The 144179-nt window shown below is 40.2% G+C and overlaps 3 protein-coding genes across 3 annotated transcripts; 2 read left to right on the plus strand and 1 right to left on the minus strand.

Moving 5' to 3' along the window:
* Nucleotides 1-29614: 29614 nt before the first annotated feature.
* FAM180A (family with sequence similarity 180 member A) lies at nucleotides 29615-48616 on the plus strand. Its single transcript, XM_060779702.2, has 3 exons — nucleotides 29615-30085; nucleotides 45290-45390; nucleotides 46182-48616. Exons 1-3 carry the CDS (start codon nucleotides 30010-30012, stop codon nucleotides 46536-46538), a joined length of 534 nt encoding a protein of 177 aa, XP_060635685.2. The 5' UTR covers nucleotides 29615-30009; the 3' UTR covers nucleotides 46539-48616.
* Nucleotides 48617-57279: 8663 nt separating this feature from the next.
* Nucleotides 57280-96209, plus strand: SLC13A4 (solute carrier family 13 member 4). Its single transcript, XM_060776814.2, has 16 exons — nucleotides 57280-57957; nucleotides 73940-74068; nucleotides 77014-77150; nucleotides 78103-78284; nucleotides 79257-79311; nucleotides 80636-80675; nucleotides 81369-81446; nucleotides 85495-85685; nucleotides 88409-88528; nucleotides 90797-90898; nucleotides 91106-91207; nucleotides 91795-91892; nucleotides 92582-92712; nucleotides 94083-94244; nucleotides 95442-95579; nucleotides 95866-96209. The coding sequence occupies exons 1-16, from the start codon at nucleotides 57586-57588 to the stop codon at nucleotides 96001-96003; spliced, it is 2175 nt and encodes a 724-aa protein (XP_060632797.2). The 5' UTR covers nucleotides 57280-57585; the 3' UTR covers nucleotides 96004-96209.
* Nucleotides 96210-101936: 5727 nt separating this feature from the next.
* Nucleotides 101937-115163, minus strand: STMP1 (short transmembrane mitochondrial protein 1). Its single transcript, XM_060776813.2, has 3 exons — nucleotides 115057-115163; nucleotides 103782-103835; nucleotides 101937-102613 (listed from the first exon to the last, which is right to left on the minus strand). Exons 1-3 carry the CDS (start codon nucleotides 115069-115071, stop codon nucleotides 102536-102538), a joined length of 147 nt encoding a protein of 48 aa, XP_060632796.1. The 5' UTR covers nucleotides 115072-115163; the 3' UTR covers nucleotides 101937-102535.
* Between the last annotated feature and the right edge of the window lie 29016 nt (nucleotides 115164-144179).

Genomic DNA, 144179 nt, shown 5'->3' on the forward strand with positions numbered 1-144179 from the left:
ATATGCTAGTTCCTATTCATGCTGTTTTCGGGGTAAGGAATGCTGTTAAAATACATTCTTCATACTGGACTTCTAAAATGTTTTGGAACTTATTATTGTGATGCTTGACCACTGTTATTTTTTTTTACTTTCTGGTGTTTTTACTTTGTTTTTTAATGGTTTTTAAAATCATTTCCTAGAGAATATGAGGGAGGGTAGCACAGTGGAAGAAAAATGACCTCCTCCAAAACAAATGAGTCAAGCCTCACTTAGCATGGCTTTTGGCTTGTGTTTTATTTATTTTTTTAAGTTTTGATTTAGATGTTTGAGCTCATTGTTTCAGAGAACACTAAAATGTAGGAAGTCTAAGGAGTTCCAGACAACAGACTAATAATTTATTCTCCTCGCTGTGTTCTTGTTTCACTACATAGCACTTTAAGGTGACTTCTTGTCTTGTTGCACTGTTCCTCAAAGAGATAAGATAATTTTTTACTGCAGTAATTTGTTTCTTAGTATCTTGAATGACAAAGGGCAAATCTTGTTTTCCAGCAGTTCCAGAAATGCTGATGCATTCATTAAAAATTATAACATCTCTTACTCATCCCATTGCTTTTTAGATTTATTTTATTTTATTCGTGAATTGCAGAGCTGTTCTTTTCATGGCCTTTGTTGTTTTTCAAAGAACATTGTTTTTCTTAGAAGACTTTCTCAAATGATTTTGGGCCAAAGATACTTCAGTTTTCCAAATGGGACCATTATTTCAAAGTGAGACTCCAGTAGGGAGTCAGTGTGACAAAGTGCCTCTATTTGTCTGTCCTTAATCTACCACCATTCAGGTTCAATAAACAGGCATAGGATTTAATTGTGCTGTTAGTCTTCATAAATTGCTGTCTATCCAAAGTAAGAGTAAGGCTGAAGAGCTTGTTGTGGTTTTCCGCCACATCCAGAAACACCTCTGGTTAACCTGTAGCCTGAAGTGTCTAAATTTGAGATTAGTCTCACTTAGGATGTTTAGTTGGTCTTGTGGATAAAATAGTACATTTTCTTCAAAGGAGTAGCCATGTTACTGTGTTTTGAGTATTAAAATGAGGAAAAGAAAAATAAGTCTCATGTCACCAGGGGGCCTTTCATGGATTACAGCTCCCATTTTCAGATACATATTTATTTATTGTATCAGGAGTGAACAATGTATTTGAGAAAACACGAAGTGGAAAAACTTGGCATTCTATTAAATGTCCTTTGACTAATAGTTTGCCACTTGGAGTGCCTCTGGTGTTGCTATAAGAAGGTCCTCCATGGTGCATGTGGCAGGGCTCAGGCTGCATTGTAATAGATGGTCTGTGGTTTACTCTTCACACTCGCATGTCATGGACTCCACTTTGTAGCCCCATTTCTTAAGGCTGGCTCTGCATCTTGTTTTCAGCACACAGTCTTCTGTGTGCCCAAGAGGTAGTCTCCCATTTGGAATCAGCCATGAATTGAGGTGCTGGGTTTGAGCCTGCCATTTTTGGACTCTTGCTTGCTTAGATTTCCTGCAATTAGCTCTGTAGATCTTAGAGAACTATTTCTTGATTTAAGGCATTGGCACACTAGCTGATATTTGAATGGGGGATGGGCCGGAGATGTCACTGCCTTGGTCCTTTCACTATTGGCTGCTACTTCCCAGTGGATATTAGGTGGTGCAATAATAGCTAGACAGTGCAATTTCTCCAGTGATATAGGGTGCAGATAGCCTGTGATAATGCAGCATGTCTCATTAAGAGCCACAGCGTGGTGAGATGTGTTTCACACTGGGCTTGCATACTCAGCAGCAGAGTAGCAAAGGGCAAGGGCTGGTATCTTCACTGTAAATAGTTATGATCCCCAGGTTGTGCCAGTAAGCTTTTGTATGATATTGTTTCTAGCACCCACTTTTTGCTTGGCATTCAGGCAGTGCTTCTTGTAGGTCAGAGAATGGTCCAGAGTAACTCCCAGGTATTTGGGTGTGCTGCAATGCTCCAGTGGGATTCCTTCCCAGGTAATCCTCAGAGCTCGACATGCTTGTCTGTTCTTAAGGTGAAAAGCACACTTCTGCATTTTAAAGGGATTACAAATCAGCTGGTTTTGCGTGTAATAGGCAGTAAGAGCACCTAAAGCTATGGAGAGCTTCTATTCAACCATCTCAAAGCTCCTTGCTTGAGCGGTGATGGCACGATTGTCAGATACATATGAAGAAGCAGGATATAGCTCACATATATTTATTCTGAAATAAAATATTAGGGTTGCCATAGGATCACCGCCTTGTCGGGGCGCTGGAGCTTGAGCACCTCAATGATGTCATGAGCGAAACCGTGAAGGGCCACCCAAGACGGGACGGTTGTGGCAGAGAGGTCAGACCAAGCGTGATCCCTGGGGAAGGCAATGGCAAACCACTCCAGTATCCTTGCCAAGAAAACTAAATGGACCAGTACAACCAGAGATATGTCGGTATGCCATTGGAAGATGGGACTCCCAGGTCGGAAGATGGCCAAAATGCTACTGGGGAGGAGCAGAGGATAAGTTCAACTAGCCCCAGATGTGATGACGCAGCTAGCTCAAAGCCGAAAGGAAGGCTAGCGGCCGACGGTACTGGAGGCGAACGACGCATCCGATGCTCTAAAGATCAACACACCATAGGAACCTGGAATGTAAGATCTATGAGCCAGGGCAAATTGGATGTTGTTATTGGTGAGATGTCAAGACTAAAGATAGACATTCTGGGGGTCAGCGAACTGAAATGGACTGGAATGGGCCACTTCACATCAGATGACCACCAGATCTACTACTGTGGACAAGAGGAACATCGAAGAAATGGAGTAGCCTTCATAATTAATAAGAAATTCGCTAAAGCGGTGCTTGGATACAACCCAAAAAGTGACAGAATGATCTCAATTCGAGTGCAAGGAAAGCCTTTCAACATTACAGTGATCCAAATATACGCCCCAACCACAGCTGCTGAAGAAGCAGAAGTAGATCAGTTCTATGAGGATCTGCAGGACCTACTGGATAATACACCAAAAAGAGACGTTATTTTCATTACAGGAGACTGGAATGCCAAGGTGGGAAGTCAAATGACAACTGGGATCACAGGCAAGCATGGTCTGGGAGAACAAAATGAAGCGGGACGCAGGCTGATAGAATTCTGCCAGGAAAACTCGCTGTGTATAACGAATACTCTCTTCCAACAACCTAAAAGACGGCTTTATACATGGACCTCACCAGATGGTCAACACTGAAATCAGATTGACTACATCCTTTGCAGCCAAAGGTGGCGGACATCCATCCAGTCGGTGAAAACAAGACCTGGGGCTGACTGTAGCTCAGATCACGAACTTCTTATTGCCCAATTTAGAATAAAACTAAAGAGATCAGGGAAAATACACAGACCAGTTAGATATGATCTCACTAACATTCCTAGCGAATATACAGTGGAAGTGAAGAACAGATTTGAAGGACTAGATTTAGTAAACAGAGGCCCAGAAGAACTATGGACAGAAGTCCGCGGCATTGTTCAGGAGGCGGCAACAAAGTACGTTCCAAAGAAAAAGAAAACCAAGAAGGCAAAATGGTCGTCTGCTGAGACACTGGAAGTAGCCCAAGAAAGGAGGAAAGCAAAAGGAAACAGGGATAAGGGGAGATATGCCCAGTTAAATGCGCAATTCCAGACGTTAGCCAGAAGAGATAAGGAACTATTTTTAAATAAGCAATGCATGGAAGTGGAAGAAGACAACAGAATAGGAAGGACAAGAGACCTCTTCCAGAAAATTAGAAACATTGGAGGTAAATTTCAGGCAAAAATTGGTATGATAAGAAACAAAGATGGCAGAAAACTAACAGAAGCTGAAGAGATCAAGAGAAGGTGGCGAGACTATACAGAAGATCTGTATAGGAAGGATAACAATATCGAGGATAGCTTTGACGGTGTGGTGAATGAATTAGAACCAGACATCCTGAGGAGTGAGGTTGAATGGGCCTTAAGAAACATTGCTAACAACAAGGCAGCAGGAGATGATGGGATCCCAGCTGAACTGTTTAAAATCTTAAAAGATGATGCTGTCAAGGTGATGCATGCCATTTGCCAGCAAATATGGAAAACACAAGAATGGCCATCAGACTGGAAAAAATCAACTTATATCCCCATACCAAAAAAGGGAAATGCGAAAGACTGCTCAAACTTCCGTACAGTGGCCCTTATTTCTCATGCCAGTAAGGTAATGCTCAAGATCCTGCAAGGAAGACTCCAGCAATACATGGAGCGAGAGTTGCCAGATGTTCAAGCTGGGTTTAGAAAAGGCAGAGGAACGAGAGACCAGATTGCCAATATCCGCTGGATAATGGAGAAAGGCAGGGAGTTTCAGAAAAACATCTACTTCTGCTTCATTGACTATTCTAAAGCCTTTGACTGTGTGGATCATAATAAATTGTGGCAAGTTCTTGGTGGGATGGGCATACCAAGCCACCTTGTCTCTCTCCTGAGGAATCTGTACAAGGACCAAGTCGCAACAGTCAGAACTGACCACGGAACAACAGACTGGTTCAAGATTGGGAAAGGCGTACGGCAAGGCTGCATACTCTCACCCAACCTTTTTAACTTGTATGCAGAACACATCATGCGATGTGCGGGGCTGGATGAATGCAAAGCTGGGGTGAAAATTGCTGGAAGAAACATTAACAACCTCAGATATGCAGATGACACCACTCTGATGGCCGAAAGCGAGGAGGAGCTGAGGAGCCTTCTAATCAAGGTGAAAGAAGAAAGCGCAAAAGCCGGGTTGCAGCTAAATGTCAAAAAAACCAAAATTATGGCCACAAGAATGATTGACAACTGGAAAATAGAGGGAGAAACCGTGGAGGCCGTGACAGACTTTGTATTTCTAGGTGCAAAGATTACTGCAGATGCAGACTGTAGCCAGGAAATCAGAAGACGCTTACTTCTTGGGAGGAGAGCAATGTCCAGTCTCGATAAAATAGTGAAGAGTAGAGACATCAGACTGGCAACAAAGATCCGCCTAGTCAAAGCCATGGTATTCCCTGTAGTAACCTACGGATGTGAGAGCTGGACCTTAGGGAAGGCTGAGCGAAGGAAGATCGATGCTTTTGAGCTGTGGTGCTGGAGGAAAGTGCTGAGAGTGCCTTGGACTGCGAGAAGATCCAACCAGTCCATCCTCCAGGAAATAAAGCCCGACTGCTCACTGGAGGGAAAGATACTAGAGACAAAGTTGAAGTACTTTGGCCACATCATGAGGCGACAGGAAAGCCTAGAGAAGACAATAATGCTGGGGAAAGTGGAAGGCAAAAGGAAGAGGGGCCGACCAAGGGCAAGATGGATGGATGGCATCCTTGAAGTGACTGGACTGACCTTGAGGGAGCTGGGGGTGGTAACGGCCGACAGGGAGCTCTGGCGTAGGCTGGTCCATGAGGTCACGAAGAGTCGGAGACGACTGAACGAATGAACAACAACAATAGATTATTAAAAATGAAAAAGAACCCATCATGGGTTTTTCTGTGGCTGAGAGTGTGTGACTCTCTCTCTCTCTCTCTCTCGAGCACCTAGTAGATTTCCATGGCCAAGTGGGGGAATCAAATTCTGGTGTCCTGAGTCACAGTTCAAATGCTCAAACCATTAGATCTCACTAGCTTTTGGGGTTAAAGATGTTGAAAATTCCTTTTTCTTTCTTCTTCGTATTACATAGTTATTACTTCTGGATGAATTCTGCTAAAGGCTTTTTTCCTGCTTTACCAGCTCCAGTGAGAATTTCAGGTCAATTGCATTAGGACGAGCCAGCAGCTAGAGTAAAGCAGATGGATAGCTCCTGTCAAATCCCCTTTGAAAGCCATCTAAATTGGCGGCAAGCTCTCCAATGGCTTTGTGTGCTTTGAGAAAAGGGTGACATTGCTGGGAAACTTGGATATCCATGGGACAAGGACGGGGGAGTTTTCAGAGGGTGTGGTGCTAACAGGTATAGTTAAAAGTACCTGCTAAGCCTGTGACTGTTGAGAAATGGCATACAGGTACAAGACTAACAATGGCTGGTGGTTTTCATTTCAGTGTGGTAGCAAATATGCTTCGATCTTTGTCTACAGAATCATAGAAACATAGAATTTAAAGGGAACCCTAGGGTCATCCAGTTCATTCTCCTGCCATGCAGGAGTGCATAATCAAAACACTCCCAACAGAGGGCCATCCAGACTCTATTCAAAAACTTCCAGAGAAGAAAACCGCACCACACCCCAAGGCAAGAATACTCCATGTGTATTCCTTTATCAAGCACCAGGAAACTCTTCCTAATGTTTTGTTGATTTTTTTCCTTCAATTTGAATTCATTGCTTCATGTCCTAGTCTCTGGAGCAGCAGAAAGCAAGCTTGTTCCATCTTCAATATGACATCCTTTTCACATTTTTAAACACGGCTATCATGTCCCCTCTCAACCTTCTTTTCTCCAGACTAAGGACCTCATCACATTAAGAAATTTCCCCATCATAGGACACTTCAGCCTCTTTTCAGGCATGGAGAGGCATGGCGCTTCTCACATGATATTAAGCTCCTTCCTGCCATCATGCATAGACCTCTGTGGTTGAGGCAGAAGAGGCAGAAGTGTCCTGAAAGGTGGGAATTCTGGCTTTTGTATTCAGAGACATCGCATTTCAGTCATAGATCACTTCAGCCTCTTTTCAAGCATGGAGAAGCATGGAGCTCATCTCATGATTGTTAAACTACTTTGGGAGTTGAAAAGAGGAGGAAATGTCCTGAAAGGAGAGAACTGTTAACACGGACCAGCAAGCATGTTCAGAGCTCCTACCTCCTATTGTGCATTATTTCCATGGTTCCAGCTGAAAAGCAGGAGGGATGGGAACCATCAAGGTTTCTGACCCTGTTTCATTGCCTACCCCCAGTTGTCTCTTTTATCATAAGGGGCTTTAGGCAGGGCAATTTTAACCCACGGAAATATGAGGTTTTAAATTGGGGCACTGTCTCCTTTATCATATGGGCTTTTGGAGCAGGGCAGTTTTATCCCATGGAAAGAAGATATTTTAAAGTGGTGTCAGTCTCCTTTAATGTAAAGAGCTTTGGGCAGGGCAAGGGATCATTTGACTTTTGAATATTATAGTTTTCCCTGATTTTAAAAAAAGTAATAAGGACTGTGTGGTGAATGTAAGATGGATGTATTGCCAGCTCTTAGGTTTCCATGTGTGATAGGGAGGGAGAACTCGAAACAGAATGACTGACAGAGAAGCAATTACAGAGAAGCAATTCTGTATACTAAGAGGATGGTTTCCTGTGCTTTCCCATCTCAATGTGATGGAAGTTGTAAGCATATATAGTTCCCTGAGCTGCTCCTCATAGCATATGCTTTCTAGACCTTTTGCCATTTTGGTTGCCCTTCTCTGGACATGTTCCAGCCTGTCCATATGCTTCATGATTTGCTGGACTGGACACAGTATTCCAGGTGAGGTCTGACCAAAGCAGAATAGAATGGTAATATTATTTCCCTTGTCTGGACACTGTATTTCCATTGGTGCAGCTTAGCATTGCATTAAGCTGTTTAGCTGCTGCATCATATTGTTAATTCATATTTAGCTTATAGTCTACTAGGAGACTTGTAAATCTGTGTCACGTGTTTTGTTGTCATCCATCCTAAATATGTACATTTCATAGAATCATAGAATTGGAAGAGACCTCATGGGCCATCCAGTCCAACTCCCTGCCAAAAAGCAGGAAAATTGCATTCAAGTCACCCCCGACAGCCACCCAGCCTCTGTTTAAAAGCTTCCAAAGAAGGAGCCTCCATTTTTAAAGTCACTATAGAGACTGCTGGACCTGATTTCCCTCCTCCATACATCTGTCATTTTGAATCCCTCATTTAAAGTTCAGACTAAAATGAACAACATATTCATTCCTCCCCAAACACACACACATACACACAAATACTTAGAAGCCACAAGCAGCCATACATTTCAACATAGGATAACCAACACAGCCATCCCTGATCTGTGCCTCTTCAGTTGTGTTTGATAATATATTTATGTGCAGGTACAACTGCACCAGGAGCTCCAATTTTGTTTGCTTTGCATTTAACGTTTGTTATAGTCCTAAGTTTCAGGGACTCTGCAGATAGGTGACTTCTTTTGGCTGCAATCATAGGGCAAGCCACCTATCAATTATAGTTAGGTTCCCTGGTCCTGCCCCCCTTTTGGGTTTTAGAGGGAATAGGAGCCATTTTGAGTTCAGTCCATGCAGAGTTTCACACAGGACATAAAACCAAGAGCTCCTGTGGAAAGCTTCATCTTCTATGGCTTGGCCAGGGAGATATACAGCCCTACAGCTTCTTTGCTGAGGGACTTCAGCCAGTCATCACCGAAACCTGAACTCCTTTCCCCCTGGAAGTCTACAAAGCTCTGCTTGGTAAGGGTCACTCGCAGAAACCAGAAGCAGTTGGTACCGGGTGCAGGGGCTCCACGCCAACAGAGGCAAAGACAGACTCCCCAGATTAGAAGTTAAGGATTTCCTCATTGGTTACAGTTATGAAGATAGTGCCTGTTCCCTGTGGACAAGATTGAGAGAGAGCCAATAGACTGTTAAGAAAGCCTTAAAGTACCTGTTTGCTTTCAATAATAAAGAACTTTATTGACCCTTTAAGCAATCTAAAGACTCTGTTTTAAGGAAATCCAAAGGCCTTTAATCTGAGGCAACCCCAGCGTCCCGTTGGGCACACAGAATTTATGTCCTGTCTACAGTTTTATGCACAGGCCCAGCGTGCGACAGCACAATTTAATTGTTGCATTTATATTTTGTTTTGGGATGGGATCATAGCTAAAAGAAATTTAAAAGAAAATTACACAGAAATCTTATATCACAAGTTAAAAATAATAAAATTACAGTATTACTATTATTACCTGTATTTACTCGACTCTAATGCACTATAATGCACACCTCAGTTTTCAAAACCCTGAAGCCATTTTTTTTTTTTACTGGCAAATGTAATGGGCAGCAGCAAAAGGTGCACTCTTTGTAATATGCCTATTACAGTTGCTGCCTGTTTAGAATTCTTTCTTTAAAAACAATTATGTTGGAACACCAAAGCTTTAAGCAAGGGAAAAGAAATCTTGGGGTGCATCGATGCTTTAGAATGAATCCACTTTAATTGGCTTTGTTCAGTGTGATGGAGTCATGGAGGCTATGGTTTTGCAAGGTCTTGAGCCTCCTCTGCCAAAGAGTGCTGGTGCCTCATCAAACTCCAAATCCCAGGATTGCATAGCACTTAACTATGACTATTACATTACAGGTAACTCAAATAGGAGCTCCAGATGCTCCTGAAGCCTGTTACTTTGGCTTAGCACAATATTACCCTATTACGCAAATTTAATGCACACCCTAATTTTGGCAAAGTGATTTAGCCAAAAAAGATGAGCATTAGATTCGAGTAAATGCAGTATATTGTTAAAGCCATGGTCAAAACAATAAAAACATATTTGAAACACAATTACTACTAGGTGCTGGAATCCTGTATCAACTAGTTAGTTAAGTATACAATCAGCCCTAGATATCCATGTATTCAACCAAACATAACTTTAAAAAAAATCCAAAAAGCAAACCTTGAATATCATTTTGTATAAGAAACACCATTTCATGAGGCCATTGGATACTATGAGATTTGAGCATCCACAGATGGTGGTATCTATAGGAGGTCCTGAAACCAAACTCCAGCATGCAGTTGTTTCTGTGACAATAATCCATATTTTGTACACCAGAAAACTGGAACTTGGGGAGTATTATCTTGCCAGAACATGCTCATTTTATCTCTCCAGGTCCTTTCTGGTTTTGGTTATTAGGAAAAAGGAAGGAACATGGAAACAATATACATGGCAAGGAAAGGACATACACTCTTATAACCTGTGAATGGTGCTCAGTGTCCTTCTCTTGACGTGGCTGCCTCTTGTGATGGAGAAATAGCTCAGCTGTGGATGTTTTCCACTGGGTTTATTGTCACAATGAAATAAAATAAGAAGGAGAGATAGCAGATACATTGAAAAGAAAAGAGAAAGGAAGAGATCATCCTTCTTTAATTTATAATTCCAAAAAAGGATTATGTTAAATTCCTTTTTCAGTTTGCTAATGTTTACAGTTAATCTCACTTTCATACCGGCCAGCATCTGCTTTAACATAATCCCTCGCCTTCCCCTCCTCTCTCCCTCTGTTCCATCTCTCCTGCTTTCCTCTCCTCTTCACTCAAAATTTTGACATCAGGCTTTGAAAGGTAGAACATTATATTTCTGTTCTTCATAAACAAAGGGATGCTTCTGTTTGTGGCTTCAATTGTACCATCACCCTGCCTTGCTCTTGGAATATTATGGGACCTTGCTGGTCTTTCCCATAATTATAAACAGTCTTTCTTCTTTCCTTCTTTTTAAAGTCAAATATTTTTTATTGAAAAGAAAGACATTAAATAAAATTTGAATAACACATACTACGAACATCCATCCAGTCGGTGAAAACAAGACCTGGGGCTGACTGTAGCTCAGATCACGAACTTCTTATTGCTCAATTTAGAATAAAACTAAAGAGATCAGGGAAAATACACAGACCAGTTAGATATGATCTCACTAACATTCCTAGCGAATATACAGTGGAAGTGAAGAACAGATTTGAAGGACTAGATTTAGTAAACAGAGTCCCAGAAGAACTATGGACAGAAGTCCGCGACATTGTTAAGGAGATGGCAACAAAGTACGTCCCAAAGAAAAAGAAAACCAAGAAGGCAAAATGGTTGTCTGCTGAGACACTGGAAGTAGCCCAAGAAAGGAGGAAAGCAAAAGGAAACAGGGATAAGGGGAGATATGCCCAGTTAAATGCGCAATTCCAGAGGTTAGCCAGAAGAGATAAGGAACTATTTTTAAATAAGCAATGCATGGAAGCGGAAGAAGACAACAGAATAGGAAGGACAAGAGACCTCTTCCAGAAAATTAGAAACATTGGAGGTAAATTTCAGGCAAAAATTGGTGTGATAAGAAACAAAGATGGCAGGGACCTAACAGAAGCTGAAGAGATCAAGAGAAGGTGGCGAGACTATACAGAAGATCTGTATAGGAAGGATAATAATATTGAGGATAGTTATGACGGTGTGGTGAATGAATTAGAACCAGACATCCTGAGGAGTGAGGTTGAATGGGCCTTAAGAAGCATTGCTAACAACAAGGCAGCAGGAGACGACGGGATCCCAGCTGAACTGTTTAAAATCTTAAAAGATGATGCTGTCAAGGTGATGCATGCCATTTGCCAGCAAATATGGAAAACACAAGAATGGCCATCAGACTGGAAAAAATCAACTTATATCCCCATACCAAAAAAGGGAAATGCGAAAGACTGCTCAAACTTCCGTACAGTGGCCCTTATTTCTCATGCCAGTAAGGTAATGCTCAAGATCCTGCAAGGAAGACTCCAGCAATACATGGAACGAGAGTTGCCAGATGTTCAAGCTGGGTTTAGAAAAGGCAGAGGAACGAGAGACCAGATTGCCAATATCCGCTGGATAATGGAGAAAGGCAGGGAGTTTCAGAAAAACATCTACTTCTGCTTCATTGACTATTCTAAAGCCTTTGTCTGCGTGGATCATAATAAATTGTGGCAAGTTCTTGGTGGGATGGGCATCCCAAGCCACCTTGTCTCTCTCCTGAGGAATCTGTACAAGGACCAAGTAGCAACAGTCAGAACTGACCACGGAACAACAGACTGGTTCAAGATTGGGAAAGGCGTACGGCAAGGCTGCATACTCTCACCCAACCTTTTTAACTTGTATGCAGAACACATCATGCGATGTGCGGGCCTGGATGAATGCAAAGCTGGGGTGAAAATTGCTGGAAGAAATATTAACAACCTCAGATATGCAGATGACACCACTCTGATGGCCGAAAGCGAGGAGGAGCTGAGGAGCCTTCTAATCAAGGTGAAAGAAGAAAGCGCAAAAGCCGGGTTGCAGCTAAACGTCAAAAAAACCAAGATTATGGCAACAAGAATGATTGACAACTGGAAAATAGAGGGAGAAACCGTGGAAGCCGTGACAGACTTTGTATTTCTAGGTGCAAAGATTACTGCAGATGCAGACTGTAGCCAGGAAATCAGAAGACGCTTACTTCTTGGGAGGAGAGCAATGTCCAGTCTCGATAAAATAGTGAAGAGTAGAGACATCAGACTGGCAACAAAGATCCGCCTAGTCAAAGCCATGGTATTCCCTGTAGTCACCTACGGATGTGAGAGCTGGACCTTAGGGAAGGCTGAGCGAAGGAAGATCGATGCTTTTGAGCTGTGGTGTTGGAGGAAAGTGCTGAGAGTGCCTTGGACTGCGAGAAGATCCAACCAGTCCATCCTCCAGGAAATAAAGCCCGACTGCTCACTGGAGGGAAAGATACTGGAGACAAAGTTGAAGTACTTTGGCCACATCATGAGGAGACAGGAAAGCCTAGAGAAGACAATTATGCTGGGGAAAGTGGAAGGCAAAAGGAAGAGGGGCCGACCAAGGGCAAGATGGATGGATGGCATCCTTGAAGTGACTGGACTGACCTTGAGGGAGCTGGGGGTGGTAACAGCTGACAGGGAGCTCTGGTGTGGGCTGGTCCATGAGGTCACGAAGAGTCGGAGACGACTGAACGAATGAACAACAACAATACTACGAAAACAAACTACAAAAACTTCATGCCAAACCATCACATTCTTACTCACAAATCTAAAGTATAGAAATATAAACAAAAATAACAACGATCAAAATAGAAAAAGGTGGCTATTTTTATGCAGTTATATTTTAGTTCAAGATCTATCTTGCTATCTTATATAGATTTTTAACTTATTTTAATTGAAAAAACTAACAATCATTTCACCCCAAAAAGAAATCAATTAGGAGTTTCTAGTCTTTCAAAAAACATTGTTAATGATGTTTCTTTAATCAAAACAGACAGTTTATCCATTGCCAAGAAGCCATTAAGTTTTAATAACCAGTCTTCTTTAATCAGTATTAAATTGCCATCCATTTCAGAGCATATCATATTCTTGCAGCAGTGGGTGGCACAGTGGGTTAAACCCTTGTGCCAACAGGACTGAAGACTGAAAGGTCGGAGGTTTGAATCCGGGGAGAGCATGGATGAGCTCCCTTTGTCAGTTCCAGCTCCCATGCGGGGACACGAGACACACCTCCCACAAGGATGGTAAAACCTCAAAACATCCAGGCTTCCCCTGGGCAACGTCCTTGCAGACGCCCAATTCTCTCACACCAAAAGTGAATTGCAGTTTCTCAAGTTGCTCCTGACATGAAAAAAAGCAGTTTTCATACATTGAAGTATTCTCCCATAGTTCCTTTCAAGTTGATTGTCCATCAGTCCCAAACATAAAAAAATAAAACAGTTCAGGTTTTAATTAGGCACCAATCTTTTGGATTTTTTTTTACATCCTATGTATTTGAACTCGATATTTTCTTAGCTTTTTCACAAGTCCATATCATATTTGATCAAAATACCCTTCCTGCTTATTACATTTCCAGCATATATTTAATAATCTTTATGCATCTTAGACAATTCTCTGGTGTCACATAGAAATGATGCATCATTACAAAAGTTCTCCTTAAGATCATAACATAGAGTCAATTTCAAAACATTTAGCTACTTCCTTCCCCACTGCTCCATTTATATATTATCTCCAAAATGTCTTCTAGCCCATGTTGTCATACAATCTGTCATCTTCCAATGTCCATCATTTTTTTTCACAAAGAAATCCATTAAAAGGACTTGAGATAGTATAGTGTCCTTCAACTGATAGCATTAGACGTCATCTAATACTTGAAAACATTGCTGCAAACAAACGCGAGGCCGGTCAGCAATTATGCTCACCTTACAGACAGGGTACATGGAAATGATCTGTCTGCATTGAGGTCTCTTTCTCCCACCTTTATGTCATAATGTCTAGGAATACTCACTACAGATTCAAGTTTCATACTCTGTTGGTGCATGGGGAAATTTCTCAGTGACACTTCAACCATAATAACAAAGAAGAAAACCAGTGCAATGAAGTGGTTTGATCTTTTCAGAATGCTCATAGTATAAGCACTACTCCAAAAATAAGCCCCAGTTAAGATCATCAGACAGACAGACACATTTACCAGTAGTACACTCATTGCAATACACAAAGGACACATTGAATGATAAAATAATAATATTAATATGTCGTAAAGGTAAAGGTTTCGCCTGACATTAAGTCTAGTTGTGTCCAACTCTGGGGGGTGGTGCTCATCTTCATTTCTAAGCTGAAAAAGCTAGCGTTGTCCGTAGACACCTCCAAGGTCATGTGGCCAGCATGACTGCATGAAGCACTGTTACCTTCCCACAGGAGCGGTACTCACATTTGCATATTTTCAAACTGCAAGAATGGCAGAAGCTGAGCCTAACAGCAGCTCACCCCGCTCCCCGGATTTGAACCACCAAACCTTTGGTCAGCAAGTTCAGCAGCTCAGTGGTTTAACCTGCTGTGCCACCAGAGGACCTTAATATTACTATATAATTAAATATAAATAAATAATAGTATTGACATAATGTTCCAAAAGAAAATGACATGTCTATATTTGAATAATTTATTAATTTGAATTGTTGTACATAAAAAATAGGACATCCCCTGAAAATAACAAACATTAAGATAAAACCCAGTCTTATTTTCAGGGAAATACAGTATGTGAATAGCAACTATATGTGAGTTTTGTAAATGTTTATCTGGCACTATGGGTTGAGGTTTTTCTATTCAGACAGCAACATGCAGCAAGAAAATGTAACCATTCTGAGCTATAATCCTGAAGAACGCTAAACAGTTCCATTCCAGTTTACCTGTCCGAATGTATCTCCTCCTATGAACCATCATGGAGATTAAGATCATCTGGGGAGGTCCTGCTCTTGGTCCCAACCTCTTTGCAAACATGACTGGTGGGGATGAGAGAAAGGGCCTTCTCAGTGGTGGCCCCTCGTCAGTGGAACTCTCTTCCCAATGAAATCAGAACAGCTTCCTCCCTCCTGTTTTTCAAGAAAAAAAAACTTAAAACATGGTTATGGGGCCAAGCATTTGAGTAGTAACTATAGCAATGCAATACTTGAGCTCTCTTAAAGTGATGGACCAATGGACTGATCCTGGACTACGATTTTGAACTTGCGTGATTTTAATTGCTGTTTTAACAATCTATGTTTTATTGATAGTTTTAATTGTAGTTGTTATTTTTGGGAATCTGTTTCTTTGTTGGGCATCAAACTGTTGCCAGTTGTGAGGCCAGTAGGCCACCCTAAGTTCCCTTCGGTGTGAAAAGGGAAATAAGTATGGGAAATAAATAAATAACTAAATCTCATTGCAGTAAAGAAAAAAGAACTCATTTTCACTAATATGAACATCTTCTTTTTAAGGTCAGATTTTGGATTTTCACTTGAAAATTTGGGCAGGAGAAGGAGATAGGAAAAATTTCTTATTCAAAAAGCCATGGGGTTCTATGTGTACACGTGCAAGCACACGTGTGTGCACAGAGACACAAAGAGAAGTTGAATCCATTTGGTTCTATTTTTTTTGTCTTTTTTTGCGGAATTCAGTTATAGATTCTGCAGCAGGGTTAGAGAACTTTAGATCGCAAAAGGTTTTGGCCTCCAGTTCCCATCAACCCCTGGCCCCCAGGATGGGCAATCGTAAGATGTTGGTGGGAGGTATAGTCCAAAAAATCTAGAGCGCCAAACTTTGCATGCCCTAGATGTACAGAACACATAAGCCCTCTCATCAAGTCAACATGAGCCAAATTCCATTCTTGAAATGCTTCTTTTTATTCTATTTTTGAGTATTCTTTCCATCCCTATGATATTTTGTCTACTTGCTTGCTGACCACAAATATTTGTAGATATATCTGCAACTGGGCAACGTCTCCCAATTATAACTATGTGTTCTTCTGAAATAATGTTTTTTTAAAAAAAAACAATTATGTACACACATGCAAAATACCCAGTAACCATCTACCAGCACAAATGTATACCAGGTTTCTTATTTTTAAATAGAGTAACCCCCTGCTATGTAGTGTTGTACAACTTAAACATTGTGATCCAAGAATGGCTAAAAGTCAAATTGTGTCCCCATTCAGATACACAGTCTTAAGTAAGGGAGACACAAATGTGTGTTATAGAAAGAAATTTGGCTTGACCTCTTCGTATTCTGTGTTAACTCTATTTTGGCCCATTCATGTTGGTTTATGTTCTGAGTTTTGTTATCCAAGTTTTGCTAACCAAGCCTCAGAGACAGAACCAGATTGAAGCATTTAACTACCTGCAAGTAAAAGAAAAAATAAAATTATTGACTATGGTGTAGCTTTCTTAAACACTGGCTGAGATATACTTAGAGCAGCAAGATAGCTAGGGAACACAGGTAGGACATATGCGTCTTTTCTGAAATGTCACTTCTCAACATGTGCTCTTTGAGAAGACTGCCTCACTTTCACCAACAGAAGAGCTGCTTTGATCCAAGGATTTAGTCCTGGCCTGGCTCGGGAATCTGAACCTACCAGCCACATGTTTGTAATGATTTCAAATTTAGGAAAATGACTTCAGAAGAAGGAATGCTGTGTTACAACGGTACTGTAACTAATTAAAACTGAGGGTTGAGGATAGGGAAGGAACCACAAACAGGAAGCAATACAGGGAACAATGTGAGGAATGAAGTCAGAGCAAAACCACAAGAATAGATGAATTATTGAATTGCAATTCTTGCATCATATTTTGGGGGAGTTTACAACTCTCAAAGCCCATATTTCTGTGACAGGATATACAAAAAAGAAAAAAAAACAGATCTAGCACTTCCATGAGATAGATGAAAATGGGGAGGGGGGCAGAGATAAAATGGCATCTGGGAGGAGAACCAACTCTCTTCTTCAACATCTAAAGACTTCTCAGAGAAATGCATTAGATGTTCTGAAGAGCAAACACTTTAGTAGAAAAGCAACTGGTCCAGCTCTTTACCATGGCTGCCAATGCCTGTCCAAAGCCTCACTCCAAAGGCCTCTCAGACCTGCTTTAAGAACTACATTGGAAAGCAACCCATATGCCACTTCAAGCAGTCAGCCATATGTATCCACAGCATGTTCCTATCTGGCATTATGGAGAGATAGACTTTTATGAGTAGCCAGCTACCCATTCAATATTTTGGCTCTTGCTATCCTCATGACATCCCAGTCCTTATGCTAAGTATTCTGGGTTATTGTGGATTAAACCTGTTTTGTCCCACTTCAAGCAAATCATGAGATGCTCCAGAGTTTTCTGCAAACTCTAAAATATGCTATGGTTTTGGGGCAGTGTGGACAGCTGGATTCAGTTTTATATGGAATGGTCTGCTATCTAGATACGTCACTGCTCTCATCACCCTTTTCCTGTGCATCATGCCCACATTGCTGCTGTTACTGCTCCCAGCCAGGCACAAAGCCTCATGGAAGCTCCTGGCAATTGCAGGTGTCCTGTTCTGACATCAACTGACATGCCTGCCCAACCAGGAAGAAGATAGGGAAAATGGTTCTCTCTTGCTTCCTTGTTTCTTGGGTGCCTTTGCTGATGTTAGAATAGGGTGTCCATAGTGGCCAGGAACTTGCATGAAGCTCTGTGGCTGGCCAAGGGTATCAATGGCAACATTAAAGGTGGAGTGACAATCCAATGTGGTCTAGGCCCAGGTAGATAATGTAAATGCCCAGGTGGCACTGGAGCGGGTTCAGTAGAGTGTGTATGGCCTTCGTTGTGGCTAGTCCAGATAATTTCTGCTCCATATTGGCCATGGATTTATCAGCCAGTGTGGTTTTGCCCTTAATCAATTAGTTCTAAAGCATTGGAGTCAAGAGTCTGGGAAAGTTAGTTTTTTAGGTAACAACTACCCAAGTTTTCCAATCAGGATGGTCACTGTGCTGTACTGACTAAGGTTTCTGGGACTTATGAACTTTCCCATGGTTTAACAGAACTCATACTGGTACTTTGTTCTCTAAATCACCTTGTCACTATCTAATGTTTGGTAAAAACAGCAGTTGTTCTTGAGTCCAACCATTCCCCTTCTGACCCATAACGTCTCCTCCCTTTTCTCTGAGCCTGAAGAAGCAAAATAAACAAGCCTAATTGTTGCTAATCTGGCTGCAAGCTAGGTCAGTCAACCTTTTTTCCCCCCTCTTCTTCTCAGAGAGTGTTACCCATTCAGTCTGACTCTATGTTTCCAAATTGTGTTTCTTTCAAGGTCTCTGTCTCCTTTTCTTTGGATTTTCTCTCTCGAAAAAGAAGAGGGGGGCCTTGTGAAATTCACTGAAAAAACAAGCTGGTGCTGTTCCAAAGAATTAATCATAAATCCTTCTTCTGTGAACATTTAGTGTGGCGGCTGTTGACTTTGCGGCTAGAAGGCAGGAAATTCTTCACATTGTTGACCTCCCTTTATGATTTTAGCAGCAATTTGCAGCACTGAGCTGCTGTCTGCTTTATTTTGGAAGACATCCCTTCTATAATATCTCTAGCAGCATTCCCTTTTGTTTAGTGATGGGGTGCCTGGCCTCACTATTTAGATTGGCTCTCTGCCCCTGAATTCTTGCTAAAGGGCTGCTGAGGATTCAGAACAGCAAATCTTAACTTCAACTTTAAAATATTAATTTGACAAAACAAGGGCACCATAGCCTTCATGGTGAATCAAAATGGATGTTGCACCTTTGTTTGAGATACAGATGTGAGTCAAGCTGAAAACAGCAGCCAGAGTCTAAGAGAAGAATGGACAGCTGTGGTCTTCCCTAGCCAACATAGCCAAGGGTGACAAATTGGAGCTGTAGTCCAAATATCTGAGATCCATAATTGTGTGCTCTGTCTAACAGAAAATTGGAGTTTAGTCGGTCTCAGAAGGTGTTATTGGGAGACACCTGCTCAGCCCCACAACCTTTGTCTTGTGGGGTTCCCCAGGGTTCAATACTGTCTCCCATGTTGTTTAACATCTACATGAAGCCGCTGGGAGAGATAATCCGGAGTTTCAGAGTACGGTGTCATCTCTACGCAGATGATGTCCAACTCTGTCACTCCTTTCCACCTGCTGCTAAGGAGGCTGTCGAAGTCCTGAACCGATGTCTGGCCGCTGTGACAGTCTGGATGAGGGCTAACAAATTGAAACTGAATCCAGACAAGACAGAGGTACTCCTGGTCAGTCGCAAGGCCGAACAGGGTATAGGGTTACAACCTGTGCTGGATGGGGTCACACTCCCCTTGAAGGCGCAGGTTCGCAGCTTGGGTGTGATCCTGGACTCATTGGTGAGCCTGGAGCCCCAGGTTTCGGCGCTGACAAGGGGACCATTTGCACAGCTTAGGCTCGTGCGCCAGCTGCGCCAGCACCTTGGGAAGTCGGACTTGGCCACGGTAGTCCACGCTCTGGTTACATCCCGCCTAGACTACTGCAACGCTCTCTACGTGGGGTTGCCTTTGAAGACGGCCCGGAAGCTCCAATTAGTCCAACGTGCGGCAGCCATGATACTAACAGGAGCGGGATGCAGGGAGCATACAACCCCCTTGTTGTACCAGCTCCACTGGCTGCCGATTTGCTACCGGGCTCAATTCAAGGTGCTGGCATTGGCCTATAAAGCCCTAAATGGTTCTGGCCCAAGATACCTATCCGACCGCATCTCCACCTATGAACCCACCAGGACTTTGAGATCCTGCATCACAGGCGCGGCTGGCGGGGACGAGAGACAGGGCCTTCTTGGTGGTGGCCCCTCGGCTGTGGAACGCCCTTCCCACGGACATCAGATTGGCCCCCTCATTGATGGTATTCCGGAGAAGAGTGAAGACTTGGTTATTCGAACAGGCGTTTGAATAAAAAGTGCAATGAATTTCAGGAAATGGAACTACAACTGATGAGTTTGGATCATGATTCTAGTTATGAGACGCCAATTGATTGACTGTCTATTATTGTTAATTGCTTAACCTGTTCCTGTGTTAACTGTTTTTAAGTATCTGTTGCATTGAATTTTTGTCTTGATTGTTCGCCTTGTTTTGCTTGATTGTTGTAAACCGCTATGAGTCGCCTTAGGGCTGAGAATGGCGGTATACAAGTGAAGTAAATAAATAAACAAATAAATAAATAAATAAATAAATAATAGTTGAAAAGTCAGAATATTCTTTCAGTCACATACTCAAAGAGACTCAAGGTATGATCATAAGGCCACTGTGGAGTATGTATGATGATAATCATAATTGTGAAATGGACCAAGTGAAGTTGATCAAATGTTTTATATCATAATTTTATGTGGCAATGGATTGCCTCATCACATGCATACACTGGACAGTCAATATATGCAAGTACAGATAGAGACACCTTTTGTCACATTATTCCTGCCCTTCATGCATATGGCTCAGGTATCTCTATTATAGCTTCAAAGCAAGCTTGCAATATAGGTTAGGGTGAACTGGAATATCTGAACAGGGCTGTTACCATGCCTTCTGGTTCCAAAGCTCATCACTGGAAGAAGAGCTCAAGGGACATAGGTTTCCCCATGACAGGAGTAGTCCTCCCTATCTCAGGATGTAGCTACTCCATCCACATTTAATTTTAAAGATGCCTCTCCCCCAATAACACAGGAATGTAAGGCTACAGAAATAGCCACCTGCTCTTTATGAACTACAGTCAGCATCCAGTCGGAATAGAATCACTACCAAGGTCCCATATACTACATTATGACTCGAAGTGCAATAATAGCATCCTGTGGAATCCTGAGACATGCAGTTTCTGGAGAGGTATTAAGAACTCTTGGCCTGAGAGGTCTAGTGCTAATCAAAATACAAACCTCAGAATTCTAGTGGATGAAGCTATGGCAGGCAAAGTGTTATAAGTACATACAGTCAGCTTTCCACATTTGCAAATATAACTTTTGCAGATTGATTTCTTTTCAGATTTGATCATTGTGTTACCTCTAAGAAATTCTAGGTCCTCCAGCATGACTCTTTGGTCAAGTAGTTGATCTCCTCCAATGCAGTTCTATGGTAGTCATGCTGCAAAATGAAAGATTCCTAAAGAGATGTTTGCTCGGTTTAAAAAAAGTTTTTAAATTCACAATTTTATGTTTTTGGAGAGGTCCTGTGCCCTGCAAAAGCAGAGGGTCTACTGCAGTGTGATTCAGCTGGGACATCAACTCTTTTGGTTGGAGAACATGCCAGCCAGCCAGTGCCTCCCACACCTCACTATCCAAGGTCCCGACTACCCACACCTTGCTGTTGTAATCCAGACTGCTTTGATGTTGCTTTACCTAATATGATTTCTAGCTATTTATTTATTTAAAAGTTTTCTATACTGATCTTCTCACCTACAAGAGGGACTCAGATCCGGTTCACAACATGTGTTCATATACAAAAATACAAACCACACAATGCATCATCATTACACAATTAAAAACATATTACAATACAACATCGTCATCATCACACTTAGCCACGTCGTCAAAGCATTCCTGGTCATAATTCACAGTTATTCATTCTCCTTCCATGTGGACCAAAGTTGACTCAGTTATCAAAGGCCAAGTCTTTGTTAGCTTCCTGAACGTCAGGAGGGAGGGAGCAGTTCTAATCTCCTGTGGGAGGGAGTTCCAAAGCCGGGGAGCCACCATTGAGAAGGCCCTGTCTCTCGTCCCCACCAACCACGATTGTGACAGTGATGGGATCGAGAGCAGCCCCCCCCCCCCCCCCCGGAAGATCTTAAAGACCTTGTTGGTTCATAGGGGAGAATCCGTTCAGACAGGTAAACAGGGCCAGAGTCGTTTAGGGCTTTGTAGGTCAAAACCAGCACTTTGAATTGTGCTTGGAAGCTAATCGGAAGCCAGTGGAGCTGGCGTAACAGAGGGGTTGTATGCTCCCTGTACCCAGCACCCGTTAGAAATCTGGCTGCCAAGCGTTGGACTAGCTGCAGCTTCCGGGCAGTCTTCAGAGGCAGCCCCACGTAGAGAGCGTTGCAGTAATCTAAAGTTACTTAGCTCCCAAGATGAACTGGGCTTTGTTACATCAAACCAGCCATTCAAATTACACATGAGAACTAACTGGAAGCCCCTGATATAAATGAAAATCTCAAGAAACAGATGAGATTTTATATAAGATGACTAATGAGAACTAATGTTTTTCAACGAGTCTCAAGAGATGATTTCACATATACAGAAATGGTCTGAGGGCAAATCATGTGAACTACACAAGATGCACAGCCTGCTGCCTTTAAAAGACTGGAAGCGGGGTTATTTGATGGCTTGTTTTTGCCCCTTTTTTGATTATTCCAAAAGACCCTCTGTATTTGTGGTGAGTCTAAAATTTGCTTTTTAAAGGCAAAATGCACTTGTTTTGCATCTTGTTTTACACAAATTGGGAAAGCCTTAAGAAAAAATGCTCTATGGCCATTGGTATCTTATGCACATATAAATTTCTTACAGAAGTTTTTTGGACACCAGAAAAGGAGAGGTAGCTAATGCCCCGAAGGACAGGATCAGAATCCAAAATGTCCTTTATAGATCAGAGAGTTGTGCCAAAACCAACAAAATGAATTTCTTCAGAAAGAAACATAAAGACATGACCCTTAGTCAGAATGAATGAAGTGCACAGATATATGATAGGTAACACCTGGTTTGACAGCACTATATGTGAAAGGGATCCAGGAGTTTTAACACACCACAAGTTAAACATGAGTCAACAATGTGATGCAGCAGTTAGAAAATGTCACTGCAATTCTAGGCTGCACCAAAAGGAGCCGAGTATAATGTCTAGACTGAGAAAAATAACAGTACCACTGTATTCTTTTGTCAGATGTCCCCTGGAATACTGTGTCCAGTTTTAGGATACAGAATTCGAGAAGAATACTGATAATGTGGAATGTGTACAGGGGAGGGGGATCACAAAGGCACAAGCTTTCAAACACTGGCTGAATGACCATCTGTTGAAATTGATTTGATGATGTATTCCTATATGGGAGAGGTTGTATTGGATAACCCTTGTGGTCTCTCCTAAAATTATAATTCTATGGTATTGGGTTATAACTCACTTCCTTGAATCTGAGGAATCTGATACAGTATCTGCCTCCTATGCCTATGAGCAGCTAGTGTTCCAAGAGACAAAATATTTTAAGAGAAGCAGTTACAGAGAAGTAATCCAGTCTATCATAATTTCTATAATTTCATACTTCTTTTTTTCAAATCAAATCAGATCATTCTTCTCGGGATGGGGTTGTATATGTTCTGCTACATTCATTCAGTTCCACATTCCACTCTGTTTTTGGTTGTGTTCTCACTTACACAACATTGACATTTAACACAAGGGTCGTGTAACACCGTGAAAGCATCAGTCTCCATATAGAGATTGATATCACACTGTCCTGATATCGGATCTTGGCTATTGTCTCATTCTTGTGCTGTAGGCCAGATATCTCCCAAGGCTCTTTCAGCTCCTGTTCCTACAAAGGTAGAATTTTCTTAGCCTTTAGACATCTATTGAGAGAGTCACAGAGCAACCTTCCAGGCCTTTTGGCTTCTTAGCACTTTGTGTGATGACATGAGTTTTCTCCTCAAATGTAAACTCTTATTCCAGGCAGCTGTATACAAAAGGCCAAGCAAGAGCGATTAATAATGAGTTTGGTGTGTGTGGAGGAGAGGGGAATAACTGTTGTTTCTTTGGAAGTCTCTGAGTCATTTTTAAGGGAGAAAAAAATGATTTTCAGCTGTGGTGCCAAATTGGAGTCATCTGAAGGATTGTGGGGTGATAGCAAGGGTCTTCCAGAGCAGGGAGAAGGTTACTGTTTTGGATTACAGCTTTTAGTATTACCCATCCAACTTGGTCATGGACCAAAAAAGTAATATTTCAAAACTCTAAAAATAATTGAAATTGCTGATTCCACTTAGCTCTTGCAATTTGGAAAAAATATGGCTAGCCAAGCCAGTGTAAACATATTTGTGTCATGGCTTTCCCAAGGTTTCCCCATTTTTGATAGCCTGAATAGAAGCAGAAAGAAGCATAAGAATCCAAGACTTTAGGGCAGGGGTCCTCAAACTAATGCCCGGGGGCCAGATACATCCCTCCAAGATCATTTACCTGACACTCACCCAGGGCCAACCTAAGTCTGAAATGACTTGAAAGCACACAACAACAATCCTATCTCATCAGCCAAAAGCAGGCCCACACTTCCCATTGAAATACTAATAAATTTATATTAGTTAAAATTGTTCTTCATTTTAACTATTGTATTGTTTTTAAGTGTTTTTTGCACTACAAATAAGATATGTGCAGTGTGCATAGGAATTCGTTCATGTTTTTTTCAAATTGTAATCTGGCCCTCCAACAGTTTGAGGGACGGTGACCTGGCCCGTGCTTTAGGGTGTAAAACAATTTTCCTGAATGCCACATACTGGCTTACAGATGCATGTCCTCTAAAGCTACTGAATTACCCAATGTTCTGACCTATTTCCTTTTCCATACTGCTTCTTTTGACCATTGATCTTTGCTTTGAATTCTTCTAATTCATTTTGCTGAAGAAGTATTCCAAACATCAGTTTTGGTTTATATGACTTCATGAACAAGAAAGGAACATTTTTGATAAGGATGTTTTCAATAAGAATTTATTAAAATCTGCAGATGTCTTTATGTTCAGAAGGAAAAGAACTTGAGAGTTCAACATATTGAAATATAGGAGAACATGGCACTGACATCTTTATCAATCCAGATCCAAAACTTTAAACAGAGTTTTGAAAAGTTATTTTGTAGTTTAGTTCCTGGAATCCTGCAGTTAGCATGACCATTGGCTGTGAGGACTTGGGAGTTGTGGTCAAAAAAGTAACATTTTCAAAGTTCCGAGTCTTTAATGTGTCCAGCTATCCCATATCTCAACTGAGATAGACTTTTCCATGTTCTTGCCATACAATGCAGTGCAATATGGCACTTTATCTAAATGCTTGTGCAAATTTATTTTATAGTACAACTTCCTTATCCATGGGCCCAGTAACATGTTTTCATTGATCCATATCCCAAAAATTAAAACCTCCCTAGGGATTTTCTTGGTCCTCCAGTATCTTGTTCCAAAAGCCCTTGATTTCAGTAGGCTTTCCTATTATCCACAGTTTTGCATATCCATGTAAACTGTGGATCATATCTCCTATAAATGTGGTGGTTATACTATATTTTATTTTATATTTATTTTATATTTATGCTCATCTCTACAACCACAAAGGCTCCTAAAGTAGCTTAGAAGACATGACATTGACATTCTCTGCCCTCTTGTAAATATGTATTTTCATAATGTTGTGTTATATCTCACTATTTTAATCCTGTTGTACCCTACCTCAGGCCGCAAGGAGAGGCAGGTAAAAACATGATGATGAGGAGGAGGAGGAGGATGGTTCTCACCAGATCCAGTGATGATGTTCCTGGCCCGCAACATGATGCCACCAAAACTTTATGATCTTTCAGCTAGTCAACAAATCTTCAAGCAAGAAAGTAAATCCAAATTGTCCTTCAAAAGAAAATCTGTCAGCCCAAAGAATATATTGAGAAGTTCACAAGATGATTCCAGATATCTGGGAAAGAATTTAGAGACAGAAATGGCATGCCAAATACTTGACTTTGATAGGTTGCATCAAACTTCTAAAGAAGTGACTCTTGGGGGATCTCAGAATTTCTTCCTGGCATCCAAATTATTATCAGTCTTGATTTAAGAAGTCTATTCCGACTTACAAATGCCAGTACTATTAAATTCTTTCCAGGTACAAGCAGTCCAGGATCAGTTAAATTTAGCAATAAAGAGACAACAGAGGAACTGAAGGATTACAAGTTCCCTTCCAAAGAATTGCTCTCTACTGTCTGTTCAGTATTATGGTCTTAAGACCATAAGAACAGTGATGCATTGTGACTCTGAGTTAAAATCATGTACAAGAATAGAGATGTATCCATTCAGTTACAGTCTTCATGATTTCTTGCCTCTGAAGAAGAACACATGTGAAAACATCTGAGATCTTTGATTAAAGAAAAAATCAATAATAATTGTAAACAGCTGGAACACAATGGGAACCACCTGAAATTCAAAATAGCAGATGAGCTTTGGAGAATGAATGGAAATGAAATTCACCTATGACCAATTACAGTGCAAATATCTAGTTGTTCTTACAAGAAAAATTATGAAGTTGCTTTCAGAAAGGCAACAGTGAAAGGGTGGATGTTGCTTTTCTAACAAAGAACTCCAAGCAGCTTAGGAGGAAAAGCCATACCTTAGCAACAAAGCACATGCTTCGCACACAGGAGCATCTAGATTCAATTCTTTACATCATCAGTAAAAAAAGATCAGACAGGAAAAAGCTGTCCCTGATACTTTGAGAAACTATCACAATATTAGGCTAGATAGGAAAACACTATGGTGAAAAATTGGAGAATGGATCTCAAATATTTGGTCTTTCATTTAGTTTTTACGTCTTCCAGAATCCCCAACATCTGGTAAAGCTGACTGGTGCTTCTGGGAACTGAAGTCCAAAATATTAGTACAGCCAAAGTTTGTTTACCACATAGAAACAAGTCAAGATGGCATCTAGGAGGCTGAAAGATCCAAGTAAGATTAACTTCAACAGAAAAACTATATCATAAACCCGTAAACTATTCCTCTTGGTTTTAATCTTATATTTATTAAGAAGTATATTTATGAGTGGGATATGGAATATTTTACAGTAACATCACATGTCCTTCTAGGAACATTTGCTCCATCATACTGCTAAATTTCCACTGGCAACCTACACATAGAAAAGTTTCTCTGGTTCTATTTTTAGACATTATAACTTCATACTTCCAGGGCTGCATATTCTTCATTATACGGCACACACCTCATTGAGGATTCCCCAAATAGAACCACACCACAAGATGGTATGCTGAGCTACGTAGCCAAGCAACTACTGCATTGACATACAGAAGGCTATTCACATGGGGTGTTCCCAAAGTAACTGTTGACTTGAGGATCATTTTGCCAGTTTACATGGAACTGCCAACCCTGAATGAGCTACGTGCACTACATGTGCTGGCAGCTTTATGATGGTAGACGTGAGACACGCCCCATGTTTTAATGTACAAGGCATTATGTGCCCTGTGTTCAAAGCCTTGAAAACAAGTAGAGGGTTTTAGAGAGAATATTTGCACTGTTCAAAATGCCTTCACCTAGGGTAGAAGGGAATATCTGTCCCCAATCCATCACACTGCTCACAGCTGGCAAACTGAGGGAGTGCATTGTGCCAATTTGGGGCACTTACTGCAATACATATTGGTTTCCTCTTTTCTGTCCTTGCCCCAATTTTCTACCCAACAGATTTATTTTAATTCCATCTTTCACCCACCAAAATACCTTTGGAATTATGCTATACATCATGTCAATGGCCCCTTCAGGAAGCCAATATCTAAGACTGGTTATATTCTGCCTCTGGGCTAGGACTAGCCCCAAGAAAAGTAGATATCTGCAAGCCATGTATGTTTTGGACAAAATAAAATCTCTAAATTACAATATACTGACCAAGAAAGCAACTTGCAGCTGTGGAGGAAAGTTTGGTGAAAATATTGACCATGTGTAAGGGTAGTGATTTTGAAAACACAGGTCATATTTAAAGCATAATCCAAAAAGGGGTTACTAAATGGAAGCAAATTTTATTATTTTACAAAAAGTTTTCTGTACATTATTTTGCTTAGGTAGGGCACCGAAGGTCCTCCTCTGAGAACTGGAAATCTCATTCCACTACCGTTCTTGCATGCAGATTAGTATGGTACTATTGGGACTGGTAAAGTGGTGGGCCAGTGTGACGTAATTGAACCAGCATAGTGTAATAGTTTGCATGTTGGACTAGGATGCCAGAATACCCATTGGATGGCCTTGAGTAAGTCACACTCTTCCAGCCCCAGAGAAAGGCAAGGGCAAAGCTCCTCTGCACAATCTTGTCTAGAAAACCCTGAGATAGGCCATATTAGGTTCACTGTAAATTGGAAATTATTACAACAACAATAACTACTATAATAACTACTATAATAATAACAGGAAGTCATTACAAGAAGGCCAAGTTGACACTAGGTGAAAAAGGCAAGAATTTACAAGTTAGGTGCAGAACTGAGTCTGGGCTCAATGCATCTACAGTTGGTATCTGAGACTAACAGGCATTGCTCACACTGGATCCATCTAGGCACAAAAAGTTACTATTTCTGAGAATATATTTTATGACCTTCATTTCAGATGCTTACTCATCTCATTGTCAATGGCATTCAATGGCCTTTGAATTGCAGAGCCATACACTTCCTTGTCCCAAGAAAGGATTCCATCTCCTTTTTCAGTGGAAAGAAGTTACCAAAGCCTGTCTGTGTATCTGTCCACCAATAAAGTCCTTTCTCAAGGAAGGAAACACAACTGAGCTTGTGTCACTTCTTTCTGCAGAAGAAGGAAACAGATTCATTTCTCAGTTGGGAGAAGTGCAACTAGACATCTGTCACTTTTTCTGCAGAAGAAGGGAATGGACTCCTTTCTCAGTAGAGACACATATGGTTCAACACAGCCAGGTTTCCACATTGTTATATTTGTCACCCAAGAGAGGGTAGTTTTTGAGGAGCTCAGAATTGACAGATAGCACCTCAACACTTCAGCTACTCTCCCCTCTGTGTGGCAGCAAGTGAGCAGGAGGAGGGAATATTTTGACTGTGTATTGTACTGCATTTTCAGCTTTCAGCAGACTAGCCAAGTTCCAGATATTATGCAAAAATCATATTACACAAATCATCCCGGAATGGTTTCCTTGCATAATATGTGGGCCTTTTGTACTATATTTAGGTGAAAACATGAAATACAAAGATACAGGATAGGTGGCATCTGGCTTGACAACAGTACATGAGGAAAAGATTTAGGAGTCTTAGTAGACCATAAGCTAAACACAAATCAATAGTGTGATACAAAGACTAAGCTTTCTTCTCTGCTAGACCCTTGATGGGTGTATATGTGCAAAATTGGAGATTGTTTAACTCCTGCCCAGGCAGGTTGAGATTACTCTGCTTGATAGATCAATTGTTATCGCTCACATTTCCCAGCAAAAACTATTTTTTATTTTCTGTAGAATTCACTACCCTATGTCAGTCATACTAAAAAAGGATGTAAGAGCCATGCAACCAAATTTGAAATTCTATTAAATAAATTGAAATTTTGTTCATGGGCACTTGCATAAATATGTTCCATTGGAATTAAACTAGATTTTAAAATGCTTCACATTGGCTAGATCATATCCATTCCTTCCATGCAGTGAAAAGGATTATGACCATCCTTATTGTTCATTATATTTTCTTTAAATGTATCCCATTTACTATTAAATGTTATTTTACAAGCCCATCTCTTCAAGTAACATATTAATTTCTGCACATCTTCCACCCAATCTCAGCCTAAATGACTTTTTTCCTTTTCACATTTTCTCTGTTAAACAAATAAACACTGTAAAAATTGGGCAATCACTGTGTTCCACTCCCTCATTTACGCATCCAAGAAATTCTATACGTCACTAGAGGGACACAGGCATACTTTCATCATGTGCATAGAAGCATACAGCCTTCAAGATTTAATAGTGTTCTCTTAATGTTGCTACTAGTGTCTGTTGACCCAGGGAAATTCCAGCTGGCCCAACTACTGAATGGAACTGAACTTCCAAAAAATGTAATGATATTTATAACCCCACAGCTTGCCAGCAAGCTCGCATGCAGTTGTGAGTCATTCCAGATGTGGATATAAAACAGAGCCAGTCTGTGCAAATGAATTCCTTGATCCCAAAGAGACTAGGTGGAAGACGAGGTGCTGCTACTTGACAGTGTCAGGAAAATTACACTTAGAGAGGGTTTTTTACAACTGCGAGGGGAAGGATTTTTTTAAAGAAAATTGCCAGCTGTTCAAGACACTCAGAGGGATTGTGAAAAGAAGGCCTACGCTCTAGACAGACTTCAATCTTGTGGAAACTAAGGATGTGCTGGAAGACAGTTCTGCTGCTCTTGTTATATTACAATGCACATGCCACCGTGGCCCCTAGATGGAATCGAGGTAAGAGTTATATATGAATTGTTTTCAGCAGAGAACCAGAAGCAGAAGAGGTCTTATATCAAGAGAGCCTTAAATACCATCAGCCAGCTCTACCAGTATGTGGGAGTGGGTTTAGGGATAGTGATGCATTTTGTTTGTTATTTCCAGCTAATGGAACTCACATACACAAATTACTCTTCTCAAAAGGGTAAGAGAAAGCGAGAATGAAAACAGATTCTTTGTTTCCAGCTGTAAAATGAAGAAATCAAATGATTGGAACTGGGAATGACTGTGAATTACTCCCATAGAAGAGCACCAGGAGCACTTTATTTCAAACATGTTTTACACAGTGGTTCACACAAGCAGCAACTTTGATGGTTAGAGACCTTAACTCACCCTTTGTTGAGCTCAAGGCTCAGGCACACGCCGATATGCATTACAGTCAGGCTGATTTTAAACACATTGCACTGGAATGTCTGCCTCTGCTTTGCCTCAACTAGATATGCTTTTAAAACCAGATTTAATGGAAGGAAGAACTGAGTGACTATTTGAGAACATCTCAGTGTCTTTTTAAAATGCATAGATTTCACTCTGCTTTAATGGCCCTTTAATTATATAGATGCATAGTCCTTATTGAGTTCTGATTTAATGCTTATTTCTTTGGAAGTTGCATTTATATCTATCCTCTCTTATTATCCTCTAGGCAGTGTGCATGGCAATCTTTCCCCCCAATTTATCCTCATAGCAGCAACCCTGTGAGAGAGGTCATTGAATTTCATTGAGAGGATCACTGAGTTTCATGGATAAATTATTGGATCACCCAGTGACTTTCATGGCTATGCAGGGACTTGAACCTAGATTTCCTAATCTGAAACCTCCTGATTATTTCCAACTACTGGTGGGGTTGGGGCGGGGGGAGGATTGATATTGTCATTTGGGAGTTGTAGTTGCTGGGATTTATAATTAACCTACAATCAAAGAGCATTCTGAACTTCATCAGTGATGGAATTGAACCAAACTTGGCACACAGAACCCCATGACCAACGGAAAATACTGAAAGGGTCTGGTGAGCATTGACCTTGGGTTTTGGAGTTGTAGTTCACCTACATCCAGAAAGTACTGTGGACACAAACAATGATAGATCTGGATCAAACTTGGCATGCATACTCAATATGTCCAAATGTGAATACTGGTGGGGTTTGGGGAAATTCGACCTTTACATTTGGGAGTTGTAGTTGCTGTGATTTATAGTTCACCTTCAATCAAAGAGCACTCTGAACCCCACCAATGATAGAATTGGGCCAAACTTCCCACACAGAACCCCTATGCCTTGAAGGGACTTTCTGGTGCGAGCCTGCCTCCAGCCTCACATGCTCTCCCACACCTACACATGCACACCATGCTGCCATGCACTGAGTTCTCCCCTGCCCTTGGCTTGGAGTCTCAGAAACAGCCCTCCCCTTGGCTGAGAGGCCAGTTGAGAGGATGGCCAGTCATAGCAGAGGAAGGATTTTGGTAGGAGGATTCACTGACTGTTTCCAAAAAGGAAGAGAAGGGCAGAAGGAGAGATCTACAGCCTTCTCTGCCTAACAAGTTCCTAAGACCATCAGAAATATATGTTTTCTGATTGTCTTTGGCAGCCTCTCTGAGACCCCCTCATGACACCCACAGGGGTCCAGACTCCCACGTTGAGAAATGCTGATTTATAGGCTCCTTTTCTCATTGATCTAAAAAAAAGCACTCCCAAGAGTTGTCCTAGCTAGTCAGTAACCAAATCTGCACCAAATTAGCTTTATTATTTGCCTTTGACAAGGAGCGTATAAAAGTCTATAAACTCTAGTGCTCCAAGCCTCTCAGTCTACACCTCTGGACTCTTCCTAGCAAGAAAAGTACAAGAGATTTGAGCTGTGTGCCATGCCATTTGCCCTGTGCCTCCTAAAAAGTGTTTCCTATTTCGGTTTTGTACGGAAGAAGAAATATCTCATGAGAATCAAACAGGCTGCCTTACTGCATTAGGGCAGTATGCCTTACCAAAATTAAAGCATTTTATCACATCTTTATTTTATCTAAGAAATAATAAGATGACCCCTTGGGTGAGTAACCTACACTGTTCACAGTCTTAAGGCACAGCATAAATTAGAAACCTGTTTACATCCAGCTGTTATTGGACTCAAGTACCTAGGACACCTGGCCAACCTGGATAATTGTGAAAAATGGTGGAGTGGATGTTCATTAATATCTGGAGGGGGGCAAATTCCCCTTGTCTTGCTGTGAAGTATACTTTAATTTCCTAGTGTGGCTAAACATTTGGTGAAAACTGACTTGAATTGATGTGGCAATAGCTTTACTCAAGTGAACTATTTTTAGTTGTGTGCACATAGTCCCTTGCAAAGATCATTTCACCTGCACATAGATAATGTGATCTGGCTCTTGTCTTTTGCAAGAGGGAACAGATCTGGTTAGGCATTCAAAGACTTAAGTGGTTGGTTAGTTAGTTCAGTCTTACCTATCTCCCATGAATGTGATTCAAGGTGGCTTAAAATGAAGTAGAATGAATATAATTGAGCCTTTAAAATGAATACATGCATAAGTATTTTAAAATGCAATAAAAAACTGCACCGATAAAATAAAATAAAATAGAAGAGACCTGTCATTAAAATCAGATTTGATAATGGGGTAGGCAAGGCCCATTACCAAAAGTCAGCCTAAATAAGAAGGTTTTTATTCACCAGTGGAAGGACAACAAACAGCAAGGCAGCCTAGACACCTTCTGAAGTGAGTCCCAGAGTCTGGAAACAGCCACCAATAAAGATTTTCCTATGAAGTTGGGATGGAACCAAGAAAAGATCTCAATGTCCAACAGTCTCATGTGACAGACTGTAGGCCTTTAGGCAGCCTGCCTAATGCCCGAGGACCTTGAATCCAAGTCATATCCAGGTACTTCACTGGGGAGCCAAGTGAGTATCAGATGTACATGAAAAGACCTGATTCCATGTTCTCAGCTATTCCCTGAAAGATCAAGGTGAAGATTATTTAATTCATGAACATTCCCTTTTGGGATTCTAGTGCTGAAATTAAAATGTTTCACAGATTCAAAGAGGTTCCTAGAAATGCTTAATAATTATTTCAGAATATGACCAAATCTGAGCATTCATTGTAAGAAATGTGAATGGAGAAAGTGACTTGTTTACAATGGAGGAGAAAAATAGTTCGTAGCAGAAATTTTGGAACAGTTTCTAAATCCACAGATTTTTCAAGGGAATTTTGGCACAGCATAACAGCTATATTTTACCAGTATTTTAAAAAGAAATACTCCCCTGCCTTTGCTCAGCTTGAACCTTTGAAGTGAGTCTGTTCATTGAATCACAGTGTCAGAGGGGGTCTAGCAGGCCATGGAGTTTGACCTCCTGCTTGATGGAGAAAATCCAGAACTACAGAAGCTCCAACAGATGAAAGTCCTGTTTCTTATTAAAGGCATCTAATGAGGATGATCCCATCTTCTTTTCAGAGAAAATTGGTCTTTACCCTTATCCTTCTGATAGCCCTTCTCGTATAGAATGAGCGCTATCAAAGATTGCAAGTCTCAAGGCATAAGCTGAAGTCCCAGAAAATTGCTGTGTTTCTCCATGTCTCCAAATAAGGAGACAAATCTCAGCACTAATGGAGTAAAAATGGTTTGTGTGTGTGTAGTAGTCATGTGTATTTGGAGCTTACCTTCATCCATTTCATCTCCGGGGTCCCAATCCATTTCATCTGAACCTTCCGAAATCGAGAGGTCAGATTTACATTTTTTGTTTTTGGGACCAAAATATCTGTTTTCTTTCAGTCCCATTATTGGGGGGGGGGGGTTCACCCATAGGCCCAAAGCACCCGGGCCTATGGGTGCAGGCTTTGAGCCTATGTGCCCAGGCCTGGCAGGACCTGCAGCAGAGCACTGAGTAAGGAGAACTTCTTACTCAGCGCTTGATTGCAGGCCCTGCCACGACCCAGCACTTTGGGCCTACAAGTGTAGAAATAGATCCGAAAAGCAGGCTTAGAGCCAGTACCAGCTCCTGTCTGTCTTTAATTTCGAGTCCATTTTTATTCCAGGAAGGGCCTTCCCATTTCGTGCCATTCAAATAATTGGAACAAAACAGAAACACAAATCCAACAGTTGAGACAAATTTCGGGCCCATGACTAGTGTGTAGTAGCTTTAATGCAGAGCTAATTTTAACATTTTTACAAAATTAGATGCCTCCAGCATTATGCTTTCCCTATGAAACAGGGAAGGAGTGAATGATCATGGCCGCTGTTGACCAAAATCACTGTCAACTTGGGAAATTGAAGACAGGGTATATTAAGGACAGATGTCTGCAGCAATCAATATTCTGCGTTCTCTATGGAACAAGGACTGTGCAGTCAGTGACATTTAAGAAAAGATGATCACATGCAAACAGCGAAGGCAGATAATTATTATTAAAATTGGGGGTTCATTAACATGGTAGATATTCTGGGCGTTGCTTATGTGTCAGTCTTCACCAGAATTGCTGAGATGTGAAATAAAGTTAATTTCAGGGCTTTGTGTCTCCAGAATCAGGATGAGACTCTTTTTCCTAAGGGTATCCCTAGCCCAGAGTCTGGAACATTATTTTTCAAAAAATAATGTGTTAGGTATTGCTCAGTACTTTAATGTAACAAACAAATATAATGGACAATAATGTTCCTTTGTTGTTGTTGTTGTTGTTGTTGTTGTTGTTGTTATTATTATTATTATTATTATTACAGTAACATATAATAGATAATAGTAATCATAACAAACATTATTTTTCATGAGTATGTTATTATTATTTTTCAAATACACTTCCAACACAAATCTTCAAATGATCCTAGAGAACAGTGATTTTGTAATAATGACTAGGCATGACTTGAGACACTAAAACAATAATGATGTGGCCATTTGTTATTTCACAAAAAGAACATTGCTATGTCCTTTTTACCACACAGCCATGTATAGCATTGTTACAAGAAACATCATTACTTGTGACATGTTACTTTCAGGCTCTCTGAATATCTGCTGCTGGGGAACAATAATAAGTGTATTTGAGAGATTTCCAAAGAAGTTTAGTTGGTCACTATGGGAGTCTAGATGCTATACTCTCTTATATCTTTAACCTTGGTTTGCTGAAAATTTTCGTTTCTTCCCCTTAGCTACTACTCCTTGAATTTCTCCTTTGATTCCAAAGCACACATAATACTAGATGGGCTGTTCATGATTCTTAATTATGAATGTTTGCCTCCTCCTGAATACTAAGCCTGGGATTCAGATTTCATTGCAATTCAAAGCCAGAGGTGAACCTTCCAGCTTCTCAAATATTTCCTTGCTAACTCTGCCCTCCTGTCAGCCCAAGTCATTTTCACATTTGCCACATTTTCTACAGTTTAATTGCTGTCTGTAAAACACCAGCTCGTGTGCTATAGAATTCAAGATTCAAAACACCTAGAACTGGAATATTCATAAAGAGTTTTTTTTTTCCTGATGCTAGGAAAAGGATCTTGGCTTGCCTAAATACATGATGATCTTTTCCACAGTTATGCCTTGTAAAAAATAAACAAATCACGCCCAGCAAAGCTTGGCATTCAGCAAAATTCCATAGACTAGCTATTATTCTGAGTCATAAACCGCAATGAGTCGCCGCACAGGCTGAGATATTAGCGGTATACAAGTGTACTAAATAAATAAATAAATAACATAATTCTTCCTTTTCATTTATGAGACTAATTTTAATTTCTTTCCAGGTGGAGAAATAATAAATAAATGGTTCCACCTGCTGCAACCTGGGCTGAACTCAGTCTCCTCTTCTGAAACACAGATATTATAACAGCAACCATTTCAAAAGGCACGAGCCTTTGGCAGGGTCTTTTGGGTTCACTGCCAATGACTCGCCTCCTGTAAGAGGAAAATAGCAGAGAACATTGGCTGAAGTGATGTGGGTATAAGGAGAAAATACTTGGCCTCTTGTCTATAGGTTAGCTATATATAATGTTTCTGAGTAAGGAGTTTGGTAGTGTTGAGTTTTTCTGTCCTTCCAAGAGTGGCTGGAAAATGGCACACCCTAATTTCCATGGTGGTGGGATACTAACAGAATTAAAATGCCCATGAACGTGAGAGTTTCCACCAGCACTGTATGAATTCCTTACAGTTCCTTACAGTCATTACTTCTTCTGCTTCCCTGCTGGCTATTTTGGGATTTTGGATGTTCCAGCTTCAGCCTACTCTTCAAATTAGAGCTATGCCTGAATTTGAGAAATACTTGAGGTGATATTCTCTCTCATTTCAGTCTCAATTTCTGTCTCAAGTCTGCAACAATCAGTCAATCATCAGAAAACCACCAAGTGCTTATACTGTGATAATTTATCCAATAGCCTTTCTGAGACCGTATAAGGGAAGAGTCAAGATGTCCCATTTATTGATAGAGTGAGGCTGCAGGGCCACTGCAAAAGTGGAAAAACCACCAATAAAAAGCAATATTTTTTTCCTGAGGGGGAAATGTCTCCCAATGCATCTCTAGGTCTTCATCTAACCCCATTGGCAGTTAATAACAAAGTTGCCCTGGAGGATCAAAAGATTCCTACAGAGACCATATTAATCGATTTTGAAAATAATCATATTCACAAAAGTTAAACCCACAGATGTGGAGAGCTGACTGTATTTATTTAATGCTTGACCCAAGATGACACTTTTCATTTTAAATCCTCTCTTCATAATTCCATCTAGAGTTTGTTGTTGTTCATTCATTCAGTTGTTTCCAACTCTTCGTGACCTCATGGACAAGTCCATGCCAGAGCTCCCTGTTGGCCATCACCACCCCCAGCTCCTTCAAAGTCAATCCAGTCACTTCAAGGATCCCATCCATCCATCTAGCCCTTGGTCGCCCCCTCTTCATTTTTCCTTCCATTTTCCCCAGCATAAGTATCTTTTCCAAGCTTTCCTTTCTTCTCATGATGTGGCCAAAGTACTTCATCTTTGCCTTTACTATCCTTCCCTCCAATGAGCAGTCAGGCTTTATTTCCTGAAATATGGACTGGTTGGATCTTCTGATGGTCCAAGGCACTCTCAGAACATTCCTCCAACACCACAGTTCAAAAGCATCTATCTTCCTTTGCTCGGCCTTCCCTATTGTCTAGCTCTCACATCTGTAGGTGACTATGGGGAATACCATTGCTTTAACTATGAGGATATTTGTTGCCAGTGTGATGTCTCTACTCTTCACTATTTTATCGAGAGTACACTTGTCCAATCAATTGTTGAATTAACATATAAGGACATCCAACTGATGTAATGGTTCCATGCTGGACAGGATTCCTAATAAGATTTAGGCCATTGCCTGCTGACTACTGGTGGACAATGGATTCAGATCTCAAAGGATCAGACAGGGAACAAAACTGGTGAGGAATAGGCTGCAGCCTCATATTTTGGGAATTGCGGGGGGGGGGGGTATAAAACAATTTAAATGAGAGCTGTCTACACTCAGTGACTTCAAAATACTGCTGCGCTTTGGCAGAGGAGATGTGTACAAAGTACAATGGAGTGACTCAAATTCTGAGCATATTATAGCAAATCCACTTGTGCATTTATGAATCCCCAAAGCATTTACCTTTCTCTGTCCTCTCCCATCCGATTTAGCATGGATTTAGCATAAAAGGGAGGCCTATTTTCTTGCCTTTAGCAAAGCAGAATTTTGGTCCTCCTGACTTTTCTTTTCAAAATGACTATGTTTAACTTTTTTAAGAAATACCTTTCTGCTGGAGGCAGCTCATGTTCTGATGTATCCATTTTTGTCTCAGTGGTCCATGGTCTCTTAAAGGCTGGGAACCGCTGCCTTAAAGGGGACAGTCACCCATTCTTTCCCCTCTAAATCTGATCAAGTGGTTAGTGTTGACATGGTGTGAACTGTAGTCCAAAACTTGGAGGAGGGAGCAACTTTTAACCTCTGCTTTAATTGCTGCCCTGTTCAGTCAGAACAGACACTACTTGGCTAGATGAACAACTCTAGGACATCTTCTTCCATATCACATGCTTTCCTGCCTATAAGGTTATATTCACTTCAGTGAGATTAATCTAAAACTACATTTTGATATTTTAGAACCAGTTGAATTGAAATCCAGCCTTACAATGGATTAGGAATCTTCTGTCTCCAAGCAGTGATCATTACTGTGCATGATGCAAATCAGATCCATCATTAAAATAAATTAGAGCATCTCAAGTTGAAATAAATGTTTTACATACACTCCTCTAGGGGGAAAAGGGGGTAGCAAATTACATTAATATTTCCATACTCTTCTTTGATACTGAACCAGTATTTTGTGTTCTGAGGTGGCATCAGAGAAAGCTGAATCAGCAGAAAATTTTCTTCATGAATTCATAATCATCAAATGGAAGATTGCCTGCATACGATTTCCCATTTCTATCTTCGTTTTTCCTGCTCAATTTATTAGCCAGTATAATTGGAGAGTAATGAGGCAAAATCAAACCAGGAATCAAGTGTATACAGATAGAAAACAGCAAGGAAGTAGAAGTGTTTCATGCCATGGCTTGAATCCTATAAACTTTTCAGAGAATTATTAAACCCAAGAGTTGTAGAGGGAAAATATATTTAATGTAATACAGAAAGAGAGACAGCATGATAATGATAAAATGATATAAACACTAACCTACTAACAATCTAAATGAAAATTGTAGAACTTTCTTTGTCGAGATTAACAACAAATAATTTAAGAAAAGATTTAATGTGAAATAATCTGTTATAAAAAAGATACATTTCCATTGAAGAAAAACTGGAAAACAATATATGAAGAACAGGAGACAATATGAGAAGACATAATGAGATACAACCAATGGACTTAAAATTAAAATTGTTAGAATCCTCAATATTCTATGAAATATGTGTTAAAGAAATAGATATGAATACTTAGTTGTAACAATGATAATTTTGTAAAAGAACTCCCCATACCCGAACAACCCTCACCCTCTTTGTTTTCTCCTTGCGACATATTAGACATTTGTAAGGATGCAACTAACCAATAACTAATCTATTCTCCATCAATTTTTCCTGTTCCTTCCCTTGTCCCCCCATCCCCCACTTTCCTAGTAAATATTTAATAAAAATTATTTGGAATATACGTAGATATATGTGTGTGTTAGGATCAATGTGGTGCTCAGCCAACTCACAGCGGTACTTTGAGTAATTCATCATGGACCCCAGAATAGAGAGGGTAAGGGTAAGTCTGAGCCCCATCCCTTAAAATGATCTGAGAGAATGGGATCACAAACACTTCTATATAGTTGAGTTTCCTCAGACATTATCAGTTGGAAGTGTAGCACTGATTTGAGATTAAGCTACACTAAACAGACTGAGGGAACTTGTACATGCACATCATGTTTGTAAGAGTGTTCCTGTTTAATGAAAACTGGATGATACAAGTTGAGTAATACTTATCCAGAATGTATGAAACCTGAACTGTATTTGCATATTTGCATATAGTAAGATATCTTGAAGATGGGACCCAAGTCTAAACAACATTAATGAATGTCTCATACATGCCTTATAACCATAATCTGAACATCACTATATACAAAATATTTGTATTAATTTTTTTCATGAAACAACATTTTTGTGCATTGAACCACCAGAAAGCAAAGGCTTTACTATCTCAGCCACACATGTGTGGATATTGGAACATTTCAGTTAAGGGGTGCTCAACCTGTATTCAATGAGAGAAGTAATTTGCCATCCACTGCAAGTACCTGCAAGGAGGCACAATGAATAACTATTTGCCTGTCAATGTTGAGCCACCATCCAACACCTTCCAACACCTCTTCAAGTCACACTCTTTAGGTCTTAGAGAAAAACAATGGAATAATGTTATGATAGGGCTACCTTACGTCAGAGTTGACCTGATTGTATGCCAGTGTAATAAATGACAAGCCCCCACCCCCCAAGGAAAAAAATGGGAGGGTGAGCTGTGTATGTGCTTGCATTAGAAAATGCAACCTCTGAGAAAGTAGAACTGCAACTATAGGGCCCCAAAGGATTCTAGCTCACATCTCCTGGATCAGGATAGCAGAGGGAGGGGAGCAGGCATTGAATAGGGCTGTACAACTTCTGGAGTAAAGGTTCAATATCAGACCATTCTGGGTTGTGTTATTCTGCTGCCACAACCAAGTTTCACACATTTCATGACACAGCAGGGAAGAGGACCAGGGATTGTGATAATCAACAGCAAATGCATGCAGTCATATGTGTTCCATTCCTATTTTAAAGACTGGTTTTGAGAACTCCTGCACTGAGTTATATAAATTACTAGAGAACCAGTGTGTTCTAGATGTTCTTAGATGTCCCTCTGGGAAAACTATATGCAAACTTTTTCTCATCAGCAAAGCACTGGATGACTTTGAGACTCATTTCATCCAAGACATCGTCAGAGCTGCCAAGACTGCAGTATTACAAAGTAAAGGATTCACAAGGGAAGGACTTAACCATGTCCACCGCTGGTGAGATAAAAATCTGGCAATGGGGCAGTGTCCCATCCAAGTACTAACCAGGGCTGATCACACTTAGTGTCTAAGATTTGGCAAATTTTGGGATATTTGAGCATTTGCTGCTGTTTTAGTCTGAGGACCTTATAGCCAGTAGTAACAGATATCAGCTGTGTAGTTTATATGGATGTATGTCCAAGGTTTATAGAAGTATTCAAGGTGCTGAAAGTGGGATAGATTTCAGCACCTTGGATAGCTTAGGAAACTAACAGCAAAAATTCCCATGGCAATAAAAATCACTGACAAAGACATTATGGCTTACATTTTGTGGAATGGAAACTACTTTATTAAATGTGCCAGAATAGTTATAGTTTCACAACAGCTTGGCATATCTGCCCTTTGGGAATATGTGCTCCTGGATGTATATGGGTTTGTTTTTCAGGGAAGGGTGCTCTGAAAAGTTATTAATTTGCTCATTGTTGTCTGGATCCCTTATGGCAGTTATTTAGCAAATAAACATTGTAACTGCTGTGTGATTGAAGTTTTAATTACCAAGCAATTAGCATTCCACAGTTTTAGTGCAGAACAGTTGCATGTGGTTGGTGAAGCCCCAGGAGCATAAGGTGCACCATCTTAGGTACAGGAATGGAATACCAATGAGAGCAGATGCTTAAAAGAGATGCAGATCAAAGGATTGCATTGCCACCCACCTTCCAGGGATGTTGTGATGCTAAAACAGGGAATAAGTTACTCCTCCATATATGACATCATGAACTCTTGGCTTTAAGGGCCCAGCTAAAGACTGGGTTAGGAAATTAAATTAAAAAAATGAAATCTCCCTTCCAAGATATAGCTGATAGCACTTTAACTGCTAGAATGCCATCCCATGGAATCCTGAGATTTGGAGTTTGGTGAGGTAGTCAGAATTTTGAACTTTGAATCTCCTGAACTGTAGCACCAGATACTCTATGGCAGGGAAAAAATATGACCTCCTCAGACTACAGATCCCAGAATTCCATAAGAACCACAGTTGTTAAAGTGACATCAGACTGATATAATTGCATAGTGTGTGTGTGTGTGTGTGTGTGTGTGTGTGTGTGCTTTTCCAGTGTCTAGCCAGCTCACATCTATGGGGGTAAAGAGAAGGCTTTCCCCCATCACCTACATTTTCCTCCTATTTTCTCTCTCCTTAAACATAATAGTGATGGGGTTCATAAGTATCTGATCCAAAGCCATGTAGACAAAGTGAGGGGTTTTGGATCCAGCAGATCCAAAGACTCTTCTAAAAACTGCCCTAGAGCATCCTGTTTGGGACCTTTGTGCTGGCAGGAACACAATGGATGTTGGATCTTCATCCAATGATCTTTTCACAAGCATATCTATTTCCCATAGGCAACCCGCATATTAGGATGCCTTGCCTTGATGGGGAAGTGGTTTCATATTCATAAAGTGGATATAAGTTTCATCCTACATTGTTCTCAGCCTTCAGCAGAGATTAGGATTACATGAAAGCATTATATGTGAAAAGTATCTAGAGGTTTAGTAAACTGCATGCTAAACATTAGGCCTGTGCGGTTTCGTTCGTTAATTCGTTATTTCGTAATTAAATCGTTATTTTTACCATATCCGACGCGATTTCAAAACACATTTTCAAACCCGGAAGGGTTTAAAAATATCGAAACAGCAGCCCCATATATTTTACGAGCTTCAGCTCGTGTCGTTAATGGGATGGAGGCTGCTGAGTGCTGCTGGTGCCTGGGAGCCAATCCGGCGCTCCCAAGCACCCCAGCAGTGCACCGTGGCAGGAGCCGATTGGATGGCGCGCGCGCGCGCTCACCCTTACAACCGGCCTCCGCGCGCCATCCTCCTCCTCCTCCTCCTCCTCCTCCTCCTGACACTTCCTGCAACACAGCTGGGAAGAGGAGGAGGAGGAGGAGGAGGAGGAGGAGGAGGAGGAGGAGGATGGCGCGCAGAGGCCGGTTGTAAGGGTGAGCGCGCGCGCGCCATCCAATCGGCTCCGGCTCCTGCGCCCTCCTCCTCCTCCTCCTCCTCCTGACACTTCCTGCAACACAGCTGGGAGGAGGAGGAGGAGGAGGAGGATGGCGCGCGGAGGCCGGTTGTAAGGGTGAGCGCGCGCGCGCGCCATCCAATCGGCTCCGGCTCCTGTGCCCTCCTCCTCCTCCTCCTCCTCCTCCTCCCAGCTGTGTTGCAGGAAGTGCCAGGAGGAGGAGGAGGAGGAGGAGGAGGAGGGCGCAGGAGCCGGAGCCGATTGGATGGCGCGCTCGCGCTCACCCTTACAACCGGCCTCCGCGCGCCATCCTCCTCCTCCTCCTCCTCCTCCTCCTGACACTTCCTGCAACACAGCTGGGAGGAGGAGGAGGAGGAGGAGGAGGAGGAGGAGGATGGCGCGCGGAGGCCGGTTGTAAGGGTGAGCGCGCGCGCGCCATCCAATCGGCTCCGGCTCCTGCGCCCTCCTCCTCCTCCACCTGACACTTCCTGCAACACAGCTGGGAGGAGGAGGAGGGCGCAGGAGCCGGAGCTGATTGGATGGCGCGCGGAGGCCGGTTGTAAGGGTGAGCGTGCGTGCGAGGAGGAGGAGGAGGAGGGCGCAGGAGCCGGAGCCGATTGGATGGCGCGCGGAGGCCGGTTGTGTGAGTTTTCAGGGCTGTATGTATGACCATGTTCCAGAAGCATTCTCTCCTGACATTTTGCCCACATCTATGGCAGGCATCCTCAGAGGTCTGTTGGAAACTAGGCAAATGGAGTTTAAAAAATGTTTTGTAAATATTTACAAAATTTCGTAAATAACAAAACATTTTTTTGGAAAGTTTTGTAAATATTTTAAATAACGAAACAAAAAAACACCCCAATTACAAATCGATTTTAGAAACAAATTTTTTCTTGATCAAACAGGCCTACTAAACATGAGTCAATGGTTTGATGATACGGGCAAAAATGCAATGCAATTCCAAGCTGTATTAACAGGAGTTCAAGTTTACTGATCAAGAGAAGTAATACTGTCACTCTATTTTGCTTTGATCAGATGTCACCTAGAATACTGTTTCCAGTTCTGGGCACCATAGTTCAAAAAGAATGGTTGGAATTCACCAAGACAATTATGAATCTGTAGCCACCTTTAATCTGTAGTTTCATATTTGTCCTCCCACCCCTCACCCCTACTTACTGGACAACAGCCATTGTGATTGATGGAGTTCTTTAACCAGCTTTTAAACAGAGATTGGATGATCATAACATCTAGGGTTGCCTTAGATGGCCCTTGTGGACCCTTCCAATGTTATAACTCTATTATCATGTACTGATGGTAACAGCTTAATAGACTGACCCCTAAAATTAAACCAGACAGTGAAATGATAGAAGTGAGGCCAGAGTGGAGGACCTGGATGAACCCAGATGGTCTTAGAGGAACCCAGCAGAAGATCTATGGCAGCATCTGAAAGAACAGGTCAGCCCTAGAAGTAATGTGTTACAGTCACATAATGAGCGAATAATATTCTTTCTGTAAAATAATGCAATTACTGTAATAACATTGTAATTTTTTTCATGCAATGAATAGCCTTTATTTGTTACTTTTTCTTATTACTTTTGGAGTGGACAATGCTTTTAGGTATGCCGATTTTTTTTCAAGTGTTATACCATGTGCTTACTTTTTCAGATGGATTTCCTCCCAAAGAAAAGGAACTAAAAACATTGAAATGAGTAGCATAGCATTTGCTAAAATATTGCATTATTTTAGCAAAATCTGGCTACCAGTATTAAAAAACTCTAAAATTATAACAGCTAAACAACAGAGAGGAAAAAACCAGGCACAGATTAACAGCAACAGATTTTCCCAGACTCAGGCAGGCCTTCAAATGCTAATGAAGGTGATCAGCTAAACATTCACACCTAACTGCAGCAGGGAAGAGCTCCTTGCCCCACCCCAGCCATTCCACAGATATATAAACCCATTTTTCCTACTTCCAACAGACCTTCTCAACCTCTGAGGATGCTTGCCATAGATGCAGGCGAAACGTCAGGAGAAATGCCTCTAGAACATGGCTCTATAGCCCGAAAAAACCCACAAGAACCTATTGCATTATTTGTATTGTATTTGAGGTGCTTGATACTGAGATATATAATGTGTTATTTTTAAAAAGTAGCTTTCCTAGCTGAAATCTTGGGCAAAATCCAACAGAGTACTATGGAAGGCCAATAAATTTCCATAGTTTAAAGGGCATTCTGTTACATTCTTATAAATGTTAATTTAAAAAGAGCAAGTATGTTTCAGTGCTTTAAATGTTGGTCTATGACTCTGGAGACCACTCAGCCATGGAAACCTACTGGGTGTGATTTCCAGTGTGGCTTGCCCAACTCTTAGAGGAAGGCAAAGGCAAACTCACACTGAAGAAATCTCGCCTAGAAAGCCCCATGATCATCTTAGGGTTGCAATAGGTTAAAAAAATGCACAAAAATTACAAGGAGAAGATGAGACACTTTTGGCTGGAAAATAGGGAATGAAAAACTATAGTAAGACAGGTCTTAATTTGACTAAAGGTCACATGCTAGATATGTTTTTACGTATTGTCAGCAACTATAGCTTGAATTTTCTATCTGGCTGACTGTTGTGCAAAATGTAAGAGATCTTTCACACAAGAGGCGAGTGACTTATTGCACAATGACTATTGTTAATCTGTTTCTTACCCTCCAGCAATGCTTTTTCCATCTGCTCAGAGAGTAAAGAGATCCTCAGCAGCTCTTCTCAATCCAGTGCTTCAGAAGTCTCAGGATGATGTGGACCTTCTGTTTGAGGTTTAGTATGAATGGAAAAAAAAACATTCCCATTATTTCTTTGTAGAGATCCAATTGATTACTCAATAATAATAATAATTTTATTATGACTATTACTCTTAATCAGAGATGCTCAGATTCAGTCCATTTTTGAAGGCTTCTCACTGCAATTCAAACGTCTCTCAAATCTGTTTAAATCAGACCAGTTCATTTCTGGGTGCAGATTTTATCCAAATCTGAAGCACACCCGATATTCTGCATAATTATATCTCCAAAGCCGCAAAGATCATTAATTTGGAGCAGAGATGCAATCGGTTTCTCTATCCACTGCTCCTGCACAGAAATCAGATTTCTAGTACAACACTACTTTTGGCACAATAAATATTTTTTCCATGCAGAGAACAGGAGTTTTGTGGGGAAAACATATGTTCTGCTGTGTAGCATAATTCAGAACAATGGGTATGCCTTTGCGTGATACGTGATTGTATGTGCTGTATTTAATAATGTTTAATATTTTATCAGGGAGGGTCAATTTTAATGTTTTATACTGTTTTTATTGATGGCATTGAATTGTTGCCAACACTGTGAACCGCTGTGAGTCCCTTTCAGGGTTGAGAAAGGTGGCATACAAATGCCACAAATAAATAAATAAATAAATAAATAAATAAATAAATAAATATTTGTCCTCATATCTGCAGACAAATTAGTTGAGGAATTACACTCCTATTCCACATACCCCTTTATCTCTTCATCTATGATATGTGAGAATGAAATGTAACCAACATTTATTCCACTCTGTGTTTCCATCCCAGTTTCTTCTAGGTGAGCTGGAAATCAGTGATGACCTGAAGATATCTGTCAGAGATGAGGAACTTGCTTCCATGAGGAAGGCAATGGCATTTGATACCTTGTGTAATGATGTCATTCCCAAAAGTATTCCAGAAATTCGCAGGCTCAGTGCCAGGCTATCAGGCAACCCTGGCATGCTCAAGAAAGAAGATTTTGAAAGGACCGTGTTGACCATGGTCTACACTGCATACAGAGCTGCTAAATCCCAAGGACACCAGAAAGACACATGGGCTGAATCCTTTGTGCACCTTTACAAAGCCCTGAAAAATGACTTGATATTCTCATCCAGCCAAACACCCTCATCTCAAAGAACTTTGTAGACCAGAACCTCAGTTCAATAGGAAATCCATCTGCCTCTTTGCTTGGTACTAAAAGCAAGTAGTTAAGGATTGTAGACATGGAAAGATTCTTTATTCTCGAGCTCCTCCTAGAGGGTACCTGATGTAAAATCATCTCTGCAAAAAACATGGTTCTACTGATTTCTATTACAGATGCCTACACATTTTTCATCTGAATTTTTTCCTGGATTTTGGAACACTCAATTACCTGGTCTTGTTTCTAATCAAAAAGCATGTTCACTGTTCTAATTTTTGTACAGAGCACATTTCATTTGGTCTTTGCCACGGCAGAGAGAGAAACAAGTTCTTGAAAGGTCTATTCTGATTTATGTGGAAAGAAACTTTGTTTTCATGGCACCATTTTTACAGCTAACCTGAAGTCTTGGAAATGTGCCTTCACACATACTCCAATGTCGTAGAATACAATAATTCTCTGTATCAATGCTGAGATCCACAAAACACACTTCACCTTCCTAAGGCTGGCCAAAATATTTCACTACCTGAGACAAATAATCAACTAATAATAAACTTTATTTGTACCCCACCACCATCTCAAGAGGGACTTGGGATGGCTCACAAAGCACTCAAAGGCGCAACCATACAAAATACAGAAAAGGTGAAAAGCAACAATATAAACAATAAACAACCAATATAAACATCACAACTTCACAATGGTTAAAATCAGTAAAATACAGCAATAGTTGCAGGTAAAAAAATGACAGTAGTCAGTCTCAGTCTTGTAAAGTCCTTGATAAAAAAAATCTATAGGCCCTCACATATATTCATTAAAGAAATCTAAATATGGTCAAAGGCTTGTTGAAAAAACCATGTCTTCAATTGTGTACGGAAGGCACTGATTATTGAACAATATCCTACACCACATCCTGAGATGGCAAGTCAGTGAATGAAGTCAAAAGCAGATTAGGGACCTCTTCACACATACCTTATTTTCAGCGGCTTGATGGTATTTTTGGACTTCAGCCATGGAGTCCAATCACACACCAGATAACTACTTCCGGGGTGACTCCATGGCTGAAGTGTTGCTGCTGCCAAAAAAAAATGGCAATGGCGGACAATGGCAGGTTCCTTGTCTTTCCATAAGGAAAGATAGGTTGATTTACCGGGGGGGAAAGGCTTTCCCCTATGTGATAAGGAAGAGGGGAAGCTGCAACGAAACGGGCATAGAGCAACAGGTCCCCATGCCCCTTGCACAATCACCACCAGGGTGTGGTGATTCACCACAACTTTGGTGGAAAGTTGGACAAGGTTCTATGTAAGAATCATAGATATGTTCTCTTAGGCCCCTTCCACATTGCCCTATATCTCAAGGCCTGATCCCAGATATTTGTTTATCCCAGATTATCTAGCAGTAGAGACTCATATAATTCAGTTTAAAATAGATAATCTGGGATCAGATCCTTGGATATAGGGCAGTGTGGAAGGGGCCCTTAGACAGGGCTGTAGCCGGGGGGGGGGGGGTGTTCTTACACACACACACCCCCAAAAAACCTGGTTTACACAAGAATTTTAACTGGTTAACCAAGTTATGAGTAAACCCGGTTTCTTTTTTAACCTGACACATTTCAGGGCAGGGTTGAGTTTTTAACCCCACCCTTCCTGCTACGGCCCTGCCCCTAGATCCCACCATTCTCCCACAGTTTGCCTTAAGGATAAGCCATTCTTTTCCTTACCCTTATAGAGCAACAGTGATGAAAGTAACAAAGAAGAGATATGTGACAAAAGGGGAGGGTGAAGACTTGTCCCGTCCCATCCCTCCCTTCCTCTCCTTCCTTCCCTCACTCCCTCCCTCCCTCCCTTCCTCTGAAATGCTGGGTAGCCAAACACAAGGACAAAAATCCAATAAGAATATAGTAATTCTCTTGAAGGCCACAGTAATTGTTTTGGGAAATCCTGATGCTTACGGAACATTTTATGGTTAAGCCACACTTATTCAATCTCAATCTCTCTCTCTCTCTCTCTCTCTCTCTCTCATCCAATATAATTTGTCTGTACTCTAGAGCTGTTTATCCTGAGGAATAAATTACTTTTACTTGTGACAATGGATCCTTCCTTACTCTCTAAAAATGGTGTAAATGTGTGTAAAACAGAATGACTGTTTTGTACAAGTGCAGCAAGGATCCAGAGATACCTTGTTTGTTTGACCAGTCTTGAGCCATGTTTACATGACTGAAATATAGCAGACTCATATTGCTGTGAGGAGTCCACGTGAAATTTCCCTGCATACAGTGGGGAGAAGGAATTTGTTTCCTACAGATTATTTGTAAGCTGTTTATTTCTCTGTCCTAAAACAATAGCACACCCACAGACTGAAAAGGCCCAAGCAGAGTTGCTATCCTGATATGGCTCTTAGTCTAGAGTTGGCTCTGTGTGGGCTTAAGACATCTGTTTAGCAAAGATAGTTCTAAGTCACTAGTAGTCGATATGTCATTATTACATGGTTCCTAACCTTTCCTGGCTTGTGACTGAGCAGTTCCCCACAGAGTGCATCAGTGTCCTGTGGAATTTCCTGGGGGATAGATAGGTTAGTTGGGGTCACATCAGTTCAGCCAACTGGCAAGACAACTGATTTTGTTTATCTATTGAGCTACAGAGGAACCTGATAACTTAATTGTGGACGCAGAGTCAAGTTGGGAGTTAATACATACAGTATGAGCATGGGATACTTTCCAGGACCCTGTGGATACCTGAAACCATGGACAATAGATTTGGAGGACTCAAAGAAGCTCACAAATACATCTGAGAAGGGGAGATATTTTATTGGAGTGTGGATAAGTGAAATTGTGGATATTGGAGCAGTGAATAAGAGAGTTGTACTGTACTTTACTCAGAGTGATGAGACTTTACATGACCTCGGGGTTGGCAAGCAAGGGTGTCTTCACTTTGCATAATTATATAATTTAATACCACTTTTTATGCCATGATGCCATCCTACAGAATCCTGGGATTTGTACTTTGATGAGGAACTTAGAATTCTCTTCTCAAGAGCTTTAGTGCATTCCCTAAATAACAGTACAAGAACATAATTCTAAAAACCTCATGATAGTTCAGGATTCAGAGTGCTATCACTATGCAGTATGAGTACACCCTTGGTGCCCTCCAGCTGTTTTGGAATCCATCTTTGAATGTTACTTAGAAAAATAATGAATACAGTGACTTGGTGAAGTCATCCATGCTTGGGTAAAGGTTGAACGATGGCCAAAGTAACGGATGGGCATCATGTAACCACTGTTTACTTCTGCATTTCTTCACTAGGCATTAATTTAACTTAAATACAAGTTGAGTATCCTTATTCAATATTCTTGGGACCAGAAGTGTTTTGGATTTTGGATTTTAGGGGGATTTTGGAATACCCACATTTGCATATACATAGATAATGAGATATCTTGGAGATGGGACCCAAGTCTAAACACAAAATTCATGTATTTCATATATACCTCATATACATAGCATAACGGTAATTTCATACAATATCTTTTAGTATTTTTATATAGCCTATATAGTGTACCATTATATTTTGTTTACATGCTCCATTTGTCTGAAAACCAGGGCTCAATGGTTTGAGAAAAGTGCAAAAAGGCACAGATGAAAATATGTTTTTAGAATCATAGAATCAAAGAGTAGGAAGAGACTTCATGGGCCATCCAGTCCAATCCCCTGCCAAGAAATAGGAAATCACATTCAAAGCACCCCAACAGATGGCCATCCAGCCTCTGTTTAAAAGCCTCCAAAGGAGGAGCCTCCAGCACATTCAGGGCAGAGAGTTCCACTGCTGAACAGCTTGCAGTCAGCAAGTTCTTCCTCATATTCAGGTGGAATCTTCTTTCCTGTAGTTGAAGCCATTGTTCCATTGCGCCTTAGTCTCCAGGGCAGTAGAAAACAAGCTTGCTCCCTCCTTGCTATGACTTCCCCTCACATATTTATACATGGCCCTCATCATGTCTCCTCTCAGCCTTCTCTTCCCAGCTCTTTCAGCCCCTCCTCATAAGGCTTGTTCTCCAGATCCTTGATCATTTTAGTCACCCTCCTCTGTCAACATTTCCCCTCAATTGCGGTGCCCAGAATTGGACACAGTATTCCAGGTGTGGTCTGACTAAGGCAGAATAGAGAGGTGACATAGACACTATACTCCTATTTATGCAGGCCAAAATCCCATTGGCTTTTTAGATGCCGCATTACATTGTTTGCTCATGTTTAACTTGTTATCCACGAGGACTCCATGATCTTTTTTTCATGTACTGCTGTTAAGCCAGATACACCCCCCCCCCCCCCACCACCACCACCATTCTGTACCTTTGCATTTCATTTTGCCTGCCTAAGTGGAGTTTCTTGCACTTGTCCCTGTTGAACTTCATTTTGTTAGTTTTGGCCCATCTCTCTAATCTTCATGCCTTTGAAGTGATTTCCAAGATATGTCAACCTTAAGGCAGCCTTATCGTGGCAGAATATGTTCAGATTGGGGTTGCCATTGCTTTTGTCTGAAGCTGAGAGAGTGTGAAATGTCAAAGGTCTTCCCCTGGTTTTCCATGGCTAAGCAGGAATTTGAACCCAGGTGTCCCTAAGCAGTCCAGCAGTCAAAACACCACAGCATAATGGCTAGACAGATGAAAACGCAGTCTCATCATACTGAAGCATAGTTAAGCACATTATCATTATAAAAACAATTGAATTAAAAGCAATTTAAAAGTGCATCAGTAAAGAAAGTACAGTACTCGGGCATGATCCTATTTCACCTTGAAAGCAATTTTCTAAGAAATAATAATGTAAGTATGTTTTAAAAGGCAGCATTAAAAAGGCAGAAAGGAAGGGAGAGTTTTATGTCACCTTTAATGTTAGCCATCTATATTAGCATTTGACCTTGCACATATTTATCTCTTCAAAAAGGTCAAACAGAAAGTACAGTACTCATAATGCTCACTTTCTTTAAATTCAATATTTTCAGCCTTTGACCTCCCAGGTATTTTGAATGTCATCTTCCAGAAAGCTTAAAGTACCTTTAATTTCAAGCTCTGAAATTTCCATCAACCCCAATCATTCAAATCAAGACTGGGTTAGTTCCCTAGGGGATGGTCTTCTGCCTCTCTAATACAAAGGCTGTCCAGTTCAAATGCAATTTAAAGTTTCAAAACATGCCAAAAGTAAGACTATGAATTTGACCATCTCCACAGTTAAAGCATGGTCACCTGCTCGCCAGTTTCCATTGCTGCTTAAATGTATTGTAGTATACAAACTTTCTAAATGTACATCTCTATGCATAAACATATGGATTTGTAATACAATGCATGTGCTTTTCAGTAGGGTATCATATGCACCTTGTGTGTTTTCCAGCAAAAGAGAAATAGCCAAAGAGCTGCTGTTGCCTTTTGATCATACTCAGCATCTACTAATCCAGCCATTTCACTCTACCTAATGTTAGGACTGAAACTGGTTTTGTTGTCATTATTTGCCCTCACAGAATTATAGATTTATAAGGGACCACAAGGGCCAACCCCTGCCATGCAGGAATATAAAATCAAGCATAACCAATGTGTCAGCCTTGAGTTATGGTGATCCTATGAATGAGAGACCTCCAAGTGCCTCAGTAACTCAACAGTTCTGGACAGGTGTTACAAATACCAGGCTGTGTTTCCTTTTCTGAATCAACCTATGTGTAAAATTGTTGACAAGTACAGACCCTTCCCCCCCCCCCCGAGTCAAAATATTAAATTCATAAACTTGATACTGCAGCAGAGAGTTCCACAGATAGCAGGAGCCTGGAACTTTGTTAATTGGCTTTATGGACATCCCACAGTTTGGAGGAGCCCAGCAGCAGCCACCAGCACCCAGGAAACCTCATGGGCAACGATCTACCCTTTTTATTAATTATATTGTCTTTAACCCTTAAATAAATGTAATTATCCTTAGCTTCCACCTCTCCTTTCCCCTTTCGAGTCTTTTTTTCACCCACTTCTGCATCCCGCAGCTAGCCCGATGTCTGCTTGGACACATGGCCCCCATGGCCGTCATGGCCCTGAAAATGGCGATCTCCTTCTCATTCCCCCCTGCATGTCCCTAACCTTGGCCCCAGTGACCACATGTAACTAAGACACACACAAACACACACACACAAACCCATGGATACTGAAAGCTATCCATTGGCTGAGTTTGCCCTAGAATCCATTGATCTCTTGTATGCGCTTTGCCTTCACCGTGGATATCTATCTTGTTACCCATTTTCAGGGTTCCCTCTTTATCAACAGCCCCTTCTGTGTATGTGTGTGCATTTACTATATTATATTTTATGTTTCAGTATAAATCCTTTCTGGAGAAGCATGCTGCCAACCTAGCCTTTGTGGTGACCTTTTGCCTACATCTCCTGACCCAGGAAGTCCATACAGCTGTCTTCCTGAGCTTCATCTACATGAAAAGAACTCAATTACCCATCACCCTTAGATCAGGCTATCTATACTGGTCCCATAGACCCCCGAATGTGACGGGACAACAGGATCCATCTGCTAGACCACCAGTCCTTTGTTCCAATCACTTGGACCTTATTGCATTCATCACCCAATATGACCAACCAGTACACCAAGAGGTCATGCCCCGTTCTCCTTTCTCAGCAACAAACTACTTAATCATATCAGCATGGACAATATTTCTGCTGGGTCCATTCACTCCAATTGCAATAATCTTAAAAACAAAATTCATGGGACAATGGCCCTCTTTGTTTGTCCCTCAGCTGGGACATGATAATCCACTCAGAAACTACCACCCTTCCTTTGTCTTTAGGGCCTGTCTGTCCACCATCAGCCATCGGAGAGTGGGAATCTGCATTAGGAGCAGGAAATGCCCTCCTATTGGCTGGCAGTCCTGCCTCTGCAAGGAATCCTCCCTTAGCTGTTCTATGACATCAATGGAGCTTAGCCAATTATAGCAAAGCCATGTCCAGCTGGCGCTGGCACAGGGAATTCAGAGGGTTAGATTGCATAAAAATGTATGTTTTGTACTGTATGGTATCTCAGCTTACTTTGGCAGTTTACTACGAGCTGGCATTACTTCAGCTGATTTCAGTAAACACCTTGGTGGCTTCTTCTTCAACTTGATGAGATTTATTTGGGAATATTGAACTTCTTCATCTCATCAGATGTACAGACCTACAGGGTGGCCTGTTGCCAGTACCAGTAACTGTGTATCAGAACTCGGTATCTGCACTTCAGGTTTCACTATCCACGGCCATTTTAAATAGCTCAGTTCAGTCTTCCTTGCTTTCAGTGAGAATTCAAGCTTGATTACTATAGAACCCATTTATTTGGGTTTTGGCAGTTCATGGAATCTGAAGAGCTCACCTCCAGCATCATATTTCAAGTCAAGGGCTATTCCTTCTGTCACGCTTTCACATAGAAATCAGAAATAGCATGGCATAGGCAAACTTGATTTTGCTATTTAATGGCATGGTCTTATTATGAGTTTTTCATATGGGGGGGCCCCAGTCAGGGCCTAGATGGCACATTGTCTCTCAGAGGAATATTTTTTCAGAGTGCAAGCAAGAGAAACCATGGATATTGAATCCATACTGTTATCCGCATCCAGGAAAAAAGTCCAGAAAATAAGGCTAAGTCTCCAAACTTGAGTGTCTATTTTACAGAATAGGTAATAGACATTACATTGAGCAGAAGACAAGTGTTTGCTGCTCTCTTTATCCATGCAGGCTGACTGTTCAATCAAAACAGTTGAGAAACCAGCACCAGGTAGGAGTACTGATGATGGACCAAACATGCACTAGGAAACATGCCCAATATTCAAGTAAACTCCAGCCTAACAAGCAGCAGAGGAAACCTAGGTATGGGCGACTGTTTTGCTATGTTTTTAAGTGTCCATGGGCCATGTTATACCAGGAGAAACATTTTTTAAATGAGTGAAGTAGAAATCAATCTCTGACAGAATTCCTGTATAAAAACCAGGTCTCTTCTGGACTTAAAATGACCCAGAAAAACATTAGGGATTGCAGTGGGATTGCAGTGGGATTGCAAATGGCCTGCAGGCTTTACTTTTGCCATTACTGCTTTAACAGAAGACTCCCCTAATGAAACCTTAGTTAAACTTTCAAGCACATTTCCACAGCACAGTGAGACATCCCCCAGCTTCAAAACATAGCATTGTTGATTTAACACCAGCATTGCTTACTCTTTGAATAATACATATACAAACAAAGCATAAAACACCCTGGGACTCCCTGTGGAGCAATGAACCATAGAAATAACTCTTACAGCTCCTCACTTCTAGCTTGTAAAATAAAGCCTCCCCAGTTTTGTGGTTTTCATCCACCATTTTTACTGTGGGTAATGTCAGAAACACAAAATATGAGTAAGGCATCCCAATAGATCTACTTTATTTACTAAAGAATCTCTAATGAAGAAATAAAACAGCAGTGTTGAAAGATAGACTTGAGTTTGGGGTGTATTTATCACAAGATATAAGCAACAAAACTACAGGAAAATGGGCACATAATGTATTTAGAAGGTCTTATATCACTATCTAATTTATTTTTTTGTTGTTGGCTTCTAAAAAAATCTCTTCTCAAATACTGAACACTGCTAGAGAGAATGGGTGAAGACATCTTGAACTGAATTCTCTAAATATGTTTGCCAGAGCTCAAAATTTTGTACTTTAATGTTCATGTTTTCAGAAGGATATAATTCTTTGCAGAAGCAAGTTCTCTTTAAGAATGTAGAAAGTGCTTTGCTGGATTAGATTAAAAGTTTTGTCCAGTATCCTCTTTCCACTCAAAGCTTGGAAGGCTTGTTTTTTGAACTACCATTCCCAGATTTTTCCCAGCCAGCTAGTAAATTCATGGAAGCTGTGATCCAAAAAAGTTAATCTTCCAAGTGGCCAACCAGATGCTTTTTGGAAAGCCAACCCAATGAATTGAAGAGAGGCACTATGAGAGCTCCAGTATGCATCCTCCCCACTTCCCAAACCATCTGCATCAATTCCTTCTGGAATTCCTACGTAACTATGTGGATAGAGCCATCAACATCAAATAGGAACCTGGTCTAAGCATTTCCCTGATAAAAGCCATACATACATTGGTTTTGAATAAAAAAGAATTCTTCATCCAGAAATTAGACAAGAACAAAAACATCAAGGATTGGGGGTAATTTATAAAATGCATGGTAGTTGCTGCCCAAGCATCTATGGTCTTGGTTGGAAAAACCATAGAAAGTGGGAAGTTAAAAAATGGCATGGTTACTTAGCAGACTTTATACTCCAGGACTACATCTTTGAAAGAAGAACCAAATATACATCAGGCCGAATCAAGAAGATTTGGGTTCTGAAATGGGGAAGATTGATAGACAAAGTCGAAGGAAAAGAAAAAATATATATAAAGAACTGAACCATTCTCTTTCTACAATTGTTCAATTAAAATAATATTTGAATGAAGGAAATTACTATTCCCATAGGGTGGGGGACGGGGTGTAAAATCAATAGACACAAGTGGGAGATAAAGGTGGAATAGGCAAGGATAAGAACAGAAAGAAAATAATATTTGATATGTATCTTGAAATGGTGATGGATTGTGATCTTATTCTACCTGTGTCTGCAATAAAAAACATATCTTAAAAAATGAAAGCCATATGGATGTTTCCTTGTCCACTCTGTTATTTAAAAGAATTATTCCCTGTCTTTTTAATATAACAGGTAAGAACCCTTACTCAATCATGAAACATATTGGATGACCATGAACAAGTCACACCCTCTCAGCCTCAGAGGAAGCAAATGGTAAACCTTTTCTGAACAAAAATTCCCCAAAAAATACCCGTGATAAGTTCACCATAGGTTGAAAAGAGCTTGAAGGCACAGAAGAAGGAGGAGGAGAAGTCCAAAATGATTATTCTGAGCATAATTCCCTGTTGTCCCATTTTCCAGCTATTTTACTACCTGAAGGAGTGAGGTGAAATCCTCAAGTAGAAGATGCAGAGATGCAGTAGTGATAGTCCCAAAGCTTTTCTGGCAATTTCCTCCTCAGGCAAGGACAAAGCTCCTATCTTGTCCAGCACCACCTCAAATCACCTCTTGGCTTCAAGTGTAGAAACTAATATTCTCCCACTGCTGGTATTGAACCAAGCAGGCTTTGGACACTAAAAGTGTCATTTTGTTTGGGCAGCAACAGGTACTAAATAGTAAGGTATAGCTCAGAAGTATGGTTCTGTGATGGAGGTTCAATGCAGCCAATGTGTTTTGGGCTTGCTAATTGCTTGACAGTCCCTTGTTTGGCAACTCTGAGCTAATAACAAAGAAAAGGAGGTTTATTAACCCTGATGTGGTCCACTATTCATCACTGATGGGTGACATTAGAAGGGGCACAACTTTTCCATTAGTTTTATAGGTATTAACTGCTCCAAATGCATGTTTTCTCCAGAAATTGTGTGTGTTTGCATCCAGTGAGATCAAAAGTGAACCATGTTGCATTGTCAGTGGGGATTCATATTTTCACAGCAGGTCCTTGGCCTTGAAACAGTCACATTGTTCAGCAGCTGCGGGCAGGAGTGGGGAGGTGGCACGGGGAAGGGGAATAGCATATCTTGTGGCAGAACATTGCTTTCCTTGTCATTCATACTGTAGTTTTTTACTAAGAGGTGGAGCCTCTGCCTCCTTCCAACCTCCTCATTGGCTGGCTGCAGGAGGCCAAAACTTTCTCCCAGGTTTTTATCGAGATGCAAGGTAATCTCTGTAAGAATTGCTGTTCTGTGAGTTTCCTAGCAGGAGGTGGCGGTTCATAATCTCTAAGCAGTTAAGAAACATTACAGGAAGGAATGCAAAAAGGAGAAGGGGAGGAAACACTTTTTGAATGCTCTTTATTTTGTTTAGTAGTTTAATTTGTGTCTAAATGGGCTACTGATTCAGCAGTTGGGATATACCTTGAAAGTGGGCAACTACAGGAAGAACGTGAGGTTAAAGACCATATATTTGTACTTTTCTATATATGATTTATATCCTTAAAACATGATGGAAAGAGGGAAAACAATTAGGAATGTCGAGTCAGCCTGGTGATTTCTTTGATTGTTGCCGAGCAAAAGAACACTATGTTCCTCAGATACCAACAGCATCAAGAAGATGTGCTAGTCAGCCCTACATAAAAGGTGTAGACACTTCAATGTATATGATAAGTTTTCCTTCAAGGAGAGAAAAGAAACAAGCACTGAACTCCTTAAGTGGAAAGAAAGAAACCATTGGTTTGGAACTGGAAGAGTGTATTCGGAAATACCCATTGGGACACCAAGAAATTAACAGCAGGTGGAGCAGAATGACCGTGGTGAAGGAGTTACTCCGGGCCAGAAACCTGCTTCTGGTTATCCTAATTCCACTCCTGATGCTTCCTTTGCCACTGTTGTACCCAACTAGCGTAAGTATTCTGTGTTCTCTTATTTCTGATATGAGCCATGAAAGATATGGCTGACCTCTTGACATGTTCCAGGGGAAGGGAGATCCATGGCAGTTTGTGCAAAAATTTCTTTGCTGTTACATCTACGCAAGACATTTGAGATGTGTAATCAACAAGGGTGGCAAGCAAGTAAGGTTATCAGGATGGTACTACCTCTTCCTTTTAAACTTTGAGCATTTTTGCCTTGGCTAATCTATAAAAGAAGAAAACTAAACAAAAGTTGAGCCTGGATCTCTAGAAGAATTGATGGATGGAATGTTAAAGACAGTCAAGGAGATTATCAGGGAAGTATATAGAGATTATCAGGGAAGTATGTAGAGATATCCTAATACAAGCATCCTCAAACTGCAGCCCTCCAGCTGTTTGGGCCTTCAATTCCTAGAATTCCTGACAATTGAACAAACTTGTTAGGGCTTCTGGGAGTTGGAGGCTCAAATAGCTGGAGGTCCACAGTTTGAGGATGCCTGACCTAATACATTAGAAGACCAAAATGCTTGGTTCCCATTTCTCTATTTGAACAACTTATAAATCCTTCAAAAGATCATTTGGACTCCAAGTTATTTCCTTGCTGCCCATTGTGATGTCAACAAAAGCTTATGCTACCAACTTCATACTTAAATAATAGTTTTCTTGCAAACCTTGCACAAAAAGAGTACAGTTGGTATGAGACTCTTTGAAGAAAGCAAATCTCTGAGTGAAATATAGCCCTCTGGTCAAATATCCAATAGTGTGTGTGTGGGGGGGGGGGGGGGGGAGAGAGAGAGATTATTAGGAGTACATCATTGCTTACTTTGGGGGCTAGGAGCATGCAATTCCTTATTTAGACCATTTATGTACCTCTCTACTGAATAAAAATAAGGGGACTTCAAGAGAGGACAGTAATGGATTTTGTTCAGTCTGCAGTTTTGCAGAAACGGATTCAATTAATAATTTCTGGGCTACTATGTGGATTGGAATGTTGTTATACTTTGATAATTGCAGTTTATATTTTGCAGTTGTGTGTGTGTGTGCACATACATACATATATAGGTTGAGCATCCTTTCTCTGGAATTCTGAAATCACCCCAAAATTGTCTACACTGAGATAGTGGCACATTTGCTTTTTGATGGTTCAATGTACACAAGATTTGTTTTGCTATAAATATGGTTTTAAAAATCCTTCAGGCTATGAAAATAATTTATTTATTTGTGGCATTTGTAGCCTGCCTTTCTCAGCCTTGTGGCGACTCAAGGTGGCTCGCAGAAATAGCAATTTTAATGCCATACATTAATAAAAATACAGTTAAAAACATTCAATTTAATATTTTGAAAGCATATATAAACCATTTAAAAACATACAGTCACTGATGTCATCCAATCATTATCCAGCAGCATCGTCCAGCCATTACATGTTCATTTTTCCCGGAATTTAGCCCGGAAAACTGTGGGACTACTGTCTGGACTGCAGTCCAAGCACCGGAAGTAGTGGGTTTATCCCGCGCCTTCCAAGAAGGCATGGAATAAACCCACTATCAAATTAATTCACCACAAACCAGGGTTTTCCTAGTTTGTGGTGAGTTAATTTAGGTTTGTCCAGGATGTCATCTGGACAGCACCCTTTTTATTGTGGTAACTCCTGCATTACAGGGGCTGTCTAGATGTACCCTGAGTCCACACTCAGACAATGTGGGATTTTCTGCCTTGATATTCTGGGGTCTAGGGCTGTGTGGAAGAGCCCTCAAAGAACAAGTACACACTTTCCTCTGATTTTCACCACATCTTGGAATGGGAGCTTCATGACACAGAGGCTACACTTCTTTTTTAGTTTTGACATGTTTTAAAATTCATTGTAGCCTTTCAAACTGGGGCACATTCATACTCCACAATTATAGAACTATGATTCAATTTTAATTATTTTGACTGCATAATTCGTAATCCCATTGTAGTTGAGTGAGACACTAGCAGTGGTTCTCAACCAGGGGTCCCCAGATGTTTTTGGCCTACAACTCCCAGAAATCCCAGCCAGTTTACCAGCTGTTAGGATTTCTGGGAGTTGTAGGCCAAAAACATCTGGGGACCCCAGGTGAACTCTCTGGAACTCTAAATACAGGTTGAGCATGCCTTACTTATCTGGAACTCCAAAATCTAAAATACTCCAAAGTCTTAAATTGTCCACATGGGTGGCTGAGATAATGACACCTTTGTTTTCTGATGATTCAATGTAGACAAACTTGGTTTCATGTAGAAAAGAAAAATTAATAATATTGTGTATAAAATTCCCTTCAGGCTATGTGTATAAGATATATATGTAACATAAATGTAGTGTTTACAACTTTTTGTTTACACTTGGATTTTTCCCCAAAATATCTCATTATGTACAAGTATTCCAAAATCCAAAACATTTCAGGTTCAAATAAATTTGAATAAGGGATACTCAACTTGAATACCTCCCTAAACTTCATATTGACCTAAATATCTCAAGGGCACTAAATTCCATCTGATCTTGGAAGCTAAACATGCTGATATTTGGATTAGATATGCTAATGAATACCAGGTGTTGTAGGCTATGTTCCAGAGGGAACTGCCAAAACCACCCAGTATGTATTGGTTGCATAAGAAATCCTATGAAATTTGTGGGGTCATTGTAACTCAGTGGGTGATTTGCAGACACATACCTGCATGCAAACTGCGTATCCCAGGATTTTGTACAATTTGGTTGTTGCAGCTAAAATGGAATCATAATACTACAACTGTGGAGTGTGAATAGGCCCCTGTTTTGGCTGTTAGCTGCCACTAACTTTTAGCCATGACAGCTGGTGAATTCTATGAACTGTAGTCCAGAAATACATTTAGCAAGATCTGGCTGTAACTGGTAAACTAAAATTCCATGGTAAAAAGAGGCACATTGCTGAATGATAATATAAAGAAGATAAAGAACAAGGAAATGTTACTGCTTTCATAAAGTGCATGTGAATAGGGTTTGCAGTCTTTGATATTGTTGCACTTCTGGAACATTATGTAAACTAAAACTGAAATATTCTTTGAACATCACACTTCTTGAATTTTACAATAGAGCTCTGCACCCACCTATCCCACATCACACAAAAGATGAAGGTGAAGACACATACAGCAATGCATCTGATTATACACAGAAAATGTGTATATTTGTGAAAATGATATCCAAAAATCCATTATGTTGGGAAAGCTGTTGGCACAAAATTGCCTTTATGGAGCAAAATTACATATATTAGAAGAAAGCCAGACAAAAGTGAATAAAATAAGATTCAGGAAGAATCAAACATTTCTCACCATTTCAGAAGAAATGTATATAAGATTGGGAAAATTCTCAGAGATTGATTGATTGATTTATCATGTCAGTAGCAAATTGAGAATACAGTTATAATGTTTAAAAAACATAAACAAAGTTTAAAACATGGCAGTATACTAACTTTTCCTTGACCAGAAGCTGGCCGCATCAAGTGCCTCTGGTGTCACTGTAAGAAAGTTTTCCATTGTGCATGTGGCAGGGCTCAGACCGCATTGCAGTAAGTGGTCTGTAGTTTGCTCTTCTTCAAACTCACATGTTGTGGACTCCACTTTGTAGCCCCATGTCTTAAGATTAGTTCTGCATCTCATGGTTACAGAGTGCAGTTTATTCGGTGCCTTCCAAGTTTGATAAGATGGAGAAAATGGAACAGGGAAACTGAAATTGGCCAATTCATCTCCCCTCTTTGTGAACTTCGCAGTCATATTTATCTGTCCAGTACTGCATGGATGCTAGGTCTGTCATCCAAGATACTTCCCTAATCATCTAGGAAGTTGTACCACCTTATCACACAAGGGACTTTTGGCCCCTTGCTCCTCTTCAGGGACAGGGCCTGCTGAGTGCAATCAGGCTATGGCCCTGCCCCATTGATGACTAAAGTGGTGAAGAAGCATTGCAAGATGCTTCCTCACCAATAACGGGAGGTAAGTTGTGTTTTGAGTAGATTCAACCGAGCTACCCACATTTTTCATGCCTTTCCCCCTTCTGATGGGGGAAAGGGCAATGTGCAGCCCCGTAGCCAGGATTTCATTTCGGGGGGGGGGGGGGGGCGCTAAAAAATTTCAGGGGGGGTTTCGGGGGGCTGAGTTTTGGGGGGGCTGAGTCTGAGTGAAAGAGGGTCTAGCCTAGCAAATCTTTTGTATCATTACCCCAATACCCCCATGCATATGGGATATATTGAGTATGGTGATCAGATCATGATATGAATAAACATAACAGTTTAAATAATGCACCAGTAAGGCCTTTTCGCGAACCACCATGAGAATTTCGGGGGGGGGGGGGCTGAAGCCCCCCGAGCACCCCCCCCCCCCCCCGGCTACATGCCTGGCAATGTGCTTTGCCACCATTTCTCCCATGTGATGAGGGCAGGGATAGAGCACCAATGTGCCTTATCCCTATGCCCCATGTGATGGGGGAAGGAGGAAGGGCATGGGGGAACCAAATAGAGGGTGGCATCTGTATGATGAGGTCCATAGAGAGCTAAGGGCATACATGTCTAGATTTTATTTATTTATTTATCATGTCAGGAGCAACCAGATAGTTGTATTACTTTTTTAACAAAACAAACAGACAGACAAAACACAAAGTTTGCAAGCTTGGTAGTTGATTAAATGTCCTTTGACCAGTATCTGGCCACTTGGAGTGCCTCTGGTGTTGCCGCAAGAAGGTCCTCCATTGTGCATGAAGCAGGGCTCAGGTTGCATTGCAGCAGGTGGTCTGTGGTTTGCTCTTCTCCACACTCTCATGTCATGGATTCCACTTTGTAGCCCCATTTCTTAAGATTGGCTCTGCATCTCGTGGTGCCAGAGCGCAGTCTGTTCAGCGCTTTCTAAGTCACCCAGTTTTCTGTGTGCTCAGGGGGGAGTCTCTTATTTGGTATCAGCCATTGATTGAGGTTCTGGGTTTGACCCTGCCACTTTTGGACTCTCGCTTGCTGGGGTGTTCCACCGAGTGTCTCTGTAGATCTTAGAAAACTATTTCTTGATTTAAGTCATTGACATGCTGGCTGATACCCAAACAAAGGATGAGCTAGAGATGTCATTGGCTTGGTCCTTTCACTATTGGCTGCTACTTCCCAGTGAATGTCAGGTGGTGCAATACCGGCTAGAGAGTGTAATTTCTCCAGTGGTGTAGGACGCAGACACCCTGTGATAATGCGACATGTCTCATTAAGAGCCACATCCATTGTTTTAGCATGGTGAGATGGGGTAGCAGAGTAGCATAGCGCAAGGACAGATGTCTTCACTGTCTCTGGTTGTGATCACCAGGTTGTGCCAGTCAGCTTTCGTATGATATTGTTTCTAGCACCCACTTTTTGCTTGATATTCAGGCAGTGCTTCTTGTAGGTCAGGGCACGGTCCAGAGTGACTCCCAGGTATTTGGGTGCGCTGCAATGTTCCAGTGGGATTCCTTTCTTCTAGATGAAACATAGCAAATGTCAATTTACTGAACAGCCAGATGGGGAGGGCACCTGGGGATTACCTGTATGTTATTTGAGTCTTCTTCAAACATAGCAAGAGTTAGGCAGAATAAATATTTGCAATTTACAGATACATTTTGATGACTATCTCTGTTATGTATTTGTATCCCTGAGGATTTTCTGGAGACTTCTAGACCATATTTGCAAGGTATCCATTTGGAAACACAAGAGGAATGGCACCTCAAATGACAGGAGAAGATTCTAGAATCATCCTTCCAATAGTCAGCTCCTTTAGATTGCCAACTCTTATTCCTCCATAACAGTAAATGCTATAAAGTAAGCACTGTAAGCTCACCCCATTTGAGTCTTGCAATGGGTTACAATAGGTTTTAGTAATTTTCCCTCTAGCAAGATTTTTGTGCCTCTATTAAGAAGACAGACATTTCATGGATGATAATTTCACTGCATCTCCAGACTGAGAAAGCTCTAGTTTTTTAGTTTTTGTTTTTTTAAGAGGTATACTAAGTTCCTTCTAAATCATGTTCCCAGCCCTAAAGACATATTCCCAATCACATGGGATTTTGGAGCTGTTTGCTAGTGGTGGGGAAAAGGCATTATGTGTATGTCCAGAAGCACAAGATTTAGCTAGGATAGATTCTGTTCCAATTAAGTCCTATTTGCAATCTGAGAGCCTTTATTTAAGCATGTAGTTGTCTTTCTGGTCTCTTTCCACTTTTTTGATTATCATTATCAAAGAATGCAGGCAGAGTAAAAAATTTGCTTGAAATGAAGAGCAGGCGGAATGAGTTTTGTCCATCTGTTCAAGGAATTAGCTTCAAAAACAAACATACCCAGTTGCAAATATTCTCAAGGAAATCTGCTTTGTTTATTGCACAATGTTTATTTTAATGAAGTCAATGCACACCTTTTTGATTAATTTGTTTGGAACTTGTTTAATTAACGGTGTCCCCCTGTTTATCTGGGTTGGAGAGAAGAAAGGAACAAACTGGCAAATTAGGTAAAGTCGAAGTTAGCAAAAAGTAATTTCAACCTCATTAAGTGAGTAAACTAAGAGCAAAGCAAAGGAAGATAAATGAGGGTCTTTCTTCCCTTTGCACCTCTTGAGGTGACAAGGACTAAACAATTACAAGTTGCAGACCCAGTAGGATAGGGAAGATGGAATTAAGGCATAATGAGTACACACACAAGTACAAAGTATTAAATTAACAACCAACAAGAAGACAATTAATTAGACTAGGGACAAAGGCAACAATTTGATTTTTATTTATTCATTTATTCAAATATTCCTATCTTAACCTGTTTCTAAAGATTCAGCCATATCATGGCCAGGAGCAACCAAAGGAAAGTATGATATTTAATATATTTCCTAGCTGCTTTTCAAGATAATTGTCTTTTCAATGTGAAGTTACTACTGTATATTAAACAGTATAATTCAGTTATAAAGGAGCTGTAAATCAATCCATTTTTAAATTAAGCTAATGGAGCCCCCAGTGGTGCAATAAGTTGAACCCTTGTGCCGGCAGGACTGAAGACCCGACAGGTTGGAGGTTTGAATTTGGGGAGGGTGCAGATGAGCTCCCTCTGTCAGTTTCAGCTCCTCATGCAGGGACATGAGAGAAGCCTCCCACAAGGATGGTAAGACATCAAAACATCCGGGCACCCCTTGGGCAATGTCCTTGCAGAAGGCCAATTCTCTCGCACCAGAAGTGACTTGCAGTTTCTCAAGTTGCTCCTGACACAAAAAAAATTAAGCTAATTAAAATAAAACACAGATTCAAATATCCAACAGCACTAGATGTTATCAAGTCTTTGAATAGCATTTATCAACATGATGATTTTTGATCTGTGTTACTTTAACACATTTTGTGATTTTTTAAAATAAAAAATTCTATCAAAATGGGTATTTTATATGTACCTTTATACATATTGCAATGAGTATTTAGGCAAAACTGTGTACTTAAATGCACATTTTGATATATTTAAACATTTAAGAACTATTGCAATATTAAGAGAAATGTATATTGCAATTGAGACCTGAATTTCAAGCTGTGCATTAGCTGGGTAAGTTTTGTATAGGAATTTGTAAAAATCATGGCTGCAAGAACAAATGTGTAAATTAAAAAGCCTAATTTTTAGTCTTTTCACTATATTTGGCGCCTTAATATTGCCCATAGTTCCAACATACATTGGGAACTCTTTTATGCATTCTAGACAACTTATCTGGTGATAAATATCATGGTACATAATTTAATTTTTAAAATCTTCTTGTTTTGCTTTTTGACCATAAGAAACACAATTTTCTTATGTCAGGATCTTCTGAACATATTAGTAGAATAGAACTTCAAGGGTGGTGATCCTTATTTACCCCTAAAGGATCTTAAAATATCAGAAAGAATGACTAATCTAATCAATCTTTTTTTCTCTTTGGGGCGAACAATGGGAGGGCGGACAATAACATTACATAACTATATAAAACCTCTCCACACTTTTTCAGTCTTGGCTATCATAAAATCAAATCAAGTGAAATGGAAAAAGATTAGCACAGTGCCAGCTCAAGACAAGCTGGCATTTAAGCACTTGATCATTAAATAGTCTAGTCATCCAACAGCCCTCTTACTTGGTCATTAAATAGCCCATCAGAAGCCGATTAATTTTTAGCTGGGATTAATTTTTTAAAGCCTCTGCTATTGTGAATTGCTTTGACTGTTTGGTAGTCAAGTCATCATGGTTTGGTTGAGCCTTTCTTTTTTTGGGGGGGGGGGGGGGGGGTTCAAATTCAATATGCGCCTGAATATGAGCTGCTGGGGAGCAACAATAAGAGACACCCAGTTGTGGAAACCCACTATGTCACCTTAGGCAAGCCATACTCTCCCAGCCTCAGAAGAAGGTAATGGCACACTTCCTCTGAATAAATATCACCAAGAAAAAACTAGGATATAGTCACTAAGTTGGAGGTGTCTTAAAGGCACAAAGCAACAACAAATTTGCTTTTGTGTCCAGCTCAATGCTGTGTGTTGCAGCAAGCTAGCTGGCCTTGACAGCTAGTGGTAGAACTTAGCTGTTGTTGTTGTCATCAACTTTTCTTATATCCCACTTTTTTGCCAAGATGGAACTCTGGTCCTCTCCTTACATCTGCCAACTGTCCGAAATTCTGCATCTTCAGTTTTTGTTTTGATGTATTATTTTATTTAATTCAAGCATTTATAAGCTGCTTTTCTTTTTAAATATTAAGATAGAAAAAATCTCTTTTTAAATTTATTTTGTTTCTGTATTAATGTTGTCTGAAGTCTTCTGCTGGCTCCTTGCTAGTGGATTCCCAAACCATTTTTCAATTAATCATTTTGCATATTCACAAAGCCACCCTTAATAGGAGCCAGATTAAGATGTCTAGTTCAGGGAACTACGAGAGTCCTCTGCCTATTTGTTCTGCCTCCGCCCCTTTTGCTGAAGGACAAACTATGTACAGGTAGTCCCCGAGTTACAAACATCCCACTTACAAATGACTCATAACTGAGACAAATGACTCATAATGTGAACTGGTTAGGATTTCTGGGAAGGACAACCTGGAGACCCACAAGTTGAGAACCACTGGTATAGAGAGTTAGACATATGGGGAATGGTTTAAAGAGCAGGGCATATTCAGCTTGGTGAAGAGAAAGCTGAGGCCTGGCATTTTATGTTATTCAAGGTAGCTAACAAAAAAAATCCCACATTTGAACATGGTTGATTACCGTCACAAAATCCCTCCCCCAAGCCACCCAACTGTTTTCTTTAATATCAACTAATGTTTGTAAGGCCAAACTTTGTGTTCCTCTCCTTCCTGAAAAACATTAGACCTTCAGTCTACCCCTCACCTCTAAATGATAAAGTGCTTTGGAAACTGTTCCAAGTTCCAAGACTTTTCCCGTGATCATGCAGCACAGTTGGAGAGTGTTGTTTGTCAAATAAGCAAAACCCGCAGCTGTGTGCACAGGTCTAGCCATGCGTTTTGCTCAGTCATGTCCAGCATAAATATTGAGTCACGGAGCCCAACACCAGCACTTCACAGCAACTTCTTTTTAAAAGAATCAAAAGAATACATGTCTGTAATGATTTAATTTCTATTACCTGCTGTGAGTAATTTCCATTAGCACTTCAAACATAAAAAGAAGACTTGAAGAATTTGAACTAGTATTACATAAGAAATATGAATTATGAGGATAGTGATTAACTGCACAATCCTAACATGCCTACTCAAAAGGAGGTCTTGCTGCACTCATATGTAGAATTGCAGCCTGAGTAGTCACATTATAGCCCCTCAGCATATTGAACAGAGGTTATTTTGAGACTCCTTGATGAATATAGTGATTTTTTCCACTGTAGCTTCAAAATGTGAGTTTCCCTGTCTAGTCAAAGAACATATATGCCTGTCCATCACGCTATTTCTCTCTGTTCTTGCAATTAACATTTAGGATATATTTAGACCTGAGCAAGACTGTTTCTGACAAGGTAACTTGGAGATCTCTCACTTATAGGGTTGCCATAAGTCAAAGTCAAATTGAAGGCAGTTAACAATAAAAGCATCATTATTTAGCCAAAATCAAGAGGACTTCTCCTCACACAAGAAGACTTTCCTCCTCTTCTCCTATGCTACCTGGGACTCAGATCCAAATCTGCTCACAAGGTTTCCCCAACCTTCAGGGAGAGACCTAGAAAGCAACCACAAGCATTTGGTACATGCATATACTTTGTTTCATTTTAATTTTAAAATATCTTAGAGGCTTTTAAACAGAGGCTGGATGGTCATCTGTCAGAGGTAGTTTATTTGTGCTTTTCCTGCATGGCGGTGGTTGGACTAGATGGCCAATGGGATCTCTTTCAATATGATTCTATGATTTATTATTTATACCCCACTTTTTCTTTCAAAAAAGAGACTCAAAGTAGCTTACAGTAAAACCAGTACAATACAATTTAAATCTAAAAAATACAAACATTTAAATAAAATTAAATATTAACTATATTAACATAGTTAAAACCCTTAAAACTGATTGAAACCTATTCATAACTAAAATATTGTATAAAATTATCTTTAGGCTATGAAACACAAATGAATTTTGTGTTTAGGCTTGGGTCTCATCTCCAAAATATCTCATTATGTATGTATAGACAACTTTCAAATTGTGAAAAAAAATTCTGAAATCCCAAACATTTCTGATACCAAGCATTTTGAATGAGTGATATTCAACCTGTACATGGAGCCCTCAGTGGTGCAATGGGTTAAATCCTTGTGCCACCAGGACTGAAGATCAACAGATCAAAGCTTCAAATCTGGAGAGAACGCTGATGAGCTCCTTCTGTCAGCTTCAGCTCCCCATGCAGAGACATGAGAGAAGCCTCCCACAAGGATGGTAAAATATTAAAATATCTGAGCAACATCCTTGCCGACATCCAATTGTTTCACACCAGAAGTTACTTGCACACCAGAAGCTACTTGACATGAAAAAACTCCTATACATATAAACTTAAATTTATGCAAACACATGTGCACATACATATCAAACTACATGAGCACTTACAGGCATAACAGTGCATTACTGACATTTATGGTATTATATTGGCTGGTATTGTGTATTGCAATTAGAGGTATGTAAACAAAAGCCCTGAATCCATCACTTCCCACCCAGATTATTTTAACAGCTAGAAACTGCATTGGGCAAAGGAAATCTAGCAGCTGATCTGGGCACATGGGAGATGATGTCTCCGACCCCTTCTTACTAACAGGAAAGGCTATGGCAATCAGTAGAAGGTCTCTAAAATCAATTTCTTGTTGTAGACTCACTTGCTGGTAGTATGGAACCAAAAGTGTTCTCCTCCTTGGTAGCTGAATGGCCCTTAACTGGTGGCAGCTTGCAATGTGAAGCAAAACGGACTTGGTGGGGGAAAAACTGCCCATTTACACATATGTAACTACACAATGTAGATTACTGGGAATCAGCTAGTTTGTTGGTTGGTTGACAAATAGTGATCGGGATACCCATGAAGCCTGCTTCCAACTAGCTTTCATCAAAATGTTTCAGCTCAAATGAAAAATAAATGTGGAATTCTCAAACAAAATTAGATATATTAATAGTTTCCTGAGGAGAAAAATCTCAGACTATTAAGAGCCATTCCAGCCCAAGTGACATGTTGAAACAAATTTGTAGATTCTTACCTTGATGGAAAACATAATATGACATGAATAAAAAGAGTTGCAATGAAACTCATGATTCAGCACAGGGTGAAGAAGGGTGGGAAATAAGTGTCTCTCTATGGATCTCATCACACTTATCAATTTAAGTGTATAGGACACTTGTCAGCCAGTTGAAGGACAGATGGGCATGCAACCCATCACACAACATCCCTCAACTTCTGGTGGAGGCCCCACCCCAACGGGCTTTTCTGCCCCAGTTTGGCAATGCTTCTCCCATGTAATGAGGGAAGTGCCACTGGGCCAGAACAGTATACAAGGCAATGGAGTCGTGTGTGTGATGATGTCCTAGATGTTACTGAATGACAGATCTAGTAAACCCTGGCCATTGTTTTTGCTGGCTGAAGTGGATGGGGGCTACTTCTGAATTCCTGTTTTACCTCATTCCTTAACAATACAATCAGATGACTAAAAACCAGATGTGAATTGTTTAGTAAACTCAAAGCTGGGGAAAAGTTGCTGCTTTGAACTAGTCTTCCTAGAATCCCTCAGGTTGCATAACTAATGTCCACAGCTGGTTGGTGAATTCTGAAAGTTATAATATGAAACTTTACTTTTCCAAGTTCTAAGAAGCTTACCATATGATGTTTATCACCATGAACAGAAGTAGTTGGTGGTTCTCATGTCATATGGGCAATGAGTTTGTTCTGATGCCTCACCAAACTAAAAATTCAAGAAATCTACAGCATTGAGCCATGGCAGCTAAAGTAGTGTCACACTGTATTGATTCAACAGTGTAGATGCATACCAAGACACACTTTGTGTTCATGATTATCTGTGTCCATATGTCAAAAACTTCACAAAGATTTGATTCAAAGCTACCAGCTCTTCTTTGTTGTTTTCTGGAAACTTGTGAAAAGTTCTTTGTTCCTTAATGCATTTGGATCTGCAAGTGAATCAATATACTGGTCTCTCTGCTGGAAAGCTTACAGTGTGAAGCAAAGTTACATAATGGTTAAGTACCAAAACAAAGCTACAAGTGGGGGGATTATGCCATTGTAAAAGCTGTTGTGTGCCTGTTTCAAACTGTAGAGCAACTTAAAACTGCTATTTCATCAGAAGCATTGGTGCCAAATTCTGTAGAGCCATCGAAGCCAACTTCTCCCCAGTAAGCTGACTGAATTAACATTAGAATCCCTTTTCCCTACATAATGGCATCAACCCTGATTGATTGCTAGGGATACATTTGCCAGCTTTGGGAGAAGAACTATGAGGAATTTCCCCAAACCAAGGCTACTGAAGTGCTCAGAGAAACATTCATTTTGTGGGCCATAAATCTCAGAATCTCCAAGATGATATGAATCATAGAATCATAGAATCAAAGAGTTGGAAGAGACCTCATGGGCCATCCAGTCCAACCCCCTGCCAAGAAGCAGGAATATTGCATTCAAATCACCCCTGACAAATGGCCATCCAGCCTCTGCTTAAAAGCTTCCAAAGAAGGAGCCTCCACCATACTCCGGGGCAGAGAGTTCCACTGCTGAACGGCTCTCACAGTCAGGAAGTTCTTCCTCATGTTCAGATGGAATCTCCTCTCTTGTAGTTTGAAGCCATTGTTCCGCGTCCTAGTCTCCAAGGAAGCAGAAAACAAGCTTGCTCCCTCCTCCCTGTGGCTTCCTCTCACATATTTATACATGGCTATCATATCTCCTCTCAGCCTTCTCCACAAATATGTCCACAAATCATACCACCCGGTAGATTCTAAAGATTTTAGCCATAAAAAGAAAGTTGTCCCAGCTCTGTGTATAACATGTCTGATATAAAAGGATAAACTGGCCTCTTGTTCACCTATTTTATGAAAAAAAAGAAGTACCTTCTAGACTAGAAGTTTTCCCCAAACTGGCAAATGGGGTTCATGAGGTGACATTTGCATGCCATGCCTGGGACTGGATTTTTCTCACAGACGATACCTCTTGAAAAACAAAAGGGCATTCTTATTGGGTTTATTTCTATTTCTTGAGTGTATTCACATTAGAGCTACCTGTATATAACACAGTTTGAGTTAATAACTGTAAGCAGAGGTCTACAGTTGCTGACTATCTAATTACCCTAACTCAATTTCACTGCATTACTTCTTCTTTAAAAAGTTAAATATCTTAAGAATGCTTTCATTGATAAACTTATTCCTTGAGAGTTGGGAATATATGTCTATCTCTGTGCTAGTCTTTCCTGAGTGATTTTTCCATCAAACATTTTGCTTTAATATCTCATCCTCATATCCCGTTTCTGGTTTATATTTTTTCATGACAGGGTGGAGCTAAAACAGTTTCCTGCTTGACTTAGAGCAGGAAATGGCACCCACAAAGTCAAAGTTCATTATATCAAAATCCAGAAAAAAATGTTTTGACCAATGAGACAGAAAATCCCACAAGAACCACCCATGCCTAGCAAGTATAAAAAACATGAAAATAACTAAAATTGCTGTCATTTTCTGACACCCCAAACTCTTGTAACTGATGTGGCCCCCTCACTCTGACAAATGGTAGGATTGAGTCTGACTCAAAGAAACTGTATTTTTCAGTAGTTTGAAAAATACCTTCTCTTTCAGTATGGTATTTGATGCATTCAATGACAATATGAGTCATGGAAAACTGTTGTAGTGAGGATGCCTCATGGGAAAAGGGACCAGATTTTTAAAATCTGTCACTGTGACTTGAGAGCATTACTAAAAATGAAACAGAAACAAACATGAGTAGGTGTGTAGGAAGGACCTGTGTTCAATTTCAACATAAAACATCCCTAAGGCTTTGTTAGTCCCTTTGGGGAGATGGTGGTGGGGTACAAATAAAAAAATATTATTAATTTATTACAGCATGGGCTGGAAACCCAGTTTCTTTAACTCAAAGCTTGGAAAATCTTTATAGACTACAATTCCCAGAACCCTCCCCAAGGATTTCCCAACCTTTGTATTAACTGGAGGTTGCTTTTTAAATAATTATGATCACTAGTAAATGTTATTTTTAAAATAATCTAAATCCTTGACTCATAACTCTAAACTGCTAACAAGTTATACTTGTGACTATAAGAGAGGTAATTCACTAATATACTACTGTATAGTGAGCTATTGTTGCTATTATGCTATTTGAAAATACAGTCTCTTTCCACTAAATGGCCAATTCTGATATTGAAACTGGCAATTCTGGCAAGGCATTACAATGACTTTCCAACTTGAGGCAGCTTCCTATGTGATTTTTCTCCCTCCTATCCCATTGCCCAGGCCGAAACATTTCAGACCCAAACCTAGTAATAAGACAACTTCCATTTCAATGAAGTGCAGTGAAGGACAGTCATGATCAAAACAACAACAAAACAGGTGATTGCTGCAAAATAGTAACTAATAACTTGTAGGGAAAATGACTTACTACCTTTTGTAGGCATATGTGTGAATAATGATAACTAAGATCAGAGGAAGTGAAACTAAATTTTGAAAAAGCCCCCCCCCTTTTTTTCCTTCTTTTTTTTACTCTGTGCTAATTCCAACAGTTGCTTGGAATCAGGCCCGTAGCCAGGATTTCGTTTCGGGGGGGGGGGGGTAAAAAAAATTTCAGGGGGGGTTTCGGGGGGGCTGAGTTTCGGGGGGGGGCTGAGTCTGAGTGAAAGAGGGTCTAGCCTAGCAAACCTTTTGTATCATTACCCCAATACCCCCATGCATATGGGATATATTGAGTATGGTGATCAGATCATGATATGAATAAACATAACAGTTTAAATAATGCACCAGTAAGGCCTTTTTGCGAACCACCATGGGAATTTCAGGGGGGGGGGCTGAAGCCCCCCGAGCCCCCCCCCCCCCCCCCCCCAGCTACATGCCTGCTTGGAATGCTAAATCATAATTTGTGTGCAAATATGAACAAAAATCATGATAAACTACTGTTTAACAGAAAAGTTTGCTGGGGTGGGGTTACATTTCTTCAAAACATGTGTCTTTATCTACATTTATAAATTGTTTTTCTACCAATGAATGTAATTAAAATTGTATTTTAAATGGCACACAATCATTTCCACTGGCAAAGGGAGCTTATGGTGCATTGAACAAATTGATTTGCAAATGTCTGCCTTGATGTACAAGTACACAATTCAAAGCAGATAGCATGACCACTGTATTATTACTGTACCCTGAAAACATTGACTTGTATCTGTAACTTTGGGTATGTCTCTGTGGTACTTCATCTGAGCATTGGCAACAGAGAGTCAACATTGATGCAAATGCACACTGCTTAAGTAACACCAAACAACCTTTTTTCCCATTCAGGAAGCATCATGCGCATACGTGCTGCTTGTGACGGCGGTGTACTGGGTTTCAGAGGCAGTACCACTTGGGGCCGCAGCTCTCGTTCCTGCTTTTCTCTACCCACTGTTAGGAGTAATGAAGTCCAGCGAGGTCAGATCTATGTTGGGGGTTTTTTTCAGTGTGGGTGGATGTCATAACATTGAATCATTTAGTATAAGATGGCTACCAATATACTGTGGAAACATACAGTATTGAATTGTTCAATGGTATATTCTTTTGTGTGTCTTGTCCCAAAAATACAGTAGACCATTTTCATGGGAGTTAGGGGTGCAAGACCCCAATTAATGTGCGGGGAAAACCCATAAATTACACAGCACTATTTTTATGTGAAAGAACCTCTTGCTCAGAATCTCTACAGCCTCCAGCACAACTCTATCATCAAGTACCACTAGAGGTTGACCACAGAGTCAAGCTAAAGGATCTAGCGATTCTTAGGGATATGTTCTCTTTATGCATTTTTAAGTAATCCAGCATGACTTCTGGTGGAAATTGTCCACAGACTCATACTGGGGGAAATAAAGATTCCCAATGAGAACATATCAATCAATCCACGAATAACAACATCTGCAAAAGTCAAACCCACAAATGTGGAGGGTTGATTGAGGTCTAAAAGTGGCATTACCTTCCAAATCAAGTCTCCAACAACATTGTGGGGGGGGGGGGATGAAATTTTAAAAAGCCATCTTGTACCTGCAGAAGGTATGGAGCAATTTGATATTTTGGGATTCTTCTCTCCCATCCCCCCCCCCCCCCAAAAAAAAGATGGAAACTTTGCATTTCTAGAACTTGGGGAAGTAAACCTTTTCATCATAATTGTATCATCATTGCATATAATGAGACTTGAGCATCCACGGTATCCAGGTGTGGGTAGGTGTTTTCCTGGAAACAAACCCTCGTGGCCCACTATAACAGTCATCACAGCATGACATTCACCCATGTTGATGTGGGAAGTAAGATAGCAGTGTCTACACTCACATGATTTGAGAGACCATCATACCAGTTTCCATTCCACTGCTGGTAACATAACTTCACATCCAAGTAGACATAATAATTGTTATATGCCTTCAAACCAAGCCTGACATGTGGTGACCCTATCTTAGCATTTTCTGGGCAACATTTATTCAGAAGAGATTTACTGAGGCTGTGAGAATGTGATTGGCATTCCAATTTATAACTGGTTACATTAATTTCCTGCTTTTCAGTCAATAAGCCGAATGTGACAAACATTGGTCTCCTTCTTGCAATTTTTATCCTAACCATAATCCTGTGTAGTAAAGAAAACACAGAGAGCTCTCCATATTCATGGATTATGCATCCATGGATTCAGCCAAGCAATCTGAAAAAAAAAACACTAAAACAAAGCTTGATTTTGCCATTTGATATAAGTAACACTATTTTACTACACCATTTTATATCATGGGACTTGAGTATCCACAGAACGTAGTATCCAAACATCAGCGGATACTAAGGGTCTAGTCTAACCACCCCAAAATCCCCCTGTGAGTTTCATGGTTTGGGGAAGCTTGAACCTGTCTATTTCATATCCTAGTTCAGCAGCCTGACCTCTCACTACCCTAACTCTGAACAGCAGGTCTGCAGTAACTCCTCCCAGATAGAACCGGATGGCATCAGCATATGACAGCCTTGCAGGATCAAAGCTAAAGCACTTTGGCACATTAGAAAACATGACGAAAATTTCCTTCCCATGCAAACCAAAGCTAACTTGTTCCTGTTACCCAGAGCCTGATGCTTTTAAGAACTTTTAAGTCTTTGTTTCTGCTAACAAAAAAAGAAAACGAAAGGGATAAAGTGGGATAATAAAGGCTTTCGTGTTACTAGTTTAGATGGAGCCTTTCTTTCCGTTTAGTGATTTTTTGATTAAAATACCGTTACATATACAAATGCAAGATAGGCACTGTGTAAACAGACAAGAACTGTTGGAAGCAAGCTAACAACAATAGCAACACTGTGAGCAGCCTTTTTGAGATAGTTGCACACTATTAAAATAAATCCACATTCAAGCCATGTTGAACTTGTGGGTACAGAACACCAGGATTAGAAAGGTCAAGATATGCTTAAATAGTGATTCCTCCACAATTGGAACTGTCTAAGCATTGTTAGCCGCCACTGGTAATAAGTTATTCTTAGCATTAACAACATCAGTAAGACATTTAAACCTCCTGAATTCTTAACCAAAAAGTAACAAAGTTCTAGTTGTACGAACAAACAAAAATTTCCAAGCAAGATTATATAAGGTCACTGTGTTGTTGTTTTTTCCAGACTGGGCATGGGACGTTCTCAAACAGATATTAATGAAAACACTGAATTCTTTTATGCTGTTTTTCATATCATAGTACTCTGGATCATCTATTACTATTTTAATGCATGTGAAACCAAGTGAAAGATCAAAAGCAGGGAAGAAATGAAAAGAAATCAAAATCATCTAGAGAAAAAGGCATAGGAGGGAGATATTTGTCTAACTTATAGATCTAGTCCAGTCAGTTTGGGAAAGTGTTTTTTCATGGGTTGGAAGGACTACATGTACAATTCTGGCTTTCATTTCCCAGAATGCCTTTTGTTAGAAAATATTAAGTCCCTCTAATCCTTGCCTGTACCTGGTTATTTGTGTCCACTAGTATTCTGTGCAAAATGTGCACAAACCCATTTCATGCAGAAAATACTTTTTTTTCCAGAGGAAACAGCATTTTTTCTGTGATGGAAATAATATTTTCATACAGGATACAGAAGTTTCCTGTAAAGACAATGCTGTTTTCTGTGCAAAACAACTACATTCATTATTTTTTTTTGCAAAATAAGTCCTGGGTTGTTGTAGGTTTTTTCAGGCTATATGGCCATATTCTAGAGGCATTCTCTCCTAACGTTTCGCCTGCATCTATGGCAAGCATAAGTTCTGCATTGCAAAGATTCTAATTTTGATTTCATGATTTTTGATTTCATCATGATTTCTCAACATTTGGAAAAGTTGGTGGTTTTGACCAGTTTGTGAAAATTTTCAATATTCTTTCCATATGTAGGTGGCTGGGGAATACATAAAGAACACCACCTTGCTTCTCATAGGGGTAATTTGTTTAGCCGCCTCAGTTGAAAAATGGAACCTCCACAAACGAATTGCCTTGCGCATGGTGATGATGGCAGGAGCAAAACCTGGCATGTGAGTAAAGACTGATTAAAAACTAAGACACAGCCATTAAAAGCCCAGAAAACTGATAGAAAGTAGGCTATAAATATTACAAGACAGTTGTGAGCTTCTGCCTGTCTTAAGGGAGGTAAGGCATATAATTAATTAGACTGAAAATAGTCTTCCTTTCTCTCTCTGGATGCTTTTTCTTTTCTCCTTGAGGTCTCATATCTTCATTCTGCTACTTGGGACTTTGATTCTGTTCTCAGACCAAATTCTTTTCTCTTCCATGTCCAGGGGCAGCCCAAGAGATTTTGAAGTTAAGCAGAAATGTTGAACTTTCCTTTACTTTTCCAGTTAAAATAGTTGGTGGGAATAACTCAAGACATTTTAAGGATTGCAGTAGAAGATAATCACATGAAAATCTCTCAGTCTCAGTTTCACCTCGTGTGTATCTTCAATTTTACCTGGGTTTTCATCTGGTCCTAGGGCCCTTCCACACGGCCCTCTATCCCAGAATATCAAGGCAGGAAATCCCACATTATCTGAGTGTGGACTCAGATAACCCAGTTCAAAGCAGATATTGTGGAATTTTCTGCCTTGATATTCTGGGTTATATGGCTATGTGGAAAGGCCCCTAGAGTCATATCATATTGCAAGAATCTGGCCAAGAGCCTACAAGCTGATTGCATAGTGACACCCAGTGAATTTCGTATCAGAGGAGGCAGTGAATTCATTCTTGAATGTTATTCCACATTTCTAAGGAACCACCTAAAGCAGTGGAAGCAGTGCTGAGCCTTGCCCACAAAAACAGAGTCAATACCTTGAAGAGATCCTGTAATAAATCCTAGGGTGAAATCCCTACATAGAATCCACTGGACACTACAGTGTATTTTGTAATATATCAGACTGGCAGAATATATAAAGAACGAAGACGCATTTTTAGCAGTGCTTCCCAGAAGGACTTTTCTTCTCTGTATTCCAGGCTCCTTCTTTGCTTTATGTGCTGCACCACTATTCTATCCATGTGGCTTTCCAACACGTCCACTACAGCCATGGTGATGCCCATTGTAGAAGCAGTGTTACAGGAACTTGTGAATGCTGAGGAGGATCGAGAGGCAAATGGTACTGCAGGTGGCACCATCCTGGAAGAGAAAGAGACAATGGGTATGCATCCTCAATAACCTTGGCTGGATCAGACCAAAGGTTCATCTAACAGTGGACTTTTCATTTCTTGATTCCTTTCCAATCTATTTGTATACATTCTCTCCTATTAATATTTTTAGCTGAGGGTGATAAGATATATTTGGGAAGTGATGGTGATAGTGATGATGATGATGATGATGATGATGATTGCTGTTATCCTACACATTTCCCCCTTTTGCAATGTATGAAGAATTTCTTAATTGATGGTACATGAAAATATAAAAATTATTCTGTTCAACATTTAAGAGATTATAAACTGAATTTAACAATCTCATAATTTTTGAGATTTATGTTTACAGTCATTAATGACAGAATATGACCTCTAACTACCTCTTAAACCAGCAGTACACCTAGAAAAGGGGTTCAGAGATGATGCAGAGTAGGGCTTTAGGACATGATGGCCGCAGCATTCTCTCAGTTGTGGGGTATATTGAAAGAGGTTGTTGCTTCTGCCAATATGTCCTGTGACCAGGGAAATATTATATCAGCACCCTAGAAGCCTTCAATTGTGATACTACCTTGCTAAATAAGTAGTTTTTTTGAAAACGGCATTAGCAGCAGTTTCATAATCATAGTTACATCTATTGATGCAGGATCTTGACCATTGACTTCACACCCAAAATCTAGGTTCAACAAAATCTGGAATCATTTAAAATGGACAGATTGATGGACAGACAGAGAGATAGATGATAGATAAATTCCATGTACATTCACATAAAACCATTATTGAAATATCTATGTTTTTTGCCATGCACAAGCAATATATAGAATTACATCATTTAGGTTTACATTAGTAGAGCTTGAAATCCACATTAGGGCCAAACTTTTGTTAGAACCGAACAAAAACAGTATCTTGCATTATTGCCTACTTATAATCTGAAATAAATTTTGAGATATATATATTTCCCCAACTTCCCTTTCTTTTGCTTACAGGTTTCAATGACAATCATGGGCAAGCATCACTGGAACTCATTTTCATCAACGAGGAGTAAGAATGAAGCCTGTCCAGCTCTAATGGACATTTGAATCTTTTCAGGTCACAATGAGATCAAATTTGAAAGCAGGAAGAGTGAATGACAGATTGCAAAGGTCACCTTAGATAGGTTCAAGGGAGGAGATATTAGGAAAAGGAACAAGAAGAAAGATTTGTTAGAAGTTAATTGCTATTCTCTTCCTTGCTGGGTTAAAAAAAAAACCCAGAAGGATGAGTGGCATTTTGAAACATTCAGAGTGAACATTTAATCGCTTAAACAGAACAGACATGAAGTAGAGTTGGAACTGAATAGGAGTCTTTTGCTTGGAGTGATAGTTAAACCAGACATAAGCAGCCTACAGAATGATCAGGGAAAGATATCTTTTCTCATGTTCTATTTGCCTGCTCTGGAAGACTGCTTTTATTCCAGGCTCAGAAAATATGTTTAAAACAAAATAATTAGTTTCTTTACCCCACCCCACATCATCAATATTATTATTGAATTTAACCTTTCCCTTTCCAGAGGAAATCCTGATGAAAATCACTCTTCCACTTCTGTTTTTAATAGAGTGCTGTATAAATTGTATGCTTTAATAATTATACTAAGTTTAAACTGCATTTTATTACTTTTGATGGTATGTATTAATTTTTAACATAGTTAAGAATGTTAACTTTTTAGTGTTGGATTTGTTTTCATTTGTAAACCACATTGAGACCCAAACTAGGATATTATTCATGTCAAAAAAAGAAAAATAATGCTTGGAGAAGTTGAACGTACTAGAAAAAAAAGAAGATTATAGATTAATTGACTCAATAAAGGAAGCCACCAGCCTAAAGTTTCAAAACAAGAACAGGAGTATTATTGACCGGAACTCTTGAGAGGAAAGGAGACATGATGTATAAATATATGAGGGGAAGTCATAGGGAGGAGGGAGCAAGCTTGTTTTCCACTGCCCTGGACTCAGAAAAATGGCTTCAAACTACAGGAAAGGAGATTCCACCTGAAGATGAGAGAGAACTTCCTGACTGTGAGAGCTGTTCAGCAGTTGAACTCTCTGCCCCAGATTGGGGTGGAGGTTCCTTCTTTGAGGGCTTTTAAGCAGAGACTGGATGGCCATCGGTCAGGACTGCTTTGAATGTGATTTTCCTTCTTCTTGGCAAGGGGGTTGGACTGGATAGCCCATGAGGTCTCTTCCAATTCTTTGATTCAAAGATTCTATGATTCTTGAAGCTCTCTCACTTATAAGATCAATGGAAATTGAAGCCAATTGACAGCACAGAACAACAGTACATACCATTAATAATAACAAGATCCCTCTTTCTTTCTTTCCTCTTTTAGTGCTACAACTGCTGACCTCAGTTCTCTGATGCATTCCAAGGTATTTTCATAGGATGAACTAAAAATGATCAAAACAGAAATGCTTAATATTGATTACTTGGTTTTCTCCCTTCTTCTAATAAAGCTTGCTCTAACCTGATGACCTCCATTAGGCAGGAAATACATCTGCATGATCACCATGGTTGACAATGTAGTTAAATGCATCTAGACGATAGCCAGGCTAGGAATGGCTATTCTGATGAATCTAGACTTTCAGATGAGTTCAATAGTCCACTGTAATGCAGCTATAGAAAGTTGGAAACATCAAAAGAGATCAGGGAAAGTTCCTCTCATTTTAGTCTTGGAATACATTGCCTTTCACTTCACATGTTCATGTCCCTAACTTGATATTTCAGTAATTGCTAACTTACAGGGGAAATTTCTCACTGGGGGAAAATGTGTGGCAATTTTTTGTCAAAGAAACCATTTGTGCTTTACTAAATGTCATCGCTCAGAAGATATGGGTTATAGTAAGAAGGACAACCAAAAAGTGAAAACTCTTGCACTGCATTTCATTGTTTAGTATTATCTTAATTTAGTTCTCGGGCAGAATAGACAGTGACTGTAACAGTTACTATATGCTTGACCTTGCATGAAAACTTCCCTTTGGAGTTTCAACTTTGGCACTCCATGGGTCCTTTTGATTTTTCCTGAAAGTTATGCTTTCTAATGAATTGACATTTTTATTCAATAGAATATGAATGGTGTGCACATGATAGCCAACAAAATTGGGACTGTGACCTCCAAAGCCAATGGACAACATCGGACCCAGGTGATACAGACAACCAATTGTCCCAGGTTCACCATTCTTTCTTTATCACTGTAAATCCTCAACTTTGGTGGAAATTAGGGATGTGGGACCCTTGAAAAAGTGGGGAAAATGTGAAAACCCTCTTTTTAAAACCTTAAAAAACACCTCCCTAGGAATATCAAGGTCCTCCATGGAAGCTCCATGGTCATCTTCTAGTGCAAGTTTACCATAAAGTTGCCCTGGAGAATCTAGAGAATCCTACACATGACTCAAACTCACAAATAATCAAATTCACCAAAGTTAAATTTATTTATTTATTTATTTGGGGTTCTTGTACCCCGCCCTTCTCACCCCGAAGGGGACCCAGGGCGGCTTACACAGTAAAGGCAACAATTAGATGCCAGCATCACAACAATCATCACAACTTACAGTAAAATTTCACAATTACTAACAGCTTCATGCATTATTCCAGTAAAAATCAATAAAATCAATAAAATCAATACAAACCTAAATTCCTCCCTTACATTGTCAGTGTTTGCTGTCTCATAGTTCCGTTTTTAATACCATTTTGTCCATCCTGCTGGTTTTTTAATTGCCTGGTTGCCCAAAGGCCTGGTCCCACAACCAAGTTTTCACCCTCCTCCTGAAGGAGAGGAGGGATGGTGATGCTCTGATTTCCCCGGGGAGTGAGTTCCACAGGTGAGGGGCCACCACTGAGAAGGCCCTGCTCCTCGTCCCCACCAGCCTCACTTGTGAGAGTGGTGGGGTCGAGAGCAGGACCTCCCCAGATGATCTCAAGCTCCGAGGTGGGACGTAGCGGGAGATACGTTCGGACAGATACACTGGAAAAACCCACTGTACTTTGTGATGCATTGTTCATCTGAACCTCAGAGTCCTGGATAATAGGATTGTCCAGGAGAGTTACCTATTTTCTTACAGTATTCATGATACAAAGGGACATTCCCTTGACATTAACAAAATGTTCCAGGTCTTTTTTTGTTCCAGTGAAGTCTACTTGGTGATAACAGGATGGCCAATAATAATAATATTACAATAAACTTTTATTTGTATACCACTCTATCTCCCCAAGGGGACTCAGGGTGGTTTGCAGCACAGCAAAAACATTCATTTACCACACAACAACATACAGAATAACCATTATAAAACAAAGACATAGTATTGTAAAACTGTTTTACATATTTAAAGTTAAAAGCCAGTTCCAGTACAAATTTCCATCGGGCAAAAATTCAGCTACCAGTGGCCGGAATTTCCGAGTGGGCCTAAACAACTCTGAGAGGGCTGGGCTAGTGTAACAAAGTAAACTAGGGCCAGGGAAGTGGGTGAAATGCAAAACAGGGTCCTGTCTGATGGTCAGTGTGGGACCTTGGGCTATTTATTGCCAAGACCTATTGAATAGCTATAGAAAGGCTGGGCCGATGGGGGAAGTGGGTAAAGTGCAAGGAAGAGCCCTAACTAATGGCCAGTGTAGGACCTGGACCAACACCATTGCTCCCAATTAGTGGTTGACTAGAATTGAATTCACATTTTTTTATTCCCCACAAAGTCTTAGAATGACACTCAATGTATCACCCAGATCCAATGACCTGGGTTTGTTGGGAACAGTGAAAAGCAATATGTTTAACCACAGCCCAATGGGAGGCATTGGTGGTGTCTCCTGCAGGGGATCTGGTGATGTCCATTTGACAGATGGTCAACTAAGACTGAGTGAAAGAGCATTTCCCCAAAATCTATGTCCCACAGCAGCTACATTTGAAAGGAATGACACAAGTGAATTTGGTTTTGGAACAGTTTTTTGATACTGAAAATGTGGTGAATTGTCTGCCCAATTTTGCCTGAGACTTTCTATTCATGTGACTTGAGGATTATAAGTTCCTGACAAAACCTGTCTGAACCGAATCTTTACTCAGACCTTGCGTGCAGAATCAGAAGCCCGATTACTGTTGATCCTTCATTTCTGTCACTGACTAAACAGTTTTCAGGGAACTGGAGAGGGCTCCTATTTGTTCCCAGGGAAAATAAGCTGCCTTCAGAATGCAGACATCTTGGCACATGGAAAGTTTCTATTTCTGAACAGGCTAAACTTTTCTAAATTTTATCAGGTGTTCTGGCATGGTTACCTAGAGTTCACCATCTACCTAGTTTGACATCTAATGGCATAGAAGAAACCTAATTCTATTTAATATGCTTTGGGCCATTCCAGAAGCCAGAGTACGGAAATGTCACTTTTTGAGACTACATCTCTCAAAATCTTCAGCCAGCAGAAAGAGAAAGAAAAGAGGAGGGAGGGAGCAATGTTGCCAATATATTTGAACATATAATTGCTAGTTGGCTGTTTTCATCTCTAAATATCACTAACACGCAATTTCCAAGGAGGCAGAGAACTAAAAAATTGAGCAGGGGGAATTTTTTTGTTGGGTGTGTTCAAATTGTTGTGAGTATTCTGGGCTGTATGGCCATGTTCTGTAAATATGGTGAGCATGTGGTGTTTTGAAAGTCCTTTTGGCTGTGATAAATTGTGGGATAGTATCTGTGTCTTTGCAGCATAGAAGAAAAGTCAGAAAGCATAGTAGATATGCTTTCCTGGTCCTTAGTTTTGCCAATTTCTGTGAAAACAGTGATTCCAGCCACGAAAGCCTTCGACAATAGTGTCACCCATGGCAGCCCTAAGATGAACTTGGAAGGTTTGTTTAGAAGAGATCTGCCATTGCCTTCCTCTGGGGTGGAAAGAGTATGGTTTGCCCAAGGTCATCCAATAGGTTTTGTGGGGCAAGTGGGGATTCAAGCCCTGGTCTCCGGAGTGATAGTCTAATACTCAAACCACTAAACATGTAGAAGGAAATGTCTGTTTGACAAGAAATTAAGACTTTGCCCATCTCAAGGATATGAAAACCTATATACCAAAAGGGCTGGAAAGGCATAGTGCACATAGTCTCTGTTATGCTAGGGGTTGGGATGCTGGGAGGAAATGAAGGCTTAAACGATAAGAGAAGGGAGACTTCTCATTGAAATGCTTGCCACAAATTCCAAAATTCAGTTGTGTCCCTTCACATATGCAGCCCTCTATTGCATAAAGGCTTGTACCTTTTAAAATCTTATGCAAGGGGACAAATGAATCTTTGTTATTTAAGGATCTTTCCCAACTGGGGGTTGCTCCCATCCATGAGCCAAGGTGTGCTCCTTGGGTTATCCTAAGAAGCTCCTAACTAGTTGTTAGAACCATTCACCACATGGCTGACTAGATGCCTCTTCACTCTCTGCATTCATTGTCTAGTGTGCTATTGGACTTTCCTCTCTGTTTACCTTAAATAAAATTTTGGTTAGAGACCCCTCATTTTGGGCAAGAGAAGGCGCTCTTCTCTCCAGAAGAGCTAGTTTAATGATTTACAATATCCACTAGATTAAAGTCTGGTTATATGGGTCAGTGGTATGCTAAAAAGAACAGTCTTACATGAATCTGCTCAGAAGTAATTCCCATTGATTTTGAGGGGGCTTATTCCCAGGCACGCAAGTATAGGATTGTAGTTTATATTACAACATATAGGGGCACAACAATAAGACAGAAGGTGATATGATATACTATAGAAACCAACAAGAATTATGGTTTTGAACAGTTGAGATCATGTACCAAGGTGTACATTATTATTTTGAACATATACTGCCTCTGCGAAGTAGAAATAAATTCTTTTCTCCATAAACACAGATGGAATATAATCTTCTTTTGTTTACCTGTAACATGTTGATTTAGTGTAGAAAGCCATCATCAATCACCATTTGTAGCAATCAATGAATGAGGTAGTATTATAGATCAATTTCTAATTTCCTCATGGGAAGCAATACACCTTTTTGTTTTGGCTAATACTCAGTTAACTCAAATATAGCAGCATTGTTAAAATGTCATAAAATGTGTTCTTTATTATTTTGGAGTTGTGCATCACTACACACTGGGTGTTGGTCTTTAAAGATTGTGATATCCCTTCTTCCATTCTGTGTTCTTTACCCATATCAATGAAGGAATGAGTTCAACCTACATGATGTGGTTTCTTTACAGGCACAGATACTTGTCCTGCCACCTCAAACTCAGAATTTGGACCTAAGCAGTAAACACCAGTATCCATCCAAGCATGATCATATGGTCTGCAAGTGCCTGTCACTGAGCATCTCCTATGCAGCAACCATTGGAGGGCTCACAACCATCATAGGGACTTCCACGAACCTCATTTTCCTGGAGTATTTCAACAAGTAAGTAATAATGCACAATATGTAGATTTGGCTTATTCACTGCAGCCAAATTCAAGTACCTTTTAATTCAAATTCATTGGAAACTAAAAATGATGGTGTACAGCTCTCCACATTCGCTGGGGTTAGGAGCACATGTCTCCTGTGAAAGTGAGAAATAATGCATAAAGAAATTACTTTTTAACCTGAGATAACACCTCTCTAGGAATTTCTAGGTCCTCCTGAATGACTCCATGGTCAACTTTCACTGGAAGTAACTGGAAAAAAATTAACCATAGAGACCCTGGAATACTCTGGATTTCTAGAGAAAACATTTTAATCAAACCCTTTTAAAAGTCAAACCCACAAATGTGGTAGACCAACCATACTCTCTAATAACACATTGACCAAAGCCATACTTGGGAGAGAGTTATAACTCAATGGAAGAGCACCTTGTTTGGCCGAAGGTTCTAGGTTGACTCCACAACATCTTCAAGCACTGAATAAAACCCTGGAGAACCACTGTTAGTACATGTTGATCGTACAAGGATACATCGACCAATATTTTCACCTAGAATAAGACAACTTATTCTCCTAAAGCTGAATTCACCTTGGCAAGGATAGCCAGTAGATCCACTACTCCAGATGTAGGGAATCCATTGTTTAGTGTTACAGCTTCTCATCCCAGAGTGGCTCCAGATAAGAACCTTGGTGCTGCCATAGCAGGAGGGGGCAAAATGAGGGTGTTGTCCATCCAAATAAGAATTCTTTCCCTAATTATATTTTATGTCAGTTACCAAATTGCTAGAATTGCAGTAGCTTATAACTTCACTTGAGTATTTAGAAGTGGAGTTTAAGCATTCACGAATCCCCCCGAGATCTAGAAATAAAGTTTTGTTTTTGCTTTTATTCATGGAAAAAAGAGATAGGCCAAGTTGCCAAAGGAATGCAAACATAGGAAACATAAAAAGTTCTACAGCCTCATCACATCTACCTTGGGAAGGGTCCTAAAATGCTTTCACTATAGCTGGAGGACTGATGGGCTTGCTGCTTCAATTTGTTCACCATCAACTTGTCTATTACTGATAGTAGACAGTGGTTTAGTACAGAAGGAGCTTCCTTGGAGTTAGATGAGAAGGAGAAATTATTATTTTGACTTCAGCCTAAATGCTCCACATATTTCTGATATATTATGGTGAAACCCCCTTAGTACAATACTTAAGAGAACATAGTACTGCTTCCACATTATTGATAGTTGAGATTGAGAAATAATGATTTGCTGAAAGCTAACCAAAGAGTTCCTTTACTAAATGGGGATTTAAATTGTCTGATTTCTCTCACAGCTCATAACACTATGCTAGGCAGAGCAGCTTTCTTTTCCAGTTCTGTGTACATTCTTCCCTAATTCTTTATCGCTACAGGCTCCAGAATGGGCTGGGAATGGGAGGGAGGGATCTTTTTGTGTCCTGAATAGCTCCATCTGTTCGGGTGATTTGTTCCCCCTGCAAAGTAATAATCTTCCAAGTGCAACATCATTATGCCTTTTAATGTAGCAAATTATGTTAACAATAGATGGGAAATTAATGAAACTAGAGGCATGCCCAAGCTACTTCAAAAGAAAAATGGTCTGATCTTATGAATGTTCGCATACCAATGTACTTTTCAGAATGAGGAAATGAGAAGGAGAACAAAATTGAAAGACAATGCTTAGAATCTTTGTCCAAGAGCTTTCGAGCTCTTCTAAACAGAACAGAAGCATTATCTTGAACTTGTGTTCATGCAAGCCAGGGCTCAAATTTTCTGGAAGACTACCTCACACTTTATACATTCTCCATTCATCACCATGTGAATAGTGTGAGTTTCCAGGCTGGTCCTACAGTTTCAAAACTTGGGCTCATATAATTCACCTGTCCCTTTCCCCATCTTAATCATCTCCAGAATTGGGTACTTGTGCCTCAGGGTGAACCCCACCACCATCATGTGGGCCTATGGTTTCATGGGCTCATTGTGGTAAGCATGACCTGATTCCTTATCAGGCTTAATAGATACAGCCAGAGAAAGTAAAACAAACAAACAAGTGGACATTTATTAGGACCCCAAAAGTAACATTAACCCCAATAATTCTATTCATTTCCAGCTCGCAAAAAATAGTTCTCCCTTCTTACTATCCTGTCTGTCTCTTCTCCATCTCTCTCAAAACCTTTCATTTGTGAAATTCAACCCTATTCGACATCTGACAAAGACAAGCTTCTGTTTTGCAACTCTTCACATAATTTACCAGGTGCCTTCAGCCAAGTGTGCCCAAATCCTCCTTCACAGTGATGAATTCACTTTAGGTTTTAAGCAGCTATTCAGGATTCTAATTTTAGTTTGTATGTATAGCTGAGCACTTTGGATAGTTTGGCAAGTATAGTAATTTGGTTAATGTATTGCAATGCTTTGTAATGTTTTAGGTACATCAAGAAGCTAAACTTCATTGCTCTTAATTGAGACTCATTGAGACCCCAGTAGAGCAACCACGTCAGAAAGACATGCATGCAAAGGAAGTGTTAGGCTGACTTGACTTCATGGCAGCCAGTTGTGGCCAGGAGAGGCTGTGACAGGGGCTATAGGGAAACAGAATCTTGGATTGAGCCATAAGAGCAAAAAAAAAAAAAAAAACTCCTCAGTGATGCTTGAGAAAGCAGCAAATGAAGTGGTTTTAATATGATATAATATTTAATATAATATTTTGAATTTCTTTATAGTCATTATCCCAATGCTGATGTGGTGAATTTTGGAACCTGGTTCTTATTCAGCTTACCCATCTCCCTCATTATGTTGGTGTTGACCTGGTTCTGGATGCACTGGCTTTTTCTAGGTTGCAAGTAAGTAAAGTCTGAAAGATCTTTGCAAAAGTCTCTTGTTTAGAGTAGAGCATCACCTCCCTAAAAATTTTTTTTTCCTTTAACGCCAATCATGCTTGAAAAGTCTGTATTAAGAAATGGTTTGCACCTCCTGGACAACACTGATTTCTGCCTGGAGTTGGTATGCAACATGAACATTTCCAGTAAAGACTGCTTTGGTTAGACTACACCTGGAATTTTGTGTCCAGTTCTGGGCACCAAAATTCAAGAGAGATATTGACAAGCTGGAATGTGTCCAGAGGAGGGTGACTAAAATGATCAAGGGTCTGGAGAACAAGCCCTATGAGGAGCGGCTTAAGGAACTGGGCAAGAGAAGGCTGAGAGGAGATATGATAGCCATGTATAAATATGTGAGAGGAAGCCACAGGGAGGAGGGAGCAAGCTTGTTTTCTGCTTCCCTGGAGACTAGGAAGCGAAACAATGGCTTCAAACTACAAGAAAGGAGATTCCATCTGAACATGAGGAAGAACTTCCTGGCTATGAGAGCCGTTCAGCAGTGGAACTCTCTGCACCAAACTGTGGTGGAGGCTACTTCTTTGGAAGCTTTTAAACAGAGGCTGGATGGCCATCTGTCAGGGGTGATTTGAATGCAATATTCCTGCTTCTTGGCAGGGGTTTGGACTCGATGGCCCATGAGGTCTCTTCCAACTCTTTGATTCTATGATTCTATGACTGGGGAAAAATGAAAATTGCATCAATATGCCATGGAGGACAACTAGGACACGTAGTTCCATCTTGGCACCCCAGTTCCATCTTTTTTCCAGAGCAAAAAACCAATGCTAATTTTGCACAGGACAGGTCCCTAACTGAATATTCCCAACAGTCCAGAATTCTTCTCATAAGGGGTTCTTTATGCTTAAAAGACTTCTAAAAACAAATATTTTGGAATCTCCTTTTCATCTCTGCTTTTCATCTATTATTTTAGTGAGTTTCTTTTAATGGTGCTCTTCTGTTTCATATGGTACCTTTTGATCTGTTTGGAATGAAGAAATTGTTGTTGTGCAAGTACAGAAATAGCTAGATGAAGGCAACGACCTCTAGTTGACATTGACTACATCTGGCTTGGAACATAAAACAATTCAGTTGCCTGAGTCTTTCCATTTGTAATAGAAATGGGCTCTAATAAATAATGTATAATCCCACAACAAGTCTTGACATGATTCACATTTTTTTTCACAAAGAACATTGACATTCCAGGTTGTAGTTCCAAGAGTTCCCCCAAACAAGGTACTCTTTTTAAATATATATATATATATATATAACCATAACAGAATTAAAGTTTTTATGAAGCATTAGCTGATTCTGAGACTCATTAATCTCTGACTCCTATTTCCTGAAGTTCATTCAAGGATATATTGCATTTGGCTGTGGGTGCTGCAATAACTCGAGAACAAGAGATACAAAGAGCAGCTCAGATCCATTTTGTCTAACATGACTGAAGGAAAAATGACAAGTCAAAGTAAAAATTAGGGCAAGAAAGCATGCAGGGCAGGGTTGAAATGGAAATGTGATCCTTATTTTGGGAGAGCACTGTGGACTTTCCAGTTATCCCTCCCCTATTGATGTAACATTGCCAATAAAACATATAGAGTGGGGTGGGAGGGGGCTGTGACCCTGTAATTCCCACGAGACCTAACCAACATAGTTAATGATAAAAGGTTATGGAGGAGCCCCCGGTGGCACAGTGGGTTAAACCTCTGTGCCGGCAGGACTGAAGACCGACCGGTCACAGGTTCGAATCCGGGGAGAGGCGGATGAGCTCCCTCTATCAGCTCCAGCTCCTCATGCGGGGACATGAGAGAAGCCTCCCACAAGGATGATAAAACATCAAATCACCTGGGCGTTTCCTGGGCAGCGTCCTTGCAGATGGTCAATTCTCTCACACCAGAAGTTTCTCAAGTCGCTCCTTCCATGACCAAAAAAAAAATGGAGTTGCCACTCAAAAATATCTGGAGGGCCATTGTTCAGTTGGTCTTGAACTATCCAAGACTTTATTATCATTGTCCTTTGAATACAAGGAGTAAAAAAGACCTGTTGAGGCATCTTTGAACCTCTTTAGGAATGAGAAATTTGGAAAAGAAGAAGAATTTCAGGAAAAAATATAGGATTGTATCCTCAATGGATTATAGGTATTTTTACTATTCTGAATATAGAGATTATCTGGTTTAAAAAAAATCTTCAATTCCACAATCCAGTTACCTCTCGTTTCATATTTTATATTCTTCTCAGTTTTAAAGAGACTTGTTCAATCAGCAAGAAGAAGAAGACCAAACGAGAAGAGCTGTCCGAGAAAAGAATCCAAGAGGAATACGAGAAACTGGGAAATATTAGGTAAAAGAATCTTTCAGGTTTGACAATAGACAAACGATACAACAGACAGTAAGACCAAAAAAAACCATCAAAGAACTCATCGTTGCCTTGTGAACAAAATTAAGCAATGTAGGGAGTATTAAATACTTAATGCTATGTAGGGAGTATTAAATACTTAATGCTATGTAGGGAGTATTAAATACTTTCTTTTCAAAATCTCATTTCCAGTTATCCTGAGATGGTGACAGCATTCTTTTTCATCTTGATGACCTTGCTCTGGTTTACAAGAGAACCTGGATTTGTACCAGGCTGGTCATCTTTCTTTGAAAAGTAAGTTTATATTACACAACATGATAAAATTCAAAGATCTGAAGGAAGTCTTATAGGATCTCGAGGGGGGCAGTGGTAGCTAGTGCCTTACATGTCAGTGGATGAAACTACTCATGGAATGGAAAGAATATCTGAAAAATAGATGTGAACCACAAAAGAGTGCTGGCAAATCCCAAAAATGAGAATTCCTCCACAAGAACCATCTCAACTGGGGACCTTTCTAAGTAAAAAAAATCTTTTTTTTAGTTAGTGTCAAATTGCATTAATTTTAGTGTAGATGTACCTTTAATTTGTTTAGTTATAACTAGAAATGCATTTTCTAGTTGGTTATAACTAGAAAATGCACATGAATGCTTTGAACACACAAAAATATTTCATAAATATGTTGTAGGTGTCATTGTCATCATCTCTACAACACATGTCATCATGTTGGGGGAAAGCAATATGAAACCTAAAATATGAGTGTTTTTTGCAAAAAGATTCTGAGATGAAACCATGTAGATGTGTTGCTTATTGCTCCTATCTGCTGTAAGAGCCAATATCTCCTACCTATTATTTATTAATTATTAATTATATCTCCTACCTAGGAAAGGCTACCGGACCGATGCTACCGTCTCTGTTTTCCTTGGCTTTCTCCTCTTCTTGATTCCGGCAAGAAAGCCAAGCTTTGGAAAGAAAGCCAAAGGTATGAGTAATTCATCTACTTAGTTATTAATGCTACATATATTAATATGTTGCAAGAAGCATAGTACAAAGTAGGCATATATGCTTGTGTTAGTAAAATGTTTTATTTTGTAGTGCTCTTTGTAAGAGCTTAGGGTCTTATTATGCTTTAGAAAATAACATATTCTTAATACATCTGTGGTTATTAAGTTATCACCAAAGCTTTTCTTAATAATCTTATTATATTAATTTTGGTCTCCAGCCTCACAAGCATCAAAACATTCATATTGCCTAGTGATATTGAAATCGTGGTGCACTTGATGTTAAGTTTTGTTTTGCTACTTTTCAGTCCGATTTGATTTGATTATATTGCATAAGATGCAATGATCTGCAATGTGAGCCAGCAACTCACATTGTGTACTCAACTGGAGATGCATATTCTTTGGGATTAACAAGTCTTCCATCCCCTTAGAACAGGATTTTCTGAGAGATACATGGTCCAGCCACCCAGGGGAGCAACATCACTATGTTTCCGCAACAACCTGTTTTAAAGACCATTACTGGGCATGTTTCAGGTTTTTAAGTTTTTAAAAAACACTCATTTTGGGGATGCCACAGTTCTCTGAGCTGCAGTAAGAAGGGTGGGTGACTCCCAGATTTAGGATAGTTTCCCATTCATCCTGATTCAATATGTGCTTTACTTTGTTACAGGAGATGTTGCTGATTCTGGAGACATTAACCCAGGGGAGCCAATCATCACCTGGAAAGACTTTGAGAAGACAATGCCATGGGAGATTGTAGTTCTGGTGGGAGGTGGTTATGCTTTAGCAGCTGGATGCAAGGTAACAGAATTATCCCCAAATCTGAGATAATCCTCCATAGTGAAATGGAAGCCACACATTGAAATGTCTGTCTTACAGACAAGAAATGCCTGTCTATAAAATAGGAGTGATCTTCAGAGGTAATCTTTTTGGTGCTACATGCCAGAAGACAGTGATGCTGACATCTCCAATAGCCGAAGAAAAAAATAGGGTGGATGCATCTCTTCTGATACTCTTTCTTCTACCTGCCCCTCCTGTGTCGTCTTCTGCCTTTGCCCCTTTTAATTCCTTCCCAACATATTGGGAAAGAAGAAACAGATTGTTGTTGGCTAATTCTGATTACTTTCAGCTTGCTTAAAATGAAAGGGTGGTGGGGCAAGGGAGAAAAAAAGGAATCATGTAGTACCTTTGAGGTCAACAGATTTCTTTTAGACCTCAGTTCACCCCTCCAGGTTCATTGTGAACCTCAACACACTACTTCAGTTCCATTGAGAAGATTAATATCACAAACAGGCCTGCTCAATCAATCATGTGCAGTTCTTCCCCTGCTTTAGCTTTAATGCTAATAGCAAATATGTGAATCACTTTTATGCTGATCTTTTTAGTCTGTTAACTTTCTTTTTAGGTTTTGCAAAATAATTGTTTTAAAGCCATCTTTTAAAATTATTGTACACCAATTGAACCCAATTGTGTGAGAAAGGCAGGTTGTAAACCAAATACAGAAATAAATAATATTCACTGGCATCCTGTCTATCACATATTTGTGCATAATTTTCCCTTACACTTGCATAAGTTTTCCTTACACCTGTCTTTTGGGGGTACTGTGGAAATTGGTGTTCCCTCCTCCTCTCCACAGAACTCACAGCATTTACTCTACAACTACTGAAGTCCCCCATACAGCCAATCCATTGTTCATGTCAAAAGAACAAAATTGGAGAAGTGTATGGCTATGGCCCTATAACCAGATATGAAATGATTACTGCGGGTCTAAGCCTTCTGGAGAATTTTAGCACTACCATAGTTATTTTGCATTTGGAAATACAACCAGCTTTAGAAAACATTAATGTCAAATGTATGTTCAGTTCTAAAGTCATAGAGGTGCATAGAGGCCAGGTCACCCCAAATGTCCATCTAGCCTCACCTCCCAGAGCAGATATAGATTAGCTATTGATTCTACAGGACTGCATTTGTCCTCTCTGTGAATATATAATTTTCCTGGAGCCTAACTGATAATGTATTTACAAGTTATAACCTTTCAATGCTGGTCACCATCACTATACACCAACCCAACTCAGAATTTCTGGATACATCCCATTGTATCATACCTGGAAAGGATGTTCTAGGGAAAAGGATGTCCTGACTTCTTCTCACCAATGTTTTCCTTCCTTCAGACCTCAGGCCTCTCCACATGGATTGGGCGCCAAATGTTGTCCTTGAGTAGCCTTCCCTCTTGGGCTGTCAGCCTGCTGGCCTGCCTCTTGGTATCTACAGTAACAGAGTTTGTTAGCAATCCAGCCACCATAACAATCTTCTTGCCTATTTTATGCAGTATGGTAAGTAAGTACGGATTTGATGGTATATAATTATAAACATAATTAAGAGTGATCTTTTGATCAACATTCATACTTTGCACAGTGTAGAACAGACTGTGACCATAATAATAAAATTCATTCACTGCGTAGAACAGGGCTCAGTACTTCCAGTCTTGGTTTTAAGGGTATCGATTAGACACTTGCACACCTGAAAGGTATTCAAGGACAATAACCATGTTTAGTCTGGAATATCTGTATGCAAGGGGATCTGAGCTGAGAAAATGAATTTGGTAGCATAGGTTTTTGTAGACTAAGGGTGCATCTGCACTGTAGAATTAATGCAGTTTGATGCCCTTAAACTTTCATGGCTCAATGCTGTATAAGGTCTTTAGTCTTATCTACCAGGGAGACAGTGCCTCACCAAACTACAACTCCTCTGATTCCATAGCATTGAGCCATTGAAGTTTAAGGGCATCAAACTGCATTAATCTTAAAGTGCAGGTGCACCCTTAGTCTATGAAAACCTATGCTACCAAATTCATTTTTTCAGTTCAGATCCCTTTATTTATTTTTATTTATTTATTATTTGGACATATGCCGCCACTCCCCTGGGGCTCGGAGTGGCTTTTCATACAGTGGTGTCAAACTGCATCAATTTTACAATGTAGAGACAGTCTAAATCTACTCATTTAGATGCATGGAGTGAAGTGCCTAAGAACAAACCTTTATAGCATACTTTGTGGACCTGATGGGTGACCAGCACAGTTTAGGGTCTTTGTTGCTGTACAACCCACTCAATAGTTTTCATGAGCTATCGGGTTTAGTCTTAGGTTTGGTCTTGGAGCCTCCCTGGAACGGGGAGTGGCACAGGACTTCGTTTTTGCCACCCATGGGTCTTCCTGAAGTGTAGCTTGCCACAGTCATGCTTCTGGGAATATTCTCTGGATACTGTTTTCCTCACTGAATGGAATAAGGAACTGTCAGGGAGAAGATTTTATTACTGTCTCTGATCTGATCTGAAATGACCTGCAAAATATAACTGTACTAAACAGGAAGAATAGTGGTGTACAAGTAGAGGGGGTTCACTGCAGTCCCATGGTGTCTGGATGTTCCCTCACCCCCAATCTGCTAAGGAAGGAATCACAGTTCTGTTATGGAACTTCTTTCTCCAGCTTTTAACACAAATTTCTTTCTCTCTCTTCCCACCTCTCTCTCTAGTCCGAAACCCTGCAAATCAACCCTCTCTACACCCTGATCCCAGTCACTATGTGCATCTCTTTTGCAGTGATGCTACCAGTGGGTAATCCCCCAAATGCCATTGTCTTCAATTATGGACACTGTCGGATTAAAGATATGGTAAGTGCTAAGAACAATTTGACAAGAACCCAGATTGAATCCATTAGATGTGAGAATCTCCATCTTAATTCGGTAATATTGGCTTGACATCACAGCTGTTTTAAGCAATGATCTTCCTCTTCCAAATTTCACAAAACTGACTTCTGATCTAACTTTAAGAAACTAAAACTCATAATCTTATAAGTTCATTGGACCCATGCCCACCTATAGACTGATACTTGCTTACCCTGCTGGAGAACTGCCTTGACTGATGTTACACAATGTTTTTTTTTTCTTTTACTTACAGATCAAAGCTGGCTTTGGAGTCAATCTTATTGGTCTAGTAGTTGTGACATTGGCAATCAATACTTGGGGAATTAGACTCTTCCAGCTGAATATGTTTCCTGAATGGGCAATAACTGGCAACAATACTGGGCCATTGTAGGCAGAACTAAACCCGAAAAAACCAAAAATGCATTTGCACATATGTTAAGAAAGTAAGAGAACCGAGTATGTATTATTCCAGTAATGAGAAATAACTCTGATCTAAAGGTCTACCAAGGATCATCATCTCTCCACCATTTCATGTTCTCCTTGTCTTTCAGGACTGCAATGGAACAAATTTGCTTCAGGTTTTCCCAGTTTTCCTATTATAAAAAAAACACAATTATTTCACTATAAAATATTTAACTAGGTTATCTTTTACTTGATACGTAATTCATAGTAGCCATATCTTATATTTAAAAGTTGGTTTTTAAGACTACTTCTGTATGTGTGTGAGAGAGGGCGTGTGTGTGCATGTGTGTATATATAGAGAGATTAAAATGTATAAAATTGTGCATGGTTAGCTACTTAATAAGAAAGAACCACTTGATCAGTTGTATTCTAGGGGAAAAGGACAAGGCCAAAGATATGGGGGGAGGGAGGTCAAGATAAATCTGGTCATCTGTCCAGATATGATCCCATTCCCTATATAACATTTTGTGAGTCATTAGACATTTCTATTTTAATTCTGGGAATTTTATTTTGTGTGCACTAATCGTCTTGCATCTGCAGAAATCAAATCTGTGGTTTCACCCATGAAAAAAAAATGGTCTCACAGGGGTTTGTTTTTTTTAATAGATGGATCAGGTAATCCTATGGTGTGCTTGTTCCTGAAATTATAATAAAGTTGCACTGGAGGAGCTAGAATATTCTGAGGTGTTTCATCTCTAGGAATATCTAGATCCTTCAACACATCTCTATGGTATGCCGAGACCAGAAATAAGTTAAATTAATGGCTTTTGGTCATATCTCTGGTTTTACATAACTGTGGTCCAGCCAGGAATGTGTCCTTCATAGATACGGGAGTATTACTGTATTGCTGAAATCATACCCTGACATTTCTGAGGCTTCCTATCATGGTGAGAAATAAACCCCCTCTTTTCAATTGCTTTAAGGTGACAATTTATAGTTTTATATTTGATCCTAATAACGAAATAATCCAGGTCATTTTTAACCTTTTTTAAAAACCACAAAGACTGACACAGTTCCTTCACTCTGCCAAATCATAGAGCTTGGCCTGATTATCTGGACAGGACACATCTGGCACTTTTGAATATTTTGGGGAGTGTGGGAGATGAAACAAAACTAGATATCTGTGACATCCTTCTAGTGATTGTTGTAATTGCTAAATGCCTTAAAGTTGAGTTTGATCTATGGTGACTTCACAAATGAGACGTCCATGTCAACCTATCATTGCAACCAAAAATCCAACATATGCCTGTGTATGTATTTTAAAGTCATTGCAAAGGTTGATATTCTTTCATCCTGCACAATAATTGAAGCCCTCCCACTCACCATTGAGCTGCTACAGCCTCCCATAACCTTCTCATGGCTGTTGGATAGCAAAAGTGGGGAAGGAAGAAGCATCTGGCTTTGTTCTTGACCAGCACCCTGACAATATATGAGAATTTGAAGGGAACACTGTACCTTAGATGGGCTTAAGGGTATTCATGAATCCATCACAAATGTGCATTGTAGAATATATGGTTTCCTCTTGATAAGTGTACCTGCCACCACAGAAATAGATATCCCCAGGTAAAGATATTGGTGGGAGACACGTTGCATTTTCTGCTTGAAAATCTCACAGAGGGCACTCTCCAAAAACAAATTAACAGTTTCATAGAAAACAGAACATGGGTAGCAAATTCCATAATCTCAATGGCCATGCTTCTTAGAGGATTCTTAAAGTTGCAGAGACAGCATGTATATCTGGACTTTGCATCTACTAAATATTAAGCTTAAGGACATGCCTTTCATTTCAGACACATTATTTTAACAGCTGGCATAGCCTGTAAATACTGGATTTGTACAGAAAAAATAATAAATGCTGTGTTAACTACAGTAATTGTGCTATGATTTACTGTTATCATTTTTTTCTACACAGAAAGAAACAATACATAATCTGTTGCTTGTCAAAATGTCTCAGCTGTAGAAATCACACACTAATAAAGTAAATTATTTATGCCTTTAGTACTTTCCTGGTTGGTAGAAATAACAATGGAAATGTGGAAGAGCTCCCCCTCCCCATGCCTAAAAATAACACACGGTGGGTACAGAAATGGTAAATCAACTCTCCTGTGGGGAAATAGTCATCCGTAGCTTCTTAAATGAAATAATGGTTATACTCCGGAGATCCACTCGACATCTTGGGGTGACGATAAAATAGGAGGGGGAGAAGCATGAATAGCATATTGAGCTTCTTGAAGGAAAGATAGGTTGTGTGTGTGCATACTAATGCCATCTTCCCTTTAAAAGGTTCACGTGCCCCTGTTTGGGCACAATCCAAACAAATTGCAAGATTTAAGCAGCCCAATATTTCAGAAATCCAAATATTACAAGAGAGGTCATGGAAACTTCCTAAGCTAAGAACTGTATATACTGATGTGTGAGTTTATAATCTTTAGTGAAAAGTTGACGTAGGTACTGCACCTTAACTCATATCAAAAAAGAACCATCCGTTCTCTGAAAAACCGTTCTCCCAGGGTATGTAAGACATACCTGTTTCAACAGGCTTTTAATGTTTGATATTGCTGTTTTTAAATTGTTTTAAATTGCTTTTAAATTTTGTTAGATTTTAGCCATTCTTGTAAGCCGCTCCGAGCCCCAGGGGAGTGGCAGCATATAAGTTCAAATAATAAATAAATAAATAATGCCTGAGTGGGAACTCTGGGTACCAAACCATTATTTTTGGGATGGCTGTGCCTTGTTGCTTGACATATTTCTACCAAGGAAGATTCAAGATTTATCACTTCTTTGATAATGTGTTATTTTATTATGCATTACCACAGACCCATGTTACTGCAGCCAGCATTAGCCCCTTACAGCATGACTATTCATATTGCTGCATTTGTTTTACTGTTTCAAATTCGAAGGCCTATCAACAAACCAATAAATACAAGCTCTGCTCTAATTCAGTTTACTGCTTTTTCCTTTATTTTAAAGTGAAAAATACCCTACAGAGTTCTCTATACATATAAAGATATAAAGAGCTAATGTAAAATATTGCTAGGTTGGGTTGTTGTGAGTTTTCTGGGTTGTATGGCCATGTTCCAGAAGCGTTCTCTCCTGACGTTTTGTCTGCATCTATGGCAGCCACCCTCAGAGATTGTGAGGCCTGTTGGAAACTAGGAAAATGAGAAACTAGGGGTTAAACTCCATTTTCCTAGTTTCCAACAGATCTCACAACCTCTGAGAACACCTGCCATAGAGGCAGGCAAAATGTCAGGAGATAATGTTTCTGGTACATGGCCATACAACCCAGAAAACTTACAAAACCCAGTGATCCTGGCCATGAAAGCCTTCAACAATATATTGCCAGATTGAATATGTGGTGAACATGTAAAAAAAGCTAAAAAATATTATGCTCAAATGAAAGTTGTATATCTCCCATTCAAAATGCTTGGTATCAAATGGGGTTTGGATTTATTTTTTTCAGATTTTGGAATATCTTGGAGATAGTACTCAAATTTAATCATGCCTTTATATTTCATATGCATCTCCTACACATAGTCTGAAGGTAATTTTATACGTAATATTTTAAACAACTTGTTGCATGAAGCAAAGTTCACATACATTGAACCATGAGAAAGCAAAGGTGTCACTATCTCCTCCACTGATTTTGGAGTATTTTGGATATCTGGGTAGGGAATACCCAACCTGTATATTTCTTATTATATCAGGAAACCAGTCCATAAATAAGCAAGCAAATAAGCAAATACATTTCACAGCTGATACAGAGTAATCCCAATGAATCAATGGGGCTTCCTTATGTTTTAATAAGTCCCATTTTTTCACTGGAACTACTTTAGTTAGGATTAAGATTTAGCTTTATCCTTTTTCTCATTTGGAAAAACCGAGCATATCATAAGGTTGGCTAAACTAGTACTTCTTTCTACTGCATGTTCTGGTTATACTTGAAGTAGGGAGGCATAGAGAACTGTGTGCAATGTGGCACTGAGGATGTGAATCCAGGGGAAAATAGTTATCCAACATTCCAGCTAATATTCTCATTGGAGTCTTTGTATCACCACAACAAACACATGGCTTTGTAAAATAGCTTCTAATGATAACAAAAACCCATAAACCACTTTCAAATGAGAGTTGCTATTGAAATATAGAGGACTGAACATCTTGAAAGGGACATAAGCAATTCAATTTGCCTCAGAAAAAACTGATATACAGAGTGCTAATTTCTTTCGGCTTTGGTTAAAACAGGCTTTGAGGTGGGAAAGTCAACTTCTTGTCAACCCTTCATGAGCCGGCAAAAGCATATAGATGAGAAAGCATTCTATTACTCCTTGTAGCATAAACAGTACGAACAACATTCAGAGATGAAAGAAAATGCACTCTAATAAACTTATGTCTGGAAGACATTTAAGTGCAGGGCCTGCAAAACATTAAATATTCTTTAGAAGATGGAATGTGTTGTTGCTAAACTTTGCAAAAACATACTTGCATGCCACCAGACTAGAACAACCCTTTAGCAGATAACAAGGCCCCACACTATTCCTTTCTTTTGGGTCCACCATCAAAGGCATCTAGTGGCTTGGGTGGCAAGGTATTCCCCAGAGAGGAAATATACAACAGCTGCAACTACTTTCAGCTGAAGAGTAATTTTCTTTCATTTTCTTTCAACTATTAAAACCATTTGCAACCTTTTGTTGCATTTTCAACTTCAACTTATGGAGGCCTTTTGCATGAGACATTCAAGTCATCCTGTTATTAGCTAGCTTTTTCATAGAATAAGCCTATCCATCTAAAATGAACTTTTTTTTGTACTGCATTCTACCATACCAAACATTGCAATGAGTCACCTCTTCTCATGACATATCTAAAGTACAATAGTTTCAGTTCAGTCATGTTTGATAGGTAAAGGTTTTCCCCTAGCATTAAGTCCAGTCATGTTCGACTCCGGGAAGTGGTGCTAACCAAAGAACCGGCATTGTCCATAAACATCTCCAAGGTCATATGGTCCGCATGACTGCATGGAGTGCCGTTACCTTACTGCCGAAGGGGTACCTATTGATCTACCCACATTTGCATGTTTTCGAACTGCTAGGTTGACAGAAGCTGAGGCTAACAGAGGGAGCTCACGCCACTCCCCGGATTGGAACCTGCGATCTTTTAATCAGCAAGTTCAGCAGCTCAGCGGTTTAACCCGCTGCATCAGCGAGGGCTCTCATGTTGGATACTAGGGGGAATTCAGACTTGATTTGGTTGTGGATCCATTTTGTTTTTTATGGCAGCCCACAGTATCCACAGAACTTTCCTCCAGCAGCACATTTACTTGTAACCAGTAAAGCTATATTTCAGATAATCAATGCTTGATTGGGATGAACATACCCCTGAGTCTAGGTTGACTATGGCTTGAATGGATCAGGCTCTCCAGAGTATGACAAAGTCCCACAAGATTTTGAAAGTGTTTAATACGCCATCCTTCTGGGGACAGCAGTATCTACTAGCAGAATGTACTCTATATTCAATTCATTAAAACATTCTGCAAACTTTACACAATCTTTATGACTTGGCCATCATAAAACAGTGCAGCACTCTATGGGAAGTTCATGTTAGGTTTTGCATTAACATTTCACTGTGTCCATCACAAGTTGAAATATTAGTGCACATGTTGATAATTAAAGGTTTAGTACACTATATATTACATCTCCATTACCTCTGAGATACTTCAACATCAAATCAATTGTTCAGTGAGGAAAAAAGAAAGTTGCAGAACTGTACAATAAAAAGCTACTTCAAGTAGTTCATAGAACACCTACTGAACAAAATGTCCAAGAGACAGATGAAAAATGAGTGAAAAAAAGACACAAAATCCAACAATGCTTCACACACCTCATTTACTCAGCGTTTCATATTCATTTTATGTGGGACAGAACAAGAGACTATACAAGGCACAACATATGACAAGTATAAAATCAGAAAATACTCAATTCAGGAAAAAGCCAATTTTAATCAGTGATTAGGTATACTATAAATCAGTTATTAAAAAGGAATGAAAAGCTGTGCTCTTAAGTAAATTTGGAAAGGGTATCTTTGGATGCTTATTCATGATTCATTTCCTTCAGTTGCATTCATGAGCCCTTGTAACAGCACGATTATGTGTTGAATTGGAAAGAGAGACACATTTCATTACTCTATGCCTACAACACATTAACACTGAATGTAAAATACTGAGCACAGACACCAAGAACAAAAATTCAGCTTCTTTCTCTGTTTTGTTTTTCTTATTATTAGGATAGAAAAAAGATCAAATATCCTGGGAGGTCCCATGAGATGAGGCAAAACTTTTTGGGGAGGGCAGTTGAGGTTCTCCAAGATTAGACTTGGAAGGAATCCACGAAAACCACTTTAAGGTTTGGCACCTATGGCCCAGTGGCTATCTAGAACATCTACAATTAATAGAGGCAGCTAAGTCATCATCATTTGTCATTTGGAGGTTTCTTTTTAGCTTCCACGTCTCTCTTGATATCTTCAATTTTTTTCGCAAGATTCGGAACCTATTAAAAAGCAGAAGTGAACATAAGATCTTCTAATAATTCATTTGAAAGAACTGAAATGAGAACACCAGAAACTAAAGAAGTATGCCATCTTACTCACCCCGATTTCACATTTCTAATACATTAAAATCCAATTTTCCATCTGCTTAATTACTTGGATATGTCATTATGTTTCATTTCTTTCATGAATCTATGCCCATTATCCAAGTAAACTGATTCCCTTAAATATCCTACCAACAGATGTGAACAGAACACTAGCAGAATTTACAAAAAAGTGGCCCAAAACATAGGCAGAGAGAAATTGTGGTCACTGAGATGTGGTTAGATTGGGATTCCCATGATCTATCCCTGTATGTTATGTTAGGTAAGGCTAATAGGAGCTGCATTAAAGCAAATTGGAGGTGGGGGGGTTGTTTTTTGTTTTTGCAAGTTGCCCGCTCCTGTTCTAACATACATTCACTGGCAGAGTAACAAAAATAGCTCAGAGCCAGACTTAGCATGTGGAATAAAGTTGGTTGACATCTCTGTTCCTTCTTGCCTACAAAAAGAGCTTCCACCCAATTTAGTTAAGTTTGTATCAAATACGAACTGAATAAAATTATCCATAGTCCATAATTTCTGGCCTGCAGGCAATTTAGGATGCCAGAGAAATTCAGTATCTGAGTACTACAGTGTGAGCTAAGCTGTTTTGTATCTCCTGAGAATTGAAACCAAACCATCTCCCAACAAGATTTTGAACTTTTCTGAAATTTGTGATAAACAGCAACAAAATGCTTTATAAATGTGTTTAAAGGTACATTTTCACATAAATTGAAATGAATAATTTCAGATTTAAATGAAAAGATGAAAGAGAAATACTGGGGAAGGCACGGAAAAGTGCTATGGAGCAGAAATTGATATTTACTCATTCCTTATACAAAGGTATCCTACCAGGCTGTAAACACAAAAACCAGAGCTGAAGTATCTCCTGTAATTATATAGAATAAAGGTGACAATCTGATATTTCTGGACTATATGTTCCATATTATCTGACTACTGGCCATTCTTTTTGGAGTTGATGGGAACTAGAGCCCAAGAACATATGGCCAGCTATCATTTCCCCAACCCTGAATCTGATAAAGCAAACACAACCTCAAGCTTAACAGTAGCAAAACAGCAAAATACTTACATCATAGTTCTGGGCAAGATACATCCCGACTACATTGCCAAGTGCAAACCCAACCTAATGACAAAACAAAAGGGAGAACAATCATACATTTTTCTCCTCACCAGTTTTGAATGCAAAAAACATGATTTTTCTATTAGGGCTTCTTTTTTAAAAAGAGAAGAAGTTTCAAAACAAACCTGATTCTCATTTAAATAGTTATAATATTTTCACCCAATGTTTTCACAAAGTGGATTCCACTGTTCTGAATTCCAGCTTACATGTAAGCCCCATAAAGAAACAATTAATTCCTGCAGCCACTATTTTCAATTTTAAAATGCACGGGAATTCTTGTAAATTTGTAGCATTTGAAGGCTGTAAGAAACCTCTGAAGTTGTGGATCTTGGTAGATGTTCAATCTTGCCATTGGCTTTATCCTGAATCAAGCACATGGCCACTAGGAAGTTCTCTAATCCAATCTCATAGTCCACTCTAAGAAGAGCTCAGACATATTTTTTTTTTACCGACCAAGTTGACTTGACTTGAGACATTTTGGAGCTGAAGTCTAAAAGAAGAAACGTCTTCAAGCTCTGATTGTAGCCTAATATTTTACAGAAGGATTTCACCACTTTTGTGCTCTGCTTTCCAACATTAATCTTTTACATGTGCTTCTTAAATCTCTTTTAACTAAAAAAAAGGTCCTCAAATATTATGTTAAAAGAGTGAGCGAAATGTTTCAGCAAGTGGTGAAAATATTTTATTGCTTTTGGTACATGGCTGCACTTTATGAGGATCTATTCTGCAGCCACAAAAGTAAAGAAGGTTTTACTGACACTGGGGATTATTGGCATATACCCAGTAAATTTACACATGATTTAAAAAGCCACCTCCAGATGTCCATCCATTTTAAAGAGTAGAGATGCTATTTATTACAGGCACAGAGTATTCATCGCTTACTCCCTGTAGAATGTAACAAATGTGATTCTTAGAAGTACAGACGAAAATTAAATTCAATTAGTTTATACCAGAATAAAACTCATTTGCGCAATCTCCTTCAGAAGACGTACAATTGCTACATCTCCAATGTTGCCATAGAACCTACAGTCTCGAATCCTCATGCTGTGCAGCCATGAGCCACAAGTATGGAATCATTTTCATATTTATAATACACAATATGTATTTAAACATACATGTGGAACACTCAACAAATAGAACATCATCAGATAATGGAAAACTTGGAAAACAATGTGAGAGTGCAGTGAGCTTTTACAACTGTCATGAAGTGTGGGTGGTCATGATACATTTTAATTTTTACAATTGTTTAATACAGTGTTTCCCAACTTGTAGCCCATGGACCACCAGTGGCCCGCAAAAACTAAAATATGGTCCTCACCGTTACTACAGTTTTACAACAAGAGCATGGTGTGGTCCGTAGACCATCAGTGGTCGGCAAGAACTAAAATATGGTTCTCACCATTACTACACTGTTGCAACAAGAGCGACAGGTCTCACAAAACCCTTATAATACCAAGGCTTATTAAATATGGTTTTCTGTGGGTGAGCAGATGGCGACTACAGGATGGCATATGTTCTGTATCAGAAACTAGAGCTGAAGTGGTCTATCCAATGCAGTTTTCTGAATCACCACCCCAAATAACCAAATCAAATCTAACGTTGACCAAAAATTGATTTGTAACCCTTTTGGTACTAATGTTGGAGAGTAGTCCCTGGTCAAATTAGTCCCTGGTCAAGTGGTCAAAAAAAGGTTGGGAACCACTGGTCTAATAGCTTGGAAATACCCAGCTCATTTCTTAAAATCTTGCACCCCTGGAAGAGCGAAGCTAGCAAAACTGCGTAGGGATATCTGCTTGGTGTCCCTAAATCAGAATGTCAAATTATAAATTGTGGCCCTTTTCCTAATCACCAATTATCTAGAAAGGAATAACACAACAGAATAACAATTAGAGTTCATGTCTCCTGTCATGGCAACAAACGCATATCAGATTTTTAAAAAACATCATGTTCAGTTTCTATAAAAAGGTAACCTTTCCAAACTTGTAACATGGAGCAAGCTTTCCTATCTTCTAATAAGGACGTCTTTTATAATAAGATACGCCTGTTAACCCAAGAATGGGAACAAGGACAGACACAAACCTAAAGACAGTATCTTCTATTCTAACTAGAGCTGATAAAAGTCACATTATGGACTACCATTCTCAGATTCCCCAGCCAGCAATAAGAACCCACTCTGAATTCCAAAGGTAAGAAGACGCCTCTGTTTATACTTTACCGGACTGGCATAACGCACCAGTGTACACTCACAAACACACAATGTACCCCAATGTTATTTGCTGCATTCTTTGGCCCAAAATAGCACTGTGCCTTAAGAATGCCAGGAGACATTATGTCTAGTTGGAGTCCAAAAGAGAGAGCCTGCTTCCAGCTACCCCTCCCAGTGTATATGAACACATAAAACGTCATTTGTGACACTTAATCTGTGTCAGCTAATGTATAACAATACTTCTATGTATTAATTCAGCTCCATAAATACAGATTCTGGAAAAGTCCTCGCAGAAAAATTGGTATCATAATGCCCCTGGCTGTAAGAGAAGTACTGAAAGCAGCCACAATGGCTGGAGGATTTTAGAAGCCTTTTCCCAAAACTTCTGTGAGTTCTACACAAATATAATAATTTTTAAAACCTACTCTTAGCCCTTGAAAAGGTATGCCTGCCATTGGGAACCCCACTAATTTATATACTCCCACTCTCTCTTCTTCATTCGCACAGTAATCATCTAAAATCATGGTGTATTTTCCTTGCATTAAGTTGGTTCCAGAAATGCCCCTCTGCTGTCCCTACACTTTTAGGAAATATCTTTATAGAAACAAGCATCTCATTTCTGCATGTTTTGGGGGGAAATTAATAAAAAGAGATTACATGTAAAAGCTTCACCCAGATGAAGAACAAGATGAACCAAAGCTACCTTATCCCTGCTGGAACAATACTGCCTTCTTTGCTTCAAGCCAGAAAAACATAAAATGCATACCGGCATCATTCCACCAACTAGCGGTTGGAAAAATTGACTATTTTGCCACACATTTACTGGAGCATCATACTGGGCTGGTTTTTACAGAAAATTTTTAGGGCAAACCACAGACCAAATGCCTATGAGAACAATATGTGTTTCTTCACTTTTGGCTCTGCTTATCTAACCACACAAAGATCTCTCCCAATCATCCACTGGGTACAAAAACACTTTCTTGGTCTTCCATCTATATTCCGTTTCCTATTTCTTTCTCTTCTTGTGCTACATTTCTTAATGAACCCTTCTCACTCTAGTTTTTGAGGGAATGCTATCTTTGTCTTATAGCTTCTTACACTTGGTCCACTAGCTCCATCTCGCTGGTTTCAGAATAAGACAAACCTAGTTCACTTCTAGAAAACCAAAAGTATTTGAGTATATTTGTTTGTTTTGCATTTTTTTAACCTTTGGTCTTTGGTTCCACTATGAAACCAGAAAAATGTTCTCCCAGGAAGAAACAAAGTTCCACGCTTTTTCCTTGTCCAGGGAGGAAAGGAGCCAATGAAGATTAGGAGAGCAGTTGGCACTTTAGCACAAAGCATTTCATATGGTAAACAAGATGTCAGGCACTGGTTGGGAGGGAATGTTCTTTCTGGTTCGGCCAATACTATCTGCCCCAAGCTATGAATAGACAGAGCAGGGAGAGGACAAGAGCATTTCTAGGCATTCCTCCTAAAGACCATGGCACCCCCCCCCCCCCCCCACCGCAACCAATATTTGAGCTAAACAATCTTTTCTGGTGTATTGTCAAAGGCTTTAATGGCCAGAATCACTGGGTTGTTATAGGTTTTTTCGGGTTATATGGCCATGTTCTAGAGGCATTCTCTCCTGACGTTTTGCCTGCATCTATGGCAAGCATCCTCAGAGGTAGTGAGGTCTGTTGGAACTAGGAAAATGGGTTTATATATCTGTGGAATGACCAGGGTGGGTCAAAGAACTCTTGTCTGTTGGAGCTAGGTGTGAATGTTTCAACTGACCACTTTGATTAGCATTTGATGGCCCCGCTATCTCTGAGGATGCTTGCCATAGATGCAGGCGAAACGTCAGGAGAAAATGCCTCTAGAACATGGCCATATAGCCCAAAATAACCTACAACAACCCAATCTTTTTGGTCCAAATAACACACTTAAAATAGAAAAAGAAAACCTTCAGAGAGCTGTTACATACTGTTTGTAGAAGGTATTCCTAAAACAGCCACCCATCATACTCCAAACGGCAACCAGATAATAAAACTTTCAATTGTATATTTAGAAGGGGACAAAAATATAAATTACTTGTAGCATAACTTCTGCTATGTGTTTGCGCCTGTTTTTATTCAAAGCTCTAAGGCTGCATCCAAGCACCATATGTAGATGAATCCTTCAATCAAGTCCTGCAATCACACCTCATTTGATGCATGAACCTTTTGGGAAAATTACTATGTTTTCAATTTGGAGCATTGTTAAAAATATTTTGGGATTCAACTGTGGTTGTGTTTGCAAAACCGATTGATAAATGGCTCTACAGAACCTAGAAAGGCATTTCAAGAGAACCACCGCACAAATATCCCACCTGCATCTTAATTATGAGACTGTACAAAGCTGTACTTTGACTGCCTCCACTGCAATATAAAAAGTGGTCCACCAGAATGCTGGCAGTTACATGATCTGGTCCATTTAATTTAAAGTTTAAAAATGGCTCAGTTCCAGTAACAAGGACTGTTAAGAATTTACAAGCCTTCCCATAATAATCCTCATTTTATGCAAAGCTTTAAGAAATAACTATGCAATTAGCGCAGTCTTTTAAAAATGAAGACAAAAGTACACTTATAAGATTATCCCTTTATCTCCTTGCAACAGTCTTAGCCAAGAAGATGGAGGATCTGAGACTTCCTACACCAAACACACAGAAGAGAAGACAGAATATATAAGCTCTTCTTTTCTCCATTCTTCCTATTCTCAAAGACAAATCAGAAAGCCTTAAGTAAATGTGATTTTTATCATGGACTAAGCAATCATTTGGTCAAACCAAAAATACTTAAGGTTCTGTTAAGAGTTTCATCCATCACTTTGTCAAAGGAAGAAAAACTAAGCAGAAACAAACAAAACAATCCAAGTGGAGAAAAAGATTACTTCTCTAAGATCAAAATCAAATTATGTGGTTTGAACAAATAAGAAGAGAAACCAATTGTAATGTGGCATGCGTTGTGACTGATGTAGTCTATCATTCACTGGAATTAAATATGAGCAGAGGAAATAATATATAAGCTTTCATTTCCCAAACAGTACTTTGAGATGAGATGAAGCATGCTTTGTTGGATGCATTCATCACTCAATGACCAAGATCACAGGAGAGATCTTCTGGGCATCACAATTGAAGGGAGATGTTGACAAGCTGAAATGTGCCCAGAGGAGGGTGACTAAATGATCAAAGGTCTGGAGAACAAGCCCCATGAGGAGTGACTTAAAGAGCTGGGCATGTTTAGCCTGCAGAAGAGACGGCTGAGAGAAGAAATGATGAGGGCCATGTATAAATATGTGAGGGGAAGTCATAGAGAGGAGGGAGCAAGCTTGTTTTCTGCTGCTCTGGAGACTAGTACCCAGAACAATGGCTTCAAACTACAAGAAAGGAGATTCCACTGAACATTAGGAAGAACTTCCTGACTGTAAGAGCTGTTCAGCAGCGGAACTCTCTGCCTCAGTGTGGTGGAGGCTCCTTCTTTGTACACTTTGAAACAGAGGCTGGATGGCCATCTGTTGGGGGTGCATTGAATGCGATTTTCCTGCTTCTTGGCAGGGGATTGGACTGGATGGCCTACGAGGTCTCTTCCAACTCAATGATTCTATGATTTGCTATATTTCATTGATCACTCTATATGTGGGTTTCAAAGTGAGGGCATCAAAGTCACAAAGGATGCTACCGGAACACCAGTTCTCAAACTCTGGTTCTCCCAATGTGATTTCTAGTAGTTGAAGTCCAAAGCTACAAAAAAAAAAAAAAAAAAAAAACAGGTGGGACTAATTATTCAGATCATAGTTAACTGTACAATCACATGCAGCTAAATCCCAATATCGTTTACCTCTTTTTCTGTATTTAAGATAGCTTCTTAGGATATATTTTATTCTGTTTCATTGCATTTCTGAGATTCATTGGGTAACCAGTCACACATTCTTTCTCACTGTCCTATCTGAGGGTTGTTGTGAAAATAAGCAGCTTACTCACATCATTTCAGGCCATCAATCCCTTTAGCTTAATATCTACCACAGATTGAATATGGGGCCTTCTCCGTGTAAAGCACATGTGGTATCACAAAGCTATGGTGTTTATTAGACATGAAACTGGGCACTATGCCCCAGGATTCTTACTAGAAGAATAGGATATTCCAAGTTCCCTTTAAGCATCTGTTCCCAAACAAAAGAAAAGTTTTTGAAAGAAAATCAAATGCTTTCATTAAACGAATCATGCTCTTGGTGTTTCCTTCTAGTCCCAGGTTATGCTAATCTTTCAAGCTACCACCGCCTGATCATAATATGACCAAAGCAAATACTCTACTCCCAACCTTTGGGCCTCCAGGTGTCTTGGAATTGGAAATGGTGCTCCATGCAGTCATGACAGCCACATGACATAGGAGGTGTCTACGGACAATGTAGGCTTTTTGGCTTGGAAATGGGGATGAGCACTATCCCCCAGAGCCAGAGATGAGCACTACCTCCAAGAATGAGAAGGGGAAACTTTTACCTTTATCTGTGTTATGGTTGTTTCTAAGTATTGAATGTTTGCCTTGTGTTTGCGTGTGCTGGAATCCACCCTGTGTCCCCTCAGGGAGATAGGGTGGAATACAAATTATTATTATTTATTATTACTACTACTACTACTACTACTACTACTTCCACTCCCAGAACTCCTAACCAATTGTCAAGATAGCTGAAGCCCTGGGAGGTGAGGTTCAAAACCCCTGGAAGATTAAAGTTTGGGAACCACTGCTCTAGAGAGAAAGCTCATACAACAATATATGTCATGTCTTGCCCAAAGCTGTTCCATAGATGTAACATATTCACCTGATTTTTTTGGATTTTTAAAACTTTTCGTCTGCTGTTGTTAATCGCCTTGAGCACCAGATGGTAGAAAGATTGAGTAGAAATTTAACAAGTTAACTCTTTATCGTGAAATCTAAATCCTACATTTCTTCCAGGACCAAGATGACTCCCAAAAGAAAAGAAAAATCAATTGAAAGCAGAATAAGTTTTTCCTTCCATTCTAAGACATGCAGTTTCCCCCAGGTAAACATCTCTAAATAGTGTGTATCTTAGAATTGTGGGTACACACACACATATATAGGGGCTTTTTCTGTTGGTAGTACTGAAATTAGTGTGCATCTTAGAATCAAAGAAATACAGTATTAAAAGATTGACTATAATGTTAAAACAGGCCCCCCGGTGGCACAAAGGGTTCAACCCTTGTGCTGGCAGGACTGCTGACTAATAGGGGAGAGCTGGTTGAGCTCCCTCTGTCAGCTCCAGCTCCCCATGTAAGGACATAAGAGAAGCCTCCCAAAAGGATGGTAAAACATCAAACATCCAGGCATCTCCTGGGCAATGTCCTTGTAGATGGCCAATTCTCTCACACCAGAAGCAACTTACAGTTTCTCAAGTCGCTCTTGACATGAAAAAAAATATTAAAACAAAATAAAGTTAAAATAATTTAATCTCTTTTCAGCACAACACATTCAAAACTTAATAACAACATCAATTAAGAGATAAATAAGAACATCTACTTGAAACCTGAATGAGTGTGTCTTAATCTACAGAATCAGCAGGAATTATTCTTTGTTAAGTGCATAAAGGACAATGGTGTTAAGCTTTTTTGCAGATGAATTCAGTGGGATAAAAAGAATACTGGGATAAAGTATAGTATTTGCAATATGTATACATACAGACCTCAGACTAATTAAATCAGAGAGCCACAAGTTTTCAGTTGCTACTCTTTGCCATTATGGCTCTCATGAATTCAGGCAAACACCTGAACACCGCTAAATTGAACTTTGGAAGTAGGTTTAATCTTGCTTTCTTTGAAACACTTAAACCAATTCAAACTTTGGCTCAGTAAACAGTCAGGCTATTCTAGAGGCGTAAAATTTCTTCAAGATAAAATGTTCCAAGTGCACAATAGGCTTCAAGTACAAAAGTTCAGTGGTAATTTTTACTCAAAACTGATACACACAAAACCACCATATTGATCTATAATTCTGTGATCTATAAAGGAAGCAGATAAAATGGACAGGATCAAGTGATGAGAAAAAAAGTCAGCCGGTTAGGAGAAACGCTAGTCTTAAACATGAAGGAATGTGTGCACCCATGCCTAATATTTGGGTCAATAATGTACAATGCCAGGCACTGAAGTGCTCTATAAATAAGGCAAGAGCCAACTTTCTGCTTCATTTCAAAATATAGGTCAATATCCACTCGAGAAGAATGGGTTTGGTTTCTTTTACAAGAGAGATAAGGGGTGGTGGTATCACATACCAGTTATGTGTCAGCTTGCTGCACATAACTGATTATCAATAGTGGAGTTTGCATACATAGATTAACAATGGCAGCTTCCTAGTGGGAAGACAATTCTGGCTGTTACTTTTGCCTGAAAAAACAAATAAATAGATAAGTAAAGCTACATATTAACAATTTTTGCAAGTCCACAAAATCCAGTACTTAACCTCTTTCTCATTTGTTTTAACCTACTTCAACATGACTTATTTACAGGCACCGGATCTCACTTTTCAACCAACCACCATCAACTTTTCAATCAAGGAGACAGGGCTACCATTTATATTATTGTTATATTATTAAATATTATTATATTTTATTAACTGCTCAGAGAGCTTTTCCAGCTGTATAGTATAATAAAAAGACTATCAATCACCAAATCAGCTTTTGAAACATACCCATGTTGAAAATATTGAGAAAATATTCAGCAAATGTACATAAAGATTAAATCTAATAGTTTATGTTCTTAGAATGTAGGCCGCATGATTATTATTGTTGGATTGCTCACATAACTCTCACCCCTGAGTGAGCAGTCTGAATTACTAACACATTTCCACACAGCTTGGGAAAGCTACATTTTGGGTGACTACAACTCTTAGCCAGGAGGGGACTCTGTGGCTTGCAGTTCCAAAAAAGTAACTCCCCAAAGCTCTCGATACTCATCTCAGAGCTACAGTAAATTGATAAAAGGAGTGAAAAGTCAGTATTGTAGGGGTTCATCTGCACTACAGAATTAAAGCAGTCTGACTCCACTTTAGCTGCCATGGTTCAATGTTATGGAATCCTGGGAATTGTAGATTTACATGGTCTTTAGCCTTCTTTGCCAAAGCTGGTGCCCCACAATGCTACAAATCCCAGGATTCCATAGCACAGAGCTGTAGCAATTAAAGCAGCATGAAACTGCATTCATTCCACAGTGCAGACCATTGGTCAAGTCAGAAAACAGGTGGGAAATAACTGGAAATTGGAAGGTGGCCTGCAAAGGATTATGATGTTTTTCCCTGTGTGTGGAACTGCTTAAGAGAGCAATTCTACGATATGGAGTCAAACATAAATCCCACTGTTTGTAATGCCTCCTCCTCTGCAGACATGCACCAGGCTGCAACCTATAATACAGTTCCTGGGCCTTTCCCTGACACTGGTATCAATCAAAAATATATGCACCCGTGACATCTTATAATACTGGAAGGATTGGGTGATTTGGGAGGGGGGGGGGGGGGGCGGGGGTTGGGGTTAGATTTTTTAAAAAAGGTTTTCCTCTTCAAGCAGAAGGTTAAAAAGCTGAGCTGCTGAACTTGCAGACTGAAAAACTGATGATTCAAATCCAGGGAGCAGGGTGAGCTCTCGCTGATAGCTTCTGCTAGGTTAGCAGAAGTAAATCAATAGGTACCACTTCGGTGGGAAGGTAATAGTGCTCTATGCAGTCATGCTGACCACATGACCTTGGTAGCATCTATGGACAACGCCAACTCTTTAGCTTAGAAGTGAAGATGAGCACCACCTTGCAGAGTCCGAAATGACTAGACTTAATGTGAAGGGGAAACCTTTACCTTTCTACTAGGACTAAAATGTGGTGAAATTACATTACAATTCTCAAGGGAAGACTCAGAGCGGCTAACACTGGCAACAATTTGATGCCACAAATATCACAATAAACGACAATATAAAACCATAAATATACAATAAATTTAAACAATAGCATTAGTTATATAATCATATAGCTGTTTCCATTATTATAACAATTATATGGCCTAGTAGTTCAATGTCCAAAGTGCCAAAGGCCTGGTTCCACAGCCACGATTTCAGTTCTTTCCTAAAGGAAAAGGAGAGAGGACGCCGATCTAATCTTGCTGAGGAGCGAGTTCCACAAGCGGGGGGTCACCACTGAGAAGGCCCTGTCCCTCGTCCCCACCAGACGCATTTGCGAGTCTGGCGGGACCAAGAGCAGGAGCTCCCTGGTGGATCTTAAACTACGAGGCGGAACGTAGAGGGAGATACGTTCAGACAAGTAAGCTGGGCTGGAGCCATATAGCTGGGCTGGAGCCTTCCCACTGTTTTTAATTGTGTGTTGTCTTATTGATAATGTTGTATATTTTATTGCCTATGTTTTTAATTGCTTGTATTGTTGTGTTTGGGCTCGGCCTCATGTAAGCCGCACCGAGTCCCTTGGGGAGATGGTAACGAGGTACAAATATAGTGTTGTTATTGTTATTATTATAGGGCTAAAACATACCCAAGATCTCTCATTACTGCAAAAATCTGAACATATCCAAAATCCAAAACAATTCCGGTTCAAGAATTTGTAACTCTGATATTATATCATTCATTCTACAGTATGTATTGACTTAAATATGGATTATATTAATTGTATCCATTGTTGAGTTCCCTATATGAAAGACAGCCTGCTAAACAGATACTGCTAAAGCAGGCATGGGCAAGCTTGAGCCCTCCAGGTGTTTTGGACTTCAACTCCCACAATTCCTAACAGCCTACCGGCTGTTAGGAATTGTGGGAGTTGAAGTCCAAAACACCTGGAGGGCCCAAGCTTGCCCATGCCTGTGCTAAAGAGTGTGTTCAAAGAGGCTGGCCAGCATAGTCCCTGCTCTCTTGCAGGTTTCCCCCCCCCCCTTCCTTTGCTGCTCTTCCTCTGTCCCTCCTTCCCAGGCCTCTCCCTCGCCTCCTCCCCAAAAGACTCACCAGAAACTGGAACATGGTGGCTTCTTTCCCGCCTCTCCTCCGCTTCCAGCCAAAAGGACGCCAGCAACACAGTCTCTTCCGGGTCTGCGCTGCCCAGCCTCACGCACGCTCTTCCCATTGGTCGAGAGGTTTGATGGCTCCCCGAACCAACCTATCCACGACCTTTCCGCCTCTCGCTGAAGAAGGCGTGGTCCCAACGCAGCCTCGTGATCCCATTGAGGAGTTGGGAGGGGGGAAGAGCTCTGTTTACATTTTGCTGTGTTTTGTTTTACACCGTTGTTGTTTGCGTCTAAACTAGAAGGAATGCAGTTTGGCACCAATTTATGTGCCATGGCTCACTGCTGTGGAGTCCTGGGACTTGTAGCTTTACAAGATCTGTAGCCTTCTTGGCCAAAGAGGGCGGTGCCTCCCTAAACTACAACACCCATGATGCCATAGCATTGAGGCATGGCAGTTAAAGTGATGTCACACTTCATTCATTCTGCAGTGTAGTTTCATCCTTGTTTGTGTGATAGGTTCGGAAACAATTTGAAGACACACAATAACAAATTTGTGTGGTAAGTTTGGAAACAGTTTGAAGACACACAATAACAATGTATTGTCGAAGGCTTTCATGGCCGGAATCACTGGGTTGTTGTAGTTTTTTTCGGGCTATATGGCCATGTTCTAGAGGCATTCTCTCCTGACGTTTCTCCTGCATCTATGGCAAGCATCCTCAGAGGTAGTGAGGTCTGTTGGAAATAGGAAAAAGGGTTTATATATCTGTGAAATGACCAGGGTGGGACAAAGGACTCTTGTCTGCTGGAGCTAGGTGTGAATGTTTCAGCTGATCACCTTGATTAGCATTTGATTGCCTGGCAGTGCCTGGAGCAATCTTTTGTTGAGAGGTAATTAGATTAATTAATATATTGTATGTACATATAACTTGTAAACCACTTTGAGTCCCCTTCAGGGTGAGAAGGGTGGGGCATAAATGTTGTAAATAAATAAACAATGAGGTGGCTATACATTTCTCTTCTAATCACAGGATGCCTCAAACCTACACCTATTGATAGACTCTATAAACTGGCTGGCATTGACATCCCCCCCCCCCCCCATGTGTGACAGGCAGTAGCTGCCAACTGTGGGCCCTTCCGCACAGCCATATAACCCAGAATATCAAGGCAGTAAATTCAACAGTATCTGCTTTGAACTGAGATATCTGAGTCTACACTACCATATATTCCAGTTCAAAGTAGATACTGTGGGCTTTTATTCAGCTGTGTGGAAGGGGCCTAAGAGAGAAATAAGGTTGAATACTGTGCAAGCCACCCACAGCATGGCTATCGGCCGCCTCCCAGTAGAGTCAAATCAAGGAAACGTTTCATGAGAACCACCACTCCTTTTAATGTTTCTCCAGCAACAACAATAATATCCCTCTGGCCAGCTAAACCAGGCAATTCCAACTGGATAGTCCCCTACGAGGGTCTTCCCCTAGGGGCAAACAAAGAATGGGCAACATGGAAGTCCCTGAACAGATTCAGAAGTGGAGTTGGCAGATCAAAAGGCAACCTGGTAAAATGGCACCACTTTGAAGAGTCCACCTTGGGCAACTGTGAAGCAGAACAACTCACCATCTGTATGCTTGTCCACAATGCCCTGCCTCATGCACAGAGGAAGAACTGTTTAAAGCTACAGACAATGCATTCACTGTTGCCTGTTTTTAGTCTACAATTATTCAGCCACTTGTGTTTCCTCTATTTTATCAGTTTTATAATGGTTTATTTATGAAATGCTTTTGACACTAAATAAATAAATAAATAAATAAATAAATATCTCCACGGTTTTTCTTTCCTAACAAAATCCATGTCTTTTATTAAAACATTGCATGTAGATATCTCACTATTATGACACACACACACACAATCTAGGTATATATATGTATACACACAAAGACAGGTTAAGACCTGGTTGTTCGAGCAGGCATTCAAAAAGGCAGTGTAACAAATATCGGAACAGGGAACGACTACATGACGAGATTGGATCTTGATTTTAACTAAGAGATGCTATGAGTTATGTTGTATTGACTTTGTATTATTGTATATTGATGCCATGGTTTTTAATTGTTTTAATTGTTTTATGATGTTAAGGATTGAATTTTTGCTACTGTAAACTGCTTTGAGTCACCCGAGGGCTGAGAAAAGCGGTATATAAATGGAGTAAATAAATAAATATTGATGCCACTATTGTATGAGTGTACACCTATGCATATATAATATATAAATCCACATCTTTATTAAAAACATTGGAGATTGCATGTAGAGATCTCATTATTATTACTGTATATGTGTGTGTATATTTATATAAACATCTCTATAAATGTGTGTGTACATATGCATATGTGTGTGTGTGTATACACACACACACACACACACATACATACATACATACATACACACACACATCTACATACAGACAGTCCCCAAATTAGGTTCTATAGGTGTTTCTTAAGTTGAATTTGTATGTAAGTCAGAACAGGTTCATTTTGAAAGTGTCACTCCAGCTCTATCTGTCTGTCTGTCTATTATTATTATTATTATTATTATTATTAAACTTTATTTGTACCCCGCTAGCATCTCCCAAAGGGACTCGATGCGGCTTACAACAGGCCGGAGCCCAGCACAACACAATACAACAATACAACAATACAATACATAGCAAATAAAACAGTTTAAGCAGAGAACAATAGCAATAAACAATACAACGGGACATATTAAAAAACTGAGCCGGCTGGGGTGGGGTACAAAATTAAAAGTGCTGGGAAAAGTGTCGGGGGATATGAGATTAAAGTATAAGTGCGGTGTGCGTTGAGAGTGGTCTTGACTCTACTAAAGTGCTTCTGGGCTTTGATAGTGGGGTTCCTAATCTGAGAAGGCACGTTGGAATAGCCAGGTTTTCAGGTTTTTTCTAAAAACCGCCAAGGTGGGGGCCTGTCTGAGATCTTTCGGGAGGGCATTCCAGAGGCGGGGGGCCACCACAGAGAAGGCCCTGTCCCGCGTCCCCACCAAACGCGCCTGCGAGGCGGGTGGGATCACGAGTAGGGCCTCTCCTGATGACCGGAGCGAGCGTGTGGGTTCGTAGACTGTGATGCGGTCTCGAAGGTAGGATGGTCCCAAACCGTTCAGGGCTTTGTAGGTAAGCACCTGCACCTTAAATTGGGCTCGGAAGATAAACGGCAGCCAGTGGAGCTCCTTGAACAGGAGGGTTGACCTCTCTCTGTAAGGGGCCCCCGTTAGCATCCTGGCTGCTGCCCGTTGGACCAGTTGGAATTTCCGAGCCGTTTTCAAGGGCAGCCCTACATAGAGCGCATTGCAGTAGTCCAGTCTAGAGGTGACTAAGGCATGGACCACCCCGGCCAGATCAGCCTTCGCGAGGTACGGGCGCAGCTGGCGCACAAGTCTCAGTTGTGCAAAAGCCCCCCCCCCCCCGGCCACCGCCGACGCCTGAGCCTCAAGCGTAAGTGATGAATCCAGGAGGACTCCCAAGCTGCGGACCTGTGGCTTCAGGGGGAGTGTAACCCCGTCCAACACAGGTTGCCACCCTATACCCCGGTCTGGTTTGCGATCAACCAGGAGGACCTCTGTCTTGTTGGGATTGATCTTCAGCTTGTTCGTCCTCATCCAGAGAGACACAGCAGCCAGGCACTCTAGCACCCGAGAGGCCTCCTTGGAATTAGGTGGAAATGAGTAGTAGAGTTGTGCGTCATCTGCGTAGAGATGGCACCCAACTCCAAAACTCCGGATGACCTCTCCCAGCGGTTTCATGTAGATGTTAAAAAGCATGGGAGATAAAATAGAGCCTTGCGGGACCCCACAGGTCAAAGGCCAGGGGTCCGAGCAGGCATCTCCCAGCTTCACCATCTGGGTTCGTCCCTCCAGGAAGGACCGGAGCCACGATAGAACCGTGCCCCCAAGGCCCATCCCCGAGAGCCGACCCAGAAGGATACCATGATCGATGGTATCGAAAGCCGCTGAGATGTCCAAGAGGACCAGCAGGGTTACACTCCCCCGGTCCAGTCCTCTGCGGAGGTCATCCACCAAGGCGACCAAGGCTGTCTCGGTGCCATGACTAGGCCTGAAACCAGACTGTGCCCGATCCAGGTAATTGATGTCATCCAGGAAGCTCTGGAGCTGGAGGGCAACCACCCGCTCCAGCACCTTACCCAAAAAAGGGAGGTTGGAAATCGGTCTGTAATTGTTCAGCACCGTAGAGTCAAGGGATGACTTCTTCAGGAGTGGACGAACCACAGCCTGTTTCAAGCTGGATGGAAAAATCCCTTGCTCCAACGATGCATTGATGATCAACACAACCCAATCAACCAACCCCTCCTTGGCAGATTTAATAAGCCAGGATGGGCAAGGGTCAAGAGCCGAGGTGGTCGCCCTCACAGCCCCAAGAACCTCCCCCACAGTCTCAGGAAGAACAAGCCGAAAAGAATCCCACAAAATTGGACAAGCAGATGCCTCGGTCACCTCTCCTGGCACTGCGATAGAATTGGAGTCGAGCTCAAGACGTATCTGGGCAACCTTGCCTGCAAAGTGGTGTGCGAAATCGCAACACCGAGCTGCTGGGTCGTCAGGGGTCTCCTCCACCGCAGGTGGGTGAAGGAGCTCCCCAACAACCCGAAACAGTTCTGATGACCTATTTGTTGCAGACGCTATCCGGGCGGTCGTGAAAGATTCCCTGGCCGCCCGTATAGCCACGGAGTATGCCTTAAGAGAGGCCATAGCCCGTGCTTGATCAGACACGTCCCGAGATTTCCTCCACTTGCGCTCTAGCCCCCTTCTCGTATGCTTCATCGCAGCCAACTCCTCGGTGAACCAAGGGGATGGCCTGCCATGACGCAACGAGATGGGGCGTTCGGGAGCGATCGTGTCTATCGCCCTGGACATCTCCCTGTTGTAAAGGTCGACCAAGGCGTCGACAGGATCGCCAGGTTCCATGGCAGGAAGAACCCCAAGATTCCTCAGGAATCCATCCGGATCCATCAGTCTCCTGGGGCGGACCATCTTAATTTGTCCTCCACCCCTGCGAAGGTTAGGGGTCGCAGCAAGCCTGAAGCTAACCAGATAATGATCAGACCATGACACTGGAAGGATGTTTGTTCTTCCACTCTGATCATTCCACTGTCCGCTACAAAGACTAGGTCAAGAGTGTGTCCAGCCTGATGGGTGGGTCCTGATATAATTTGTGACAGTCCCATCGTCGTCATGGCGGCCATAAAGTCCTGAGCTGCGCCTGACAAGGAAGTCTCAGCATGAATGTTAAAATCTCCCAACACCACCAAGTGCTGGGAGATCAGGGCCGAATTAGAAACTACCTCCGCTAGCTCAGACAGGGAAACTACTGGGTCGCGGGGTGGACGGTACACCAGCAGAAACCCCACACTGTCACGGTTCCCCACCCTCAGGTGGACACACTCGAACCCAGGTGCTTGCGGTACAGCGCATCTGGCCACGGCGATGGATTGCCGAAAGACCACTGCGACCCCTCCTCCCCGCCCCCCTTGTCGGGCCTGCTGATGCACCCCAAAACCCGGTGGGCACAGCTGGGAGAGATTTACTCCCCCCAGCTCATCCAACCAGGTTTCCGTGATGCATGCCAGATCCGCTCTCTCATCCAGGATCAAATCCTGAATGGCAGAGGTCTTACCATTGACGGATCTGGCATTGATCAGCAGGACCTTCAGACCAAGGGGACTGCCATGGCGCCTACCACTTCCTACCTTCTCCAGGGTCGCAAGAACTCTATTGCGCTTCTCCCTGGGATGATGGTAACCCACGAGTCTCCTCCCCCACACGACTTGGATGGAACCCACCTGCTCAGCCCCCCCCCCTCCCATCTGGTTAGAACCTGTGGCTAGTCAACTTTCGGAAGAGGTGATGCTGGAGTATAATCTCCCTTGGATGTTAGATAGGGATGCTTCCGATGATGGAGTGGGCGGAGAGTCAGTAAATGAGCTAAGTGGACTGAATAGGGGGAGTGTCCTTGGGCGAGAGAGAGTGGCTGATTGTGCAAAAACAGCTGGGGCAGATGGGGTCTCGAGTTGTGAAGGGACAACAGGGGCGGATGGGGTCTCAAATTGGTACAAACCAGGAGGGGGAGCCCTAACCGGGGAAGTGTCTATGGAATTCTCGCGGGGGCTTGATGGAACAGAGCGAGAAGTCACCCCGCTGTCAAGGAGGGGGCGGATGAAGGGGTCTACAACTACTCTTCTGATGGTGATGCCCCATCTCTTTAGACAAGGTTGCATTTTCATTAGCTCGCCGAGCCACTGGTTGTCTTCTGGTGTGATTAGAAGACGCGAGGGACGGTCAGGTGATTGATAGTCCCTCCACAGCCATGTAATGGCCTCCAATCTTATTTCCCATGGTCTCTTTCCTAGAATTTGGGCTAATGAAACACAAACCACCCTCCTAGAAGTCCATCTATCTATCTATCTATCATCTATTCTTTGGATAGTATAGGGAAGGGTTAACACCCCTGTGGTGTTTAGTTTACTGTCTGTGTCCCTGTTCAAAAGATTTCCCCTCACTTTCTGTCCCTGTAATATTTGATTTTGAAAAAAAAATGGCTTGTTGTGGAAACAAGAATTGGTAAAAGCTTCACTTGAGAAATCTTTTTCCCCATGATAACTCTTGCAGGAGTGAATACATTTCCCTTCCAAGGATAGATTTCTCCTACTTCCTGATGTCTCAGCCCTGTTTTTAACTAGGAGTTGTTTCTAACTCTGGGACTCTGTGTGTCTATCCACATCTTGATTAAAATATTGGAAATTGCATGTTAAGATCTCACTATTCACTATATATATGAGTGTGTGTGTGTATACTGTGTGTATGTGTGTGTATGTAAATCCACATCTTGATTAAAACTTGTGATTACATGTCAAGACCTCACTATTATGACTCCGTATATACAAATCTACATACTTATTAAAACATTGATCTCATCTCTCATCTCATTTTTATATACACACACAGACACACACACATGTATTTTTGTTGTGTGCCTTAAGTCATTTCCCATAAATGCACACTCAATATTCTTTTTCCTTTTTTTATTTTATTTTATTGGTACATCCATTCAATTAACAAACTTTTGCCATTCAGGTCTTATATCAATATACATTGTTCCAAAAATCACTTTACCTTAATTGATGCTTTATCTATTCCTTGGATGTATATCACCCATTTCCCATGCCCTCCCATGAAACTATTCATTCAATTTTACAATATCAAAAGTGTTCCCCATTGTTGTCAAATGTAATCACTATGCCTGTTATTATTGGCACTAAAAATAACCCAACCCCAATTATGTTTATTATTGGATTTTGTCTAGTATTACCAAAAAGTAAGGGTGGCATTTTGATCACAATTTCAATGCAATCCTATTGTTTCCCCTATGGCTGTGTACCTTTAAAGTAGCTTCTGCATTATAGTGACCTTAGATAACCCTATCTGGATTGTTTTTGTCAAGAATTATTCAGAGCAGACTTGTTGCCTTTACCTTCCTGAGGCCGAGAGAATATGCTTTGCTCAAAGTAACCCTACTACAAAAGAAAATAGGCCCCATCTACAATGCATACAATGCAGTTTCAAACTGCATTATATGGTCAGTGTAGATGGGGCAATCATTTAGTGGCTTGCACATTTAACTTTCAGACTTAGGGACAATCACGAATAAAGCTTTAGCTGTAAAAAATGTATAATAGAATTTGTATAGTAAATTGTCTACATGAAATTCTAAGAACTAAACAGACGAGGGCGCTAGAAATCCACGTTAAGTTTTCCTGTGTTGATAAATTTCTTCTATTTATTTATATAGTTCAACAGGGAGGTACAATATGTACTAAGTGTTTGTGTGTACAAACACGAACAGCACAATGTGTACTATGTGTATGTGTGTCTGTATACGTGTATACAGTGCAATCCATTTGTATTACCAAGGTGCTTTACAGAGGATAAGAGAGCAGCTGCCTGCCTCAATGTACTTATTACCCCAAAAAGAGGAAAAACAGAGGAAGGGTGCATCCACACTGTAAAAATAATACAGCACATTCATTCCACAGCATTGAGCTATTCCTGTTGAGGTGCTGCCAAACTGCATTAGATCTACAGTGTAGATAGATCCTAACTACTATTCACAAGTTTGAATGAATCAGCAGAACACAACTCCATTTCACTCTGTTCCTTAACCAATACTGTGTATTCTATTTTATCCTACCCTTCCTTCAAGGATCTTTTGCATCTTCATTTTTAAACCTTTCTTGATGGTTTGTCTTGATCTTGCTCTGGCTTCTAGGCAGTTGATATCCTCAATAGCTTAACAAAGCATGTTGAAATTTTTGGTAATGGATGCTAGATGGCACTATATCCCTTTGCAAAGAGTTGTGTAATTCTTCCAAATTACCATGCGCACATGCAAGCCTTTTAAAACTTAGAGGTTTTTATTTGTTTTGGTAATTTGATACAGTATGCATGATAGAAAAGTTTAATAAAAGCTAAACTCATTTTATGTTGTGATTTCCCTACCAAAATCACACCAGATAATTTATTAGTCAACATGAGACCTTGTTTCAGTAGATTGGCTACATATTAGGAAAGTGACAAGGCAACACTATCCTCTGCTTTTTATTTGTTTGTTTTGTTTCTTCAGTTTTTGGTTTTGGCAGGATTTATTCCAACCAGTTTTGATTATTATTTTTTGCCTTTATCTTCCTCTGAATCCTCCAGAGACATTTCATTGGTATTGTGTGAACAGATTAGGCTTCTAAAAGGTACTGGTTCATCCAATATTATAATGTTGCTGTTGTTATTATGTCTGTGATCTTAAAGCAGAGCTACATTCACCTCATGAATATTAGACTTTGATTAGAAATTAGAAATTGAATGTAATAAATATGACTGCATCAAGTAACGAACAATTCTAAGGAATATAAACAAGACATTATGTATAACCGTGATCAGAGAGCCCCCAGTGGTACAATGGGTTTAACCCTTGTGCCGGCAGGACTAAAGACCACAGGTTCCAGGTTGGAATCCAGGGACAGCGTGGATGAGCTCCTTCTGTCAGCCCCGGCTCCCCATGCGGGGACATAAGAGAAGCCTCCCACAAGGATGGTAAAAACATCAAAACATTTGGGCATCTCCTGGGCAACATCCTTGCAGACGGCCAATTCTTTCACACCAGAAGTAACCTGAGTCTCAAGTCACTCCTGACATGAAAAAAAAAATCAGAGATCTAATTGGTTTGGAATTCACTGTTAACTGAAGGAAAAACAAAAGTAGTTCTTAAATACTTCTCCCAAAAACAGAAATTGGCACAAGGGTTTCATTCACATTCACTCATTTGGTGATATGAAGTCACTGTAAATTCTCAAAGGCATGCCACCAACAGCTCTGTACATTCAGGATTTCACTTCTAATGGGTCTAATTGTGCTTTATTGCATGATTTAGATTTCTAAAGTTCTTATTTTTGAGTAATTATCTTGTCCCAAAGGGGAACCTTATGCCCTCTGTATCTTTACATTGTATTAGCCAAATTACTTGGTGAGGATTTAGAAATGAGATTACACTAATCCTTTTTTAGAACATTTTTGATTAACTTTTGATGTACAAATACCCTGATTAATCTATCAGAGGACTGAGAGAGAGAGAGTTTCAGAGAAATAGAAGTAGTCAAAATTTACTTTTTCTCTTTTGCTAATCACTCTAATTGAGACTGATGGGCTTCCACATGATGTTGGATGGCAACATCCAGCATTCTTTCCTAGTGGCTGCCCTGGCTTGGTCTGCTAGGACTTGCAGTTTAACAATATGATTGCTAACCCTGCTTTTGTACACTTATGATTGCACTCCCATCCATCATAGCAATATCATTATCAGATTAGTGAATGATACAACAGTGGTGGGGCTTATCTCTGTAGGGGATGAGTCTGCCTATCGTGATGAGGTGGATCAGCTGCTGTCGTGGTGCAAGGACAATAATCTGGTTCTTAACATCAATAAGACCAAGGAGCTCACAGTGGACTACAGAAAGAATAGATCAGAAGTTCAGCACTTGATCATAAATGGAGACCAAGTGGAATGGATGGCCAGTTTTAAGTTTCTGGCTGTAACTGTTAAGAAGGATTTGACCTGGGACACTCATACGGCAGTGTTGGTGAAGAGGGCCCAACAGAGAAACTGTTAAGGACCCAACAACTGAATGAAAAACTGCTGATGACTTTCTACTGCTGTGCTATAGAGAGTGTCCTAGCCTACTGTATCTGCATTTGGTAACTGCACAGTGGCAGATAGGAAGGTGCTCCAAAGGGTCATCACTGCTGCACAGAATCATTGGTTGCTTTCTGCACTCTTTGAAAAAACTTTATAAGGACCTCTTCACATGGGGTTGAATTTGGCAGCATGCACCGATGTAGCTCCAGTCACCTACCAAGTCTGCTGGCTCCCATCAGATGATGCTAGTGCGGCTCTGTGGGTAAAGGAGGGTGGAGCCGGTGAATTGCTGCCAGGGAAACATGGGAGCCAGACCTCCCATGTTGCCATTGCAATGTATAGGAGAAAGACGCACGCACCATGCGCACTCATGCTTCCTCCCATTTGATTGCCATGGCTGGACCTGGGCGATACAGGCCATAAGGCGCCAGGTTCCCCATTCCCCTCTATGAAGTGGAGCACTGGTGGCGGCCATATGATGACATTTTAAGTCCAGCAGCCTGAAGAAAGCTCAGAACATTCTTAAGGACCCATCTCACTCGGCATATTCTTTAAAAAAAAATTACCATCTGACAGATGGTACAGGGTGACAAAAACAAGGACAAACAAACTGAGAGATAGCTTTTATTATAGAGCTGTAATTATATAGAACTCCATGGTTTAGCATTTATGTTACTTTGGGGGCTGTGCAGTGGTAGTTGGAGTGTGGGCAGGGATTAATGTGTTGTTTTGTGATGTGTGCTGTGGAAAGCATTTAATTTTGTTATACAATGTACAGTGACAATAACGTTATTCTATTCTGTTCTGTTCTGTTAATGTATACATTTCATAATAATGGTATTTACAGAAATTGCAGACAACGAAGCACATGAAATAGTACCTCTTTGAGATTTCTTGGCAGGATTACTTGCAGCCTCACAGAACTTTTCAATTTTTGTCATTCTCACTGTATAAGTTCCAACTTGTCAATATCCTGCCTAAATTGTGGTGTACAGAACTGTGGTGCACAATGTTCAAGTATATTGCTCCCACTAGTGGGACACGAAACAAGACTCCCAAGGAGATCTCAATTCTCATGCAGGTACATATAGGAAAAGGCATTCCTTCAAGTATTGAGTACTCAAAGTTACTTGGTAACAACTTTCAAAATCAAAGACAGATTAGGCATTCTTTATCTGAAATTCCGAAATACACCAAATCCAAAATCATCCCAATGGGTGACTGAGACAATGACACATTTGCTTTCTCCTGGCCCAATGTACATAAACTTTGTGTCTTGAAAAAAGTATTAAATAATTACATTCAGTCTATGTTTATAGAATGTGTATGAAATATAAACGAAATTCATTTTTGGACTTGAGTCCTACCTCCAAGATATCTCATTATGTACCTACAGTACAACCCTAGATTTGGGGGAGATATGTTTAAAGACTTCCAAAACCCTGGGAAATTTCTTCCTTTCTTGATTCACTTTAACTGCAGTTTGCCAGTATTCCATGTTTCAGGGTTTTTTGCTTGTAAAAAAAATGGGGAAACACTTACTATATTAGAAATGTTGAGCTGGCATGAGGGTATGAATGGGAGATATGTTCCCCCTTCAATCTGGCACCATAGATTATTTTGTGTAATTGTGTACAGGACAGAAACATTCTCTGAGTAGACATACCTGGGTTGTTCTGCTAAGGAGCTAGTGTGGGGCTCTAAATAGTTTCTTACAACAAATCCATGTACTCAGTTTTGTATAGATATTATGTTGACACTCATTATTGCTCTACAAGCTAGTATCATGAAGAAAGGGTAACATCTGCCGAAGGGTATATTGGTGAGTCCAAGAAATGTCATTGCTTCTCCCGCTCCTGTTCTTTTCCTAGTGGATCAGTTTAGATACATTTTCTGTTAGTCTGTTTAACATGGCCCTAGAAAGTTGATGCGGACTGTTTTTTCACAGGGTACATTTCTGTCTTTATGAGAGAATTATTGGACTAAATGCTAAAAGACAAGCACAGCAAATGTTACATCACAGCTCTGATATTTCCTTAAAAATCCTTATCCCTTAAAATGTTTAATATGAAAAGTAACATCATGTTGTGGAGAGGAAAATAGTGATGCTTGTCAGGTTTTGGGGTAAGAGATTTCATGATATGTCTGCAGCTATTTGGGGTTTTCTTCCATGTCAGGAGCGACTTGAGAAGCTGCAAGTCACTTCTGCTGTGAGAGAATTGACCATCTGCCAGGAACATCTGACCATCTGCCAGGTGTCCAAGGGACACCTGTGGGGTTATATATTACCATTCTTGTGGGAGGCTTCTCTCATGTCCCCGCATGGGGAGCTGGGGCTATCAGAGGAAGCTCATCTGCGATCTTCCTGAATTTAAACCTCCAACCTGTTGGTCTTCAGTACTGCTAGCACAAGGGTTTAACCATGGCGTCACCTCAGGCTGGTAAATATCTTCCAATGTTGAACATTACTGACTAGGAGAAGATGTCCCACATCTCTCAACTGCTATTGAATCACACTAAGCCTAAGAATCCATACTAATCAATTATATCACTTTGATACCACTTCAATTGCCATTGTTAGCAAATTCTAGGATTTGTAGTTTCATGTTGCTGTTGTATGCCTTCAAGTAATTTCCAGTTAGTGGCGATTCTAAGGAGAACCTATGACAGGTTTGCTTTGAAAGATTTGTTCAGAAGGATTTAGCCTTCCTCTGAGGTTGCGAGAGTGTGACTTTCCCAGTTGGTTTCCATGAGCAACCAAAAATTCAAATCCTGGTCTCCAAAGACATAGTCCAATGCTCAAACCACTCCTCTCCATAGTTTTAAGAAGTATTTATAATTCTCTGCCAGTTCTAGCACCTCATCAAACTATCGCTCCTAGAATCCAATAGGAATTCCATTCTAAATCAAACCTTGAATTTTATTTAGAATGAATTTGATTTAGAATTTTATCATTTTCCTAATGGTTTCTTGAAAATCAAGGAAAGATTCCTAATATTTAGGCAAAATATCCAAGGAATTTGGCGATAAGTCTAAAGAGTATCAAGCGGCAACACTTTTTGACAGTGCCTTCAACATCCCTAATGCAAAATGTGTTGTTCCAGATGTTATTTTTCACCCATCCATTTTATTATTATTATCAAGCCATAGATAGTTAAATATGTGGGTGCAAAATCTGTGGAAAAGGAGAGCAGACAGGATAAGAGGATGGTGATGGTGAAATTGGAAGTAAGAATAAGAAAATAAATGCATAAGTCTGTACTAGAGATCACACATGGATGCTTCAGCCTATCATCAGTTTTACATGAACATTTATAAGCCTCTTTCATATTGTTTTCATATTTGTTTGTGTTTTTGAAAAAAGAGAAAGCAAACCCAACACAATTGTTACCAGAAGGTACAGTTACATTTTTTTCTGAACTGTATTTCAGCCTTTTCACCAACTGACCATGTTGAGTGGGGATGATGGGAGATGTAGTCAACACTTCTGACATATTGCGGCTAGGGAAATCAGTCTTATATGTTCTCTAACAACAATCAGCTGGATATTTTTGTTCACTTGTGACTCTTGGGCTTAAATGCAAGGGGCTTGGGTAGGGTCATTAAATAAGTCTTGCAGCTCATCTTGACATGTCGGTCCTGAGAGCTTGGTAACGTAGCAACTGCCTGTAGCTTTTCATTATCATCATAATTTACTACCTTTCCAGCATCAGAAGGTGACATTTAAGACTGGCTGAGCTGTGTTCCTAAGCTGGCAGCAGCGGCATTAAGCTTTCCTGTCGGAGGGATGGAGCAAACACCTTGTTCAAGCCACTAGCTGCCTATGTTTACTTATCTGTGCATAACACTGATATTAAGATGAAAGGGGACAGAACATAATAAGGCTTATAAACAGTAATTATGGAGGCAGCAGGACTGCTGAAAGATTAGGCCAATCCCTTTGTAAATTCGACAGAAACAAGCCTTCTCTGGGCAGGTGTTCAGAAAATGTTTAATGAAAATTATATGGCAAATCTTGAGAAATTGAGTAATGGAACTACTCAATACACAGATAAGAGGATATCTTCCCTGGGAAAATGTAGGCAACATAGACATTGTTGAGTTTTGAGCCTAAAATTGGATCATTAGAATTGAGTCAACGTTTATGAATATTCTGTGGTCATTGGGGTTTAGTCCAACTGGAATATATAACTGTGGATTTGCATGTGCCTTCAAGTCACATGTTGGCTTATGGCAACCCCATTCACTGCATAGTAGGCTTGTGCACAGATTCATTTCAGACATTTGCATTTGGCTGTTTCGGCTTGTTCTGGCTCTGCCACCATGTTTTTTTCCAACTGAAATAGACCATGTGACTGCTGTTTGGTTTCCATTCGGGATCATATGGCGTACAGAGACGCTGCCGTGTGCTCACATGGGACTTCCCTGTGAGCCATGCCTGTTGGGACAATTAGAAGAAAGCAGTGATGTGCCTTATGCAAGCTGTGTCTATTTAATGGGGCAAGCGACTCCATTGCTCAGTTGCATCCTGGCTCCTGAGAGAGGTACTTCAATTGCTGCAGTCAGATTGCCTTGCCACTCGCTCGCAATTTTAGCATTCAGCTTGGCTCATTGAATCTATTTGTATTTCTTGATTTTCCTCGATTTTCCTTTTATTTTTTTATTTAGGGACTGGGCGGTTGTTTTTGGGAGGTTCACAAAAAATGGATCTGCGAGTCCATCAAAATTTGGATTATAGAAATGTATCGCAGTTGAGTCAAATTGCGCAGTGGGTTAAACCGCTGAGCTGCTGAACTTGCTGATCGAAAGATCACAGGTTTGAATCTGGTGAACTGAGTGAGCTCCCACTGTTAGCCCCAGCTTCTGCCAACCTAGCAGTTCGAATACATGCAAATGTGAGTAGATCAGTAGGTACCGCTCCGGCGAGAAGGTAACAGTGCTCCATACTGTCATGCTGGCCACATGACTTTGGAAGTGTCTATGGACAATGCCAGAAATGGAGATGAGCACCAATCCCCAGAGTTGGACACGACTGGACTTAATGTCAGGGGAAAACATTTACCTTTTACTGCATAGAGCTTTCCTTAGACAACTATAAATATCTGTGTTCACCTTGGTTTTTGAGATATATCCTAACCCTTATACCATATTGTTTCAAATGAGTACATGTAGATGGCAACCGATCTCAGGGTCTGACCCTGAGTGTCCAGTTTTTGAGCATCATCTTCAGGCAGAAGACAAGGGGGTAAATTCTCCAGTTTTGATGAATTCATTCCTAGGCAAGATGAAATATATGTGCACTTATCTCCAACTAATATGGTAGTCCTTCTATCTTTTAGATTTATCAAAGCTTAGTTGAATGATTGCTGCAACTTGCGGAGATTTTTCCAGGGATCTAAGCATTTATTTATTTAATCAGCCTCCACCTTGCCTTCAAGTTGTTGTGGTGCCAGGGAATACCCTCTGCTCTGCTCTGCATCTACTTTCTACCTGGAAGTAGGCTAGATTAAAGGCACCTTGTTCCATCTATCGAAACCATTCATTTTACGTTGACGTGTTAACAGCCTCTTTATCTAAGTATTTCCAAACATGAAAATATTTCCCATGTGTGTGTGAAATATAGAGTGAATGCAAAGCTGTGAATACCATTAGTCAGTACGCAATACCTAAAACACAATTACAATGCCAAGAGCGATTCCTAGATCTCAGGTTTTGCCTGAGATGTTTTTAATTGATTAGTAATGCTGTATTTTTAAAAGCAACATCTCTTCCTGGGTTCTCTTGGAAGGAATGCATCTTTTTTTAATATAATAAATAATGTGCATATTTAACAATGTTAAAGAATGTCTTCAGTAATAATTCAAGCGGAAGAATACTGGCCTTTGGGAATCCTAATATATGAAATTCAATTTGGATATTTTGCACCAGAATATAATGTAGGTGGGAAAAGTGCAGAAAGAACTTACAGACTTAAGCTACAAGAAAGCTAGTAAAAGCATGATTTGAGGTTTCAGCAAATGAGACAATATTGTAAAAGCTATGCAATTTAAGCACCTACCTTTTAGAACATATTTTCTAGAACAAATCCTATTTACAATATTGTTTTTGATAACTCATCCTGTAAGTCACTTGGGGATTCGACAAAGCATAATAAACATTTTGATGGTTCGTATGCAGTTATCGGAGCCCCCGGTGGCGCAGTGGGTTAAAGCACTGAGCTGCTGAGCTTGTTGATCAAAAGGTCGATTCCGGGGAGCGGCGTGAGCTTCCGCTGTCAGCCCTAGCTTCTGCCAACCTAGCAGTTCAAAAACATGCAAATGTGAGTAGATCAATAGGTACCGCTCTGGCGGGAAGGTAACGGCGCTCCATGCAGTCATGCCAGCCACATGACCTTGGAGGTGTCTACGGACAATGCTGGCTCTTCGGCTTAGAAATGGAGATGAGCACCACACCCCAGAGTCAGACATTACTGGACTTAATGTCAGGGGATTACCTTTACCTTTACCTATGCAGTTATCAGTATTCTAGAGCCATAGTCAGGATCTACACTGTAAAATTAATGCAATTTGATGCCATATGATATGGCTCAATGCTATGGTATCAGTATTAACCAAATATAGAGCCACTGCCAGTTAAAATTGCCAACAATGGGCTAGATGGAACAAGCGTCTCACTTTGTTACAGGTCACCTTCTCTGTTTCTAGAATGTGTAGATAAGGGGTCAAGTTACCATGATGAATGAGATGGATGCACAAAGTAGATGGATCTGGAAATTGGGCAGTGTTCATCAGTGACCACCAAAACAATGTATAATATTTGCAGAAGCCAATTATATGTTATAGAGAGAAGAAAGTAGAAGAGTACACTTCTTCATCTGCACACACCTATATCTGGATCCCATTTGTAGAGGAGAGGTGGACAATTTGCAGCCCTCTGAATGTTGTCAAATTGTAATTTCCATCAACACCTATCAGCATAGGGATAAGGGGACATATAGTCCAAAAGTGTCATTAGGGCCAGAAATTGCCCACCCCAAGATAGAAGACAAGAATGAAAAAAAAAAAAAACCCAGCTTGGACAATTGTATGCATTTGCACTCTTTGTTGTTGTTTTAAGATTCCAGGTACTTTAACCAGCAACTAAACATTCCTTCTTTCTTTGTTCTTCCCTAATCCTTGTGCTAATGTTGTCAATAACTGCTCATTTTCTCTGTTTTACTTCGATAAGAGATGTCATAGTGGTTTTACGTCACCCACCCACATTTGTTCTGAAATATACTCATAAAATGTTCAAGAGTAAACCTTGGTATTTAGAGAAATAGCAAGAATCGCCTGCTCACTGTCTTCCCATCACGTACATTTAGGAACAGTAATGATTTCAACTTCCCAGGCGTGCACTCTTCATATTGGAGAGGAATGAATAACAGACTCTGGATGCATTAGATTGGTAAAAGAACAGGATGTGACTTCCTTCAGGGATGGTCAACTTGTTGCTCCTTGCACCCGTCTTGTCTGAAAAACTTTTACTGTGCAGATGTAATTGTTGTGGCAGTCTTTAGTCCATATATAGTCCACACAATAGATCTATACTTGTGTTATTGTATTTTTTTTGAATGCTTAACCATCTCATTTTTATATGACTATCTCTCAATGTGACAAACAAATTGTCTTGTTACAAAAAAAATTCTACTGTAATTACTAGACTCCACCTTGGTGATCTGCAAGATAGACAAAACCAGCCCTCTTTCCCCAAATCATAGTCCTATTTTTGATGGTGTTTTGAGCAGGCATTTTTTAATTTAAAAAAAATCTACACAGCCATTCTGCAAGTTAATTTTAAACTGATATCATTGAAGGGACAATAAAAAATAAGATAAGAATGCCATGGGACAATAGTCCAGGATGATTATGATGATTTTTATCTGCCCTTTACCCCAATATTTGCAACCCAGTCAGGTTGCAAATGTTGAAATAAATGCAATTGAAACTGGTTATAATTTGTACTAAAATACAATTAAGCAATACCTTGAATGAATACCCTTTCAAACAGATTAATTAAAAAAAGAATGGAGAATTACCTGTGTTCTTCACACTACACAGTTATTCATTTATGTAGTTAAAATATGTATGTTAGTAAAAAAAATTAATGTCTACTTTACATGCTGTGGTTGCAACCTAAAGGATTGCACTATACCTGTGGTTCCCAACCTTTTTTTTAAAAAAAAACAGGGACCATTTTGATGAGGGACCACTCTTCCACGTTAGTACCAAAAGGGTTACGAATAAATTTTGGTCAGCTTTAGATTTGGTTTGGTTATCTGGGGTGCTGATTCAGAAAATTGCATTGGATAGATCACATCAGTTCTAGTTTCTGATACACAACATAAGCCATCCAGTAGTCGCCATCTGCTCACCCACAGAAAACCAAACTTAATAATCTAGAGTTGATGTGGTCTATTCAATGCAATTTTCTGAATCAGCACCCCAAATAACCCCAGGAACAAGCCTAAAAACAAAGATACCAAGGTGCCCCTGCTTCCAGGTGCCATATAGAACGGCCATGCTCAGCGAGAGGGAGGAGGAGAGACAGCAGTCAGGAGGCTTTTTGTCCTGCCTTTTATGTGTAGTCAGCTTTTCCCCTCCTGACATCCCCATTCCCTCGACAAAATAAGAAGATTTTGAGAGACCAGTCGCTCTCGTTGCAACGGTGTAGTAACAGTGAGCCTCCAGACCATATTTTAGTTCTTGGGGACCACTGGTGGTCCATGGACCATAGGTTGGGAACCCCTGCAGTATCCAATAGAGCTGTGGTTCTATGATGATAATGATGATGATGATTTAATGTATTGTCGAAGGTTTTCATGGCCGGAATTTTTTCGGGCTATATGGCCATGGTCTAGAGGCATTCTCTCCTGACGTTTCACCTGCATCTATGGCAAGCATCCTCAGAGGTAGTGAGGTCTGTTAGAACTAGGTAAAAAGAGTTTATATATCTGTGGAATGACCAGTGTGGGACAAAGGACTCTTGTCTGCTGGAGCTAGGTGTGAATGTTTCAACTGACCACGTTGATTAGCATATAATGGCCTGACAGTGCCTGGAGCAAACTTTTGTTGAGAGGTTATTAGATGTCCTTGTTTGTTTCCTCTCTGTTGTTGTGCTGTTGTAATTTTAAAGTTTTTTAATACTGGTAGCCAGATTTTTGTTCATTTTCATGGTTTCCTCCTTTCTGTTGAAATTGTCCACATGCTTGTGTATTTCAATTGCTTCTCTGTGTAGTCTGACATGGTGGTTGTGAGAATGGTCCAGCATTTCTGTGTTCTCAAATAATATGCTGTGTCCAGGTTGGTTCATCATGATGATGATTGTTTATATCTCACTTTCTCCTCTTACACTAGTCTCAAAGTGGCTTACAACATTAATAACAATACAATACACTGTAACTGCCCTGGCAACATTCTGTTATTTCCTAGGTTTTGCAGGTTAGGAAAGAAAATATCAAATTTTCAGCCACAAATCTCTAGTGACTCCCAAAGTGTAAATCCTAGGATTCCATAGGATTTGCCACAACAAGGGGAAATATAGCACAATAATTGTATATTGCAAAAGAACCCAAGACCCATATGCTTTGTTCTCTCTTTTATTTGGACTTGAGATGGGAAAAAATAATGTTTTCATTATTCATTTTATGGTTTTAATAACAAAACTAATAGCTTTAAAGCTATTGTGTGATTTTGAGGGGGATATATAATGTATGAAAGTTACATTGAGAAAAGCTGTCTGGATAATACAGATGTGCACATGTCTCCTGTGTAATTTAAAAATCATTTCAAATTAGTAAGGCATGACAGAGAGAGCAAAAGGTTATAGCAAACAGGCAGTTCTGCAAATGTTAACAACAGACTGCAGGGATCCGACGGAATCATCATTATGAGCAACTAGAAAGGAACGTTGATGTGTAGACATGTCCTTGGATTCAAAGGGATACACTTTTTTACCTCACACACATTTGGACATGCTTGAAATATGACATAAAAGGTAGAGAATGCCTCTAGAACATGGCCATATAGCCCAGGAAAACCAGCCCATAAAAAGGTTAAGGTAAGGTTTTCCCCTTGACAATTAAGTCTAGTCATGGTGCTCATCACCATTTCTATGGTTTGTATGGGTTTTTTTTATATTTTATATTGCTGTTAGTGTTTTAATAGCTCAGATCAACAGCTCAGCAGTTTAACCCGCTTCCATAGACATCCAATATTGACTAATATCATTTTATTTATTAAAATATTTGTTGTGTTGACTTAAATGGCCAGTTGATTTGAATAATTAAAGGTATTTTTTTCAGTTTCTTTTCTGAAATGCAGTCTCTAGCTCCTGGTATTCATTGGTGATCTCTTATCCAAATACTAACCAGATCTGACTTCCAAGATTAGATGGGATCTGGTACCTTTAAAGTATTTATCTCCCCCTACTTCTGCTGATCGGAGGATGGAGTACAATTCAGAAGAATAAATAATAGCATGCAAATAGGATAAAATCAAATTTTAATGAAAGACCATGTTTTCATTTGGCTCCAAACTAACCAAACTGGAATTAATCTGACTTCTGAAAGAAGGCATTTCATAACTGAAGTGACACAGCACAAAAGACTATTATTTACCAATAACTGTTGGAAAGAAAAAGGAAAGCAGCGTCTGAATGCTTTGAATTAAAGATATGGAAACATCTTAAAATCTAGTATTAGTACCAATGAACATCAATCCATTGAAACCAAGGACTAATGTAAGTGGTGACTAATAATTCTGTTCTCTTCTTTGGATCTCCTCTAGATGGGATCAGTCCCTTTTCTCACCAATTCAGACAAGTCCTCATGCATGGTTCGAAGTGAATGATTTCCTGTCAGAGATGGGAATCCAAAGCCCTAAATGGTTCTGGTCCAGCTTATCTGTCGAAATGAATTTCCCTCTATGAACCACCATGGAGTTTAAGATCACCTGGGGAGGCTCTTGGTCCCACCTCTCTCATAGGTGTGATTGGCGGAGATTAAAGACAGGACCTTCCTCTCAGCTGTGGAACTCCTTCCATATAATAATATTGTAGTTAAAATGCCAGAAATCTGACAACATCAGTTACAATCATCACCACCCAGCAGCAATGATAACAGTTTGTGCTTAAAGTGTATGCAGACAAAAACACCTGAATTTGCGTATCATTGTAATTGGGCCATAATGGGAGCTCTGACCAGAGTGTGAGCACATTGCAAGGATGAAAAATAAATTAGTACAGAGTTTTAGCCTTGTATATATAGAGATATATTGCATGTAAGGTGCACTTATGAAAAATGTTTTTGCGGTTATATCTAACTAAGGAGTATTTTTATTAAAAATTAATATATTTCTACAGAAACATGATGCAAACATTTTATAGACAGTCAATTTGGGTCATTCTCTCATTTTCTCAGTGTAGTTCGCACCCTATAGTGATGCCACTGTGTTGGCATACTTCTAGTTGATGCCCACTGTAAATCTCCACAAATGACAAAAGCTAAATAGATTGTGCTATTCAAACCATGTGTCAAATAATAACTTTCGATTCACAGCTCAATGGTCAAACAAATATGTATCCATATGCACAGTGGCATTGCATGGACGCCTCTGCATACACCACCTTAAATTGGGTGCAATTATTTCATGTTGGACAGAAATGTCCAATCCACCAATTAGAGAATGTATGCATGCTTAAGAAACTGAAAGAATTCCAGTGAAAATGTGACAGTAGCCAAGTACCAGTTATCAAAGCAGTTTAATTTTATTGGTACATTATGCCAGCCAGTTCAACGTTACAGTCTTTCAATAAAAGAAAACAGAGAAACAATCATATTTCAAATAAGGAGGCCAAATTACTTTTTTTACATTATTTTTTTAAATGTCATAGGTAGCATAATGAAGCCCTACAGGCAAATGTAGAAAACAAATTCACAACATTTGTAAATGTAGACATGTACTATACAAATACAGTCAGTTCTTCTGGAAAAAGCACAATTATGAGGGTTTGCCATTGGCAAATTATCCTGATGCTCCCCTGTTCTTTCAACCTTATATTCCCCTTTGGTCTCAAAGCATCTTGGCCAAATCTATCTGCTCAGATTCAGTAAAGGAAAATGAAAGCATGTAGCAATCCTGCTGAGTGGGGAAAGAAGTATTACCTTAAAAATGGCTTGGATGGAAGATCAGTTTTGTCAGGATTCATGATTTTATCCTCCCGGTTATAGTGGGAGAATGCAGTGTTTCCCTGAGTTTGTTTTTTTCAGTTCGGGACAGCTTGGGGTTCACATGGGCTGACAAATAGCCCCCATGGAAGTGGTCAGAAATCAACTTTGAAAAACAGCTTTAAAAATGTTATAATAATCATTATCATAAAAATAATCATAATAATTATTATTATAACTTTTTTTTTCCAAAAAAAGCTGTTTTTCAAAGTTGATTTCTGGCCATTTCTATGGAGGTTTTTTTTGGCAGTAATAATAATAACAATAATAATAACCCTGTGACAAAGAACTGGTGGGATCACAAGCCTGAAAAAGTTATAGAAAATGAACACGTCACACTACTCTGGGACTTCCAAATTCAGACAGACAGAATTTTGGAGCACAATATTCCTGACCTCACAATTGTGTTAAAAAACTAAGTGTAGATCGTTGATGTTGCAATCCCAGGTGACAGCAGGACTGAAGAGAAACAACTGAAAAAGCTGACATGATATGAGGATTTAAGGATCGAACTGCAAAGACTTTGGCACAAGCCAGTAAAGGTGGTCCCATTGGTGATCGGCACACTGTGTGCAGTGCCTAAAGACCTTGGCCTGCACTTAAATACAATTGGTGTTGACAAAATTACTATATGTCAGCTGCAAAAGGCCGCCCTATTTGGATCTGCCTAGTCAAAGCCATGGTATTCCCTGTAGTCATCTATGGATGTGAGAGCTGGACCTTAGGGAATGCTGAGCGAAGGAAGATCGATGCTTTTGAGCTGTGGTGCTGGAGGAAAGTTCTGAGAGTGCCTTGGACTGCGAAAAGATCCAACCAGTCCATCCTCCAGGAAATAAAGCCCGACTGCTCACTGGAGGGAAGGATACTAGAGACAAAGTTGAAGTACTTTGGCCACATCATGAGGAGACAGCAAAGCCTGGAGAAGACAATTATGCTGGGGAAAGTGGAAGGCAAAAGGAAGAGGGGCCGACCAAGGGCAAGATGGATGGATGGCATCCTTGAAGTGACTGGACTGACCTTGAAAGAGCTGGGGGTGGTGACAGCTGACAGGGAGCTCTGGCGTGGGCTGGTCCATGAGGTCACGAAGAGTCCGAGACGACTGAACAAATGAACAACACTGGGATCTGCACACATTATTTGCTGATACATCACATATTCCTAGACACTTGGGAAGTGTCCGACGTGTGATCCAATACAACAGCAAGCAGAGTGACTTTGTTTGCTGTGTACTAATCTTGTTGTGTTTCCAATAATAATAATAATAATAATAATAATAATAATAATAATAATAATAATTGTATTTCTTACCCACCTCTCCTCATGGCTTGAGGCAAGTTACACCATAGTTAAAATACATCAACTTTGAAAAATTCTATAAATACACATTAACTGTATATCTATTAAAGAGATGTATTAAAACATATTTCTATAAAATAAATAAAAAATAAATATCTTTATTTATACCCCACATTCTCTCCCTGAAAGGTCTTGGTGTGGCTTCTGTGTATTAAAATACACAGAACAGAGATTAAAACATTAGACATGGGTCTAAAATTCATGATTAAAAACTGAGTGATAATGCAGAACTGCTGAGGTACAAATAAAATGAAGACATTGCTTTCCCACATCATATAAGAATAATTGTCCCTCTGGAAACTTCATTCAGCTCCCTAATTTCTAGCACTGCAGTCATGTTTTCAGCTAAGCATTTAGAATTATAGTTTTTGGCACCCAAAGAAAAGTTGCAAGCAAAGGTGCCAAGGGAATAAAAACAAACACAACTTCTACAAGTAAATAATTTTTAGTATCTGATTTTTTAATGCTAAAAATTTGGGGACTGGAGGAAATAGTCATATGGGTTGTTGACTACAGAAAATAGGGGATAGATTTCTGATCTTTGGGCCCTTTGGAAGCTATATGGATTGCCCCAAATAAGTGGGGGGACGGACGGCTAGAAATCTTTTTCTGTTTCCAAAAAACACGATTGTTTTTTTTTTCTTGGCAATGTGAAATAGTGCAAGAGTGTTTTGCAATACGTTTAGGGGGTGCATGCTTTTCTTGGGTACTAAAAAGGGCCAAATGATAAGAATTGTTCAACAGTGGATCTTGTTGCCTCAGAGTATGGTGGAAGCACCTTCCTTGAAGGCTTTTAAACAGAGGCTGGATGGCCATCTGTCAGGATTACTTTGATTGTGCTTTTCCTGCATGGTAAGGGGTTGGACTAGATGGCCCATGCAATCTCTTCCAACTCTATAATTCTATGACTAAGTAGTCTGAAAGTGTTTACAATTTCCCAAACAGCCTTTGGGAGAACCATACAAAATCTCAGGGTTCCAGTTTGCCCATCCTTGCTAGAACAGTTTCTCAAAAATAAATAACACTAGGTTCATGCCCTGTAATTGGCTCTACCTGTCAGGGACAGTCATGATTAATCACCTACCATCACACTTTTGCTACTTTTATAATATCTCTCTTCTCTGACTTTCCTCATTTGCTGCAAAATGATGAATCAACTCAGCAGGAGAGGGAACATTTCCTTTTCCAGTAGACTTAGGCAAAAGCAAACTCCTGCAAACTACTTTATGTGTCCTTCTTCTTGATTGCACACTGATGCTGCCTGGGTATTCAGATGTAGGTTCAGTGTGGAAAGGTATGTAGCTTAAGCTTACTACTATATACAGCTCACTACGAGGTAAGACAGAAATACTCCCCCCCCCCATTCTTCTTAGTCCTTTGTGTATTGCATTTAACCCATCTTATTCTCAAAGCTGCTCTGCGCCTTTTCCAAAACCAATTTAAGGGCTTTCTCCAAGCCTGCTTTAAATCTTTTTGGCCCTTATTATTGATCTACTGCAGGCAATCAGTAAGCACTCTTTGAAGTTTAGGAACCCTCCAATACTTTTCAAGGAAAAATACAGTGTAAACTTCTACTCTGAAATAACTAACTGCCTAAGCATAAATTCTGGGAACAGGTGAGGTGATCGGTTTATCTGCTATAATTGTCATGAATGACTTTTCAATAGCTTTAAAGCATAGGTTCTTTTTATTGCAATTTCCTGTGTGAGAGGGTCTATCATATTACAGAAAAACATTCAGACAAAGAATGACATTGGACATATAGACATGCAGATTCTATGCAACTACATTGGATTCACAATTACATGGCTAACATACCAACAAAGGGGAATTACATTTTCACTCAACATTCACACCACATATACACACATTCATCCTCAGGCATTCAAATATTATATCATTTTCTCCCTCCTTGGAGAAGCACCTGTTTAGGTCTGACCCTGCTTGCCTGCAGCCTATCAACGTATAGTTTCATAACTTACATAACGCCATAACTTCAAAATGCTGAAATGCCAAAACTTCTTTCCCTAAGAACAATGCCAAGGATCAGATCTTTGTTTTCCATACAGCAGAACATGACTCCCTGCACAAAATCTAAGACACTTCTTCCTCTTCCCTTGAGAAAGAAGCCCCAAAGTGACCAGACTGCTCCCATGCAAATCTGCCTCAGGACCAAGGACCAGATCTCGTACACTATCTCTCTCCTTCTCATGAAGCAGAGCATAGTGGGACTCCTAAGGTCTGCCACACTTTGAGCATTATTAGATTGAGTCTTTTATAGGAATATTCTGCTGATGTTGTCCCAAAGTTGTAAATTAATGATAAGACATCTCCTATCCTGGCTCCATCTCAGTTTCCTGGCCAGATGTTGACTCTTCCTGATTGGTGTTGACAACAAGGCTTGTGTTGCAAACATTTCCTTAACTTGAAAGAACCACTGTCACAGTTCTTATCAGAGTTTACCTTTTCAGCTGTCATTGCAGGCCTTAATATTTTACTGGTGCTTCCAAAATTAATAACTCCATCCATGCATCCTTCCATTGAACTCATTCATACCCACACATCATTATATCAAATCCACATTTCTCAAATCTGCATATTGAATTTCTTATTACATATTTACTATACAACAGTTTTCCCAGGCTTTCCCACAAAACCATATGAGATCAGCAATAATGGGCTCAGAATGAGATTCAGCTGCAGGGCAAGGTAGTACAGTCAGGTTAAAGCATATGAAGCATTTCACATATGTTCAGGATGGAATGATGCTCTCAAAATATATGGCATACAGTAGACAGAATAAAGTATGGTAATGCACCTATCAACTACTTACATAGTTGGCTGATAGAGGTTAGCTATCTCTTACCCAGACCTAACAGAAATGTCCGTCACCTATGCTCCAGTTGCCAGCAAACTCGACTTCCATCTACCCATACAGATGGTGTCCAATAAAAGAAGTTGGCAGATAAGAGTTAGGATCATGACAATAGTATCATAAACATGACTAAGGGCATTATCACACAAGGCTGGTATATCACAGCTACAGCAGGATGATAGAATCATTGCTGCTTTATATTTCAGTCAATAGTGGAGTACATCATTTTACTGATGGTAAAACCCAGCAGTGGCTCCCAGTATCATTGCTGTTCTAATACTACCTCTGGCATGATAGATCTTTCCAATGCAGTTCTGCTATTCTAGCAGTTACATGGCATGAGTGGGCATGATTCTCCTCCTATCTCCTTCACTATTTCCAAGCACAATGAGGTGTTTTTACTCCATTTCTCTTTTCATTTATATTTCTTTCTTATTTTTTATCATTTTGCCATAATTATGCAATTGTACCACATGTAAATAAAATTTTGAAAGGTGTGCATGCATTGAGTAGGGCATAAAGAGATAAAAAGGTAATTTTAATGGAAAAGACACTGTAGAACCACAAACTGCCAAAGCAGCACCACAGCATGATTGTATTAAAAATGTGATAGTGGTTGTTTAGATATCAATATGTTTCTGTCTGCTTCAACAATGTGAATGCTGCAAGATAACCGGCTTATGTGATAAACACAAAGTAGCAGTCAAGGGTATGGAACAGATTTACTTATCTGTAACTGTTCCATATTCACAATTACTATTTAGTCACTATTGTTGACACTGCATTTTGGAAGGCTTTCACAGCCTGAATCACTGGAGTATTGTGTGGTTTCTGGGCTATATAGCCATGTTCTAGCTGCAGTTTCTCCTGACACTCCGCCTGCATCTGTGGCTGGCATCTTCAGAGGACACAGCCACAGATGCAAGTGAAACATCAGGAGAAAATGCTGCTAGGTATACTTAATACAGGAGCTGATAGAAAATAGCTCCAGTTGCTTGTGATTGCAAAAATATATTTGTAAATATTAAAGCAACAATTGTCAAAATTTAAGAAGCTGGGGCATGACAGTTAGTAGTGGAGACTTGGAGATGTGTATCCCAGCAATTGGAAAAGGATAGATATCTTCAAAGCTTCGCTGGCTACTAGTTCTTTGGTTGGCATACTTTCAAAGTAAGGACCTATAAAGCCCTATGCATGTTAGATCTGGCTTATCTGAAAGATTATAGGTGCCTGATGTCAGGGGTTCAAATCAGCATGGAATTCCCGGTTGGATTGCAGAAGGGACTCTTCACTCTTGTTAGGGAGCAGTGAAGTGGTCTCCTCAGAAACAAAAACAGCACACAGACACAATGCCTTCTTTCTTAAGTTGCAGCAATAGTACAAAGACTATCACAGTAATTACAATATGCACAATTACAGTATGTACAATCTCCCTTCCTCCTTCCTATCTTCATCCATCAACCTCTAACCCTCATCAACTCAACACAGGGCTATGATAAACCTATATACTATAGACTCAGTACTAGCCACCACACCACAATTTCAGTGACACCTGTGGTAAAGCCTGAGACACTGATCCAGCATTAAAGAAATGCTGCGTAACTTACAAATCCTGATACTTATATGAGCCAGCCAGAATCTTTAGATCCTTGAGGGAAGGCTTTCTTTAAATCCCACCACCTTGTACAATTGTCTCAATCTGTACAATTCCCTCCCACAGAAGATTAGCCTGGCACCCTCTCGTAGTGCTCTATATTTGCCAGAAGCAGAGGCGGCCCTAGGTAATTTTCAATGGTAAACAAACTGTATTTTGGCAAACACCCCCCCCCCCAACCAATCACTGATATATTTTCTGTTCGTTATGGGAGTTCTGTGTGCCATATTTGGTTCAATTCCATCATTGGTGGGGTTCAGAATGCTCTTTGATTGTAGGTGAACTATACATCTCAGTAACTACAACTCGCATATGTCAAGGTCTGTTTTCCCCCAAGAGCGCCTCAAGAGCACCCCTGGGCAAAATCAACTATACTGCAAATGTTTACTTTGCGTAATGGGTTGAGCCGCCCCTGGCCAGAAATTTTTTATTTAAACAGATATTTGGGGATTAACTGGTTGAGTAAACAGATTTCCAATTGCATGCCTATGTGGTATTTTTATATTTATTAATTATTTATTCATTTATTTACTACATTTATATGCCGCCCTTCTCACCCCAAAGGAGACTCAGAGCAGCTTACAAGTAATATGTAAATATAATATATTATATTATAACCATAGCACAATATTAGTATTATATATTATTATATTGTACTACACCATTATATTGTAATATTATTTGTAATATTACATATAATATGAAATATATAACTA

Source organism: Anolis sagrei, chromosome 5 (genome assembly GCF_037176765.1).
Source record: "Anolis sagrei isolate rAnoSag1 chromosome 5, rAnoSag1.mat, whole genome shotgun sequence".
Lineage (NCBI taxonomy): Eukaryota > Metazoa > Chordata > Lepidosauria > Squamata > Dactyloidae > Anolis > Anolis sagrei.

What these genes read in the sequence shown, in the direction of transcription:
- FAM180A (XM_060779702.2), top strand. Translation starts at nt 30,010, where the DNA reads ATGTGCTGGAAGACAGTTCTGCTGCTCTTGTTATATTACAATGCACAT. An exon ending in GGCCCCTAGATGGAATCGAG is followed by an intron (nt 30,086 to 45,289) that starts GTAAGAGTTATA and finishes CTTACCCTCCAG; the next exon opens with CAATGCTTTTTCCATCTGCT. An exon ending in ATGTGGACCTTCTGTTTGAG is followed by an intron (nt 45,391 to 46,181) that starts GTTTAGTATGAA and finishes TTTCCATCCCAG; the next exon opens with TTTCTTCTAGGTGAGCTGGA.
- SLC13A4 (XM_060776814.2), top strand. Translation starts at nt 57,586, where the DNA reads ATGTCGAGTCAGCCTGGTGATTTCTTTGATTGTTGCCGAGCAAAAGAA. An exon ending in CACTGTTGTACCCAACTAGC is followed by an intron (nt 57,958 to 73,939) that starts GTAAGTATTCTG and finishes TTTCCCATTCAG; the next exon opens with GAAGCATCATGCGCATACGT. An exon ending in TGGTCATCTTTCTTTGAAAA is followed by an intron (nt 91,208 to 91,794) that starts GTAAGTTTATAT and finishes TCTCCTACCTAG; the next exon opens with GAAAGGCTACCGGACCGATG.
- STMP1 (XM_060776813.2), bottom strand. An exon ending in ATCTTGCCCAGAACTATGAT is followed by an intron (nt 102,614 to 103,781) that starts GTAAGTATTTTG and finishes GCTTTTTAATAG; the next exon opens with GTTCCGAATCTTGCGAAAAA.